Below are 131516 nucleotides of genomic sequence, written 5' to 3'. Positions count from 1 at the left end.
TGCTTTGACCAACAGGGAATCAACAAACGTAACCCCAACAGTAGCTTAACGATTTGCTTGAACATGGGTGTCTGCACCCTCCTGAGATGCCAAGAGCACTGTGTAACAAAGCCCAGGCTAGCCTACTAGCAAATAAGAGGTCACTTAGAGCAGAGACAAGCCATCCCAGCTAAGGTTCCCTAAGCCAACCTGCCTGACAACTGCCACTCAGACATTTGCATGAGACTGTCCAGAATCACCTAAACCCAGCCAGTTCACCAGCTGACTATAAAACCTCCTCGTTAACCAGAGACTAATGAGAAATATTTTAAGCCACTAATTTTGAAAGAGTTTGTTGCGCAGTAAAGCTAACTGATACGGGGAGGATGAGAAGATAGGGAGGAGTAAAAAGGGGCTTTGAAGAAAACTCAGCACAAAAATGAAGTTACAAACTCCCAGCGTAACAGTTATTATGAGTTATCCTAGGAGAGAGATTCTTCTAGTGTAACATCTACAACACCTGAAAGAATCATGAGATTTAAGAACGAATGGATATGCTGGAAGAGGCAGGAATGTGTGTGCAGAAGAGGGTGCAGGATGCTCACCATCAAGTCTTTAAATAAGAACAAAACACCCCTCTGCATCCATCCTAATTCCACCTCTTTCCTAAAATGATACATTCAAATGTTTACCCATCTATTCTGTATGGCCTGTTTCTCCAGCCTGGGGCTTCCTAGGTAGCACAGTTGGTAAAGAATCCATCTGCCAACACAAGAGATACAAAACACAAGGGTTTGATCCCTGGATCAGGAAGATCCCATGGAGAAGGAAATGGCAACCCACTCTGGTATTCTTGCCTGGAAAATTCCATGGACAGAGGAGCCTGGCAGGCTAGAGTCTATAAGCTCGCAAAGAGTCAGACGCAACTGAACACACACACACCATATCAGCAGTTTGAATCATAATCATTCTACTGAGGTAACATGAGTTTGAGCAGGCTCCGGGAGATGGTGAAGGACAAGGAGGCCTGGCATGCTGCAGTCCATGAGGTCACAAAGAGTCGGACACAACTGAGCAACTGAATAACAACAACTCAAGAAACTGAGGCACAAAGACATTGAGCAACTAACTTGCCCAAGGTTTTACAGCTGATGGAGACAAGATTTGAACCCTGGCAATATGGTTCTAGAATCCTTGTGTTTAATCACTGTGTAATAATGCCTCATGATAAGGATCAGTCTCACTAGATTAAAGAAAAATTAGATTCATATGTACTTTAAATAAGGACACACTTCTTTCTTATAGGATTTTTTTAAGTTTAATGTGACTATCCTTGAAGATGTTTGAGGTGGGAGCTTAGTGTTTTATCCTAATGATACACTCTGCTAAAAATAAATTTAGTTAAAAATTATGATATGGCTACAGAGAATGGCTCTTAGTTTAAAGTTTATACAAGAATAATGCAGCCTAATATTTAAAGTAATCTTGCATAAAAATTAGTTGATTAAGTTCATAAGGTTATACTCCAAAGAGAGAGAGAATCAAATTTCTATACTTTTAGTAAATTTAACAAATCATAATTTTTAAAGACAGATAAATAAGTGCTGGTTCAAATAAAGAAATAATAGAAAAGACCTAAAAAAAAAACAGAAAAAAATAGCAGCCTGTTTAATCATGTTTCCTCTTATACTATTTAAGTGTAAGATTTTTCAGTGTGTGGATTAAGATCTATTTATGGGTAAATTCAGGTTGATAGATTGCAACCAACTTTTCCACAAACTAAGATAGAATAAAATTAAAATATTACAGTTCATAATATATAGTAATAAAAAGCACTGTTTTATAAAAATTTTGTTTCCCTTACATGCACTTAGATACACATATTTATGGGTTATAATACATGTTTGTAACTGGATCTTGGGTAAATAAATTTTTGAAATCACTGTCTTTGTGTTCATCTCTAATCTGAAACAAAAATGTTTTAAAATACCATTTAGCTATTTTATCATTTCACAAAAATGAACAAATTTAACGAGGCTTCAAACTATTATGCAGTGAACATTTCTGTAAGATTTCTGGCATGCAGAAGCAACACCCAAGTAATTCACTAACATCTCATGATTTTACAGGAACAGACGCAGGTATCTAGTAAGTTCACAACACAGAATTCACTGACCAGTTGATTACTGACTATGTTTAAGAGGACCTAGACTGAAGCAACTTAGCAGCAGCAGCAGTGTGTTCCTTAGGGGTCAAAATGCATACTGTAAAGCCCATAATAATGGACTTCTCTGCAGTATCACATACAAAGTTGTGACAATTTAAATGAAAATTTAGATGAATTTAAGTGAACTGGTACAATCTAAATGAAATGTTCACATTTTCAGAGGCTTTGATTTAACTTGTAGTAGATACCTGAATCTAAACAATACTGGAGAAACAAGGAATTACAAAGGTTAATAAAAACAAAAACATTAGAATGCCACGGAATTTTTAAAAGAGACCTTGGAACTGTATAGGTAAATAAACCAAAATCATAAGATATTATGCTGCTTGCCCAAGTCACAAACTAGCTGAAAGCATCCAGTATTCCTCACCCTCCATAATGATGACTCATACAGATCAATGCAAAGATACAGAGGAAAAGAGGAAAACAATAGAATGGGAAACACTAGAGACCACTTCAAGAACATTAGAGATACCAAGGGAACATTTCATGCAAAGATGGGCAGAATAAAAGGCAGAAATGGTATGGACTCAACAGAAGCAGAAGATATTAAGAAGAGGTGGCAACAATCCACAGAAGAACTATACAAAAAAGATCTTAATGACCCAGATAACATAACAATGGTGTGGTCACTCACCTAGAGCCAGACATCCTGGAGTGTGAAGTCAAATGGGCCTTAACTTCACAAACAAAGCTAGTGGAGGTGATGGAATTCCAGTGGAGCTATTTCAAATCCTAAAAGATGATGCTGTGAAAGTGCTGCACTCAATATGCCAGCAATATTGGAAAACTCAGCAGTGGCCACAGGACTGGAAAAGGTCAGTTTTCATTCCAATCCCAAAGAAAGGCAATACCAAAGAATGCTCAAACTACTGTACAATTGCACTCATCTCACACATTAGCAAAGTAATACTCAAAATTCTCCAAGCCAGGCTTCAACAGTACATGAACTGTGAACTTCCAGATGTTCAAGCTGGATTTAGAAAAGGCAGAGGAACCGAACCAGAGACCAAATTGCCAACATCCACCAAATCATAGAAAAAGCAAGAGAATTCCTGAAAAACATCTACTTCTGCTTCATTGACTCTGCCAAAGCCTTTGACTGTGTGGATCACAACAAACTGTGGACAATTCTGAAAGAGATGGGAATATCAGACCACCTGACCTGCCTCCTGAGAAATCTATATGCAGGTCAAGAAGCAACAGTTAGAACTGGACAGGGAGCAACAGACTGGTTCCAAATTAGGAAAGGAGTCTGTCAAGGCTGTATATTGTCACCCTGCTTATTTAATTATATGCAGAGTGTGTCATACGAAATGCCACTCTGGATGAAGGACAAGCTGGAATCAAGATTGCTGGGAGAAATGCCAATAATCAGATATACAGATGTCACCACCCTAAAGGCAAAAAGCGAAGAGGAACGGAAGAGCCTCTTGATGAAGGTGAAAGAGGAAAGTGAAAAAGCTGGCTTAAAGCTCAACATTCAAAAATCTAAGATCATGGCATCCAACCCCATCACTTCAGGGCAAATAGAGAACGTAACAATGGAAACAGTGACAAGACTTTATTTTCTTGGGCTCCAAAGTCACAGTAGATGGTGATTGCAGCCATGAAATTAAAAGATACTTGCTCCTTGGAACAAAAGCTATGACAAATCTAGAGAGCGTATTAAAAAGCAGAGACAGTACTTTGCCAACAAAGGTCTGTATAGTCAAAGCTATGGTTTTTTCAGTAGTCATGTACGGATGTGAGAGTTGGACCATAAAGAAAGCTGAGTGCCCAAGAACTGATGCTTTTGAACTGTGGTGCTAGAGAAGACTCTTGAGAGACCCTTGGACTGCAAGGAGATCCAACCAGTCCATCCTAAAGAATATCAACACTGAGTACTCCTTGGAAGGACTGATGATGAAGTTGAAGCTCCAATACTTTGGCTACCGGCTTCAAAGAGCAACTCATTAGAAAAAACCCTGATGCTGGGAAAGATTGAAGGCAAGAAGAGAACAACAGAGGACGAGATGGCTGGATGACATCACCGACTCAGTGGACAAGAGTTTGAGAAAGCTCCGAGAGATGGCAAAGAACAAAGAGGCCTGGCGTGCTGCAGTCCATGGGATCACAAGAGTCGGACAGTCTATTGTCCATGGACTGCAGCACGCCAGGCCTCCCTGTCCATCACCAACTCCCAGAGCTTAATCAAACTCATGTGTATCAAGTTGGTGATGCCATCCAACCATCTCATCCTCTGTCGTCCCCTTCTCCTCCTGCCCTCAATCTTTCCCAGCATCAGGGTCATTTCCAATGAGTCAGTTCTTTGCATCAGGTGGCCAAAGTACTGGAGTTTCAGCTTCAGTCCTTCCAATAAACATTCAGGACTGATTTCCTTTAGGATGGACTGGTTGGATATCCATGCAGTTCAAGGGACTCTCAAGAGTCTTCTCCAACACCACAGTTCAAAAGCATCAATTCTTCAGTGCTCAGCCTTGTTTATAGTCCAACTCTCACATCCATACACATGACTACTGGAAAAACCATAGCCTTGACTACACAGACTTGCTGGCAAAGTAATATCTCGGCTTTTGAATATGCTGTCTAGCTTTGTCATAACTTTTCTTCCAAGGAGTAAGTGTCTTTTAACTTCATGGTTGCAGTCACCATCTGCAGTGATTTTGGAACCCCCCCAAATTAAAGTCTATCAGTGTTTCCACTGTTTCTTCACCTATTTTCCATGAAGTGATGGGACCAGATGCCATGATTTTAGTCTTCTGAATGCTGAGTTTTAAGCCAACTTTTTCACTCTCCTCTTTCATTTTCATCAAGAGGCTCTTTAGTTCTTCTTCACTTTCTGCCATAAGGGTGGTGTCATCTGCATATCTGAGGTTATTGATATTTCTCCCAGCAATCTTGATTCCAGCTTGTCCTTCATCCAGTCCAGCATTTCTCATGATGTACTCTGCATATAAGTTAAATAAGCAGGGTGACAATATACAGCCTTGACATACTTCTCTCCCTATTTGGAACCAGTCTGTTGTTCCATGACCAGTTCCAACTATTGCTTATTGACCTGCAAACAGATTTCTCAGGAGGCAGGTCAGGTGGTCTGGTAGTCTCATCTCTTTAAGAATTTTCCACAGTTTGTGGTGATCCACACAGTATAAGGCTTTGGCTTAGTCAGTAAAGCAGAAGTAGATGTTTTTGTGGAATTCTCTTGCTTTTTCGATGATCCAGTTGATGTGGCAATTTGATCTCTGGTTCCTCTGCCTTTTCTAAATCCATCTTGAATATCCGGAAGTTTATAGTTCATGTACTGTTGAAGCCTGGCTTGGAGAATTTTGAGCATTGCTTTGCTAGCATGTGAGATGAGTGCAATTGTGAAGTAGTATGAACATTCTTTGGCATTGTCTTTCTTTGGGATTGGAATGAAAACTGACCTTTTCCAGTCCTGTGGCCACTGCTGAGTTTTCCAAATTTGCTGGCATATTGAGTGCAGGACTTTCATAGCATCATCTTTTAGGATTTGAAATAGCTCAGCTGGAATTCCATCACCTCCACTAGCTTTGTGCATAGCAATGCTTCCAAGGACCACTTGACTTCACATTTCAGGAGATCTGGTTCTAGGTGAGTGATCACACCATCGTGGTTATCTGATTATTATTAAGATACCAGTTATCTAAGTAAGAATGCAAGTCTTGACTATTTAAAAATCTGCCAGCCAATTCAAATATTAGAATCAGTGAAATAAGGGCTACTGACTTACCAGAGACAAAGACTTTTCCCAGTGACTTCATTACCTGGCCAAGATATAAAAAGGCTCACCAGGTATACAACTACTATGCACATTCGAAAACACTAAAAGAAGTGGAAAGCCTGTCTGTAAATAAGACAGAATAATCCAAGAGGAAAAACACCATGGCATAAATGGACTGGTAGTAGGCACTGAAACCATTTATCTAGAGAAAAATATTCAGATTCTTCTTCTGAGGAGGACATAGGTGATTAGAGTTCCCCCAAGACTCCAACCCAGGTCTCAAAATGTCCCCACTGTGCAATGCCTTCTGGAACTACTCTGAGATCAGAAATCTCAAGTATATCCTCAGTCTAGTCTCTGGATGTTTCCTCATTTTCTGGATTTCACTGAAATTTAGCTCTCCTCTAAGAATGTCGATTCATTTCAGATAGAGGGCTCTTTGTTTTTTAAACTCTAAGCACATGTCCTCAGGGCTGAGAGGCACAGTAAAGGCTCACCACTCCAACACCTAAACCACGTCTGCGCCTTCCTCTTCCAACCCCCGAGGATCACTCTTCTTCACTGGAGCCCTCCTCCACCCTCCAGTCACTGCAGACCACCCTCCGAGGTCCTGTCCTCTTTCTGTTTTACTCCTGTCATCGTTCCCATGAACATCAACATGCACTTGGCCTTTGGTTCCTCTGCCTTCCCACCTCTAACAATCCTCGCCTCTACTTCACCTTACTCATCCATTCCTACAATATGCACTATTTTCAAAATATAATCTCCAAACTTCCATCTCTGATTAACTGTTTCCTAGCCTTTGCCCCCCCTTAATTTTCTTATCAAGATCAGTAATGGATATTTTTATTCTTTCTCAGACATGCATCATAGCAAAATTTCTCTAAATGTCCATATTCACTTTCACCACATCTTTACTTCACATTCATTCTTCCAGTGTTTGGAGGTTTTTTAATAAAAATTTAAAGCAGAGCATACACAAGATAATACATTAATAAAAACCTTTAAAGAACAGCACTTTTTACAGTGACTATTCAAGTGTCCACCATCCAGCTTAAGAAATAAACCATCACCAACATATCTGAAGCTCCCTACTTGCCTCTTTTCTAAATTTTGTGTTGTTTTTTTCCTTTGACGTTTTGACAATATTCACGTATCCATATAAGAAATATCAAAGTTTTCTATCTTTGAAATTTATGTAATAGAATCAAATAGTGTGTATTCTTGTGTGAACTGCTTGTTTTGATCAATATTATGTTTTGCGGTTTCATCATGCTAATGCACATGGCTATAGTCCACCAACTTTTGCTCTGGAAAAGCAGTCCATTTTATGTATAAATATATAGTGGTTTATTTATCCATTCTTCTGTTGACAGACATTAGGGTTATTTCTAGTGTGAGGCTCGTATGAACAATACCACTAATGAACAATCTTAAGCATGGCATGTCTTCTAGGTACACAAGTGCAAGACTATCATGATGTACCTGGGAGTGGAAGCACAAAGTCATACAGTACTCACAGATTTAGTGCCAAATCGCTTTCCTGAGTGTCTGGACCAATTTATACTTTCACTGTGTCACTCTTTCACTGTCTCAGCCTTCTACAGTCTGGCTTCTGACCCTATTAATCCACTGAAATGACTCTTGTCAAACTTCCCCAAATTGGGAATTTGTCAAGTTCAACGACAATACATATTATCATACACAATAACCACCTTTTGGATCCCATCTCACCCAATTTTTTAAGAAGCATTTAACAGACATAACTACTCTTCTTGAAACATGTCCTTTCCTATGGCCTCTTATTATTCTAGCTTATCTCACAAGTCACTCCTTCTCAGGGTCTTTTTTAAATTTTTCTAAAATTTTATTGAAGGATAATTGATTTACAATGTTGTGTTTAATTTCTACTGTACAGCAAAGTGATTCAGTTACACATACATATATTCTTTTCCATTACATTGTTCATCACAGTATCTTTTGCTGGCTCTTGCTGCCACCTTTATATGTTTAAAAAGTTCCCCAAATCTCAGTCCTAAGCACCCTTTCTCTACCCATGCACTCACTCAAAAGTATTTCATTCAGTCCCATGGTTTTAAATCCAGCAATATGAGTGGCTCCCAAATTTATTATCTTGGACCCACATGTCCCCTGAAATTAAGCCTTCATCAAGAAGTTGTGCTACACCTAAAATACACTCAAATCCATCTACTTCTCTCCACTTTCATGCCTCCCACCTGGCCCAGGTCACCATAAACCACTCACCGGGACTAAGTGGCCCCCATTTTCATTTTTTTCGCCCCCCCGCCCCCAACAATATATTCACAGGGATGAGGGTAATTTTTTAAATGAAAGTCCAACCCTTTTTGAAAGCACTTGAGTGGCTTTGTGATATTACTATTTGTCCCCCAATACCTATTCTCCATTTCTTATTTTTATCAATAACCCACACATACACACACAAGTTTTATGAGGCCACAAGGCTAATGAGCTAGGGATTATGCTTCTAAACCTCCAATGCTAAGAGTGCACATGTGACTAAATGATGACTAATAATTTAAGTGGAAGCTTAAAAAAGAAGTCACCAGTCCTTCATTTTCTCTTTGCAAAATTAGAGACGTAGATATGTAGATGGTAAGGCAGCTTGAACCACATACACAGGGGTAACACCTTGTCAGATGGTTAAAGACCAAGACAGAAGGAACCAGGGTCCTTACACAACCTTGTGGAACAGAGTCAGTTATCAACTCCATACTGAGCTGCTGCAAGAGATGCTTCTGTCTTGTTTGATGCCCTATAGTTGACAGTCTTCTTGTTATAAAAACTGAACCTATAGTTTCCCACTGAACTTAGAAGAAGTCCAAGATCCTTACCAGTTCAACACCAGCTGTCTTCTTTTCTCAATAACTTTTCTCCAATCCAACTGAAATCCTGCTCTAGATGCCCTTCCCCTCGGTTTTCATATGGCTGAACCTTTCTGTCAGTATCACCTCCTCAGAAAAACTTCCCTCATCACTTAAAGTGGTCCCCTCTCCTCATTCAGCATCTTTCCAATTTTTCATCTTCATAGCACTTATCACAGTCTGAAATTATTTTTGATTTGTTCTAGGTAAAATACAACTTCTTTAAAGGCATAAACTTCACTCATTCATGACTACATCTTAAACACCTACTACCATGACTGACAGAAGTAGTTAAGTAATGCTAATAAACGTCCTTCAAAAGATAAAACTCTGTGCCTCACAGGGCACGGGCCACTCAGCCTGACTGCTCATCACCCACTCGGTCTCTTCCTGCTCCTTCAAGTCTCAGCTTAAATGTCACTGCTTCAAAAAAGCCTCTCCGACCAACCTAAGACAGAGCCTCAATCCCAACTGCAGTCTTTATCATTTCACCCTGTTGATTCCTGTCCTAAGTGTTAGCTGCACAGTCATGCCCAACTGTTTGTGATCCCATGGACTGTAGGATCCCAAGCTCCTCCAATTCGTGGAATTCTCCAGGCAAGAATATTGGCTGCTGCTGCTGCTGCTGCTAAGTCGCTTCAGTCGTGTCCAACTCTGTGAGACCCCAGAGACAGCAGCCCACCAGGCTCCCCCATCCCTGGGATTCTCCAGGCAAGAATACTGGAGTGGGTTACCATTTCCTTCTTTAATGTGTGAAAGTGAAAAGTGAAAATGAAGTCGCTCAGTCGTGTCCAACTCCTAGCGACCCCATTCCTCCATCCATGGGATTTTCCAAGCAAGAGCACTGGAGTGGGTAGCTAATCCCTTCTCTGGGGGATCTTCTGACCTAGGGATTAAACCCATATCTCCCACATTGCAGACATATACTTTACCGTCTAAGCCACCAAGGAAGCCCTTCAAGATATAAAAGTATCATATCTTATGTATCTATTTATTGACCATCTAACCCAAATAATATAAAGCTTGATGAGATCAAGAGCCCCATCTATCTTTTTCATTTATATTCTTATTTGCCTAAAACAGTGTGTGGAGCTTTAGCAGGTATATAATAAATTTGGGGGTAAATAAATTAATGATTATAAATGTAGTTATAAAACATAGTATTAATTCTCATAATTAACTCCTGAAATTAAACGAAATACAAAACATAATCCAAAAAAAATTTTATCTGAATCAAAAACTACATAAATAAAAGGTAAGAGTGAGGGGAAAAAAAGGACAAGGAAAATGAAATGGTTTCATCTTAAACTAATGGAATTGTAAAAAATTAATTTATTTTTGATACAGGTAATTAGAAAAACATAGGTACAAATATTCAGAGAAACTTAAAGTTTCAATTAAAAATAAAGTTTTATTGCCTTCACACATACACGGAATGCATTACTGTTGCCATTTAGTCTCTAAGTCATGTCTGACTCTTTTGCAACCCCACAGACACCCACCAGGGTCCTCTGTCCATGGGACTTCCCAGGCTAGAATGCTGGAGTAAGTTACCATTTCCTCCTCCAGAGGATCTTCCTGACCCAGGGATCGAATCCTCATTGTCTCCTGCATTGGCAAGTGGATTCTTTACCACTGAGCCACCAGGGAAGCCCCAAAGAGTGCAACAATATCAAGAAGCATAAAAATAAGAAAACAACAATTATGATTATGAATGAATAAAGTTTAATTACCTACACACACAGAGTGCATAACAATAGCAATAAAGCATAAAAAATATAGACAACATTTATGATTATGAGTGAAAATAAATTAAAATTCCTTTGTAAAAGTCAATGACTCAAAATAAGTAAAAATTCAAAAGAGGAAAATAATTTTTAAAAAGTAGGGCAAAGACATAGCTGCCAAAAGAAAACAAAACCAAGGCCAGAAAAGAATTTGGGCGGTGGGGAGAAGCTTTATTCTGTTTGGAATGCACCCTGAAATACAAATACAGAGCAAGACACGAGAAGCTGGTTGAGACCATACATTTTAGGCGGATTCTTTTATCAACTGAGCTATCAGGGAAGCCTGTACATAACTGGCAGAGACATTATTTATGGACACCTTCAGCAGAACAGCTGACAAACTTGTGGTTAAGTCATACTGAATTTCTACTATTATTGTAATATTAATAGTATCCTTACACTATAGCAATATTTTTGTTTCTTGTCATTTATATACTTTTGTATACTTTTTTAATCAGAGCACAATATACATGCAAAAAAAAAGCTCACAAATAATAAATTATACAACTCACTGAATTATCCTAAATTGTAACCATCACCCATGTCAACAAATAGAACATCACTAACACATAGACGTGTATTGAATTGTTGTTTTTCAGTCGCTTAGTCGTGTCGAAATCTTTGTGACCCTATGGACTGCAGCACGCCAGGCTTCCATGTCCTTCACTAACTCCTACAGTTTGCTCAAACTCATGTCCATTGGGTTGGTGATGCCATCTCATCCTTGTTACTCCTTCTGCCCTCGATCTTTCCCAGCATCAAGGTTTTTCCAATTAGTTGGCTCTTTGCATCAGGTGGCCAAAGTGTTGGAGCTTCAGCTTCAGCATCAGTCCTTCCAGTGAATATTCAGGACTGATTTCCTTTAGGATTGACTGGTTTGATCTCCTTGTCTAAGGGACTTTCAAGAGTCTTATCCAATATACCACAGTTTGACAGCATCAATGCTTTTGCGCTCAACCTTCTTTATGGTCCAACTCTCACATCTATACAATAACCACTAGAAAAACCATAGCTTTGACTAGATGGACCATTGTCAGCAAATGACATCTCTCCTCTTTAAAACACTGTCTAGGTCTATCATTGCTTTTTTTTCCAAGCAAGCATCTTTTAATTTCATGGCTGTAGTCACCATCTGCAGTGATTTTGGAGCCCAAGAAAATAAAGTCCGTCACTTCCATTGTTACCCCATGTATTTGCCATGAAGTGATGGGACCGGATGCCATGATCTTCATTTTTGGAATGTTGAGTTTTAAGTCAGTTTTTTCATGCTCCTCTTTCACCTTCATCAAGAGGCTCTTTAGTTCTTCTTCACTTTCTGCCATTAGGGTGGTGTCATCTGCATATATGAGGTTATTGATATTTCTCCCAGCAATCATGATTCCAGCTTGAGCTTCACCAAGCCCACCATTTCACATGATGTACTCTGCATCTAAGTTAAATAAACAAGGTGACAATATACAGCCTTGATGTACTTTTTTCCCAATTTGGAACCATTCCATTGTTCCATGTCTACTTCTACTATTGCTTCTTGACCTGCATACAGGTTTCTCAGGAGACAGGTAACGCGATGTGGTATTCCTATCTCTCTAAGAATTTTCCATAGTTTGTTGTGATCCACAGAAAGGCTTTATGGTAGTCAATGAAGCAGAAGCAGATGTTTTTCTGGAATTCCCTTGCTTTTTCTACAATCCAGTGGATGTTGGCAATTTGATCTCTAGTTCCTCTGCCTTTTCTAAATCCAGCTTGTACGTCTGGAAGTTCTCAGTTCAGGTACTGTTGAAACATAGCTTGAAGGATTTTGAACATTACTTTGCTAGCATGTGACATGAGCGAAACTGTGTGGTAGTCTGAACATTCTTTGGCATTGCCCTTCTTTGGGATTGGAATGAAAACTGACCTTTTCCAGCCTGTGGCCACTGCTGAGTTTTCCAAATTTGCTGGCATATGGAGTTCAGCACTTTAACAGCATCATCTTTTAGAATTTGAAATAGCTCAGCTGTAATTTAATCACCTCCATTAGCTCTCGTCGTAGTAATGCTTCCTAAGGCCCACATGACTTCATACTCCACGATGTCCAGTGGTACCCAGACATCTCCTGAATACCACTTTCTAATCATTATCTGGTCCTCCTCCCCAAACTAACCACTATCCAGAGGTCTAAATCCCAGATTAGTCTTGCCTGTTCAATTTTATATACATGGAACAATATGTACTCTTTTATATCTGATAACTTTTAATGGACAAGTATTATTTGTGAAATATATCCATGCTTGGAGCTGTCATTTGTGCATTTTCATCACGCTACTCTTTGCTGTGTAGTGTTGGATTAGAATACACAATTTACTCACTCATTTTACTGCTAATGGGCATTTCTGTTTTGAGGTTTTAACTTACACAAACAACGCTGCTTTGAAAATGACTGTAGTTGCTTTTATTGGTTATCTGCATCAATTCTTATGAAACTGCTGGGATATATAGGCATCTGTGTACACGGAGCTTTAGCAGATGCTGGCAGAACTTTCTAAGTGGCTTTTTGGCAGCAGTGGAGTTTCACTGCCATTCACATTCTGCTGACACCTGACAGTGTCAATCTTTTAAATTCTAGCCACTCTAGTGAGTGCTGTGGTAGTATCTCATCAAGCTTTTAATCAGCATTTCCCTGGTGAATAAGTTGAACAATTTTTCACATATTTATTAACCACCTGAATTATCCTCTTTTCTAAACTGCCTGTTCAATTCTCATCCCCCCTTTCCTACTGGGTTATGTTTTTTTCATTATTGATTCACAAGAACCTTTATAAACGGCCTTTGTCTGGAACATGTGCTCTCTTTCTTTGCTTTGCTTTTTCTCTTTTACTGATATCTTTTGATGACAAGAGTTCTTAACCTGTCAATGATGGAGCATATTATCACTTCCCTTTTATGTTACAAAGTTCTGTATTGTTTAAGAAATATTTTCCCACTTTAAGATAAAACAGATACTCTCTTATATTTTCCTACAGAGGCTTCATTATTTTACTTTTCACGTTTAGATCGTAAATCAAATGTACATGTGGTAAGCAGAGATCGGGTTTCATTTTCTTCCCATTTGAGTATCAAAGTGACCAGCAACATTTATTGAAAAGATTATTTTAATTGATGAAAAGGAAAATCCATTATGAAAATATCAATGACAAACTTTAAGCACCACATAACATAGTAGTGAAACATGTTTTAAAAAGTGAGGAAAACAACAAACACACAACAATAATATAAAACTTTAATACTAATAAGTTATGATGGTTGAAGTAGTCAAAATGCTAAAATAAAGTGAATAAATAAACAAACATAGAGAACTATACACCCTACAGGGGACTCATCTTTTTTCTCAGTGCTTGGAGAACATTTTAAATATTGATCTTGTATGTATCACACACACAAAAAAAATAGAAATTATATGGGCCTTTTTCTCTGCTTACATTATAGAAAAACTATAAATTAACAACTGTTAATATATACATACACACACACACTTCACAATTGAAAAATATCCTCCTTAAGCAACTCTTAGGCCAAGAAGAAAATCAGTTGTATTTACTAAGCACTTTGAAATGACAAAAATAGGATACATCAAACAATATGGGGCTTAGATATGGGCATCAGAGGCAAATTTAGAGTAATAAAACCTTTAACAAAAAAGAATACAAATAAGTGGGCACATTAAATTATTAGAAAAGCCTAGAAGAGGCAATATAGGTAAAATTATGTTTTTTCCATTGTTATTGTTTAGTCGCTAAATTGTGTCCAACCCTTTGTGAACCTGTGGACTGTAGCCCAGCAGTTTCCTTTGTCCATGGAATTTCCCAGGCAAGAATACTAGAGTGGGTAGCCATTTCTTTCTCCAGGGGATCTTGCGGACCCAGGGATTGAATTCACGTCTCCTACTTGGCAGACAATTCTTTACCACTGAGCTACCTGGGGAGCCCTAATTTTGCAATCAGAGAGTAGAAAAACAAAAGAATTCAAGATAATCCCAGTACTTCAAAAATATCAATAAAATACACATACCTCCATCTAATTATTTTTTAATGAAAATACAAGACATAAAATTGGCAATGATAAAAGGATTTTAATCAGATACAGAAGAAATCAAATGTTATAAGGAAATTTTATGTAAAACTGTTTGCTAATAGTTGTAATTAGGTGAAGTTGACAATTTTCATGGAAAATATAAATTATCTTTACTGTCAAAAACCTGAAAAAACTAACAACTACAGAAGACATTGAACAAAATAGCAAATAAATACCTCTATGAAAGGCCAGGGGTAAAATCTAATTATACCATGTATCAAGAGCATTCATTTGCATCCTGCATAATACCAAAAAAATTCTGTAACACACTCCAAGATTCCAGTTAAGAAGTGGTAACCAGTTATTTAGGTTTCCCTGACAGCTCAGATGGTAAAGAATCTGCCTGCAATGCAGGAGACACCGGTTCGATTCCTGGGTCAGGTAGATCCACTGGAGAAGGGATGGGGCACCCACACCAGCATTCTTGGGCTTCCCTTGTGGCTCAATTGGTAAAGAATCTGCCTGCAGTAGGGGAGACCTGGGTTCGATCCCTGGGTTGGGAAGATCCCCTGGAAGATGGATCTCTGAAAGATGAACTCCTCAGGTCAGTAGGTGCCCAATATGCAGAGATCAGTGGAGAAATAACTCCAGAATGAAGACATGAAGCCAAAGCAAAAAAAAAAAAAAAAAAACCCAGTTGTGGATGTGACTGCTGACAGAAGTAAAGTCTGATGTTGTAAAGAGCAATATTGCATAGGAACTTGGAATGTTAGGTCCATGAATCAAGGCAAAGTGGAAGTGGTCAAACAGGAGATGACAAGAGTGAATGTCAACATTTTAGGAATCAGCAAACTAAAATGGACTGGAATGGGGAATTTAATTCAGGTGACCATTATGTCTACTACTGTGGGAAAGAATCCCTCAGAAGAAATGGAGTAGCCATCATAGTCAACAAAAGAGTCCAAAATGCAGTACTTGGATGCAATCTCAAAAATGACAGAATGATCTCTGTTCGTTTCCAAGGCAAACCATTCAATATCACGGTAATCCAAGTTTATGCCCCAACCAGTAATGCTGAAGAAGCTGAAGTTGAACGGTTCTATGAAAGCCTACAAGACATTCTAGAAGTAACACCAAAAAAAAGATGTCCTTTTCATTATAGGGGACTGGAATGCAAAAGTAGGAAGTCAAGAAACACCTGGAGTAACAGGCAAATTTGGCCTTGGAGTACAGAATGAAGCAGGGCAAAGGCTAACAGACTTTTGCCAAGAGAACGCATTGGACATAGCAAACACCCTCTTCCAACAACACAAGAGAAGGCTGTACAAACAGACATCATCAGATGGTCAATACCGAAATCAGACTGACTATATTCTTTGCAGCCAAAGATGGAGAAGCTCTATACAGTCAGCAAAACAAGACTGGGATCTGACTGTGGCTCAGATCATGAACTCCTTATTGCCAAATTCAGACTTAAATTGAAGAAAGTAGGGAAAACCACCAGACCATTCAGGTATGACGTAAATCAAACCCCATATGATTATACAGTGGAAGTGACAAATAGATTCAAGGGACTAGATCTGATAGAGTGCCTGCTGAACTATTGATGGAGGTTTGTGACATTGTACAGGAGACAAGGATTAAGACCACTCCCAGGAAAAAGAAATGCAAACACAAACTGGCTGTCTGAGGAGGCCTTACAAATAGCTGTGAAAAGAAGAGAAGCGAAAAACAAAGGAGAAAAGGAAAGATATACCCATTTGAATGCAGAGTTCCAAAGAACAGCAAGGAGAGATAAGAAAGCCTTCCTCAGTAATCAGTGTAAAGAAATAAAGGAAAACAACAGAATGGAAAAGACTAGAGATCTTTTCAAGAAACTTAGAGATACCAAGGGAACATTTCATGTAAAGATGGGCTCAATAAAGGACAGAAATAGTATGGACCTAACAGAAGCAGAAGATATTAAGAAGAGGTGGCAAGAATACACAGAAGAACTATACAAAAAAGACCTTCACAACCCAGATAAACACGATGGTGTGATCACTCACCTAGAGCCAGACATCCTGGAGTATGAAGTCAAGTGGGCCTTAGGAAGCATCACTATGCACAAACCTAGTGGGGGTGATGACATTCCAGTTGAGCTATTTCAAATTCTAAAAGATGATGCTGTGAAAGTGCTGCACTCAATATGCCAGCAAATTTGGAAAACTCAGCAGTGGGCACGGGACTGGAAAAGGTCAGTTTTCATTCCAACCCCAAAGAAAGGCAACGCCAAAGAATGCTCAAACTACCACACAATTGCACTCATCTCACACGCTAGTAAAGTAATGCTCAAAATTCTCCAAGCCAGGCTTCAACAGTACATGAACCATGAACTTCCAAATGTTCAAGCTGGTTTTAGAAAAGGCAGAGGAACCACAGATCAAATTGCCAACATCTTCTGGATCATGGAAAAAGCAAGAGAATTCCAGAAAAACATCTACCTCTGCTTTATTGATTACACCACAGCCTTTGACTGTATGGATCACAATAAACTGTGGGAAATTCTGAAAGAGATGGGAATACCAGACCACCTGACCTGCCTTCTAAGAAATCTGTATGCAGCTCAGGAAGCAACAGTTAGATCTGGACATGGAACAACAGACTGGTTCCAAATAGGAAAAGGAATACGTCAAAGCTGTATACTGTCACCCTGCTTATTTAACTTATATGCAGAGTACATCATGACAAATGCTGGGCTGGATGAAGCACAAGCTGGAATCAAGATTGCTGAGAGAAATATCAATAACCTCAGATATGCAGATGACACCACCCTTATGGCAGAAAGTGAAGAGGAATCAAAGAGGCTCTTGATGAAAGTGAAACAGGAAAGTGAAAAAGTTGGCTTAAAGCTCATCATTCAGAAAACTAGGATCATGGCATCTAGTCCCATCACTTCATGGCAAACAGACGGGGAAACAGTGGAAACAGTGACAGACTTTAATTTGGGAGACTCCAAAATCATTGCAGATCGTGACTGCAGCCACGAAATTAAAAGACACTTTCTCCTTGGAAGGAAAGTTATGACCAACATAGACAGCATATTAAAAAGCAGAGACATTACTTTTCCAACAAAGGTCCATCTAGTCAAGGCTATGGTTTTTCCAGTGGTCGTGTATGGATGTGAGAGTTGGACTATAAAGAAAGCTGAGCACCAAATAATTGAAGATTTTGAACTGTGGTGTTGGAGAAGACTCTTGAGAGTCTCTTGGACTGCAAGGAGATCTAACCATCCATCTTAAAGGAAATCAGTCCTGAATATTCACTGGAAGGACTGATGTTGAAGCTGAAACTCCCATATTTGGCCACCTGATGTGAAGAACTGACTCACTGGAAAAGACCCTGATGCTGGGAAAGATTGAAAGCGGGAGCAGAAGGGAATGACAGAGGATGAGATGGTTGGATGGCATCACCAACTCAATGGACATGAGTTTGGGTAGACTCCAAGAGTTGGTGGACAGGGAGGCCTGGCGGGCTGCCGTCCATGGGGTTGCAAAGAGTCAGACACGACTGAGCGACTAAACTGAACTAAGCCAGTTATTCAATCATTTGTTCACACAGCCATACAACAAATATGTTAACTAAATGAGGATCTTGTATGTACTGAACTTTGTGCTAAATTCAAAAGATACAAACATGCACAAGCCAAACATGATTCCTGGCCTCTGGACGTTACAGAGCATGGACAACCAAATAGGCAGTTTTAATATAATGAGATGTTTTGTACCAGGAGAAATCAGAGGTGGTAAAAAAGAATTTTGACTCCCTAGCCTAATCAGTGAGGATGGAGAGAAGAAAGTGGACAGAGAATGGCCACATGCTCAATGCTTACCCTGTGCTGTATCGAGTGCCACAAAAAGATCTCCTTCACTTCTCAAAAGAACTCTAGTGTTAAGAATTCATAACCAAATTTTTTGGCTCCAAAGCTCCAATCTTTCCCTAACACCATTAAATGAGAATAAGTGTAACTGGTTATGAAATACACACACACACACACACACACACACACACACACCCCTCAACTGAGGCAAGAGAAAAGATAGGAAACAACCAGAGCTGAGGCAAAGGACCAGCGCGAGTCAGAGATGGAAGACTCTTTATGTTAATTAATGCATTTTGGGAAGTGATCAGTAGAGGGCAGCATTGCAAAGCCTATGAATAACCTTTAAGTTAATAGAAAAAAAAAAGTCTGCGGTAAAACTATAAAAGCACTTCAGTGTTTAAGCCCATTTTTTAAGTACTAAAATTAAGTCAAGAAAATAAATGCAGAGTTTTGTTCTTTACTCAGAAACCTGGAGAAAATATTTCCTTGGAGTCTCATAAAACAGATTACTGTAATGTTAATGAAAGATGAATAAGCCTATAAATATAAAAACTCAGAGGGATGGAATGGGGAGGGAGGAGGGAGGAGGGTTCAGGATGGGGAACACATGTATACCTGTGGCGGATTCATTTTGATATTTGGCAAAACTAATACAATTATGTAAAGTTTAAAAATAAAATAAAATTTAAAAAAAATAAAATAAAATTAATTGTTAAAAAACAAACTCATTTTTTAAATTATCTTTGTTTTAGCAGCTTTTCAGTTTGAAAATAATCACATATCTTTATATTCCTAAGACTTATGCCAGCAAATTTACATTAATAAAATTAATTGATCCAGCATATAACTATGCTCACATAGGCAGCCTATAATTAGATCGTTCAGTCAGGAACTTAAGCTTTGAGAAAGTGTTTTTAGCAAATGGCAGAAGAAGAAAAATTCTTCCAAAAGGAATCACTGTCTGTGCTCCCTCACCTCCCAGTCACTCCACAATCCAGAGTTTTCTGGGTTCTGGCCCCACAAATTAGTCAGTGGCTGCTTGGTACCAAATCTGAAGGACTCTTGGCATTCTTTGCTTGTGTACCTCTCCGTGGCAAGTGACACAACTGAATGATTTCTTCAATGAAGCACTGATTCCTTGTCTCTAGCATAGCCAAGCCACCAGCCTCTTTGACCATGAAGAGTACTCTGCTGTTCCTCTCACTGCTCATTGTTTAAAGTTCACAATTCCTTGGGGTTCCATCCTCAGCCCTCGTTCTCCTCTCTCACAGGAACTTTTTTCCTTGGAGAATCTTCATTCCACTTCCCAAAACTTCATTCCTTGGCGCAGTTCTGACAACTGTAAACTAGCTGTCTCTACTTGGAGATTCTGCAAGCATCACTAAACCAACATGTCCTCACTTTTCACCAAAAGCATGTGATTCTTCCCATACCCTTTAGTCCTTAGTTGGTCTCTTATTGTCTCTCAAGACAGAAACTCTACTTTCCAAATACTTTCTCTCTGTCATCACTGTAACCACCTTGGTTTTGATCAGAAATTACTATGTGAAGGGCATTTGGACAGCACACTGTGGATTCCCTGGGGTGGGGGTGGGTGGTGGGAGGAACACAGTGCATTTCCTTCTGCAGCAGAACCTGCCCTTCCTTAAGCCTTACATGCTGATACTTCTGTATTCCTCTCATCTGTCTGACCCCTTAAGGAATTTGAGTTTTGGGCTGGCTCAGTTATTTGGACTTAGGACACACTACTTAAGACTGTCTACCTGGGATTCAAGTCCCACATTTTACCTCTCTCCAATTCAGCCTTCACACTGACACTGGATTGTTTCCTACAAAATGCAAAGTGCAAAATTAACCACTTCAGGGACCCCTACTCTCATTATCTACAGGTTAAGGGACCACATGTGACAAGAAAACTGATAACCAGACGCTTGCAGCCTCCTCTTCCACCACTCAGCTTTCTAATTTAAGCTACTGGTATAGCAAATGAGGAGGAAAGGAGAGGAGAGAGCCAGCTTAAAACTAAATATTAAAAAAACTAAGATCATCGCATCTGGCCCCATAACTTCATGGCAAATAGAAGGGGTAAAGGTGGAAGTACTGACAGACTTCCTCTTCTTGGGCTCTGAAATCACTGTGGGTGGTGACTGTAACCATGAAATCAGAAGACGAATGCTTCTTGGCAGGAAAGCTATGACAAACCTAGACAGTGTGTTGAAAAGCGACAAAGGTCCGTGTAGTTAAGGCTACGGTCTTTCCAGTGGTCATGTACGGCTGTGAGAGCTGGACTGTAAAGAAGGCAGGACGCCAAAGCATTGATGCCTTCGAACTGTGCAAGACTCCTGAAAGTGGGGATAGCAAGGAGATCGAACCAGTCAATCGTAAGGGAAATCAACCCTGAATACTCATTGGAAGGACTGATGCTGAAACTCATCTAAAACCGGATGAAACTCCAGTATTTTGGTCATCTGTTGCGAACAGCCAACTCACTGGAAAAGACCCTAATGCTGGGCAAGATTGAGGACAGAAGGAGAAGAGGGCATCAGAGGATGAGGTGGCTGCATGGCAACACCAATGCAATGGACGTGAACTTGGGCAAACTTCTGGAGATGGTGAGGACAGGGAGGCCTGGCGTGCTGCAGTCCATGGGGTCGCAAAGAGTTGGACATGACTGGGTGACGGAACGACAATGGCAAATGACCTGCAACTTGGACTCCAAAAGCTAACTTCCCATTCCAACTGACTGGGATATCCATTCCTATCCACTTGCTTATAGTACTTTCTTCACCTGTCTACACCTTGCTGAACTGTCAGCTACTCTAAAAGTTTCCCCCGTGTTTTCCAGGAATCCCCTTGGCAAACTGGTTTGCGAAGATTCCAATTATTCATTTGATTCTATCTTCCCGCTCAATAGTAAGATCCTTTATTGAAGAGATCACATTTCACCTTTTCTAGTATGCTAAGCAGTATTAGTAGGGAACTGGGATTGGGGGCAGGAGAAGGGGATGACAGAGGATGAGATGGCTGGATGGCATCACCGACTCGATGGACGTGAGTTTGAGTGAACTCCAGAAGTTGGTGATGGACAGGGAGGCCTGGCGTGCTGCGATTCATAGGGTCGCAGAGTCGGACACGACTGAGCGACTGAACTGAACTGGCAAGCATCAGACCCTCAATAAATGTGAAGTGAGCTGACCTGATGCGGCCCCCATGGTCTACATGTACTTGCCAGACATGACAATTTGGTCCTTTAGAACTGTCTAGCTGACATTTTCTTCTTATTGCTCCCTTTCCCCAGTGGAGTCCTATTCCACTGCCCTCTACACACAGGCACAAGATCAACCTGCTTCTCCTCTCTAACTCAGTAGATACTGGTTAGTCAATTTCCATATTAAAAAGCACAGATATTACTTTGCCAACAAAGGTCCATCTAGTCATGTTTTTCCAGTAGTCATGTATGGATGTGAGAGTTGGACTATAAAGAAAGCTGAGCACAGAAGAATTGGTGCTTTTGAGCTGTGGTGTTGGAGAAGACTCTTGAGAGACCCTTGGAGTGGAAGGAGATCCAACCAGTCCATCCTAAAGGAAATCAGTCCTGAATATTCATTGGAAGGACTGATGCTGAAGCTAAAACTCCAATCCTTTGGCCACCTGATGAAAAGAACTGACTCACTGGAAAAGACCCTGATGCTGGGAAAGATTGAAGGCGGGAGGAGAAGGAGACAACAGAGGATGAGATGGTTGGATGACATCACTGACTTAATGGACATGAGTTTGAGTAGGCTCCAGGAGTTGGAGGTGGACAGGGAAACTTGGCGTGCTGCAGTCCATGGGGTCGCAAAGTCAGACATGACTGAGTGACTGAACTGAACTGGTCAACTTCCAAACCTATGAACTTACCAAATTACCTCCACTGAACAACTCCCTTCCATAGCCAATTAATAATCAGGTGCTTTTTATTCTACTTTCTGTGTATCTCTTGCCTCTATCTCCTCCTCCTCTTCAGCATCACACAATTCTTTCTCCTTGCTAAGTCTAATGATGACCACGTCTCCTCTTCTACCCTTATGTAAACAAAATTATGAGAGTTTGATCACATACATACCTTCAAGCTCCATAGAATAGAGGCAAAACTCTTCACACTAGTAGATAATCTTGCTGTTCAAACTGTGGTTAGGGAACCAGCAGTAATCAACATCACTTGGGAACACCCCCTCACCCAATTCAGGGTCCTACTCCTGACTTACTCAGAATCTGTATTTTAACAGGCAGGTCATGTTTATGTTAGTTCAATCTGTCACGCCAAGGCAACGGTCTGCGATGCCTTTCATCCGGTGGCCCTGACTCCCTCTGCCACTATCTCACCTGCCCTGCTCACACAAAGAACCCTCCATCCTCAGAAATGGCTAACAGAGGACTCTAGAACTCTGTAGGTCTTTTAAGTCTCGCAAACCTTTTTTTCTACTTTTGGTGCCCCTCCACCCACTCCCAAGTTGATTCTCTTAGGTCTCAGCACTGTTATCACCTCTTTTATTAAAGTTCTCCCAACCACACCTGCTTCTCCTTGGTCCCTATAGTTCCAAAAAGGACTACATACTATTTTACAATTTAAAATATCTTAGATGTCAGAATCTTTATCTCACTCTTCGTATTCCAAGTACCTGAAAGCAACACCAACATTGGGCTAGTCACTCAGTCATGTCTGACTTTTGTGGCCCCATGGAAAGTAGCCCACCAGGCTCCTCTGTCCATGGGATTCTCCAGGCAAGAATACTGGAGTGGGCTGCCATTTCCTTCCCCAGGGGATCTTCCTGACCAGGGATGGAATCTGGGTCCCCTGTATTGCAGGCGGGTTCTTTACCATCTGAGCCACCAGGGGAGCATAATTAGAAGTGCTTTAAAAATGTCAGTTGAGTTAAACTATAAATGAGCATGAACAGTTTTGATGAAGTAGCCTGGTGTTTTCTATTCTGAGCCAGTTTCTGCATAGAGGCAATAAATACACATTCTGTTCCTTCACTGCAACAATAAAAACAAACAGAAGTAAACAAATCAAAGCTAAATTTAGAGGTCCTATTTCAAGAAATAACTGGTGATGACTCTGGAAACTTTATTTAATAAAGATTAGTAAACTCAACTAAACAGCACTATGAAATGAAAGTGTCACCTTGAGCTATTTCTGGAAAAATGAAAATTCATCATAGAAAGAATCCTTTGACAAGATTATCTGTACAAGTTTAAAGGTAGGAGGAAATTGCCACCTTGGATAATAATTTTGAACAGCTGATTATGTATGTGACTGTAGGGGCTGGAGTGGGAGGACGTGGTTAGAATCGTTGCCACTACAAGTGGTTAATGCTCACAAAGTAGGATCTGCACAGTGACCAAGTAGTAATTTAGAAACCAAAGTTATCTCCACGGGCAAGAAAAAAGGAGGCGTACCACTGACAGATTATTTAATTCTTTCAGAGAAAAAGAGTCAAGTATGAATTCCCTACTTGAAAAATTATGAAAAGGAGGAACAGCATTTAAGTGCTTAATTGGCTGTTCTTGAAAAATGGATTTGTACATAGCACAGTTTCACTAAATCCTTCGTCCTAATTCAAGGTAAAATGTGCCTAAATGGAAAAGTGAAAGAATTTACCTTAGGGTTTATGAACTTGTCTGTGCTTATTTTTAACACCCATATTGCTATATAATTTCTATATAAATTTCATTATTTATTAAATTCTGGACAAAGTGAACCTTGAGTAAATCGGACACTAAAAATCGGTACTAGTTGTAACAGGAAAAACATCTACAACTAATGGTTAATGAATGACTTTTCAATTTTTTCACTGATCAAGTCCCCGAGACTAATTCAATCTAAATGCTATCTAATACCAGGGGATCTTCCCAGTCCAGGGACTGAACCCAGGTCTCCCACATTGCAGACAGATTCTTTTACCATTTGAGCCACCAGGGAAGCCCAAGAATACTGGAGTGGGTAGCCTATCCCTTCTCAAGGGGATCTTCCTGACCCAGGAATCAACCCAGGGTCTTCTCCTGCATTGCAGGAGGATTCTTTACCAGCTGAGCTACCAGGGAAGCCATCTAATACCCAGACTACACAGAAGACCAACAATTAAGTGTGACATCTAACTGGCAATTTGGTAAATCAGCAAGTTTGAATTTTAACTGGCTGTTAGGGAAATATGTATATCTTTTACACACAGAAAGGAAGAGAAGCTTTTTTTTTTTTTTAATGATTCATCTTTTCTTGTTTGGATCTCCTTAGCTGATCAATGGTTCACAAAATCAAGTCCTGTCATAGACAGGAAGTACCCACAAGCCATCTTTAAATTGGTTAAGGAAAGAGAACAAAAATGGAAGTTTATTGAAAAAATAGACATAGAAAAAAAGGATAAGACCAAAATAAGCCACATAAATGCTTAAAAATGAAAGGAGATTGCTAGGCTCAGAAGATGTACAGTATAATTTTGTCTCAACTAGAGTGGAAATGGAACATGAAAACTGATTACTTCTTTGCCAAAGCAACTATGTCCCATACTCACTGCTGCCATCAATATTTAGATTCAAATGATTTCAAATGGATCAAATTAACAACATTTATGGAGCACTTACTAATTGCCAAGTACTATGCTATGTGAAATGGAGACAAAGGCTCATAAAGGGAGGAGGGAGGAGGGTTCAGGATGGGGAACACATGTATACCTGTGGCGGATTCATTTTGATATTTGGCAAATCTAATACAGTTATGTAAAGTTTAAAAATAAAATTAAAAAAAAAAAAGAAAAAGAAAACAAAAAAAATAAAACAAAAAAAATAAATAAATAAAAACTGTGTGTTAAAAAGTTCTTTAGGAAGATAAAGAGAATTTCTCAATATACATTTTATACTTTTCCAATCTCTCAGGACCTACCAGAATTACTTCTGCCAATATTTAATGACATACAAAGTACCAGGGGTAACACAAAGCACAAGGAATATAATGAAAAAGATCTTGCAGGGTTATAAAGAGGCCCTTTGTATGAGTTCAGTCCTTTATCACAGGACTTTTAAAGGGTAGGACACCAAAAGAGTGACTTCATCAAATTTACCTTTAGAAAGTTGCTTTTGAGAATGGTATGGATGGGATGAAGCAAGATTTTTAAAGATAGGCAGATGAGTTATGAGGGTACTATTATAACCCAAATGAAAAATATTTAGAGTCTGATTTCAGGTCATAGCTAACGTGACAGAAACAGAAGCACCGGAAAAAAAAAAAAAAGACATTTTAAAGAAGAAATTTTAACAATTTAGCACCTGCTGGAAATAGGTGTTACTGAAGAGTAATAAATGACAACTTCAGACAAGTTATCCAGCTATCTGTAACTGAAGAGACGAAAGGATCCTTCTCCACAGGGTGAAAAGGCTTGAAAAGACAATGAGTTTAGTTTTGGCCAAAGTGAGTTAGAAACAAAAAGTAATAAATTTCAATACTTTGTAGTCATACACTGTGGTCCCAAACTATGGGATAATGTTGGATATTTTCAGAGCCACTTAACTATTTGACAAAGTCTACTTATTGACTCTGAAAAGTGCCAGATTGTTCCTAAATTTTGGTAATATCTTATATATTTCCATAACTCATTGAATAATACTGGTTATAATCAGTAGTCATCTAGTAAAATCATCTCAATTTTCTCTAATATAATGGAAATATTGCTATTCATAAAACTGTACCATTTCAATTACACCTAAAATCAGTAAATGATTTCCAAAGTATTTTCAGCTCTTAAGAATATAGTTCTAGGACCTCTAATATTTTTAAACCAGTGAATAAAATAATAACAATTTGTTTGTATAATCTTGATAGTTTTCAAAGCTATCCTGCTGCTGCTGCTGCTAAGTCGCTTCAGTCGTGTCCGACTCTATGCGACCCCGTAAACGGCAGCCCACCAGACTCCCCCGTCCCTGGGATTCTCCAGGCACGAACACTGGAGTGGGTTGCCATTGCCTTCTCCAATGCATGAAAGTGAAAAGTGAAAGTGAAGTTGCTCAGTCGTGTCTGACTTAGCGACCCCATGGACTGCAGCCTACCAGGCTCCTCTGTCCATGGGATTTTCCAGGCAAGAGTACTGGAGTGGGGTGCCATTGCCTTCTCCATCAAAGCTATCCTATCCACTGTCAAATCTTTATAATTATCCTGTGAGTTATAATAAAACCCAAATAACAGGTAAGTCTTTTAAAACATATGGATAGCAAATAGAGAACCACAACTCACAAATCAGATTACAGTTTATGCTGTACACACATATATTAGATTACAATATTGTACAAAACTATTTGAAGTTTAGAAAATACTGGTTTATATAATCCTTTGATAACCCAGCTGAAAGGAGAAAAACATGGCTAATACAATTTATTTAAGTTTATAATCATGTATTAAAATAATCAAAGGGACTTATGAGTATTCAAGCTGAGAGAAAGAGAAAGGGTAGAGACAAAAATGAAAAGCAAATAGAGTCTCTGCCTGTGAAACCTTAGTTCAGTGACTTGACATAATAGGAAGCTTAATAGTAAAAATTCATCTTTATCCCACAGACATTATGTTTTTTCCTCAAGTAAACTCAAGGTTAATTGTTTTTTAAGTTATACACACAATTCCCTGGGCATAATACAAAATAAGTTTAAAGTTTTGTCTCCCTCAATACTATAAAAGCATTTCCTAAGACTTCCAGATCTATTAACTGTCACTTTTCTGTATTTTTAAGTTATACTTTATCACTTACACCCTATGAACTCGTGAGGTTACCTGTACAAATCTAAGGAAGCCACAAATATTTACTAATGCAGTAATTTTCCTTATGTAATAGTTATCAGGTCTTAAAAGATAAATATTCTTATACTCTAGTTGAGCAAAGTAATGGCCAACTTCACATCTACATGTATCGCTATATTAACCCCACCCTCTCCAAAACACAGTAAAGCTATTAATATTTACTAGCAGAGGAAATATTAAAACTTAAAATTAACTCTCTATTATGCGGGGATTCTTTATTGTGTAATCCTATTTCCAGGAAAGCCCTGAGTACAAAGTCCTTATAGCTCAGAAAACAGAGGCCCAGAAATGTTTTGGTCCGAGCCTGGTTCACCATGCCCAGTTCTAGTTAGTGTGTTGTTCTCCAGCACAGAATTCAAATAACATTCCGCTTTTTCCTCTTTACACTGTTGGATGCTCCTCTTCTGCCTGCTCCTTTCTAAGAAGGAGGAAAGAAGGGCCGCAAGTAAATTCAATTAAATTTTGTTGGGCAATTTAGTGTCTCACATTTGACCACATTTCAGACGTCCATACTATCCCTGACTCTCATTATTTCCTATAGATAAAGCTGGCTTCTTAGTGTTCCCATGGAATCATAATCCATACTGCATCCTCCTTATCACAGTAATAGCAACCTATATATATATGTGTGTGTGTGTGTGTATATATATCACTGACCACTACAAGTATTTTTATTTTTCTGTATTTTTATAAAGTTATAAAATACTATAAAACTACATTTAAGTACTTTCTTGATAATCTTTAAACTCTTCCTGAAAAATTATAAAAAGTAGCACTTTCATATAAATGAATGTGATAATATATGAAAAGAAAAAAAAGATCATCCCTATTTCTTCCTTATCCTCTATCCCATATGTCAAGATAATTATCATTTATCTAAAATATATAAAACAAAAAAAAATATATAAAACATGTTTCATAGAAACAAAGTTTTTTAAAATAGGATACACTGTGAATTATACCTAAATTTCTTCACTTATTAAAAAAAAATCACACACACTCCTTAGAATGAACAGAGAACCCATTTTTAAGAGTTTTGTAACATTCCATCACAAACATTCTTCCTCTTGATGTGTGTTAAAGTTATTTCTAGCTTTTTGCCACAACAAGCAATGCAGTTAATAAACACGTTTGTACAATTTCTTATGTCAAACTGAAACAACATCATGCCCTTTCATATACACACACAACCACTCTGCATTAGTAAGAGGGTACTCAGAAGAGAACCCAGTGTACAAGAGGAACTTTCAATCAAGAAATCCTCCTTGGAGAAAGATGAGGAGAACATATTCTTCACTACTGAGATATTATGCTCAAAAAGGATCACAATGTATCCTAAAAGTCCTTAAAATAAGAAAAGATGGAATTAGAAACAAGATTCAGAATTTGTATTACTGGTCTGGAGAACTTAAACAACCAATTACAGTTTCAAAAACATAAAGTCCTCCTGACTTCCAAAGAAAAGCTGCCTAATAGAATGAGTACATTATTTATAAAAAATGCTTAAAACAAGTAAAATTTAAAACACACAGAAGCCAAATCCATAAGATGCTTGTTATATAACACAAACTAATTTCCAAAATTTGAGATAAATATGACAGTTAGGGTCAGGGTTTATATGAAAATCAAACTCAATACTTAGTGAAAAATTAATATAAGATCAGTATCCACAATATTACAACATATTTACTATTTAAAGATTTTTATTTTGACATATACAGTAAGTCAAGGTCTGTTAAAATCTCAAGAAAAACAGGAACTCATACAATGACACATCAAAAACAACATAATTATTTAAGTGTAAAAAATAAAATCTTAGTTTTCACCAAGGTGACTATTGATATCAAATTGGAGAAAACTGCCACAATGATGAAGAATCATTATATTTCACGTTGACAATCTAGTATTTATTGACAAAAAAAAAAAAAAAAACACCCTACAATGGCTGGTTTTGCGAACTACAGAAATTTAAAATGCAGGAGCGGGTACCTTACAAAGCTCTAGTGATAAGTAAATGGACTACACTTTTCAGATTTTGGCAGACACTATATATTTTCACTCATCTTTGGAAGCACTGCTGAAACAGAAGTAGAGTTCCATCATTCACAGAGGATAAAGGGGCGGTTCAGAATGTGAGAAGAATTTATGCTAACTGCACAGCAGAGACAAAAAGCCCTGGGACTGAAGCATTAACTGCCTTTCCACATTAGTAGATGGCCAGTACTTTCCCACCAGGCCCCACAATTTTCAGTCACTTCTTAATTTTCTCTCTTCTCAGTTCTCCACGTTCTATGAAGTCCTGCTGGTGTTACACACCAAAACATGTGTTTCTATCTCCCTTCTGGTCTGCACAACTTCTCTCAACAGTATTTCTTTTTCCTTCTTCAAAACTCTTCTCAAAGGAGTTTTCAATGAGTCTTTTTTGATTCAAAATGGACTGGAAGACAAGATGAAATAAAAAGAGGTCTTTTCCTAATGTTCATGCTAGAAAAAAAAAGGAAGAGAAAATGACACAAAAATCTCTATTAAGAACATTTCTTATTTTCATTCAAACAGAAAAGAAGAAAACTACCAGCATATCCTGTCATTTCACTTACTTTTCCTTGGTCAATTTTATTGACATATTTTTGTCTATATTCACTTAATTGAATTGTTATATGTTCCAAATGCTCTAAATTTTCAAAAACAACCCCTCCCCACACTCAAGCATACTTCTTACAGTATCATTAAAAAAGCACAACAGAATTAACAAATTATCAAGAATATATCTGAATATACCATTTCTAAAACTTCAATAAGTAGTACCTAGAAAATCTCAATGAAATTCTCTGCCATACAGTTTGAAGAAAATAATTTTTTGCAATATGTTTAAGTTGCACTGGAACTAGAGCTGGGCTCCTGGCACTTGAGACTACTATTCTAGAGAAAAATAACAAATGTAAGACTTAAGGTGCTCCAGTTAATTAATTACTTAAGTGCATATCAGTATTAAATCTTCATGCCAAAGAAATAAATCAGTGTCAAATGGTTAAACTAACACAAAAGAAAAAATAACAATTACAAACAAGCTTTTTAAGCATATATTCAGAAATTTAAATTCAATACCATTCACAGATCTAAACATTTACCATTAGTTTTTAAAATTTGCAACTAGGTAATCTATTATGTCAGCATGCTATGTACCTAAATGTTCTTAGTGAATCTTAACACCACAGAAGTGAATCTGTGATTCAAGAATAGCCTCTTTTATTTTGAAGATGACAGAAAACACCATGTAAAAGCAGAAAAAGAAAAGGACAGAAAGATGCTGGTACTGTTTCCCAACTGTTCTATCACACTTACAAAAGAATGCTGCTGCTGCTAAGTCACTTCAGTCGTGTCCAACTCTGTGTGACCCCATAGACGACAGCCCATAGGCTCCCCCGTCCCTGGGATTCTCCAGGCAAGAACACTGGAGTGGATTGCCATTTCCTTCTCCAATGCATGAAAGTGAAAAGTGAAAGTGAAGTCGCTCAGTCGTGTCCAACTCTTAGCAACCCCATGGACTGCAGCCTACCAGGCTCCTCCGTCTGTGGGATTTTTCAGGCAAGAGTACTGGAGTGGGTTGCCATTGCCTTCTCCAGTGCATGAAAGTGAAAAGTGAACTACTCCTTCTCATCTCCCACCTCCCACCAACCACTCCTCACCCCTTCCAAGGAAAAGAATTATTTTCTCCAATAAAAACACAGCAACCAAGTAAAACACAAAAGAAGAATACCTGCAGGACTTTTCTTCCCATAGCTTGTCCCAGGCAAGGATCTTCAGGCACTCGCTCTCTCGTGATCCTCTACCGCTTCTTCAGGCCTTAGAGAAGCATCCTCAGTGATGGTGGAGGGGTCAGAGGTTACAGTAGATGTAGCAAACTGAGATCAAGGATCATATCCATCTCCTCACAAAAAGGATGGGGCCTTTCAGGTGGTCCAGATCACCACTTCACACCTCTGTGATTATACTCACATGTTACTGTTCTGATATTGAGCAATTCCCACTCTCATCCCAAAAAATCCCACCAGAATATACTTCAAAATCTTAAATATGGAATTCTCCTGTTTTTCCCTTTATTAATCATTAACATAATTTATTTACATCCTGACTCATTCCACAGAAGGTGTTGGATTGATACTACCCTTTATTCATAAAGCAATACCTAGAAAATATCCTTACTTGAAGGTATTCTCCACATATATATCCTCTCTGATAAAATTCACATGCAACAAAGGAATTAGCACTTCCCGCCCCAATACTCTGCGTAAAGAAGGTTCAGAGAAGTGTGTGAAAATACACTTCGGTTGAGAATCTAGGAAGTAAGGGAAGGAGACAATTGCTAAGAAGTAACAGAAAAAATTGTACACTACAAAGAAAATTATGGACTTGAGACTATGCATAAATCATAGTAATCCCTTTAAGTAATACCTGCTAACCTCATGTTGCTCTCCTTTTCAAGCAACATTACTTTTAATAACTTATTGTTTAAATAAAAATATACTCCTTTTAAAATACCATGCTTTAAGAAAAATGAAAAGTATTCCTCTCTCATCCCTCCATCCTTTTCCCAAAAGGAGATCATTCATGTCCTTTCATCTTTCTCATTCATATTCAAACATGCATATGATTTATGATCACAAACATACTAAAATACTATTCTCGCAACACGTTTATTCACCTTATGTATCTTGGCCATCTTTGCACATCTGTATATACCAATCTCTGTTAATATTCAACACTCCCTCACATTCCTGGAACACATATCTGGTTCCATGTTCCACGTAACTTAAACAAATGCTCATATTCCAATATCCATCTTTTAAACTTCAGGTTCTAGGATATTTCCTCAACCTTACTTCTATATCATTAATTTAACTTTCAGCCCTTCCCTTGAATATTTTTTATTTTAGCAATATTTTTTTGTTTCTGAGAACTCTGCAGATTGCTTTCAGAACAAGCTGGCTTATTTTTACAGCTGCTTTATGATCTTAAATCTCTAAGGATGCAAATTACATTTAGGTTCTACCTACATCTTGTATCATTCTCATTTTTCAGGAGTCAATTTCTCTCAGTTCATCCTCTACTCATATTTTTGGTTTTCTGGTAATCATTGATCTTCCAAATTTGTGAATGGTGTCCCAGAATTAGCTAAATAGCCAGGGTTTCTAATGTAGATCTGTAGGGCTGTCACTTTCTGAAGGAATCTTCCCTGAATTGGAGAGTTGATTTCAGGATGAGTGTGAGTGGGCAGAGCATATCCAGAGGTTTCAATTTAGAATGTATGTCATAAAGTGGGTTGTTGAAAGACTGAAAACAACAGGAAGATTTTACTTTTGGGGCAGACTGTTTTACTGTGTTTCATATCCGTGGAACTGATCTTCCCTTTCCCCCCTTTTGTGTTTCAGGCTCCGCTTTGCTCTCTCTCCACTACAGCATCCACAATCAGAAGCCTTTCCTAGACTCATCACATGCAGAACAGAAGCCATGTCTCCTATCCTAGAGACAAATACCACTGCTGACTATCATTCTGTACAATTGAAGAAGAAAAGAGTCCATTTGGTACAAGCAGCTCTTAAAATAATTAATCTGATGATTATGCCACAGACCACTTGAATCCTCTGAAACTGTTAAAACGGATGGGAGTTTCTTGAAGTGTACCAAGGAAAAACTTGGTTTCACTTGCAGTTTTTTCTCTGCTCTTGTTTCTCTGTCTCTCTCATTCCATCTACTTTCTATCTTCAGGGAATTCCCCCCAAATTTGCTATACAAATGTCACCCTTTCTTGCTGCCCAACATATTTTTCTTTAAAAAAAAAATACATTTTTAGTTGTTTCAAAAAGATGTGATGAAGTTTGAGAGAGCTGATACCCTGCCATCTTTTAACAAAAGTCTCTTCAAATTTTCAAGATTTCTATATTCCTTCATAAGTAAAGCAAAAAGTATCCACTTCTGTAGTTCTATGAATAGAAATACTTTACATAGCAAACTATGCATAGTATTCTTTTACTTTCCTCCCTCCACTCATCACCTGCCAAAGCCCAGGTTTTATTCTTATTAAAACATCTAAATCTTATTTCCTAGTGGTCATTTTTTCAGATCTTGCATTTTATTAGGAATATTTTCTCTGTTTATATTATACCTCAAATATACATCAAAGTACATTAGCGACAAGTTTTTAGATTTAACCAAAAGTTTCACTGACTGTTTCGGTTTATTGTTTGCTTTTGTTCATTTATACTTAGTGCATGTCTTTCTTTTTTCCATCCAGAATTCTCTGACTCATTTCATTTTGCTTAAGTACTTCCAAATAATATATTCATTTGTAAGTGTTATAGCTCAGAGTTCTTTTATATTTGTCTTCACACTTTAAAACAATTTTGCCTGTATACAGAACCTTAGGATCATAGTACTTTTACCTCAGAATTCTATAGAAATTTTCCACTGTTCCTTAGTATCCAGTGCTGCAAAAGAAAAATCAGATGCCAATCTGATACTTTTTTTGCATTAGGGCAAGTCTGTTTACTCTATCTGGAAACTTGGTTTTCTTTTGATCCTTGAAATTCAAAATCTGACCACTATTTGATTATACCAGAAATTTGATTTCAGCATATCTTATTTGATGGCATTCTTCAGTTCAGGAAAATTTTACTCTACCATTTCATTGTCTACTGCTTTTACAGTATGTATTTTTCACTTCTGGAATTCTTACTTCACAGATGATCTCTTGAATCTATTTTTTAGGTCTCAAACTTTTCTCTTATAAAATCCAACTCTTTTTGCTCTGTTCCCTGAAAGAAATCTCAATCTGTCAATATCACTATCTCCCTTTTCAAAAAATTTATTGTGAAATATTTTAGACATACAAAGGAGTATAAGATATCATTTAACAAACACCTATGTATCTACTCCTCCGTTCAAGAAAAATTGTTACCTACATAACAGAATACCTTTATTTTCCTCCTAGAGATAATCTAAGCTTGGTGTCTATCATTACCATGGATTTCCTTATATATTTTATATATACATACATCCATAAAACTATACATAGTATTGCTTTATATTTTTAAGCTTCATAAAAACTTAACACTTTACACAGTCTTCTTCACCTTACATGAAATATGCCACAGTTTACTTGTCCACTCTCCATTTATTAAGAGCTTAAGACTGCTTCCAGTGTTTCACTTTTACAAATGATACTGGTATGAATATTCCTACACTTATATGTGAGTTTTTTTAAGGAAGTGTTTTTCAAACTACAGCTTACAACCCATCAATAAAATCACATTAGTAGGTCAAGGTCATAGGTGAGGAGTAAAGGTAAAAGGGAAAAAGTGGTAAGGCACAGAGGTGGATCAAAGTGTGCTATACACAGTAAATTTTGTTTCCTGAAAGTTTATGTTATGGTCAAAACAGATCAATAAACAATGCTAAGGTATATGTAAGCATGAGTATATATACATATATGTATATGTGTGTGTGTGTGTATATATATATATATATATATATATATATATATATGTGTGTGTGTGTGTGCAGAATTTCCAGATCATTGGAGAAATGTTCATTCAAGCTTCTCAGATTTTGCCAAATGACTCTCGAAAACTAGTTGTTTATACTTCTGCAAACTTAAAGAGTTCTTGTTGTTACATATGCTAACCCATATAGTATAGTCACACTTTAATCTTTTTAACAATCTGATACCTGTCTGAAAATACATTTCAAAACACTTGTTTTTGATTGATTTTGCTAGTTACTTTCAAGATGGTATCTGTAATCTTTTAGTATTTAAAATTCTCTTACCGCATCTACAGTTGTTTAAAAGTCTGCTACTGGTCTAATTTTATACCTCTGCAGGTAAGCTATTTCTGGTTACTTTTATCTTCCTTTTGTCCTAAGTATTATCCAGGTATTTTGCTTCCTCTGGATTTACTGTGTTGGGGTTTGTTTTTGTTTTTTTTTTTTCAGTCTAATGATAGATATCTTTTAATTTCGGAAAACGCTCATTCCTCCTTTGGATATAGACTGTCAGTCTCCTCATTCTCTTTTTCTGAACTCCAACTTCACACATATTAAGACATGTTTATTCTTCTGACTCTATGTCTTTCATGTTCCCGTTTCTCTGTTTTTTCAAATCTATCTTCTAGTTCATTAATTCCCTCTTCAGCTAGGTTTCATATATTTAAGCCATTCAATGTTTTCCAATTACAATATAATTATTATATTTTTCATTTCTACAAGCTCTTTTTCAAATCTTCCTGGTACTTCTTGACAGCATTCTGTCTCTTGCTCTTGTTTTTAATCTTCCATTTTATTTCTTTTAACATTTGTATATAATTCCATACTCCTATTAATTTTAATATCACAGAAGTCTAATGTTGCTGGGGTTTTTTCCCTGCTTACTCTTGCTCATGATTGCTGATTTTCTCCAAAGCATTTCATTCAGGCTCTACCAAGAGATATACTAAAAGGCTCATCTTGAACATGTACCCGCCTTTAAAAGAGTATTTACTTTTGTTTCTGTTAGGTGCTTCATAGCACTATGAACATTTGACGATTTTTTAAAAATTTTCTCTGCCTGCAGTTTCCTGAACTAGGCAGTTAGTATAAATTAGAATCTCACACCCACATGAAGACAAGCTTATGGCCACAAATTTTTAGGGGAAGACTTTTTAGTCTTACACAGAAATACCAAGGGAAGAAAACTTCTCTGATGTTCTCTGCTGGAAGTTAAATTTCATTTTCTGGAGACTCTTCCATTAAAACCTTATCTTGAAGAGCCTTGGCCTTATGCAGAGGCCTTAATTATAACTTCTCATCTACTGGAAACCCAAAGATCTCTCCCCTCAAAAGCATGTGACCTGTAAATGTAAGTGTTTAAGTCAGCAAGTGTTCTGTGCACTTGCTCTTTGGATTGATATCAACTCAGCACTCTGGATTCTAGTACCTTCTATATTTTTTGGCCTCCATAGGTTGTACTTGGCAATCAAATAATTGTCAAGAGGTTTTTTTCACTGTTATTTTCTCTAGAAACTAAATATTTTCAGTTTGCTTTTTTTTATATATTAACTGATTTCTGGGCTATTTGCTCTGCCTATTTTAGAATGAGTCCTCTGTTTAGCACTGCTGTGTGCTAAGTTGATAAATTTTAGTCGTGTCCAACTCAGAAACCCTGTGTAGCCTGCCAGTCTCCTCTTTCCATGGGATTCTCCAGGCAAGAATACTGGAGTGGTTGCCATGGCCTCCTCCATGGGATCTTCCCAACCCAGGGACTGAACCTGCATCTCTCGTGTCTCCTGCATTGGCAGGTGGGTTCTTTACCACTGGCACCACCTGAGAAGCCCTCAAATATCCAGTATTTCATCATTATCTTCATCTGTTTAAATAAAGACCTAGACTGTTCAATACTTATGATTGATTCAGGACATTGCTTTACCTTCCTCAAGAGTCTCGCCAACTCCCACCCTTCCCATAAATGACTGTGAGACTTTCTAGGTGGGTTTTGCCCTTAGTGTGGTAAAGGGGAGAAACTAGTATATTTCTCATCTAGATTCACTGATCCTGAACTCACTGATCTACCTACCCCAATATTACCCACAGGCAATTTTCCCTATGCTATAAGCTATTCAGTAGTGGTTTTTAATAATCTAATCAGTCTTATATTTACCAGGAAGTCCCCAAATGTTCACTGACAGCATCCTTTCCTGTTTTCCAGAGTTGCGATGGATTTTTTATTATTTTCTTTTGTCACTACAATTTGGACTTGGCCAACTAACATATATTTGCAGTAATTTTTTAAAATCCTAGTACTCCTCATCATATCACAGAAATCATATCCTCAAAACACGGGATTTCTCCCCCTAAAATAACAAGAACAGAAAATTGAGGGGCACATCTTAGAGGAGTCTCATATAATCACCATCCTGTATACACACCTCTCAGTTTACAAAGTTCCTTCCCCCACCTCCTCTATTTTAGTAATCTTCTTGTGTCTTATGAACAACCCCTCCCCCTGCCTGTCCCGACACCAAAAAACAAAACAAAACTCTCCAACTCTTCAATTCTCACTTCTGGTTCATCTTCTACTTAAAGCATAAAGAAATGTCAAAGAAATTAGATTTTTTTTTTATCCTGGACAATTTGCTTTCTGTTCTATGTATATTCTTTATTATAAAAGTAATTAGCCATGTTATAGAAAATTTGCAATCTACAGAGTTTCAGATGATATAAATAAAAATCCCTGAATGAACAAATAACAGTGAAAAATAAAGAAACTCAAACTAAGAACTATGCCAATTCTACCGACCTCTATTTTTCTTCCTCAGTCAAGTCTAAATGGCAGTAAAACAAAGTAAAAGTAAAAAGAACAAAGTATATTTTTATCTTGTTTAGTTTATTACACAAAGAGAATGCTTTATACTTCCTCTGTTAATGGGTGCAAATTCCACACAGAAAATACACCCCAGGACAGCATGCTAACTCTTTAATTTGCTCTTCCTACAACTCCCCTACTTAAAGGTTCCCTATCACCCACCTTGCCCTTCTTTTCTTTCTGAAGTCACTTAAGTAAAAAAGCTATTATCATCTGCATACTTCAAGAATATATTCATGTCACTCTACAAGTTGAATGATGATGGTCATATTTATTAATAAAAAACAGTGGTAACAATCAAAATGTCCAATGACTGAATGGATAAAGAATATGGGTTACTTGAGTGTGTGTTTGTGTGTATGAATATTACTCAGCCACAAAAAAAATGTAATAATGCCATTTGCAGCAACATGGATGAACTCAGAGATTATCATACTAACTGAAGTAAGTCAGAGAAAAAAATATCATATACTACCAGTAATATGTGGAATCTAATTTTTTAAAATGATGTAAATTAACTTATTTATAAAACAGAAACAGATTTAAAGATATCAAAAACAAACTTATGGTTACCAAAGGGGAAATGTGGGGAGAAAGAGTAAATCAGGAGCTTGGGACGAACATACAAACACACACTACTATACACAAGATAGATAACCAACAAGGATCTACTGTGTAACACAGGGGAACAATATTCAATATTCTGATAATCTATATGAGAAAAGAATCTAAAAAAGAATGAATATACGTATCCGTATAACTGAATCACTCTGCTATACACCTGAAACCAACATAACATGTAAATCAACTATACTCCAAAAAAAAAATAAAAATAAAGTGGCACATTCAAGCCCTGATCTCATTATCTAGAATAAAATTAAAGGCAGTTATTAATATTGCTTTTACTCAAACTTATTAGATATTTTAAAAAACAAAATACTGGGTATTCAAATTTTCAAATTTATATGCTTTTAATCTTTCACCACAATGTTTTACATTAAAAAAAAAGAAAAGTCTGTAAACTATTGGTGGTTCTTTGCTTTATTTTTATGTATATTTTTATGTAGGGCTGAACACTGTGAATATGAGCTGAAGAAACTAAAGAAGTAAATTATTTAAAGAAATATTATTTTCAATGCTTTTGCAAATCAAACAATAACCCCCAAATTATCTTTTTTTTTAGTAAACCCTAATTTTACTCAGGATTACTTAAAAGTGGGGTTTGATAAAATCCAAGAAAATATTCCCAAGATTTAAAACAAAATGTCTCTTTAATAGTATTATTCTTTTCAACAACCCAACAAAGATTACTGGTTAACACTTTGATATCGATACTATATATAGTAAATGAATGCTAAAATGCAGGGCTCTTGCTCAGCCTTATTGATCAGCATTTTATGTTGGTTAGTTCACTCGTTTCACAACTTTCCAAGACCCCAACTGACTTCAAAGGCAACCACTAACTGCTGAAACCTTTCTACACAATGAACTGATACATACCTTCAGGATCTCTATGGTAGAGACCATCAATGTGAAATTTTTTGTCTTTTATGTTCAGAATTAGTTTCTTTTTAAATGTCAAGCAATTAAATTACTTAATATTCCACCCCCACCAATCTTTTAGTAGAAATGGTGCTTAAAAGAGTAATACATTTTATTGCATGGCTTCACAGACTCCCTGCTAAAAATTCATAGATACCTAAGCACTCCAGTCTGAGCAGCAAGTTCATAGACTATGTTGCTAAAAGTTGCAAATTGTAGTTTATGTTTAATATGTGGTCCATTGCACTAACTTGAAAAAAAAAATTATAACTGGTGAAAAAAAAAATTATGACCTGTAAAAAAAATATATATATACCTGTGGCGGATTCATTATGATATTTGGCATAACTAATACAATTTTGTAAAGTTTAAAAATAAAATAAAATTTTAAAAAAATAAAATAAAAATAAAAAAGCAGATGTTTTTAAAAAAACTTTCAATAATTCATAAGTACAAATTTGGAATACAGGTTGACAAAGAAAAGTGAATAAATCCTGTGTAAAGTGGTACTCATTACACATCTACTTGAGGGAACAAAGCCGTCTTCACAATGTTGACAATTTTTTGACAATTATTAACAATTTTATTATCCACAACTTTACTTTTTCTACTAGTTGTTTAAGTTAAAAATTAAATCATGCCAATTATGAATTGTAATCCAAAAAATTATACAATGCACAGCATAAAAAACATCTTTCAAAAATAATTAATAATAAGCACACATCACATAAAAACAGAAGCAACACTTTTGCAAAACAAAAGCACGCATTATCAGGGGGTAAGTGAAGAGGACAGAAAGCCAGAAGGCCTCTCCCAAACCAAGTGCGACCTTGACCAAAACCACCACTTGGTACCTGAGCTTCCTCATTTGTAAAGTAACATAATCCCTGTGCCCACTGGGGCTGCTGTGATGCTAATATAAGTGAACATCTGTAAAGAACTTACAGCTATGTCTGGCACATATTGAGCACTTAAACAACTCCTGCAGCTCAATTCCGGAAAAATAAAAGACCCAATCACAGAGTGGGCTAAAGAACTAAACAGACATTTCTCCAAAGAAGACATACAGATGGCTAACAAACACATGAAAAGATGCTCAACATCACTCATTATCAGAGAAATGCAAATCAAAACCACTATGAGGTACCATCTCACACTGGTCAGAATGGCTGTTATCCAAAATTCTACAAGCAATAAATGCTGGAGAGGGTGCGGAGAAAAGGGAACCCTCTTACACTGTTGGTGGGAATGCAAACTACTACAGCCACTATGGAGAACAGTGTGGAGATTCCTTTAAAAAACTGGAAATAGAACTGCCATATGACCCAGCAATTCTACTGCTGGGCATACACACCAAGGAAACCAGAAGTGAAAGAGACACTGTACCCCAATGTTCATCGCAGCACTATTTATATTGGCCAGGACATGGAAGCAACCTAGATGCCCATCAGCAGACGAATGGATAAGAAAGCTGTGGTACATATACACAATGGAGTATTACTCAGCCATTAAAAAGAATACATTTGAATCAGTTCTAATGAGGTGGATGAAACTGGAACCTATTATACAGAGTGAAGTAAGCCAGAAAGAAAAACATCAATACAGTATACTAACGCATATATATGGAATTTAGAAAGATGGTAACAATAACCCTGTGTACGAGGCAGCAAAAGAGACACTGATGTATAGAACAGTCTTATGGACTCTGTGGGAGTGGGAGAGGGAGAGGGTGGGGAGATTTGGGAGAATGGCATTGAAACATGTATAATATCATGTATGAAACGAGTCACCAGTCCAGGTTCGATGCACAATATTGGATGCTTGGGGCTGGTGCACTGGGAGGACCCAGAGGGAGGGTATGGGGAGGGAGGAGGGAGGAGGGTTCAGGATGGGGAGCACGGGTATACCTGTGGCAGATTCATTTTGATGTTTGGCAAAACTAATACATTATTGAAAGAGGACACTAATAGATGGAGAAATATACCATGTTCATGGATTGGAAGAATCAATATAGTGAAAATGAGTATACTACCCAAAGCAATTTATAGATTCAATGCAATCCCTATCAAGCTACCAACAGCATTCTTCACAGAGCTAGAACAAATAATTTCACAATTGGTATGGAAACACAAAAAACCTCGAATAGCCAAAGCGATCTTGAGAAAGAAGAATGGAACTGGAGGAATCAACCTACCTGACTTCAGGCTCTACTACAAAGCCACAGTTATCAAGACAGTATGGTACTGGCACAAAGACAGAAATATAGATCAATGGAACAAAATAGAAAACCCAGAGATAAATCCATGCACATATGGACACCTTATCTTTGACAAAGGAGGCAAGAATATACAATGGATTAAAGATAATCTCTTTAACAAGTGGTGCTGGGAAATCTGGTCAACCACTTGTAAAAGAATGAAACTAGAACACTTTCTAACACCATACACAAAAATAAACTCAAAATGGATTAAAGATCTCAACGTAAGACCAGAAACTATAAAACTCCTAGAGGAGAACATAGGCAAAACACTCTCTGACATACATCACAGCAGGATCCTCTATGACCCACCTCCCAGAATATTGGAAATAAAAGCAAAAATAAACAAATGGGACCTAATTAACCTTAAAAGCTTCTGCACATCAAAGGAAACTATTAGCAAGGTGAAAAGACAGCCTTCAGAATGGGAGAAGATAATAGCAAATGAAGCAACTGACAAACAACTAATCTCGAGAATATACAAGCAACTCCTACAGCTCAACTCCAGAAAAATAAATGACCCAATCAAAAAATGGGCCAAAGAACTAAATAGACATTTCTCCAAAGAAGACATACAGATGGCTAACAAACACATGAAAAGATGCTCAACATCACTCATTATCAGAGAAATGCAAATCAAAACCACTATGAGGTACCATTTCACGCCAGTCAGAATGACTGCGATCCAAAAGTCTACAAGTAATAAATGCTGGAGAGGGTGTGGAGAAAAGGGAACCCTCTTACACTGTTGGTGGGAATGCAAACTACTACAGCCACTATGGAGAACAGTGTGGAGATTCCTTAAAAAACTGGAAATAGACATGCCTTATGATCCAGCAATCCCACTGCTGGGCATACACACTGAGGAAACCAGAAGGGAAAGAGACACGTGTACCCCAATGTTCATCGCAGCACTGTTTTTAATAGCCAGGACATGGAAGCAACCTAGATGTCCATCAGCAGATGAATGGATGAGAAAGCAGTGGTACATATACACAATGGAGTATTACTCAGCCATTAAAAAGAATACATTTGAATCAGTTCTAATGAGGTGGATGAAACTGGAGCCTATTATACAGAGTGAAGTAAGCCAGAAAGAAAGACACCAATACAGTATACTAATGCATATATATGGAATTTAGAAAGTGGTAATGATAACCCTGTATTTGAAACAGCAAAAGAGACAAAGATGTATAGAACAGTCTTTTGGACTCTGCGGGAGAGGGCGAGGGTGGGATGATATGGGAGAATGGCATTGAAACATGTAAATTATCATGTGAAACGAATCGCCAGTCCAGGTTCGATGCATGATACAGGGTACTTGGGGCTGGTGCACTGGGATGACCCAGAGGGATGGGATGGGGAGGGAGGTGGAGGGGAGGTTTCAGGATGGGGAACACATGTACACCCATGGCAGATTCAAGTCAATGTATGGCAAAAGCAATACAATATTGTAAAGTAAAATAAACAAACAGGAAAAAAAAAAACAAAAAAACAGAATCTTTCCTAATTCTAAGGGAATGTTTGTTTCCCTTATCACTCAGTTCAGGTCAGTCACTGAGTCGTGTCAGACTCTTTGCAACCCCATCACTGCAGTATGCCAGGCCTCCCTGTCCATCACCAATACCCAGAGCATGCCTAAACTCATGTCCACTGAGTCAGTGATGCCATCCAACCATCTCATTCTGTGTTGTCCCCTTCTGCCTTCAATCTTGCCCAGCATCAGAGTCTTTTCCAATGAGTCAGCTCCTCATATCAGATGGCCAAAGTATTGGAGCTTCAGCTTCAGCATCACACCTTCCAATGAATATTCAGGGCTGACTTCCTTTAGGATTGACTGGCTTGAGCTCCTTTCAGTCCAAGGGACTCTCAAGAGTCTTCTCCAACACCACAGTTCAAAAGCATCAATTCTTCGGTGCTCAGATTTCTTTATAGTCCAACTCTCACATCCATACATGAAGTGAAGTGAAGGTGAAAGTCTCTCAGTCGTGTCCGACTCTCTGAGACCCCGTGGACTTTACAATCCATGGAATTGTCCAGGCCAGAATACTGGAGTGGACAGCCTTTCCCTTCTCCAGGGGATCTTCCCAACCCAGGGATCGAACCCAGGTCTCCCACATTGCAGGCGGATTCCTTACCAGCTGAGCCACCAGGGAGGCCCTCCTGGAAAAAACAAAGCTTTGACTAGACAGATCTTTGTCGGCAAAGTAATGTCTCTGCTTTTTAATATGCTGTCTAGGTTCATAGTTTTTCCTCCAAGGACAAGCGTCTTTTAATTTCATGGTTTCAGTCACCATCTGCAGTGATTTTGGAGCCCAAAAAAATAAAGTCTGTCACTGTTTCCACTGTTTCCCCATCTATTTGCCATGAAGTGATGGGACCGGATGCCATGATCTTCGTTTTTGGAATGCTGAGTTTTAAGCCAGCTTTTTCACTCTCTTCTTTCACTTTCATCAAGAGGCTCTTTAGTTCTGCTTCACTTTCTGCTATAAGGGTGGTGTCATCCGCATATCTGAGGTTATTGATATTTCTCCCAGAAATCTTGATTCCAGCTTGTACTTCATCCAGCCCGGCATTTCGCATGATTATGCAAATAATTTATTAAACGAACAAGCAATTCACTTAGTCTGGTGCTTTGTCCATGGTAAGCTTAAAAAGATAAAAAATGGCTAACAAACATATTAAACTAGGTTCAACCTCCATCATGACTTAAAAAAATAAAGCAAGCAAAGAGGAAAAAATAAAGCACAGTTGATAAAATCCAGAGGTAGTGTTGGGAAATACACATTTGCATACACTACAAGTGGGAATACAACGATAAATTAACATTTTAAGAGTGGAAACTGAAACATCTGCCAATTGAAAACCTTGAATCTTTTGACCTAACAATTTCATGGCTAGAAATTAGCCTTATGACATAAACATATATGAGAATACAAAAATAAATATACAACATGCTGCTGCTGCTGCTAAGTCGCTTCAGTCGTGTCCGACTCTGTGCGACCCCATAGACAGCAGCCCACCAGGCTCCGCCGTCCCTGGGATTCTCCAGGCAAGAACACTGGAGTGGGTTGCCATTTCCTTCTCCAATGCATGAAAGTGAAAAGTGAAAGTGAAGTCACTCAGTCGTATAAAACATTAATTATACTAGCAGGACCAAAATTGATGTAATAAGATGCCCATCAATAAGAGAGTGATTAAATAAAATCTCAGTACTTCCACACAAGGGTAGACAACAAAGATTTTAGGAATAAATAAACCATTATAATTTCTTATTGAAAAATTTCCACAACAGATCATGAGGTGGAAAGAAGAAAAGTATTAGAGCATGATCCTATGAGTGTTTTTTTAAAAAGGATAGTGAAGTGAAGTCACTCAGTCGTGTCCGACTCTTTGCAACCCCGTGGACTGTAGCCCACCAGGCTCCTCTGTCCATGGGATTCTCCAGGCAAGAATACTGGAGTGGGTTGCCATTTCCTTCTCCAGGGGGATCTTCCCGACCCAGGGATAGAACCCAGGTCTCCTGTATTGCAGGCAGACGCTTTAACCTCTGAGCCACCAAGGGAAGCCCGAGGGAGTTCTAAATACACATTTATATAAATACAAAATTTTTCTACATGAAATACATGAAATATTAATGGTGATAACAGATTTTGGAAGTAAACCAAAGATAAAGGCTTATTTTTCATTTTATGCTGTCTGTACTGTTTGACTCTCCATGTGCATGTATCACATTTATTAATTTCTTGGATAAGAACATTCAACACTGTTAAAATATCAACCTTTTTAAAGCCTTACAGGATTTTTTTAATAAAATATGAATAGAATTCTATTCTTTAAATAGAGCAAAATCTAAAACCAGTTGGAAAAAGTGTATCCCATTACTATGAAAATTCTGAACAAGAATGAGAGATTTTTCCCAAACAAAATATCAAAATATGTAAATAAACTATAGTAATTATAAGAGTGTAATACTGACACAAGAATTGGCAAATAGATCACAATGAAATAGAAAAAAAGAGCCCAGAAACAGATTCTTGCATACGTGGAAATTTTAGTACATGATTAACAAAATATCAATGGGCATAACTAGATTTCTTTGGACCAAATGTCTTAAGACCACCTACCTCCTACCACACAAAAGAAATTTCACAAAGATGAGCAACCTGTAAGTTATCCAACTTTTTGAAGACACTAAAACGCCAGCTTTCACAGATATTTGAATGAGCACAAGTCTTAATTTAACAAAATCTCAAGTGCAAAAGATACTAAATAAGACACTAGCCAATGTGATCAAAATTTTTAAATTTTGCTAACAAGACAGCGTAAGTGACAGCAGCACTAATTACTATAAGCTAGTACTCTGAGAGCACTGGCTAAGGGTTAGGTATTATTCTATATCATTTATAAATTACTAATATTTTAATCCTCACAATTATTCCTTGAGGTATACCATCATTAACCTTATTTTACCACTGAAGAAACTAACGTAGGAAGACTAAACAACCTTCCCTAAGAAGTGGCAGAGCCAGGACTCAGCCTGGCCGTCTGTATCAAGTCTGTTTTCTTAACTACAAAACTCAACAGTGGGCTTTTAAAAAATACTGCAACATTTAAAAGCTAAAACACAAAAACAGGCAATCCAACAGAAAAGTGTGAAAAAATTATACATAGATTAATTCACAAAAGAAATTCAAATGTCTGATAAATTGAAAGTATTCAAGAAATGTAATTTTCAACAGCACAAGTTATAGTTTTTACCCTTTCCATTGGCAAACATTTCAGGAATTAATGGCATCTTCTGTTGGCAGAATTATGAGAAAACTGGTATTCATACAATGCTGATGTGTGTATAAATTATTTCAGCGATGTTGAAGGACGATTTAACAATATTACCAAAATTTCAAGTCTGCACTACCTGTGACCCAGTTTCACTTTTAGGAATCGATTTCACATAAAATCTTACACATCTACACGTGGGTTATTAACATATTCATCATAATGTTTTAGTAACTGTGAAAAAAAAAACCTAGTGTCCATCAAGGATAAAATAATTTATGGTAAGTAAATTTAAATGAACTGTAATAAAACATAGTTTTTAAAAAGCAAGGCCAAGTCAAAATATAGTTTTAGGTAGAAAAAGCAAGCTCCAAAGAACTATGTATATATGTTAGTTTTTACTATAAAAACTAACAAAATATTATATAACAGTACATATACAGTAGAGTATTTGCATTACAAAAGCATTAAGAGGCAGAAAGATTAAGAGCATAGACTCAAGGGACAGACTGACTAGATTAAACCATAAATTAATTAACCTCTCTTGGTCTCAGTTTCTCATAATTTATTACTTAGGGTAATAAGTATTTTAAAACATATTCATAATAACTACTTAAAATGTATTCATAATAACTCTCCACTATTTGCTAATGCTTAGAACAATGCCTGACACATTGTTGCATTAAATAAAAATAAGCTAAAAATTTATAAAGGTTTGGAAAAACAAGAGCCAAATACTATCAGTATTTACTTGTTTGGAATTCAGTATTCAGGAAAGTGGAAACTCTCATCGTTAATTCTTCATGTTTTTATACCTTTTGAGTGCTTTATCATAGTCACAATTTAATGTACTCTTTTGCTTTATAAAAATACAACAAAATATAAATACATAGATATACAAATGTATAACAGTCACCACTTCTAGTGGTTTCCAACCTCTTTATGTCATTATTATACTTAACATAAATTCCTAGAATAAAAATTTTATTTGTTACGATATATTCTTCTTAAAGTGGTCATGTATGGATGTGAGAGTTGGACTGTAAAGAAAGCTGAGCACCGAAGAATTGATGCTTTTGAACTGTGGTGTTGGAGAAGACTCCTGAGAGTCCCTTGGACTGCAAGGAGATGCAACCAGTCCATTCTAAAGGAGATCAGCCCTGGGTGTCCTTTGGAAGGAATGATGCTAAAGCTGAAACTCCAATACTTTGGCCACCTCAGGCGAAGAATTGACTCATTGGAAAAGACTCTGATGCTGGGAGGGATTGGGGGCAGGAGGAAAAGGGGACGACAGAGGATGAGATGGCTGGATGGCATCACCGACTCGATGGACATGAGTTTGAGTGAACTCCGGGAATTGGTGATGGACAGAGAGGCCTCGTGTGCTGCAATTCATGGGGTCGCAAAGAGTTGGACATGACTGAGCAACTGAACTGAACTGAATTCTTCTTAAAAATAATTTTAATTAATATAAATAATATTTTTTTAAAGCTACATGTTATTTACTTGTAAGTAATGTTAACTCATTTTAAGAAACAATTACAAAGCTTTAAATAAATTACTCGTTAATTTGTAGACATATTTCATGTATCACAGCATTTAAGAAATTCTTAATCATCAAAGTAATGAAGTTCAATCCATATGCATACTGAGATACTATATATTTACTTTAAATAAAAAGAACTTCAATATATTAGAAGTACTACGTACTGATAATTCCAAAGAGTCTGGCCAAAAGTACTCTCTAAAAACAGAGAAAAAGGAAGGAGGGAGGAGAGAAGAAAAGAAAGTTATATTCATAAGACTTTTTTTTAATTAAAAATAAAATTGATAGTAGCCACTTTCACAAACTAAACCTTAAAAGAACCAACAAACTTTCCTGGGCCCCCAGAAAAATGAGGTAACATTTGTAGTGAAATCCACAAAGAGAAAAATACTATTCCTTGAATCTATACTTCCTCTGGGCCAATCAGTGTTTCAAAAAATGCCTTGGCTTAGTGTGTTTAATCACTTAATTAGAAATAGAACAGAAATATGTATTTAGCTGTCTGTCTTACATTAAGGAAAAAAATCACTCGTATTCCAAACCAACAGAAAGCATTGATAAATTACTGTCAACAATCAGAAAAGGGAAGACCACTTATATAAAATTAAATTATTACAGAATAAGAATCTCAACAATCAGAAAGACACACCACACAACATTTTGTTCAATTACTGCCCAGTAAAAGAAGTGCTTTCACTTTGTCTGGTTTTCATCCAAAACCTTTATGAATAATTCCAATGACAGAAAAAGCACTGTCAGAGTCCACTCCATTCAGAAGCAACCAACAGTGTTTAAGTGTTTTCCTGTATTGTTCTAAAATCAGACTCTCATAACTTTAAGCCAGTGCTCCAAATAGCTGATCCATCTTACCCTTCACTTAATCCTCCAAAGTAAAGAACTTGAAAAACTGAAATATAATTTTTAATAAGTTCTAATAACCAATATTTTCAATAGCTTAGATATCATTTTTTAAAGTCTTAATTATTAAAAAAAACACTTGAATTTCAAAACAAATTCAACATTATATATACTATATACATCTTCAACTGAAAGATACCTTCAAAAAATAAAAACATTTTAACATCTCTGAAACTGGCAGGTGCCTTACAATTAAAGGTATTTGCAGTTGCTACCATGGAGGTGGTGGTCATGACAGTCTCCACTGTGTATGAGAATTTGTCACTTCTCATGATGATATAATTAGACAACTGCAACCTCTCAACATTTCAGGCAACAAACCAAATGACCATTTGAAGAAAGAACATGAGTCCAAGTATTGGTTGAAAACCTTTCATTAACACCATCTGCTAATATCAAGAATATGCCAGCATTAAAACTTACAGAATAGTTATCAGTGGTTTAGAAGAAAATCCCAGACAAAACAGAGGCAGGGCTATATCACCAACTTTCCTAACTGCACATAAATAACTCTGTGGAAAAAACACATCAACTATGAATGGGGAAAAATGATTCAGAAGTGGACTGAGGCAAAGCTGTTTGAGTAAATCTAAAATAATTTCTATTTTAAATATAATGCAAGAGGTAAGAGTGATTAGATGGCATTGTGTACTTATTCAATTGCTAACACTTTCCCCCTTCCTTCTTAATGGAATATAAAATAGTGGTGTATCTTATAGCTCATTCAACAGAACATGGTAGTTCAAGGAAGCTCTGTGCATGGCTGGTAGGGCAGAAATTATCAACTGTTCATCAAAATCAGTTTCCAGTTTCATCCTCTTCCTAAGTATATGGTTAGATTACATTTTTCAGCCTGTCTTACAATTAATTATGGCCATGTGCCTGAGATCTAGCCCAATATACGTGAGTAAAAATCAACTGCACCATCTCCAAGGGTTATCTCATAAACACCTCTAACACATCCCTCTTTTCCCCTTTCCCCTAAGGTTCTCCAGGGCAACCTCAGAAGCAACACGTTAAGGAGGGCATAGGCTTGATCAGCTCTGTTGCTAAAGGACTACATGAAACAGAATGCTCCCTCAAACACACACCCACTCTCACTCCCCAATCCAAACACCACCGCCGCCAGCACTCCTCCACCGACACTTATCACACTCACTCACAGTGGACTGTTTGGCAAACTAGAAATAAACTTTTATCAGGGTAAGCCACTGAACTTGAAGGTTACTTTGTTAAAGCAGCCATCAGTTGCTTTTCATATCTGAAATTATAAAGTTCAAGCAGAATGGTGAACCAGATAGCTTCAACCTCTCATTTGCCGATATAAACATCAAATACAACATGCAGAAACTGTCTGAATCAACTTTGCTGAAATTCTGGAAACAGTCTAAGGTATACAGAAGCCAAGCAAACACCCAATCAAGAAAAACTCATTTCCAAAAGAGGAGGAAACCTTTGTAAATACTTTCACTCATCCTTGTCCTACACCCTCCCCAGCAAAGCAGCAGTCTTGGCCTTGACGCAGTAGCAGTGGTTGCCAGTTCTCGCCTGAGAATTAGAACAGATCTTATTTGCAAAGTCTTATGTAAGTCAGTTCTCCTCTATCTGGCGATACTTGAAGAACTGATGGAAAACATTCATCCCTACTTCAACTAACTCAAAACTAAGATCGAAAAATCAGCAGGCAATGCTCATAAAAGAGCTCATAAAAGCTCTAGGCAATTACAGACTCACAGAAACCGAGTCTGTGAGCCTGGGACAAGATTAGGGGCAGACATACAACAAGACTATAATGTGCAGATGAGAAGAGAGGATGAGGCTCTCCCATCAAAAGAGAGAATTTGGCAGAATGGATCCAACTATATGCTGCCACAAGAGACTCACTAAGGACATAAATAAGTTAAAAATGAAAGGATTTTCAAAAGAGATATTCCACGCAAACAGTAACCAAAAGAGAACAGAGGTGATTATACTAATTGCAGACAAAAACTGTTACAAGAGATAAAAAACATTATATATTGATTAAAAGGTCAATTCATCAGTAAGATATAAACCATTATGAATTTACATGTACCAAACAACAGAAAATGCCCCCCAAATTATATAAAAGAACAGTGACATACTTGAAAGGAGAAATATAGTTATACAATAAGAGATTTAAATATCCCACTTTAAATAATGGATGGAAAACCAAACAAAAGATCATAAGGAAGTAGAGGACTTGAACACTATAAACCAAAAGGAGCTAACAGGCATATACAGAACACTGTAGCCAAAAATAATGTCATTTTCATGTGCACATGGAATATTATCCAGGATGTTATGCCATAAAACAAGTCTTAATAAATTCTGAAAGACTGAAATGATACAAAGAATCTTTTCTCATCACAATGGAACTAGAAGTCAGTAACAGAAAAAAAAAACTGGAATATTAAAAAATATATGAAAATTAAACAATACATTCAATTAACAGTGGGCAAAGGAAACAATCAGAAAATACACTGACACAAGTGAAAACATACCAATTAAAAAAGAGAAAACTAAAATTTCTAAAATCAGAAATAAAAGTAGGGACAGGACTACAAATTTCACATACATAAAAAGGATTATAACGAATACTACGAACAACTATACACTAAAAAACTGGATAAACTAAAGGGAATGGACAAATACCTAGAAACACCTACCAAAACTAATTTATCATAAAGAAATACACTACAAGAAAATTATAGCCAATATTCCTTGTGAATAACTATGCAAAAATCTTCAACAAAACACAAACTGATTTCAGCACCAGCCTAAAGGGAATACACCTATGAATGGAAAAGAAGAAATGAAAGTATCTGTTCACAGATGATAAGATCGTTATGTGTAGAAAACCCAAAATATTACTAGGTTGAATTCAGTAGAGTCACAAGATACAAAATCAACACACAAAGTTCAGCTGCATGTCTGAGCATGTACAAACAATGAACAACTGATAAGGAAATTAAGAAAACAATTTAATTTACAATAGCATCAAAAAGAATAAAGTACTTAGCAATAAACTTAACCACTGAGGTGAAAGACTTGTACGATGAAAGTCAGAAAACACTGCTGAAATAAATTATTCTTAGTTTCTGTTTTTTAAAATATTGTTATTATTTTATCTTTTTTTTTTTTTACTTAACTTTATTTTTTTTCTCCACTTTCTTTTTTTTTTATTTTATTTTATTTTTAAACTTTACAATATTGTATTAGTTTTGCCAAATATCAAAATGAATCCGCCACAGGTATACATGTGTTCCCCATCCTGAACCCTCCTCCCTCCTCCCTCCCCATACCATCCCTCTGGGTCGTCCCAGTGCACCAGCCCCAAGCATCCAGTATGTGCATCGAGCCTGGACTGGCAACTCGTTTCATACATGATATTATACATGTTTCAATGCCATTCTCCCAAATCTCCCCACCCTCTCCCTCTCCCACAGAGTCCGTAAGACTGATCTATACATCAGTGTCTCTTTTGCTGTCTCGTACACAGGGTTATTGTTACCATCTTTCTAAATTCCATATATATGCGTTAGTATACTGTATTGGTGTTTTTCTTTCTGGCTTACTTCACTCTGTATAATAGGTTCCAGTTTCATCCACCTCATTAGAACTGATTCATTCTATTCTTTTTAATGGCTGAGTAATACTCCATTGTGTATATGTACCACTGCTTTCTTATCCATTCATCTGCTGATGGACATCTAGGTTGCTTCCATGTCCTGGCTATTATAAATAGTGCTGCAATGAACACTGGGGTACACGTGTCTCTTTCAATTCTGGTTTCCTCGATGTGTATGCCCAGCAGTGGGATTGCTGGATCATAAGGCAGTTCTATTCCCAGTTTTTTAAGGAATCTCCACACTGTTCACCATAGTGGCTGTAGTAGTTTGCATTCCCACCAACAGTGTAAGAGGGTTCCCTTTTCTCCACACCCTCTCCAGCATTTATTGCTTGTAGACTTTTGGATCGCAGCCATTCTGACTGGCGTGAAATGGTACCTCATAGTGGTTTTGATTTGCATTTCTCTGATAATGAGTGATGTTGAGCATCTTTTCATGTGTTTGTTAGCCATCTGTATTATTTTAAAAAAAAACAGAAAATAAGCATTTGTAAGAATGTGAAGGAAACCCTGTACAATGCTGATGGGAATGTAAAATGGCACAGCTATTGTAGAAAACAGTACTGTGGTTCCTCGAAAAGTTAAACATAGAATTACCATATAATCCAGCAATTCCATTCCTATTTATATAGCCAAAAGAACTGAAAATAGAGACTCAAACAGACACCCAAAGTTTACAGCACCATTATTCATAGTAGCCTAAAGGTAGAAACCCAAATGTCTATCAACAAATGAATGAATAAACAAAATGTGGCATATATACACAGTGGAATATTACCCAACCATAAAAAAGAAGAAAATTCTAATACACACTACAATATGAATGAACCTAGAAAGCATTTTAATAAGTGAAATAAGCCAGACATAAAAAACAAATATTGTATGATTCTACTTATATGAAGTCTAGAACAGGAAATTTATGGATACAAAAAATAAGTAGAGATTGCTAGAACTTAGATGAAAGAGGAAAATGGATAGTTATTATATAATGGATCATGAAGGTGTGTACATGCTAAGTCGCTTCAGTCGTGTCAGTCTCTGCAACCTCAGGGACTGTAGTCACCAGGCTCCTCTGTCCATGGGATTCTCCAGGCAAGAATACTGGAGTGGGTTGCCATTTCCTTCTACAAGCCACCTTCCTGACCCAGGGATTGAACCCATATCTCTTATGACTCTTGCATTGGCGGGCAGGTTCTTTACCACTAGCACCACCTAGGAAGATACCAAGTTTCTATTTGGGAAGATAAAAATGTTTTGGAAATGGGTACCAATGATGACTGTAAGTGTATTGAAAAACCACTGAATTGGGAAGCCCTGGTAGTTCAGATAATAAAGAATCTGCCTGCAATGCAGGAGACCCTGGTTTGATCCCTGGGTGGGGAAGGTCCCCTGAAGCAGGGCATGGCAACCCACTCCAGTATTCTTTCCTGGAGAATCCCATGGACAGAGGAGTCTAGCGGGCCCCACTTCATGGAGTCACAAAGAGTCGGACACGTCTAAGCGACTAACACACACTGATGACTGTAAATGTACTGAAAAAAACCCCTGAATTGTTAAAATGGTTAGGCAGATTTTAAACACACCTAAGAACCAAGTTACCATAAATCTGAGTCAGTTACTTAGCTGAGATGAGCATATGTTTAGTAAACTTATATGGTCATTATTATCTCTGCTCAGCCATGTATCACCTGCATAAGATGAAGAACTCAGCAACTACAGAGCCCAGAATATTTTTTGTATTTGTCAGACATTTATAAGCATGGTCAAATTCAGTATTCTTATGAGTCATTTAATTTCTACCATCATTAAAACAACCAAGATGTCAGGCATCTGGCTATCTCCACCCAGACACACCTATTTTAACAATTAAGTAAGATAAATATTTCCAGAGCCCATCCTATTTATATTCCTTAAGGATGGACAGATTGTCTCTACATCAGGACTGGCTTCCTGCCACCTCTTGCTCTCTACTATTTCTTCTCACATCTCTTTTTCCTTTTGCTTCTACATCCTTCACACTTTTCTCTCTCAGGCAGCCTAAGAAACTCAAAATTCCTGTCTGCTTTTGCCTTTACTTTCCAAGATTCTCATATCCACAAATGTTCAAGATATTTTTCTCAACTGAAAGTCATCTCCTCTGATGTACATATTATGCTATTCCCTTAGTATATGAAAGCTGTTCAGCCAGATTTTGTTTTAAACAGAAATTTTTTTCCTTTTCAATGACAATTAGGATTCATACACATTAAAGGCCAGAAGTGTTATTAGTTTGTTATTAACTCTTACTAAGTGCTAAATAATAACAAAAACTAGAAATTGTAAAACAGTAGCCTTTAATTCAGAAAGTATTTTCAGTTTTAAATGCCGTCTTCTCTCTCAAATCTAATAGTACAAATTTCAAAATTCTTAAAAACCACATACAAGCACTCATAGAAGAAACAAACAAAAAAATTAGTTTCTGATGTTTCCAAATTAGCAATGTCTTAAAATTTTTTTCCTTGACCAGTTGTAACTCTACTTAGCATACTTACCTCAAACTACAAAATGGGTTGGTACACAACAACCTCCACTAGACACCATACAATAAAATTCCAAGAAACAGTCACACTTCCTACCTTCTAAAGCAGACAGTCCAAATTCAAACTGTATGTGTACTGACAGTCACAAGCATAGGCAAAAAATCTACCTTCCATTATACACTGGCTATTGGCACAAGAAGTTTCACACAAGAGGAAGGTGTGTTCTGTAATAAGAAGGAGCTCTGATCTCAATTATGTTCTCTTCATGACCTTAAAAAGGAGAAATAAATACCCCAGTGGGGTAACTGAGACATGAGGAGACAAGTTTAGGTATGTCATAGGTTCTCCAGGTAGGGTATACAGCAGCAGAATTGGGATGTGAGGAGAGACACATTTAATTCCAAAATCTGTGCATTCCCAGAGGTAACAAAGAACACATGTATACTTAACAAAATAATAGAAATCACTCCCATTATCATATAGTTGATGGGCATGATAACATTTCAGTTCAGTCGCTCAGTCGTGTCCAAGTCTTTGTGACCCCATGAACTGCAGCACGCCAGGCCTCCCTGTCCATCACCAACTCCCGGAGTTCACTCAAACTCACGTCCATCGAGTCGGTGATGCCATCCAGTCATCTAATCCTCTGTCATCCCTTTCTCCTCCTGCCTTCAATCTTTCCCAACATCAAGGTCTTTTCAAATGAGTCAACTCTTTACATGAGGTGGTCAAAGTATTGGAGTTTCAGCTTCAACATCAGTCCCTTCAATGAACACCCAGGACTGATCTCCTTTAGGATGGACTGGTTGGATCTCCTTGCAGTCCAAGGGACTCTCAAGAGTCTTTTCTCCAACACCACAGTTCAAAAGCATCAATTCTTCGGCACTCAGCTTTCTTCACAGTCCAACTCTCATATCCATACATGACCACTGGAAAAACCATAGCCTTGACTAGACAGACCTTTGTTGACAAAGTCATGTCTCTGCTTTTCAATATGCTGTCTAGGTTGGTCATAACTTTCCTTCCAAGGAGAAAGCATCTTTTCATTTCATGGCTGCAATCACCATCTGCAGTGATTTTGGAGCCCAAAAAAATAAAGTCTGTCACTGTTTCCACTGTTTCTCCATCTATTTGCCATGAAGTGATGGGACCGGATGCCATGATCTTCATTTTCTGAATGTTGAGCTTTAAGCCAACTTTTTCACTCTCCTCTTTTACTTTCTTCAAAAGGCTCTTTAGTTCTTCTTCACTTTCTGCCATAAGGGTGGTGTCATCTGCATATGTGAGGTTATTGATATTTCTCCTGACAATCTTGATTCCAGCTTGTGCTTCTTCCAGCCCAGCGTCTCTCATGATGTACTCTGCATATAAGTTAAATAAGCACGGTGACAATATACCGCCTTGACGTACTCCTTTTCCTATTTGGAACCAGTCTGTTGTTCCATGTCCAGTTCTAACTGTTGCCTCCTGACCTGCATATAGGTTTCTCAAGAAGCAGGTCAGGTGGTCTGGTATTCCCATCTCTTTCAGAATTTTCCACAGTTTCTTGTGATCCACACAGTCAAAGGCTTTGGCATAGTCAATAAAGCAGAAACAGATATTTTTCTGAAACTCTCTTGCTTTTTCGATGATTTAACAGATGCTGGCAATTTGATCTGTGGTTCCTCTGCCTTTTCTAAAACCAGCTTGAACATCTGGAAGTCACGGTTCATGTATTGCTGAAGCCTGGCTTGGAGAATTCTGAGCATTACTTTACTAGCGTGTGAGATGCATGCAATTGTGCAGTAGTTTGAGCATTCTTTGGCAATGCCTTTCTTTGGGATTGGAATGAAAACTGATTTTCCAGTCCTGTGGCCACTGCTTACTTTTCCAAATTTGCTGACATATTGAGTGCACTTTCACAGCATCTTTTTAAGATTTGAAATAGCTCAAGTGGAATTCCATCACCTCCACTAACTTTGTTCGTAGTGATGCTTCCTAAGGGCCACTTGACTTCACATTCCAGGATGTCTGGCTCTAGGTGAATGATCACACCATCATGATTAACTAGGTCGTGAAGATCTTTTTTGTACAGTTCTTCTGTGTATTCTTGCCACCTCTCCTTAATACCTTCTGCTTCTGTCAGGTCCATACCACTTCTGTCCTTTATTGAGCCCATCTTTGCATGAAATGTTCCCTTGGAATCTCTAATTTTCTTCAAGAGATCTCTAGTCTTTCCCTTTCTATTGTTTTCCTCTATTTCTTTGCATTGATCACTGAGAAAGGCTTTCTCATCTCTCCTTGCTATTCTTTGGAACTCTTCATTCAAATCCATATATCTTTCCCTTTCTCTTTTGCTTTTCACTTCTCTTCTTTTCACTATTTGTAAGGCCTCCTCAGACAGCCATTTTGCTTTTTGCATTTCTTTTTTCTGGGGATGGTCTTGATCCCTGTCTCCGATACAGTGTCACGAACCTCTGTCCATAGTTCATCAGGCACTCCGTCTATCAGATCTAGTCCCTTAAATCTATTTGTCACTTCCACTGTATAATCATAAGGGATTTGATACATTAAGCCTCAACTTATACCAAAAAGGAAAACAAAACAAACAAAAAAAAAAACCTGGAAGTTTTTACCCCAACAGAATCACTAGTACAGGAGAAGTATAAAATTTGGGAAATCTCTTAACTCTGTTATTTTCATATGGCAGATATAATCTCAAATCTAAGTTGATGGGAGAATTACCACAATGATGCGATAGTCTGGATTCTTAACTGAATATATCCTAATTCAATCTCCAGGAAACAAACAAAAATCTGAAATCTATGATTTGCTCTGGAGCTAGACCAAACTAAAATGTAGTATTTCCAAACCTCCAAATGCACAAATATCTTCTGCCCTGGCATTCATATGGCCAGGCATAAGGATGTTTATTGAACTTTATTACCTATATTTTGTTACTTGCTTCAATAACTCCCAACTTGTCCTAAACCAAAGGCTTCAATAAAACAGTAAATTATATTCAAATCCTTATTTTGAACACTTACATGAAAATGTAACAAATAAATATTTGAAAAAAGAAGACTCTTATACAGGAAAGACAATCAAGGTGGGGACAAGGGTCGGAGGGAAGGTTGACTTTGGCTGCCACCAGTCTATAACCTATCTCAAAGTATCTGTCTGCATTGATCAAATAGATTTAAGTAAAACCATACTTACTCGTATAATTCATTTAATGGGTTAAAAAAGAAAACTAACACAATCTGTGATGAAGTTACGGACCTATAAAATACACAGAAAGATCTTTTAATCCTGTGGTTTCAAAACTGGGTCATATTTACATGTATCAAAAAAAATTTATTTTTGTCTACATTATTTTAAAAAACAAGTTTAAATCCAAGGACAATTTACATAGCACTTGGTGGCGCACAATGCAATGTGCAATAAAACTTATGTGTTGTTAAAACTGTGTTGGAAAGTAGTTTAGAAGACCAAGGATAAGCTAAAGGCAGAGGAAAAACAAAAACCATGCAGTGAATTATGAATCCCTATATCATTTCATATTCTTTTTCCTCCATTTTAGAAGTTAACCTTATTTCACAAATGTCTGACAAAACCAATGCTTACATCTTCACACAAAATACCACTATACAAAAATTGTTTATATTTTCACACATTAGTGTGAACGTCATTTATCCTCAGAATTCTCTTACTCAGCTTAATTCTTCCATGGGAACCTAATTCTTTATCTGTAGCCAAGTTCTTTTTTGATGCAAACCAATAAACTCAGTAAAGGGCTTAAACAGGATATAATAATAAGATAATTTCTAGGTTTTTTTATGTGTCAAAAATCAATAATTACAAAATAAAGGCACTCAGAATACCTGAAAATTTTTCCACACTTAAAACTGTTGTTATATAATAGGCCTAAGTTTGTACATTTACACTCATTTAACTTAAGTTGTGTTGACATTTAAGCACACAGAAATTAAAATAATGATGTTTAGTTACTAAGTACTACAAATAACAATACGCAATGCTGATGTATGCACGTAACACATGAATTCTCATCCTTGGGTCAACTAACTAGTTAAATATCTATACAGTAGTTCTGTAGAATCGTTACTGTTATTTATCAATAGGCTATCTAACCTTTAAAAGAGTAAGACTGACCTTATATTACAGACAGGAAAAGTATTTATTATCTATATTAAAAACAACTGGATTAATTTCTAAGGCCATCATTCCCACATGAATCTTTATAATTGAGTGGGAAAAAAAAAGGTGAGAAGACAAAAAATAATGTATGAAATGAAATACCACCAGGCAAATGGTTTATCATTTATTCAAGTCACAAAACAAATACTTATTAAATATCTACTGTGCATCAAGCATTATGCTAGATGGCAGGGATATAAAGGAGTTAAGACAGACAACATGGTCCCTATGTTCACAGTAAGTAGTCTTTATAAGGGGATAAACCTTGATCAGATAATTCTATGATTAAGTACATTAAAAACAAACTATTACCAATGCTGTATGAAAGTATTTAATATAGGAACCTGTTTCAGAGCAAGGGTTCAGGGAAGACTTCAGGGAGAATAGAAAGGTTTCAATTTGAGAACTGAAAGCTGAGATGTGAAGATAAAAACAAAATGATAAATAATCAGCAGTGGGAAGGAGCACAGTACATTCCAGAAAAAAAAAGGACAGTGTGGCTAGATGCAGAGACCAAGAAAAAGGGTGATATAATAAGAGGCCAAAAGGAGAAAGGCCAGATCATAGAAGAATTCAGATCATTTTAGGATTTTAGTCTTTAATCTGTATGTGCTGTGTGCTAAGTCACGTCATTCATATCCAACTCTTTGTGACCCTATCCATGGGATTCTCCAGGCAAGAACACTGGAGTGGGTTGCCATTTCCTTCTCCAGGGGATTTTCCCAACCCAGGCATTGAACCCAAGTCTCTTATGTCTCCTGCACTGGCAGGCAAGTTCCTTACCACTAGAGCCACCTGGGAATCCCAGTCTTTAGTCTACTTTTCACTTCTGGAGTGAAAAATATCTGTTTCTAATATAAGCTCTACTTGGGCAACATCTTCACAGGTAATGGAAACTTCACAAATAAATGTTAAAAGAATAACCCTGAGTGATCTTAGTTACCTAAGGCAAAAAGAGATTTCTGTTTTTTAATTAAATTCATTTTAAGATCATGTAAAAAATGGGGGGAAAAATCACCACCCACTGAAAACAAAAGACTTGTACCTAATAAAGTTGAGGTGTTCTGCTCTGAGCTTTCTTCTGCTTCTATAGATTATTTTACTTTTAAAGCATAGTGCTCAAATTGAAAATATTAAAAGGAATCAATATCAAAAGACTATAATAGGAAACATACCTTTCCAATTTTTATAACCCTACTAAATTCAATCCTGTTATAAATATGTTTCTAACTACTCAGTCATTTTAAATTGTGGCCTGTCTTCCAAACAACATTAAATATTTAATAAAAATAATGCGATTAATATAGTTTTAAAATCTGTAGCAAAGCCCACCTCATCATAGTTACTAAAACTTTTAAATCTGTTTTACCACATGGTCCCTTACCCCGTCCATCTGATTTTCAGCAACATAATTATATTCTTATTTCCTCATTTCTGGTGATTAATAAATACTGACATTCAAGAAATAGTTATTGCTAATTTACTAAGCATAGCAATACAGGGCTCTGCACTGGAACTGAAACATGACTAAGATACTCTTTCTTTGATGATTTTTGAATATCAACAGTCAACTTGGGACATAGGTAAAATATGACAAAATTCAAAACATTGAAATAAGATCTCAATGTGACAGAGAGACTCAGGAATTTGGACTTAACTTTTATTTCTTTGGTCAGCCATCACCTCTTACAGAAATAACATATTTTTTGGTTTGCTGTCACCTCTTAAAAATCATTCAAAAGTAGAAGTGAGTTAAAGAGAGCAAATAAGGCTGAACTTCTAAGTTAATCAAAAGAAACAAACACACATGCCTCCAGTAAACCCACAAATCTCAAAATATTTCTATATACCTCAAAAAATGGAAATTCAGACTTACAAAGACTTCACAGTTCAGGTATTTTCTAGTTAAATGTTTTCAAATGACCTATAAATCAGATTTGAATATTACATATAAGATATGAAATATCAAGTTTCTAAATGACCCTTTTACCATTTTGTCATACCTGAATAAAATAATTTTATAGTTTCCATCTAACTCATCTTCATTATTTTAGTTTTCATCCCTGTTTCATATAAACATTAAAAGTAATGATTCACAATCCCCCTATAACTATAGCTATTTTCCCTAAGGGCAACCAGTAAGAGACAATTAGCCTAAGCATGGCAAAATCATGTTTCTCTGACTGGTATTCTAGTAGAACTTTAGCAAAGAAAGTAGCACAAGAGAACAGAACACACACCAGTTAAACCTGGGAACTGAACTTTTGTCCCTACAAAGAAGCAATGCCATCCTTCTATTATATCATATCCACCCATCCATTCATATATCTTTGTCTTTCTACTATATCCTAGGACTACAGTTTAGTAATTGTATGTATTGTACAGATACTAACTTTAAATGAGGCATTCCCATTTACCATATGCAGCAACAGAAGGACTAAAGAGAAAGATTCAAAGAGAAAGAACCTTTGGTTCCTTTCATAGGATTTCAGAAAACCAATGCAATCTGAAAACAGGCAAATAAAAGGAAACAGCACTTATTTGCCTTTTCTGTATAAACTGTACTGCCTGAAAACAAAAAAGTTGACACGGAAAAATTCTTTATAGAAGTCCAACTAATAAACAAGGAGGAATGATAAAATTGGAATAACACTATTTTGCAACCCCTAATAAAATAATGGATCAGTCATCAATGGCTGCTAAATTCAGTAGGCAAAAAGTTGATAGGGAACATTACAAAGAATGGATTAGGCAGACAATATCTGAACCTAGTGATCAGTCTTAATCACCACAGAGAGCAATAACCAGACATTATGCAAAAAAGAATGCATAATAATCTATAAAGTAATCTTTCCAAAAAATAAAACTCAAGTCTGACCAAGCCTCTGGATTTAACTACCAGCTCGTAAGAAACACAGGGGGACAGAGGAACATGCTAAATGACACAACAAAGATGCACTGAGTAAAATCCAAAATTTCACATTCTATAAGACAAATAGCCTACTTTATTCAATGGATAAATTGCAAGAGGCAAAAGGACAGAAAGGGAAGAAACTACAGATTAAAAGAGACTTAAGAAATATATCAATTAAATGCAGTATGTGAAACTTGTTTAGATCTTGACTCAAGCAAACCAACCATACAAGAAAGCAAAACTATGAGATAATGAGAAAAATGTGAATACTAATTGGACATTTAATTAAAGATTTCTTAATTTTCAGGTGCAGTAGTAGTGTGGTTATATTAAAATAACAAAAATGTGCCCTTACCTTTTAGAGATGGATGCACAGGCATACATACATGTATTTACAGATAAAGTTGGTAAGATATACAGGAATTGCTCCAAAATAGTCTGGGAGAAATGTCCAGGGAACACTGATATACATGACATAAAACTAATCATTATTAACTGTTGAAACTGGATGGTGGGCACATAAAGGTTCATTATACTACTCTATTTTTATATATCTTTTTAAATGCTCATTTTATTTTTTTTAATTTTTTTAATATAAATTTATTTATTTTAATTGGAAGCTAATTACTTTACAATATTGTATTGGTTTTGCCATACATCAACATAAATCCACCACGGGTGTACATGTGTTCCCCATCCTGAACCCCCCTCCCACCTCCCTCCCCATGCCATCCCTCTGAGTCATCCCAGTGCACCAGCCCCGAGCATCCTGTATCATGCACCAAACCTGGACTGGCTGGCAATTTGTTTCATATATGATATTATACATGTTTCAATGCCATTCTCCCAAATCATCCCACCCTCTCCCTCTCCCACAGAGTCCAAAAGAGTGTAAAAGAATACATTTGAATCAGTTCTAATGAGGTGGATGAAACTGGAGCCTATTATACAGAGTGAAGTAAATGCTCATTTTAAAGTCTGAAAAAAAAAGCATTGTCCTTTGTAGACTGTTAACCTCTGAGGCATTCTTATGTAACATACTAACTGAGCCCACCTAGGCATAAGGCACTATTACAGGTGCTAGAGAAATAGTATAATAGGAGAAACAAGTATTTTAAAATTTCCTACAACAGAGCAACTGACAAATGAAACAGAATTATTACATAATTGCTAACCAGAGGAAGAAGTAATCAGAAGCATATAATTTCAGAGATTTACTAATAGTAGTTGACAAATATAACTACGAATAATAAGCAAATGGGTTTTGGGGTATCAGTCTTTTGGGTAATCTCCCATTCTTTCTTCTATGGGTCCCTGCTGCTGCTAAGTCGCTTCAGTCATGTCCGACTGTGTGGGACCCCATGGACAGCAGCCCACCAGCCTCCTCTGTCCACAGGATTCTCTAGGCAAGAATACTGGAGTGGGTTGCCATTTCCTTCTTCGTCTATGGGTCCCTGGCTTTCTGATATTATCAAACTAGTAAGTCAAAGTAAAAAATATCATCTACTTGCTTCTTTCTTTCTGCAGAAACAATGATTTTATATTATTTGGCAATTTTTGGTTTCCTTTTGTTAAGACAGCTTAAAATTACAACAAATACATTTGGACACTCTCCTCATTTTTATTTAAATGTCTATTAAATATTACTAAAATATATTACTAAATATTACTAAAAATATAAATATATTACAATAAAATAATAAGAAGCATTTAATTAAAGGGAAACTGAACAAAATTAAGAAAAAAAATTTTAAACAATAGCTTGAGAACATTCCATGTAATCATGGACATCAAGGCCAAAATGGTCTTCCATAAAAACACAGATAATAAACAATAAACTATTAAACTTAAAATTAGAATATTATGCTTATGCTAGCCCAACAAATAGTATTCCTTTCCTACAAATCAGAAACTAAATGACATAGACTCATAAACAAATGTCTTTTAAAACTTAGTTTGAAATCTTATACTTAAAAGGTTAAATTATTATAAATACCAATACCTACTTATATATTAATACATACCCATTTACAAGCAGTGGCTTAAACACTCAAAAATAAAATATAAAAATATTACTATATAATTGTCCTTTATCATTTTTCAAAGATTTATATTTTTATAGGATCTTTCAAACTAATAAAATACCAAAACTCTCTTGACTAATATTTCAGTATAATTGAGCACTGGATAGGTAACACTGGAAGAAACCACAATGAAAGATATATATAATGCAGAGAAATTAACAGATATTATTCCATTTCATGAAAAAGAGAAGAGACCAGTCACCAATTTCTGGGTCACAATACAGTAACATTAAATGGAAATACAACATTGTTTAATAGAAATACAATTTTGATAACACCACCTAGTTCCTCATGAAAAACATTCACATTCAAAAAACTTGAAGAAAAAAATGAAATATAGACAGCAGTTGTAAATCACTTATAGAGCTCATATTGGGAGAAATGATTAAATAATAGGCTCTTGTTAGGGAAGAACAATGTGAGATGTTATTCAATGTATCTTTTCTGATTGGGGGAAATATTTTGGTCTGTGGTATCTCTGAAAATACCCAACTCTTGAGTTCTCTAACAACCCAGTTCAACCCAAAGTCTCTCATGATGAATATTCAAATAGAAGCAACCAACATAAAGGCCAAGCCTCTACACAGATGTGAGCAGACCCAAAACTGGGCAGTGTAGCCTGCGTATCACTATTGCTTTTTCAATTATTCTGGCAGCAACAGAAATCTACCTGTTTCAGGATGCAAAATTTGTTTAAATAGATCATCATCCTTAGAAAATGACCACCTACAACAGCAATGAAGAAAGAAAATCAGATAAATGAAGCACAAGTAAAAGAGAGATTCACCTGTCACAAAAAGTGGAGCTTAAGTATTCACTATCAGTTTCTCATAAACAAAAGAATAACTGAAACCAAAACATGAAGAGGCACATGGCCCTAGTTCAGAGAAGGCCCAGAAATCTGTCCTTCTGATCTATATACTTTTCTTTACACAGCACTGTCTTCTCTCAATGATATCTTAATTCAACCATTATTAAAACAACTGCATTTGCTGAAGACACTGGGCAAGCAGGTCAGATGTGTACATCTCAATCAGCTTGTTCAGTGACCCCAAAAGAACCTGGGGTACAGCCACTACCTCATTTGCCCAAGGTCACACATGTTTCCAGGCAGAGTAAGCTCCAAAGGAGCCCAGAGGCTTTGCCTTCCTAGAAAAACACAATTCTCTCTAAAGCCCAAACACGGAGGTAAACGTTTTCTCTGCACAGACACCAAAGGCTAATTTGGCTGCTATTTCCCACAGATTTTGCCCATAGGAATTCCATGTTAATCTTCTTGATCTGGGTCCATAGAATACTCTATAATTCCCTGTCTGGAGCCACTAGGGAAGCCCCAATCTAAGACCACAATCTATGAAATTAGAAGGTTCTAAGTCCCTTTCATAAAATCAGCTTTCATTCTCAATATTTATATATCCTTAAAAAACACCATTTCTTCTTAAATTTCACATTCAGACTATTAACACCAATGAGTACTCATTCAGAGATAATATGTTAAACATCCATTAAATCTCTTATGCTTTTGTAGAACTGTTTCCATATACCTTTCTAATACTTAATAGTTCATTTATATTCTAAAACATATATTTCCCTGAAACAATCTAGACTCTCATTAGATCATAAAAACTTTAAGAGTGAGTTAACTTTGTCATACAAATACTTTACAAGTAAACATAACATATCATACAACATATAAACTCTTCTCTAAAATTACATGAAATGTTATTTGGTTTTTCTCTGTTCTTCCTAATACACTCTTTCAACTGTATCCAATTCTTAAAATAACTTTACAAATGAACCTAATCAAAACAAACCCAACAGGCCTTCCCACCAAAGCAACATATCCCTAATACCATTTGTTCCAAACACTACTGTAGAATACATTTTTTGAAGTAACTATAAAAAAGTACCACATAAATGTGGTATATTTCCAAACATGAATTACGTTAATACAATTTCTTTAAGTTTAAATAACACAGGGTAGATTGCTAAAAACAATTAAATGACAACCAGTTATTTCATATAGCAAAAATGACATCTCTTTATTAAGTGCCAGTTATTCCATTCTATCACCAATTGTCCTGCAGAGGTCATAAACAAATAGGAATGGTATCTACCTGAAAAAATGTTCTGAGAAACTTACCATCATTTTGGCTCTTGCCCTTCATCTCCTCTTTCCACGATGGGATGGTGTTCAGGGGAACATAGTCCCTTATGTATTCTTTGCGTCTCTCCTCTATGGTCATCTTCAATAAACGTTCTTGCAAAATAAAAGCAGAATCTCCATTTGTATTTAACTTTTAAGTTCAGGAATTATTTTATAATTTAAATATTAACCATGTTAAATTAACCAAGAGTTGATGCGGGCTTGAAGAATACCAAAATACAAATCTAGTGACTCCATATTTGAATGGAGTCAAATTAACACTCAGCAGGCAAAAAAAAGATCAAAGCCTGATGAGGAAAACATTCTTGTGACAGTCCAGAAAGAAGCTCTTTCAGACATCTACTGACAGTCCACTATGTGCCAAATGATACATTTATACACTGCAGGTACAAAGGTGACCTTAACTCTGGAGGAGTTCATAAGACAAAAGGGGAAACAGGTAAGATAAAAAAATAATAGCTACATAAATAAAATAAAAAATCCTAAGACAAATACATACAAATGCTAAAAGCACAATAAAAGCAACCACCAAGATATTCCTTAATTCTATGATGCCATCAACAATAAAAATGTCCTTTCAATTTAATAATACCTTTGTGGAGGTGTTATAAATAATACTTTATAAGTCTTGATTATAACAGTATAACACTTTTTAAACACTTAGAATTAACAACAGCTGATGTCATTTATGAAGAACTCACTGTGTGCCAGGACCTTCACATGTATACTTTAATTAAAATAATCTTTCCAACACTCAGAAAAACTGATGGTATAATTATCCTGATTTTGCAGATGGGGAAATGAAGCACATCAAAGTTCAGCGGTTTGTTCAAATCAAGAGAGCTTTCCATTAAAATCCACATAGATATCTCCATCAACAACTATAGCCTACACCATTAGCCACTATACAGTACTACCGTCTCAAGGAAAGCTCCCCAAGAGGTGACTGCAGCACGCCAGGCTTCCCTACGCCAGGCTTCCCTGTCCATCACCAACTCCAGGAACTTGCTCAAACTCCATGTGTATTGAATCAGTGATGCCATCCAACCATTTCATCCTGTCATCCCCTTCTCCTCCTCCTTTCAATCTTTCCCAGCATCAGCATCTTTTCAAATGAGTTGGTTCTTCACATCAGGTGGCCAAAGTATTGGAGCTTCAGCATCATATCTTCCAATGAATATTCAGGACTGATCTCCTTTAGGATGGACTGGCTTGAGCTCCTTGCAGTCCAACGGACTCTTAAGAGTCTTCTCCAACACTACATTCAAAAGCACCAGTTCTTCAGCACTTAGCTTTCTTTATAGTCCAACTCTCACATCCATACATGACTACTGGAAAAAACATAGCTTTGACTAGATGGATCTTTGTTGGCAAAGTAATGCCTCTGCTTTTTAGTATGCTGTCTTGGTTGGTCATAGCTTTTCTTCAAAGGCACAAGCGTCTTTTATTTCATGGCTGCAGTCACCATCTGCAGTGATTCTGGAACCCAAGAAAATAGTCTGTCACTGTTTCCATTGTTTCCCTATCTATTTATCACGAAGTGATCGGACTGGATGCCATGATCTTAGTTTCTTCAATGTTGAGTTTTAAGGCAACTTTTTCTCTCCTCTTTCACTTTCATCAAGAGGCTCTTTAGTTCTTCTTTGCTTTCTGCCAGAAGAGTGGTGTAATCTGCACATCTGAGGTTATTGATATTACTCCCAGAAATCTTGATTCCAGCTTGTGCTTCATCAGGACATCCCGCCATTTCACATGATGTACTCTGCATATAAGTTCAATAAGCAGGGTGACAATATACACCCTTAACATACTCCTTTCCCAATTTGGAGCCAGTCTGTTGTTCCATATCCAGTTCTAACTGTTGCTTTTTGACCTGCATACAGATTTCTCAGGAGGCAAGTCAGGTGATCTGGTATTCCCATCTCTTTCAGAATTTTCCATAGTTTGTTGTGATCCACACAGTCAAAGGCTTTAGCATAGTCAATAAAGCAGAAGTAGATGTTTTTCTGGAATTCTTTTGCTTTTTCGATGATCCAACAGATGTTAACAATTTGTCCTCTGCCTTTTCTAAATCCAGCCTGAACATCTGGAAGTTCTCAGTTGACATACTGTTGAAGCCTAGCTTAGAGAATTCTGAGCTTTGAATAAATTATTCAAGAATAATTTAATGAAGATATTAATACAAGGAGGAAAATGGCCACAAATTTGAAAAGTAACTGGAAACATAAAACAAAAATGCACAGAAATCTCTATACCATGCCAAGCAGTTTAATCTTACCCTAAAAACTGTTTTGGGTTGTTGTTGTTGTTTAGTTGCTAAGTGTGTCCAACTCTTTAAAACCCCATAGCCTGTAGCCCACCAGGCTTCTCTGTCCTTGAGATTTCCCAGGCAAGAATACTGGAGTGGGTTGCCATTTCCTTCTCCAAGGGATCTTCCCCACCCAGGGATCAAACCTACATCTCTCACATTGGCAGGCAGATTCTTTACTGCTGAGCTACCAAGGAAGCCCTTATCCTACAAACTATACCACTAATATACAAAGTTGATTATGCACATCCTAGATGGTGCATAAAATGATCTACTAGGATACAGGAGGAAAAATAATGTAAAAATTCTGTTTGAATCTAAGGGAGTAACAAGTTAAAATTTAATAATATTAAATGTATAAACTGACACTGGCATCCTCACTCATTTTGTTATGTCAGCTGTCATGTATCATGTACTTTACCAAAGGTCTCCATGATGTAGAGCTACTGATAGTCATACTCACACTCTCAATTCTCTTTCAGCATACTATGAAGTACAGTAGTTTAGGTAAGTGGTTTTAAGGATAGTATCTCATTTTAGGTAATCTAACCCTAATAAAATAATCAATGTAAAAGATTCTTTCATAGAAATAAACTGAAAAAAGTGTTTATGTAAGCACAAGTGAACAAAAACTGGGGAAGCAACATTCTTCCCTATTCCTAGGACTGGCTTACATGGGATATATTCAATACTACAATACTCCAGAGTCAACACTATATTGAATTTAAGACCACGATACTGGATGCTTGGCGCTGGTGCACTGGGATGACCCAGAGGGATGGAATGGGGAGGGAGGAGGGAGGAGGGTTCAGGATGGGGAACACATGTATACCTGTGGCGGATTCATTTTGATATTTGGCAAAACTAATACAATTATGTAAAGTTTAAAAATAAAATAAAATTAAAAAAAAAAAAAAGACCACTAGGGCATTCAAGTTGAAATCAAGAATCTGGAACTCAGGAGAAAGAAAACCAGCCTAGTGATTTTGGAATTCATAACCTAAAATTCTAGTCCTACAGTAAGTTCATAGGGAAGGATAAGATAGGAAAGCAAACCTCAAGCAAACAACATTTAGGGAGTGGACACAAAGATGGGAAAATAAAATAAAACAGATGTCACTGGGGGTACAAGGTGAATCAGGGTCCCAGTGATATAGAAACCAGCAGAGAAAAGGGTTTTAATGAGAAGAGGGGAAATCTTGTCAATTGCCACAGGATGATCAGGAAGAATGAAAATTAATAAGCCACACATTTTTATCATCTGGGTCAAGAACAACACTGAAAAGAGAACAAAATGGTCAACAGAGCCATCTGGATTCTAACACCAAATCATGCAAATCTATGTGATCCTGGGTAACTTAATCTCTTTGCATCTCTCTTCTTGAGGCAGGCTGGTAGGTATTATTCCCAACGTATAGATGAGACAACTAAGAGAGAGAAGTTGAATAATTTACCTAAAGTTCCACAGCTAGTAAGCAATACAACTAGGATTCAAACCCAGGCAAATAGAGTTCAAAGCTCAAGACAGCTTTGAGTGCAAGCTCAAAGCTTACAATATACTACATCATGAAGTTGTGAGAATTAAATAAGACAATTCAAGTATGTTACTTAAAATAGTGCTGGGCACACAAAAACAGAACTCATATAGTATTTTTATACCAGTACCACCATCATTGTTATTACTGAATGACTTTAGAAACATTAGTTTCCTTAAAGCATAACTGAGATCCAGGAGATGAGGGACTGAGCAAAGTGAGAATAGCAACTCCAAGGGGAACCCTATGGAAGGAAAGCTACCTTAGGGTAGAAAAGACTTTAATTGTTATAGGCTGAGAAGAGGAACCCAAAGACACTGAGAAACTAAACATACCCAAATGAGCATAAATGACAATACAAGATCTCAAAGAATACAGATGATATAGAGCACAAGCAGATGGGTTAACCTTAGAAACCAAGAAAAAAAGTGTTTCCTCTTAAAAAAAAAGGAAGAAAGCGGAAAACAACAGACATGTAAAGAAAGAAAGAGACTATGGAGAATGATGTTAGGGCTGTTCATGTGTTCATGACATGTATTTTCTCCATGAATAAAAAAGGCAATGTCAGACTTCTCTGCTGGTACAGCGGATAGTTATCTGCCTGCCAATGCAGGGGATATGGATTCGATCCCTGGCCCAGGAAGATTCCACATGCCACAGAGCAACTAACCCTGTGTGCCACAATTACTAAGCCCGCACCCCCAGAGCCCATGCTCCGCAACAAGAGAAGCCTCCGCAATGAGAAGCCTGCTCACAGCAACCAAGAGTAGCCCCTACGCTGCAACTAGAGAAAGCATGAGCACAGGAACAAAGACCAATTGCAGCCAAAAAAAAAAAAAAAAAACCCAAGAGAATGTCATCTGTTTAGTATAGGAGGTTGGGGTCTTGGTGAAAAAAGAAGCTTGAAGGAAACAGTAAATATGAAATAATCACAGAGGAATAAAAGTGATGACTGGTGTTTACCAAAGCACAACCATAAAAGCTCAGATCACTAATATGGAAATACTGCAATATCAACAATCAGGATCAAAAATATTACAAAGCAACTTGTACTTTTTAGTATCAGAGTATATATGGGAAAGCAACCTGACCTCTGTCATTCCATTTACTTAAAAACTCAACTATGGACACGAAATAAGACAACAAGATAAAACACTGAGATAATTTAGCTTTCAGTACTTAAAACGATAGCACACATGGAGTGCTTTTGAATTAGGGGGTGCAAACTATTAGATCAACATCATTTATTTAACCTATGTGGACTTGAGAATTCCTTACTTATTTAAACAATGACACATACTGGAGGCCAGAGTCATATATACAGTCTCTTCAGTTTTACACAAAACTTTTCCTTAAGGGATGTTTCAGCTTTGCAATCATACTTACTGTATGATATACTGAGTTAAAATGTGTTTATAGAATGCCTTGACATTTCAATGAGGTAGGTAAGCCTTCCTTTAGATTTAAATAATAGCTACAAAAATACGATAATACCCTCTTCAGTGCAATTCAGAAGAAGGTAATGTATTCCATCCTTAATACTACGATCCTGGAAGTCCTTATCTCCTTCTTGATGGTACAACATAAGATAGACAGAAATTTTATTGAAATATAGTTGATTTAAAATATTATATATACTACATATTCCAAAAATAGATATCCTAATTAAAACACTGACACACTAAAACGTGTTCAAGGCCATAATAACTTTCTCTTTTAACATTCAACTTCATGCAAAAATAGGTTAGTTTTGGACAAGAGAAAAATTTACTTTGTTAAACACCTTCTTTAACTGTGCATTTGCTTCTCTGTTAGGATATATTAATTTGGTAATATTTTCTCCTATTACTACAAGAGAAGAAAAAAATCAAGATATAAAAGTTTCTAAAATTCTTGTTTATCACAGTCTAACAGTGTAGGTGTTAAATGAAGGAACTATTATAACATTGTTACTTTAGGAACATTATTATGGAATAAAGATAGTTCTTCAGTAATTGCTATAATTTCATTAATTATTCATCTATTGAAAACAACCTCCATGTCTTTCACTATTCTGCCTTCATTATTATCAATAATACCCAACCTAATATTTCAAGATTATCAATAAAAATGGGCATAAAAGATTTTTCAAAGCTTACAAGGTAAATTGTTGAAATTCAAATAACTTCTACTGGGAAAACAAAGCAAAATTATTTTCCACTACTTTATATATCAACAGCATTTGTTTTGCAACACCAAAATTCAGTTCTATTTATGTCCATAATCATTAAAATATAATTAAATGGTATACAACCTAGTCTGTCAATATTTAAAGACCCTTTTAATTGGGTCCTTCAGTTATGCTATGTCAATTCTTGCCAGTAGTTAATCTGGAAAAAATAATCCCTATTAATCCCTTTATTCATGCACTGTTTGAAGTAAGCCTTATATTAAAGGATTCTTTTCCCACATTCATTCCCTTTCTTTCATCTGCTGCTTGGCCTTATTTATAAAGACCAGGAGCTGCAATAACAATCCACAGGTTTTAAACATCTATCATCAAGGAAATCAACTTTCACTCTAGTCACTCTTTAATCCTTGCTCTATAAAGAAGGTAAGGTACTAAGGAGAGATTTGCAGTTCTGTCATTCGATATACTAAGTTTAGTATATCTTAGCAGTACCACTGCAAGTACTTTTTACTACATTTCTGTATAATTAGCTAATTTTTTAAAAAGAAAGAAAAAACTGCAGAGACTCTTGGAATATTGCCTAACTGATGCCAAAGAGAAACAAGGAGAAAGGGGGAGAAAAGATAGTTGAGTCGCACATTTAAATGTCTTATCGACCTCAATGCCGCCGTCAACCTAGCTGATGTGGGCAAACTTGGATCTGCACAAAACTCAGCGGTGGGCTCCTTCACTGAGTGACATTAGTCTCACAATCTTACTCGGAGCAACTTCAGACCGTGACGGAATACAGAGGAAAAGCACTGCGGAGAAAAACCCATTTGGACTTCTCCAAAGGCACCTAGCCTCGCGGACCAGACACGCTCGCTTTAGGATTCCCCGGAGATCCAGGTTCCAAAAGTCACACTGCGGCGGGCGCAGGAGGAAAGGCCCTGACTGAATACCCAGAGGCGGGGACACCCGGCCAGCGGAGCACAAGGGAGCGAGGCGACGGGTGACCGGCTGAGGCTCCGCGGGAGCGGGGCAGCATCAGCAGCTGCAGTCCGGCCGTCGGCCGGCGGGCACGTGTCCGCGGGGACACCGGGGCGGGGAATCCCAGAGTGCCGGCTGGGGTCCGGGCACAGGGCGGGGGGCTTGGGGGAGCCCGGCGGAGCCCAGGGGCTGCCGCGCAGAGGTCCGCGCCGGCGGCCCGGCGAAGGTGACCGGGCGCAGCGGGAGGCGGAGAGGGGCGTGCGCCCACACGTGCGCGAGCCGCAGGTGCCCGGGGGCGGCGCGTGCACGCCGGCGTGCGCGCGTGTACACACACGGACCTGCCGGGAAGGCGGCACCGGCTGGGCGGGCGAGAGGCAGGAGCCGGGCGGAGCGCGCCGCGGCACACACAGACCCCTGACCCCCGCCCCCACCCCACCCCGCCGCCCGACCCCCCAGGACTCGACGGCCGGGTTACCTTTCTCCTCTCTCCACACCTTTTTCTTCTTGTTGCTGGGGTACATGTTGCCGTGGGGGTGGCTGGCTTTAAGCTGCAAGTTCCCCAGGCTCACGGGCAAACAGGGTGTGTGTGGAGTGGGAGGGTGGGGAGGGGGCACTCGGGAGGGAAAAAGTGAAAGAGGCTCCGGGTCCTGCGCCGCTCGCCGCTCTCCAGTCGCCGCCCTCCTCCCTCAGCCCGCGCTCGGCTCCGGCTCCCACCCGCCTCAGCCCCACGGCCGCCGCCACAGCAGCACCTCAGAGCCTGTCAACTAGGTCACGCCTCGCGCTAACCTAACACCCGCGCAGGCCCCGCCTCCCAGCCGCTAGCCAGCGCCGCCTCCCATTGGCTGCACCGCCCGCCGCTCTCCGCGTTCCAGCCGCCGCGCGCCCCGACTTCGGCCCCAGGGCGCAGGCGCAGGCGCAGGCCCGGGCCTGACGCCGGAGACGTTGGGGAGCTGGAGGGGGTGGAGCCAGGGCGCGAGGGGGCTGGAGGTGGCTCACGACTGGGGCGTGGCGTGGGGCGGCCACCCGGGAACTCGGAGAAGAGCTGGGCTTCACTCCGGTTTCCCTGCGCAGGGAGAACCCGAGGGCGTGGCCTATGGGGAGGGCCAGGTGCGCCAGGTGACTGCAGACGGGCAATGCTGCCGCAGGGCCTAAAGGTGTACCTGTGGGAGGGATGTCAGTCAGCACTCGCTCGCTCTCATCGCCCCGTCTGGACCGATTTTACCACAGAAACTGAAGAATTCCTCGTAGTGGGCAAATATAACCGAAAGAAGGGAAAGGATTAGGTGATGATTCCAACCATACACTATCAGTTCCTCGACCTTGTAGTAGAAACTACATATTTCACTCGATTCGGTGAAGTCTGGAAGGAACAGAGGTAAAATGAACTACTCAAGAGTTTTAAGACCCGGGGAGGAGTGAGCAGGCAAAACTTTATATAGAAAACTGAAGAACTTGCATCAAAGCAAGTTCAAGTGGGTGTTAATCAAAGTCCGTCATCTTACTTTTCTCTCCGCCAGTTGCTTCAGGTAAAGCTGCTGGTCTAAAGCGTTCTCTTGAATCTGGGCAATGCTAGTCTGCACGTGTTCTGAAAACCCAGTTCTACTGAAGTCCTCCATAAGAGTAGGGTGACCTAGAATTTAGAGGAAATTTGGTAACCCCCTTCCCAAATTTATGGTGTTTCTAAACATCAGACCATCTACAAGGCTGATTTGATGAAAGTGGTGAATCCGCATTTGATAATTGAAGTGCTGTGGCATATGTGCTGTAGGTAAGTCAGATGTGTTGCTGCTAAGTCACTTCAGTCGTGTCCGACTCTTCCCGACCCCATGGACTGCAGCCCACCAGGCTCCTCCGTCCATGGGATTTTCCAGGCAAGAGTACTGGAGTGGGGTGCCATCGCCTTCTCCGCAGATGTGTAAGAGCAAGTAATTATTTGAAACACAGTTTCTTTTAAGAGAAGAGAGGGGGAGGCCCCACTTAGAATTGTCAGGAATGAAATGTTCTGAGTAACAGGACACTCATGAAAATGATTAATAACACAGGTAAATTTTTTTATTGTGACAGTGCTTCTGTTTTTCTCTTAACACTGTGAAACACTAAAAAAATTGAGAGAAATAAGGAAAGCTTCAAGAAGGAAGTGAAATTTGAACTAGTAATAAAAATACTCATTTACTGGCAGTGGAAATAAAAGGTGAACTCTAGTAAAGGGCACATTACCAAGACAGAATCAATAATTGGTAATGAAATAGATTTGGGGAAGAGAATGAGAAAGAGAATATAAGGTTTCATGGTATAATTGAGGAAAACAGCAATATGATTAATAATAAAGTGAACAATACAGAAACAGTTTCAATTTTGTGAGAAAAATATTGAATTCTTGGTTAGAAATACACAATGTTATGTGTTTACAGGAAAGTGCATTATATAGGCACCATCTCTTCTGTTACAACAGAGAAGCTTTTACCACCCCAACCCAGAGCCAGGCATTCCATCTGTGCTTTCTTAGGAATACTACACTATTGATTATCCTTTATCCCATGTTGACTCATAGAACTGGGACCATCCATCAACTTTTAAACTTTCTCAGATCTTTACCATGTTAAAAAAAAAAAAGAAAGAAAGAAAAGAAAAATTCCTCCTGTGATCCCACACCCACTACTACTAACAGAAGCTATAGCTTCTTCCTTTCAAAATATCATGTGTCCATTTTCTTACATCCGCTTTCTGCTCTGCAGTTCACTCAAATCTGGGTTCTGGGTTCTATCCTATAAATCAACAGAAATGGCTATTGCTAAGGTAGTCAATGACTTTCATGTTATATTTAGTGAACACTGTTCAATCTTTTATTAGATCTTTCAGCAGCATTTAACACTATTAACCTCTTATTGCTCCTTATAGTGTTCTTTTCCTTTGATAGACCAGTTGGTAAAGAATTTGCCTGCAATGGAGGACACCCCGGTTCGATTCCTGGGTCAGGAATATCACCTGCAGAAGGGATAGGCTACCTACTCCAGTATTCTTAGGCTTCTCTGTGGCTCAGCGGGTGAAGAATCCGCCTGCAATGTGAGAGACCTGGTTAGATCCCTAGGTTGGGAAGATCCCCTGCAGAAGGGAAAGGCTATCCATTCTAGTATTCTGGCCTGGAGAATTCCATGGACTGGATAGTCTATGGGATCACAAAGAGTCAGAAATGACTGAGCAAGACTTTCACTTAAATTTGAGTTTCCTCCTGTCTGGTCATTCCTTTCAGTTCAGTTCAGTTCAGTCACTCAGTCATGTCCGACTCTTTGTGACCCCATGGACTGCAGCATGCCAGGCTTCCCTGTCCATCACCAACTCCCAGAGTTTACTCAAACTCATGTCCATAGAGTCAGTGATGCCATCCAACCATCTCATCCTCTATTGTCCCCTTCTCCTCCTGCCTTGAATCTTTCCTAGCAACAGGTCTTTTCAAATGACTCGTTTCTTCACATCAGGTGGCCAAAGTATTGGAGTTTCGGCTTCAACATCAGTCCTTCTAATGAATATTCAGGACTGATCTCCTTTAGGATGGACTCGTTGGATCTCCTTGCAGTCCAAGGGACTCTCAAGAGTCTTCTCCAACACCACAGTTCAAAAGCATCAATTTTTCGGTGCTCAGCTTTCTTTATAGTCCAATTCTCACATCCATACATGACTAACAGAAAACCATAGTTTTGACTACATGGACCTTTGTTGGCAAAGTTATGCCTCTGTTTTTTAGTATGCTGTCTAGGTTGGTCATAGCTTTTCTTCCAAGGACCAAGCATCTTTTAATTTCATGTCTGCAGTCAACATCTGCAGTGATTTTGGAGCCCCAAAAAATAAAGTCTCTCGCTCTTTCCATTGTTTCCCCATCTATTTGCCTTGAAGTGGTGAGATCAGATGCCATGATCTTACTTTTCTGAATGTTGAGTTCAAAGCCAAGTTTTTCACTCTCCTCTTTCACTTTCATCAAGAGGTTCTTTAGTTCATCTTCACTTTCTGCTATAAGAGTGGTGTCATTTGCGTATCTGAGGTTATTGATATTTCTCTCAGCAATCTTGATTCCAGCTTGTGCTTCATTCAGCCCAGCATTTCTCATAATGTACTCTGCATGTAAGTTAAATAAGCAAGGTGACAATATACAACCTTGACATACTCCTTTCCCTATTTGGAACCAGTCTGTTGTTCCATGTCCAGTTCTAACTGTTGCTTCCTGACCTGAATACAGATTCCTCAGGAGGCAGGTCAGGTGGTCTGGTATTCCCATCTCTTGAAGAATTTTCCATAGTTTGTTGTGATCCACACAGTCAAAGGCTTTGGCATAGTCAATAAAGCAGAAATAGATGTTTTTCTGGAACTTTCTTGCTTTTCCGATGATCCAGAGGATGTTGTCAATTTGATCTCTGGTTCCTCTGCCTTTTCTAAATCCAGCTTGAACATCTGGAAGCTCATGGTTCACATACTATTGAAGCCTAGCTTGGAGAATTTTGAGCATTACTTTGGTAGCATGTGAGATGAGTGCAATTGTGCAGTAGTTTGAACAGTCTTTAGCATTGCCTTTCTTTGGGATTGGAATAAAAAGAGATCTTTTCTAGTCCTGTGGCCACTGCTGAGTTTTCCAAATTTGCTGGCATATTGAGTGTAGCACCATCTTTTAGGATTTGAAATAGCTCAAGTGGAATTCCATCACCTCCACTATCTTTGTTCGTAGTGATGCTTCCTAAGGCCCACTTGACTTCGTATTCCAAGATGTCTGGCTCTAGGTGAGTGATCACACCATGGTGGTTATCTGGGTAATGAAGATCTTTTGTGTATAGTTCTTCTATGTATTCTCGCCACCTCTTCTTAATATCTTCGTTCCTTTACAGTCTCCTTTTTTGCCCCATCTTTCTTTCAGTCATTACATTTTGGAGTTCATTGACACTCAGAACTAGAACTTCTTATCTCTTTTCACTTTTTACTTTGAATAATTTCATCCTGATATTCATGGCTCCATTTATAACTGTAATTCTCAACTAGGGGCAATTCTGTCTCCCTTGGGGACACAAGCAATGTCTGCAGGCATTTTTGGTTGTCACACCTGAGGGAAGAATGCTACTGGCATTGAGTGAGTATAAACCAAGGCTTCTGCTATGCAACCTATGATGCACAGTATAGTCCCGCACAACAAAGAATGTCAATACTGCTGAGGTTAGGAAATCCTGAGTTACATCAATGACTCCCAAATTTATTATTTCCAGGAAAACTTTCTTCTTGAACTTTAGACCTATACATTCTACCATGTACTGGATCTTAACTTTAAGAGGCAGTGTTACACACTGGTAAAAAGGCATGTGGAGCCAGTTCATCTGAATTCAAATTCTAGGTTTACCCTTATTGACTATGTGACTCTTGGCAAGTTACTCAAGGTCTCTAAACTTTGTGGGGAGGGGGGTTGATCTGTTATATGGAAACGAAAATATAATATCTACCTTATAAGTCTGATGTAAGGATTCAATGAGTCAAAACACAAAGTAACTAGCACATAGTAAATGTGGCAGAGATGCTCACTAATACAATGTCTTCTTTCTTGGTCCATAACAAGACCATATTTTCTAGTCTCCCTTGAAGTTGGTTGGCTTCTCTGATAACTCAGCTGGTAAAGAACCCATCTGCAATGCAGGAGACCCCGGTTCAATTCCTGGGTCAGGAAGATCCCCTACAGATGGGATACGCTACTTACTCCAGTATTCTTGGGCTTCCCTGGTGGCTCAGCTGGTAAAGAATCTGCCTGCAATGTGGGAGACCTGGGTTCAATCCCTGTATTAGATCCCCTAGAGAGTGGAAAGGCTACCTGCTCCAGTATTCTGGCCTGGAGAATTCCACGGACTGTATAGTCCATGGGGTCACAAAGAGTCGACATGACTGAGCGACTTTCACTTTCACTTGAATTTAGTTAGTACATATGACTGCATCCTGGGTCAGTTATGGGACAAAAGTTACCCATGCCACTTCCAGGCCTAACCATCAGACCATCTGTGCACTCATTCATATTCTCTTTCTTTTCCACAGTAATCACAGAAACAGTACCTCAAGAAGGAAGGAACTTAGATCCCTGAGTCACTGCTTGAAGGAGTATCTCTGCTTGTATCACTGCTTGAAGGAGTACCACATCAGGCTATGATGTAAGTAAGAAACTTATGTATTGTGTTAAGGCATTGGTAGTTAGAGGGTCCTTGTTTCAGTATTTAGTTTTAATTATTCTGACAAAATACCATTGAAAAGTGTTCAGTTCAGTTCAGTCACTCAGTCGTGTCCGACTCTTTGCTGCCTCATGGACTGCAGCACGTCAGGCTTCCCTGTCCATCACCAAATCCTGGAGCTTACTAAATATTAATATTTAATATCTCAGAAATATTTGAAATGTACCATGTACCACACTGATCTTTCCCCTACTCTTAGACCTCTTCTAGCATCTTCATCCAGAGAAGGCAATGGCACCCCACTCCAGTACTCTTGCCTAGAAAATCCCATGGATGGAAGAGCCTGGTGGGCTGCTGTCTATGGGGTCGCACAGAGTCGGACACAACTGAAATGACTTAGCAGCAGTAGCAGCAGCATCTTCATATTTTTGAATGGCTTCTTCACCCATTTCAGTTGAGCAATATAGAAACCTAAACACCATCCCTGGTACCTCTTTAAACTTTTCTCTCATTTCAAATGAATAGCTATACTTCTCAGTTTTATTTCCTGTACTACTGTTCTTGAATTACTCACCCTTCCAATAGCACTGCAGTAAGCTCAGTCTGAATAAAAGGCTTCCTTACTGTCTGTCCCCCTGTCGACTTTTGCCTCTCTTCTGTCTGTTCGATGCCCTGCATCTAGAGTTATCTAATGTGATCAAGTCATTTCACTGCTGTAGCTCATTAAGTGACTTTCTGATGGTCTTAATTATAGATTGAATTGAGTTTCCCCCAAAATTCATATGTTGAAACTGTAGCCCACGATATGGTTATATCTGGATATAGGGTCTTTTGGAAGTCATTAGGGTTAAATGAGGTCATAAAGGTGGAGCTCTAATCCAGTAGGACTGTGACCTTAAAAAAAGAGGAAGAATTCACACGCTCTCTCTCTCTCTCTCTCTCTTCCCCCTTCCCCCTAACTCCACCATCCTGACTCCACTGTCCCCCATCATGTAAAGACAAAGTGAGGAGGCAGCTATCTGCAAGCCAGAAAGAGAGCCTTCACAAGAAGCAGATGACGCTGTACCCTGATCATAGACTTCCAGCTTCTAGAACTGTTAGAAAATTGATTTCTGTTGTTCAAGCCACTCAGTATTTTGTCTTGGCCACCCAAGCTGACTAAAACCATCATTATTAAAACTGAATCATTTAGGAGTGACCCTCACTGCCAATCCTGCTTTATCTTATGCCATGCTTCACCCTGCCACCCATCTCTGATTCCAACTGTAGCAGCCCTGAGAGCTTTTCAGCTCCTTGAACAAATCTTATTCTCACCACATGGCCTTTTCACATGTTTATCACTATACCTAGGACATGTCATGTTTAGCCAACCCATTCTTGTTCTTCAGAGTATAGCTGGCAAAATTCTCTCCCTGGCAAAGCCTTTGGTGATTCTGACCCCCACCTGACCTCTTCACACAGTTTCCCCTTATATGTCATCAGTACTCATTCATTTTCCTGTAAGACACTTTTCACAGGTTTTTTGAGATTATTTTATTAATACTTATCTTTTACTCTAGACTTAACAAACTCTCTGAGGACAGGAAATATATCTTGTTGCTCACCATTCACAGAAAATGCCCAACACCTGGCACATAATAAAGGTTTACTGAATGAATGAACTGTAAAGAAGCATCTGTAAAGAAATGTTAGCAAAATTAAGGAAGAGTACATGAGACCAAAATGGGAGACCCTAATTTTAATGTGAAGACCAAGAGAGGAGCTAACAAATAAAATTATTGTGAACACCTCAAAGAGTGTCACCATTCATCTTTAGCATATGGCAGATTTTCAACACGTGAATGAATGAGCGAGGACGCAGTGGAAGAAGAATGAGAAGTTTATTCAACAGTGTAGAATATTACTTGCAATTCCATTTTCAGAAAAACCAATACTGTATTTTCAAGAAGAGGTTAATGATCAGAAATGTCAGATTTCTCACAGAGATTAAGTAGGATAAGAACTGAGAAAAGATAATTGGGTTTATCGTCTATGTAAATTAGTGAAAATGAAAGCAAATAGTTGAAGAATAAGTGAGAGGCAGCAAGACAGGAGCAGTGATTATAGAGTATTCTTTTGAGATGTTTAGAGGCTAAAAGATAAATAGAGAAGATATTAATAGCAGTAGTAAGGATACTAGAGTCAAAAGAAAATTTTTCTAGGAGAGATGAAGAGATTTTAAACTAAGAAGAAAATTGATACAAAAAGATTGAAGCAAAAAGAAAAAGAGAGAGACAAAAGGACAAAAAGAAGAACAAATGCTAAATAGATTGAAGTACCAGAGAAAGTAAATGTGGATAGAATCAAAAGTGAGAGAAGTTTGGACATAGAAGGAAGGAAATCGAGGGAAGATAGGTCAAATGGCCATGGTTTGAGTGAAAATAAGAAGCAAAATCATCTGCAGAAAGATGCTGATAATTCTGGATCCAAATGGGGACTGCTAAAAAGATTGTATAAAGAACATTTAATGGATGACATTAAGAGTCTAAATAAATTTTAGAGATTTTTTTTTAAAGCACAGATGTTGCGACAGTTATATTTTGAAGTCCCTTAGTGAAAGGAAAACCCCACTCCAGTACTCTTGCCTGGAAAATCCCATGGACAGAGGAGCCTGGTAGGCTGCAGTCCATGGGGTCGCTAAGACTTTCACTCTTCACTTTCAAGCATTGGAGAAGGAAATGGCAACCCACTCCAGTGTTCTTGCCTTGAGAATCCCAGGGATGGGGGAGCCTGATGGGCTGCCGTCTATGGGGTCGCACAGAGTCGGACATAACTGAAGCGACTTAGCAGCAGCAGCAGCAGTAAAAGGAAAAGATATTAGGGACTCTGGTAGACTAAATAATGATCCCAAAGATTTCTAGGACCTAATCTCTAGAACCTATGAATGTAATTTTATGTAGCAGAAGGAACTTTGCAGATATGACTAAGGATCTTGAGATGAGGAGATTATCCTGTATTTTGGTGGTCCCTAAATGAAATTGCAAGTGTCCTAAGAGGGATACAGAGGAAGATTAAACCACAGAAGAGGAGAAAGCAAAGTAATGGTTGTACAGAGATTGGAGTGGTATAGCCACCAACTGAGAAATGTGGGCAGCCACTAAAACCTGGATAATTCCAGACAAAGAATGGATTCTCCCCTGAACAAACTAGCTCTGCTCTCTCTTTTTCTTAAACACTTTTTTTTTTTAATTTATTTGGCCACACCGGGTCTTCTTTGCAACATGTGGGATCTACTTCCCTGATCAGGGATCAAACCCAGGTCCCCTGCATTGGGAGCTGGATATCTTATCCACTGGACCACCAGGGAAGTCCCTAGCTCTGCTCTTAATTTTGGTCCTGTAAGAATCCTTTTGGACTCCTGAGCTCCAGAACTGTAAAAGAATAAATTTCTGGGGTTTTTGTAGTATTTGTCACAACAGCAGTGACAATAAAGGGAGTAAAGTAAACCTGAAAATTCAAGGCAATAAATACATCTGTTTCTGAAGTAATTATCTGAACACACTGTAAAAGTTGGGTATATTTTAGGTATGATTCCTCTACTGGCTCCTTTCTTTGGATAATGTTAATATTGCTATACTTTTACCTAAATACTCAGGCTTCCCTGATAGCTCAGTTGGTAAAAGAATCCACCTGCGATGCGGGAGACACTGGTTCAATTCCTGGGTCAGGAAGATCCACTGGAGAAGAATACTCCAAAATTCTTGGACTTCCTTTGTAGCTCAGCTGGTAAAGAATCTGCCTGCAGTGTGGAGACCTGGGTTTGATCCCTGGATTGGGAAGATCCCCTGAAAAAGGGAAAGGCTACCAGCTCCAGTTTTCTGGACTGGAGATTTCCATGGATTGTATAGTCCCTGGAGTCACAAACAGCCGGACACAACTGAGTGACTTTCACGACCTAAATGCTCATTTTAATATCTGGTCCTAGGCTTGAGGGTATTCATTTGTGAAATGCCCATATATTTTAAGATAGTAAATAAGGCATTTTAAAACACCTTCTATAAAAATGTCTAATGAAACACTCTTTTTAAAATGTAATTGATTGAAATTTGACTTGGTCCCAGTGAAATGTCAGCAGTTCCTTACTTCAACAGAGAAGAAACATTTTCACCAAGATGGGGACAACATAGTTGTCCCTATGTTTCTTGTCCACTGTACCCTTGGGATGTTAGATTAAAGGATGATGTCAGGTTAGTTCATGTGCTTAGTTGTGCTTTCCCATAATCGCAGCTTGCACCTCTGGAGGTAACATAAAAACAAAAACTTCCAGCAACTCTGAAAAGAGTTGAGAGAGCAACTCCTACCTATTTCAAGCCTACCACTTATCTCTCACCAGAGAAGTAGCAAACTAGATATGGTTCCTTACCCACAGCCTGCTCTGTCCATCAGCTGCCATCATTCCAGGTTGAAAGGAAATTCCTGGCAGCTCATTGGCCCAAGAGTAAGGAAATTGTTGCTTAGCAACCAAGTCCTGACCCCTACAGGCCTGAAAAGAGGAAGCTTGTGGGCTGGCCACCTAGTTCTGCCTGTGTTACAGTAAGAAGGAGCTACTTAGAAGAAGATGAAGCCCTTGTTCCTGCTAATAGAGATATTGATAATTCTTGGGGTCACAATTAAAAGTAAGTTTTTCTGTCCTTATGGTTCTCTATGAGGGTCTTAGCACTAAGAGTGGAATCTGATTAGAAAATTGTAAATAACTTCACAATATTTCTAAGTAACACAATTTTTAGATAAGTACTTTAAAATATGCAATAAGGATAGATAGCAATGATACTCTCATTTAAGACAGTACCTGGGAAGGATATGTGTATATGTATGTGTGTGTGTGTGTGAAAGAGAGAGAGAGAAAGAGATTAAAAGAGAGAGAAGAGGGGCAGACATTGAGCAAATCTATAAGAAAAGCATTATAGTAATTTTTATAGAGTAAGGATATTTGACACAGGTTGTTGAGTTTTGTTAAATCTAGAATATCATGAAGATCTAGTTCTAGAACTTTAAATGAGAATTATAGACTCAAAGGACTCAAAGAGTTTTAAAGTGCTTTAATTGATATTCTTATAGTCTCTTACAATTTTTCTACAATAACAATTCTACTTTCAAAGTTTCCATAATTCCTAACTAGTTACTATCTTAAAATGGATATTATTTTCCAGTCTTGTTTCTCTGGTCATTTATTGAGTTAATTTTTACCCAGTCCTTACATAATTTGCTCATCATGAATTCAATTTAAGAAATACTTATTTCCGTTTAACCTAGGAGTACAAGGTTTGTATAACATCTGAAAGTTAATTGCTGTAACACACCACAACAATAGAACAAATGACAAAGACTACCTGGTCATCTTAATTGATGCAAAAAGAGCGCTTAACAAAGATCAACTTTCCTTTTGTATAAAAACACTCAATAAAGAAGAAATCGAAACACCTATCATCCTCAAAAAACTGGCACCTAATATATTTAATGGTGAAACACTGAATGCTTTCTCCCAGTGGTCCCCTAAGTTGTGGAACAAGACAAAGATGTCCACTCCTGCAATTCCTATTCAATATTGTACTGGAGGTTTTAGCCAAGGCAATTAAATAAGAGAAAGAAATAAAGATTGGGAAAGGAGAAGTAAACCTCTCTGTATTTACCAAAGACAGGATCTTATACACAGAAAATCCTAAGGTTTTCAATTTAAAAAATATTAGAACTGATAAATGAGTTTGGCAGGGTTGCAGGATAAAAGATTAATAGACAAAAATTTATTCTATTTCTATACCATCACAGTAAACATATCAAAATGAAATTGGTTCCATTCATAATAGCATCAAAATGGGTAAGGTACTTAGAAATAAATTTAACGAAAGAAGTACAAAGTTCATCCTCTGAAACTGAAAAAGTTGTTGAAAGAAATTAAAGAAAACGTGTATGCCTGTGGCGGATTCATTTCAATATATGGCAGAACCAATACAGTATTGTAAAGTTTAAAAATAAAATAAAATTAAAAAAAAAAAAAGAAAATCTCAATAAATGAAAACACTTCCCACGTTCATGGATTGGAAAACTTAATATTGTTAAGATGCCAATACTCTCCAAATTGATCTATAGATTCAATATAACCCCTATCAAAATCCCAGCTAATTTCTTTGTAAAAATTAACGAAATCTGAAAATTAGTATAGAAATGAATGTTCTTCTTTAAAAAAAGAAGAGGACACATACTTCTTAATTTCAACACTGACTGCAAAGCTGCAGTAATCAACACAGTGTGGTACTGGTATGAAGAGAGATTATATAGATCAATAAAATATCTTTAAAAATTCATAAATAAATCCTCACATTTATCATCAATCAATTTTTGGCAAGGATGCCAAAATATTGAGTTAACGGGGAAGGGGAAGAATAATTTCTTCAACATATGGTGAGGACAGCTGGAGACCCACCTATCTCACCCCAGTCAGACATCTACCTCACACTCTATATGAAAAATAATTCAAAATGGGTCAAAGACCTGAATATAATAGCTTAAGCTTTAAAACTCCTAGAAGAAATTATAGACATAAATCTTTTTGGCCCTAGATTAGGCAATGATTTCTTAGATATGCCACCAAAAGCACAAACAAAAAGAAGAAAACCATAAACTGGACATCACCAAAATTAAACACTTTTATGTTTCAAAAGACATCATCAAGAAACTAAAAAGACAACCCACAGAATAGGAGAAAATGTTGCAAATCATATTCAGTAAAGGTTTAGTATTCAGAATGTATGAAAAAATCTTGACAACTCATCAACAAAATAACACACAACCCAGTTTTTTTAACCCCATTTTTAAATGAGCTAAGGATATTCTTCCAAAAGATATGCAAATGACCATCAAGTACATAAAGAGATATTCAACATAATTGCTTACTAAGAAAATGCAAATCAAAACCACAATGAAATATTACATTGTATGCAATCATGTGATAGTCCTGGATAAATCTAGAAGGTTGGTCACCCTCAGGAGAAGCCAATAAAGGAGAGAAAAGGTTGAGGAGGTGGAAGTGAAGATGAGAGAGGCAGAAACCAGAGGCAAGAAGCAGGCAAGCTTGTACGCTGGTGTTTTCCAAAGGGGCCAGAACATGGAGTCATTCTCACCAGCTGATAACGCACCTTTCTACAAGCTCAGCATCCTGTCTTCCCCAGCTGAGCTTCGTTTAGGATGGCTATAATTTTTTAAAAAAGGAAAATAACAAGATTTGGAAATGATGTGGAGAAATAGGAACGCTCACACATTGCTAGTGGAAGTATAAAATGGTACAGCCGCTGTGGGAGACAGTTTGGCAGTTCCTCACAAAGTTAAATTTAGAATTGTCATTTGTTGTTGTTGTTCAGTAGTAACTGAAGTTGTGTACAACTCTTTGTGACTCCTTAGACTGCAGCATGCCAGGTTCCTCTGTCCTTCACTATCTCCCAGAGTTGGCTCAAATTCATGTCCATTGAGCCTGTGCTGCTGTCTAACCATCTCATCCTCTGCTGCCCCCTCCTCTCGTTGCCTTCATTCTTTCCCAGCATCAGGGTTTTTTCCAATGAGTTGGCTCTTCTCATCAGGTGGCCAAAATATTGGAGCTTCAGCATCAGTCCTTCCAATGAATATTGAGAGTTAATTTCCTTTAGAATTGACTGGTATGATCTCCTTGCAGTCCAAGGGACTCTCAAGAGTCTTCTCCAGCACCACATTTGGAAAGAATTACCATATGACTCATCAATTCCAATGACCCATCAATTCTACTACTAGGAATATTCCCAAGAGAGGTGAAAGCATATGTCCACACTGGAAGTTTGTATACAAATGCTTATAAAAGCATGACTTTTTATAGTTGAAAGATGGAAACGACCTCAATAATGGATGAGTAGGTAAACAAATTGTTGTGTATACATACTGTGGAATATCATTCCACTATGAAAAGGATGAAGTACTGGAATGTACTACAAGTTGGATGAACCACAAAAATGTTATAATAAGTGAAAGAAGCCAGATACAAAAGGTCACATGTTATTTGATTTTTATTATATGAAATGTAAGTGAAATATCCAGAATAGGCAAATCCACAGAAATAGAAAGAAGATTAGTGGTTGCCAGTGGTTGCACAGAGAGACAGTGGGAAGTTATTTAATGAATATAGAGTGTATTTCTGGGCTAATGAAAAAGTTTTGAAACTAAAAATACATGATGGTTGTGAATACACTTAATTAATTGTGTACTTTAAAATGGTTACTTGTATGTTTTGAATTTCACCTCAATTTTTTAAATTGGTACAGTTCAGTTCAGCTCACTTCAGTCACTCAGTCGTGTCCAACTCTTTGTGACCCCATGAATCGCAGCACGCCAGGCCTCCCTGTCCATCACCAACTCCCAGAGTTCACTCAGACTCACGTCCATCAAGTCAGTGATGCCATCCAGCCATCTCATCCTCTGTCGTCCCCTTCTCCTCCTGCCCCCAATCCCTCCCAGCATCAGAGTCTTTTCCAATGAGTCAACTCTTCACATGAGGTGGCCAAAGTACTGGAGTTTCAATTTTAGCATCATTCCTTCTAAAGAAATCCCAGGGCTGATCTCCTTCAGAATGGACTGGTTGCATCTCCTTGCAGTCCAAGGGACTCTCAAGAGGCTTCTCCAACACCCAGTTCAAAACCATCAATTCTTTGGCGCTCAGCTATTTTTATAGTCCAACTCTCACATCCATACATGACCACTGGAAAAACCATAGCCTTGACTAGATGGACCTTTGTTGGCAAAGTAATGTCTCTGCTTTTCAATATGCTATCTAGGTTGGTCATAACTTTCCTTCCAAGGAGTAAGCATCTTAATTTCACGGCTGCAGTCACCATCTGCAGTGATTTTGGAGCCCAAAAAAATAAAGTCTGACACTGTTTCTACTTTTTCCCCATCTATTTCCCATGAAGGGATGGAACCGGATGCCATGATCTTCGTTTTCTGAATGTTGAGCTTTAAGCCAACTTTTTCACTCTCCTCTTTCACTTTCATCAAGAGGCTTTTGAGTTCCTCTTCACTTTCTGCCATAAGGGTGGTGTCATCTGCATATCTGAGGTTATTGATATTTCTCCTGGCAATCTTGATTCCAGCTTGTGCTTCTTCCAGCCCAGCATTTCTCATGATGTACTCTGCATATAGGTTAAATAAACAGGGTGACAATATACAGCCTTGATGTACTCCTTTTCCTATTTGGAACCAGTCTGTTGTCCCATGTCCAGTTCTAACTGTTGCTTCCTGACCTGAATACAAATTTCTCAAGAGGCAGGTCAGGTGGTCTGGTATTCCCATCTCTTTCAGAATTTTCCACAGTTTCTTGTGATCCACACAGTCAAAGGCTTTGGCATAGTCAATAAAGCAGAAATAGATGTTTTTCTGGAACTCTTGCTTTTTCTATGGTCCAGCGGATGTTGGCAAATTGATCTCTGGTTCCTCTGCCTTTTCTAAAACCAGCTTGAACATCTGGAAGTCACGGTTCACAAATTGCTGAAGCCTGGCTTGGAGAATTTTGAGCATTACTTTACTAGTGTGTGAGATGAGTGCAATTGTGTGGTAGTTTGAGCATTCTTTGGCATTGCCTTTCTTTGGGATTGGAATGAAAACTGACCTTTTCCAGTCCTGTGGCCACTGCTGAGTTTTCCAGATTTGCTGGCATATTGAGTGCAGCACTTTCACAGCATCATCTTTCAGGATTTGAAATAGCTCAACTGGAATGCCATCACCTCCACTATCTTTGTTCATAGTGATGCTTTCTAAGGCCCATTTGACTTCAGTGCTTTGGAAAACAGCCTTGGAGTTCCTCAAAGGATTAAACATAGAATTACCATAGGATCCAAAAATTAAACTCCTAAGTACATCTACAAGGAAACTAAAAACTTATTTCCATGCAAAAACTTGCACACAAATGGCAGCATTATTCATAGTAGCCAACAAGTGGGGAAAAACTGATCTTCATCAACCAATGAATGAATAAAAAACTTTGATATATCTATACAATGGAGTATTATTCAGCAATAAAGTACAATATGGATAATCATTAAAATATTGTACTAAGCCACAAAAGGCCACATATTGTGTGATTTCCATAAATGAAATGTCCAGATTAGGTACATCCATGGAGACAGAAAATAGTTTACTGATTACCTAGGGCTGGGAGGTGTAGGATACCTGGGGAGATTATAATTAAAGGACACAAGATTACTGATGGAGTAATGAAAATGTTCTAAAACTATAACGATGGTTGTACATATCTGTGAATATACTAAAAGCCATTGACTTTCAGGGAGAAAAGTATTTAATAAAAGTTATATGTCAGGGGTATGGGAAGAATATAATAAAAATTATATGCCAGGGATATGTGAAGAATATCTAAGACACAGTCCTTATCCTTGAGCAGTTAAGAAGAAGAAAACAAGTTATAAGTGAATAAATTATAAAATGTTGCAGGTATTTGGCTTCTTGGTAGCTAAGCAGTAAAGAATCCACCTACAGTGCAGGAGACCTTGGCCAATCCCTGATCAGGAAGGTACCCTGAAGGAGGAAATGGCAACCCACTCCAGCATTCTTGCCAGGAAAATCCCATAGATAGAGGAGCCTGGTGGGCTACAGTCCATGGGGTCACAGTCAGGCATGACAAAGCGACTAAGCACATAGGTATTTAAATAATAGCATTTATAAGGTACTATATATAGGGCACAAGTCAGGGAATGCCCAATTCTACAAGTTTGTGGAGCAGTCAGAGGGCTTCATAAACGAAATGGCATAAACTGAATCTTGAAAGATTAGTGAGTGTTCACTAAGAAGGCAAAAGAGGAAAACATTTTAGACTACATAAAGGAAATAAAGACATAGAGGAATAAAAGAGCATAGTCTATAAATAACTATGGAACACAAAGTTTTGAGGCTGGAGAAGTAGGCAAAGACTGTGTGATAGGCTTTGAAGCTTGGGTTTGATCTTGTGAGCAATAAGGAGTCATTTAAGAGTTTACTCATTGAAGAACGTGAATAGAATTATGCTTTTAAAAAAATGACTTTAGCAGTTGAGAGGGAGGTGGGTCGGCTGTGTAACTCTGGTGACCATGTAACCAGTTCAGTTCAGTTCAGTCGCTCAGTCATGTCCGACTCTTTGTGACCCGATGAATGTAACCAGTAGCAGACTATTAAATGACCCAAACAAGAAATGACGAGGACTTCAACTATAGCGACAGCAGTGGGGACCAAGGAGTACTGTAGATGGAAAACAAAACTAAAGACAGTCATAAGAGTCCAGAGTGAGAGCGTGCCCGGAAGATGAGAATAACCAATAGTGCCAAATGCCAGAGAGAGTAGGGAAGGGAAATAAAGGCCAGCGAGTGAACACTGGATTTAATAGCTGGAGAATCTTTACATTTCCAAGACACTTTTATCAGAGAAGCAGAGAAAAAACTTGATTTCAATTGATAGGAGAGAACAGGAGGAGAGCGAGTAGAGGCAGCCATGATGAGTACAGAGCTCTTCTGGGATTATCACACTTCACAGGATCAGAGGAGTTTTCAACAGATCATTTATCGGTTGCAGGTATATAAAGACCCAGGGAAGAAGTTCGTAAGGGAGAAGTGAAGTGGAAATCACTCAGTCATGTCCAACTCTTTGCAACCCCATGGACTATACAGTCCATGGAATTCTCCAGGCTAGAATACCAGAGTGGGGAGCCGTTTCCTTCTCCAGGGGATCTTCCCAACCCAGGGATTGAACCCAGGGTCTCTCACATTGCAAGTGGATTCTTTACCATCTGAGCCAACAGGGAAGCCCAAGAATATCGGAGTGGGTCATCTATCCCTTCTCCAATGGATCTTCCTAACCCAGGAATCGAACTAGGGTCTCCTGCACTGCAGGCAGATTCTTTACCAACTGAGGTATCATAGGGGAGAAAACAGTTGCTTTCCAAGCAAGTGCTAAAACACCTAAAGGTCTATATGTAAAATCAGTCCTTAACCCCACTCTATTCTTTCTTCCTAACTCTCTACCCCTAGTTTTCAAGGCAAAACAGGTCTCACCTTTTACATTAACATTCTAGTCAAGGCTATGGTTTTTCCAGTGGTCATGTATGGATGTGAGAGTTGGACTGTGAAGAAGGCTGAGTGCTGAAGAATTGATGCTTTTGAACTGTGGTGTTGGAGAAGACTCTTTAGAGTCCCATGGACTGCAAGGAGATCCAACCAGTCCATTCTAAAGGAGATCAGCCTTGGGTGTTCTTTGGAAGGACTGATGCAAAAGCTGAAACTCCAATACTTTGGCCACCTCATGCAAAGAGTTGACTCATTGGAAAAGACTCTGATGCTGGGAGGGATTGGGGGCAGGAGAAAAAGGGGACGGCAGAGGATGAGATGGCTGGATGGCATCACCGACTCGATGGACATGGGTTTGGGTGAACTCCAGGAGTGGGTGATGGACAGGGAGGCCTGGCGTGCTGCGATTCACGGGGTCGCAAAGAGTCGGACATGACTGAGCGACTGAACTGAACTGAACTGATACCTTTCGAGCTTGCATATTGCCTTCTTATGCTTTTTTCACTTATATTCATTTTACTTTGACTTCACTCATGTGAAATTATTGAGACAGGGATGATGCCATAACTGCAATTTTTCCCTGACTCTGCATTCACCTCAGGAGCATTCTAAAATAATTACTGATCTTAGGTTTCCCTTTTAGTAAATGCTCAAAATGAAGTAGTTGATGCTCATGGAAAGACTGAACAGTCTATCCCAAAGTGAGCCTTAGGAAATGGAAATAAAACTAATGATCTGTTTTCTCTCTATCCACCCTACCTGTTCAGCTGCTGGTTTAAGAGGTAATATAAGGTACATAGGGGCTTCTCCAGTGGCTCAGTGGTAAAGAATTCACCTGCAATGCAGGAACCACAGTAGGCCTGGGTTGAGAAAATCCCCTGGAGGAGGAGGGCATGGCAAGCCACTCCAGTATTCTTGCCTGGAGAATCCTATGGACAGAGAAGCCTGGTGGACTACAGTCCATAGGGTTGCAAAGCGTTGGACACTACTGAAGCGACTTAGCACGCATGTACACATAAGGTATATAACTGAGGCAGAAAGAAGACATTGCCACAAGTTCTGGCTCTAGATCACTCAGGATCCAAGGTTTCTCTATCCTATCTCACTTTCTGATAGTAATTTCTCACTATCATAAGCTTCTACAATTTGAAAAAATAAAGTAAAGTAAAATACATGCTAAAATAGAAAGTTCGCAGCAACTCTCTCCACTGTTACTCTCCCACCCAGTAACTGTCTTTCCCAGTTGAAAAAGGCAAGAAGCTCATACATCTCACTCTAATCAGAGGTCAGAAAGCAATTGCCTAGCAATCACATCTACATTCCTGGGGAATCCAGAGAGGAGCCACGTAAAGGCCAAGTCCTGGACATGTTGTAGAGGATGCTGGGTCTAAGCAGTAGAAGCAGGCGATGTCTTACTGCTTCAGAAACGTACTTTTTATTACCAGCTCTATTATATTTTGAATAACTTGTGAAATCCAGGAGTTTTAAATTACCTTTGTTTCCTTTCAGTCCCTTACATTATGCCTCTAAATAGGGAGAGAATAAATTGCCAGTATCTGGAGCATCTTTCCTTGCAGAGAAGCAGGAATGAGCAGGTGTGTCATGGGGTAACCACTGACTACTAGAGAGAGCTTTGGTTTCTATGTTATGTTAGAGATCAGTGAGGAAGTTCATTCCTCTTGTGAATTGTCCTGAAATATGTAAGCCTTTTCTTTGTATTCATATCCTAGAGTCATCTGAAATGTTTCTATATTAACAAGTTACTATTCCTCATTGGAACCATTTAGTAGGACAGCACTCTGTGGGGAGAAGGCAGCCCGCAACCTGAGGATCTAGGGCAGAATAGACCTCTCCCCCAGCTGCTCCCATGAATGCCCTGGCATCAGCTTTATTTCTGGTTACTCTGTCTGCTTCAAGGAACTAATTTCTGCCATGTCCTTTTGTCATATCAGAAATCACTCTTCCCAATTCTACTCCATTTTCTCCATGCAAAGAATCATGTCTCTCCTACACGAAGAATCCTCTCTGCCAGTGATAACTGTCTGTGCATGCATGTTAAGTCACTTCAGTCGTGTCTGACTCGTTGCAACCCTATGGACTGTAGCCTGCCAGGCTCCTCTGTCCATGGGGTTTTCCAGGCAAGAATACTGGAGTAGATTGCCATGTCCTCCTCCAGGGGATCTTCTCCACCCAGGGATTGAACCCACATCTCTTCTGTCTCCTGCACTGGCACGCAGGTTCTTTACCACTGGCACAACCTGGGAAGCCCAATAGCTGTCTACCTGTTCTTAACTGATTCTAAGATCTACTTCCCATCTAGAACACCAATAGCCATTGATTACCAATCCAGGGGGGCTCTTACTGTTCTAACTACTTAAACTCTCTGCAGCATTTGACACTGTTCACTGTATTCTTTTCCTTTCTACCTCTGTATGATCTTAGACACTTTCACTGGTTTGTCTTCCTCAACCCTCCCTTTAAATGCTAAGCCCAAAGTTCATTGCATAGCTTTCTTAGTCTTCATATTCTGTGCTTCTGATGCTCTTTCCCAAGCCCCAAGCTTCAATTTTTTTTTAATAATTGTGACTTTTATATTTATTTTATAATTTATCTATCTACCTGGCTGTGCTAGTTCTTAGTTGCAGCACGTGGGATCTTCGTTGCGACATGCAAGATCTTTAGTTGTGGCATGCAGGGACTTTAGTTGCAACATATGAACTCTTACTTTCAGCATTTGGGATCTAGTTCCCTAGCTAGAGATCAAACTAGGGCCCCCTTCATTGGGAGCACGGAGTCTTAGCCACTGGACCACCAGGGAAGTCCCCCAGGGCTTCATTTACACCCTAGACCTTCCTCCAGATCTCTTGACCTGCATATCAGCTGCATGATTGTCATGAATAGGGTATAATCTGCAAACATCTTAAATTGACCATTTTTTCTCCAAGTTAGTTTCTCTCTTATGTTTCTTGTCTTCTTAATGGCATCGACATCTCTCCCACCATCCTGGGTTCTCAGGTGCAAAACCTCAAATTCTTGATCATATGGTTAATAATGCACTGAAAAAAAGAAAGTGTAAGGTACTCGGTTGTGTCCTACTCTTTGCAACCCCATGTACTGTAGCCCGCCATGGAATTCTCCAGGCAAGAATACTGGAATGGGTAGCCATTCCCTTCTTCAAGAGATCTTCACAAACCAGGGATCAAACCCAGGTCTCCTTCATTGCAGGCAGATTCTTTACCATCTAAGCCACCCAGGATGCACTAAGAATCATCTAATTCAATGTTTTTACAGGTGATAGGACTGTCTTCCAGAGTCATGAAATTAATTCAGCACCATAAATCCACAGCATAAACATCCTACTAATCTTTAAAGGTCCATTTCAAGTTCTACTCTTCCAATAAAAAACGTTCCCAAGCCCTTCCTCATAGAAAATTGTGCCTTTATTTTCTTATACATCACAGTCTCACAATTGAGTTAGTTTTTACCCTTCTCACTAAACTGTCAACTAAGGATTGTGTTTTCCTCACATTTAATATTTCTTATAACTCATTGCAGAACTTGGCACATGCTCAATGAGCACTTGTAAAGTAGGATCGTAACTAATATCCATGTAACACTTTAAAACTTTGCAAAATACATTCCCAAAACCTATGAAATAAGTCATGTAAATATTTTTATTATTCTAGATTTACACATTTTCTAAACTCTAAAATCTAGAAAACCCAAATCCTCCAATGAGAATCAAGTTTCGCTTTTTGGTTTTTTACTTCCTATCATCTGTTTGTTATTCTATGTATTCTCCAAAGTAGACTGTTCAGAGTATTTGCCTCATTATCATATTTACTTGTCATGAGCTATTTCTACATACTACCAAACAATCAGATGAAAAATAAAAATTCAATCAATCATCCAAATATTTTAAAATGTGTATATATGTTTGCTTCTGTATAGAACAAACAGCTAGGTGATTGATTTGCATTACTTACTTTTGAACCAGTTGTTTTGGCAAAATGATGATTACATAAACTTCAACCCAGTTTTTTGCTGATTCTGTAATATTACTACTGTGTTTTTTTAGCTATAACCATCTAATTTTATTTATGTAGTTTATCACCAAAGAGATATGGTAGGCAGGGAAAACTGGTTTCTTTTAAGACTTCTTTAAGTCTACCCTACAAGCTTGGAGCCAACGTTACTGGGGACTGAGGAGAATATTCCCAGATTGGAAAAAATAATATATACCCTGCAGCTTCCCTCACTGAGGAGTTGTTTTTTTTTTTTTTTAAAGAAAACAGATCATCAGTCCTGAGAAACTAATGTCTGTGTTGAAAATGAAATTAGGAATACCTAAAGGACAAGAAATAGAAATTGATTGAAAGAAGAAACTTTTGCCAAAAAAAATGTAAAAAGAGAATATGGCTATAAAAAAAAATGTACACATGGATTTAGGAAAAAGGAGAGGAGCCTCAGGGCAAAAAGAAAGGATTGTTGGTTGAAAACATTAGAAGCAGCCTAGCAGTTCTGACCTCTCCTCCCCTCATCACTACAGGGCACTCCCACCGGATACAAAGGAAAAGGCAACAGGTTGATTGCTGGAACAAAAGCCTAAGTGAGGTGTTATTTGGACTAACCCACCCGCTGAAATGGCACCCCACTCCAGTACTCTTGCCTGGAAAATCCCATGGATGGAGGAGCCTGGAAGGCTGCAGTCCATGGGGTCGCTGAGGGTCGGACACGACTGAGCGACTTCACTTTCACTTTTCACTTTCATGCATTGGAGAAGGAAATGGCAACCCACTCCACTGTTCTTGCCTGGAGAATTCCAGGGACAGGGGAGCCTGATGGGCTGCCGTCTATGGGGTCAGCAACCCGCTGAAAAATATGACACAGAAGCATACAAATGAGTTGAGAAGTTAGTAAAGGACTACTAGATTTTTTTTAAATATATAAGAAATTGCTGGAATGAAAGAAGTAAATACAGAATACCTGAGCAGGGCCAGGACTTGCCTTACCCTGGTCCCAGCCCTATACCTGAACACCAAAACTTCTTTTGCTCTGAGCCAGATAAACTTGGGCTTTGGTTTTAGTGGCCTCACAAAGCAAGGAGGATGGAATCTAGTCCTCAAGACCTGTCCGAGGTGAGGCGTCTGATAGGAAACCTTGTCAACATTAACCTAAATCCTTAAGGTGCTATACTCTTAGGACAAGGACAAACTAGAAATAAATACACCTCTTCCAAAGTCCAGGGATTTGCAGAGTCTTGACACTTAGAAAAGCAGGGAGAAAAGGAAAAATGAAAAAGTACATTTCTGTGAAGTTGTGGTGTCCAGCCCTCCTGGAGATTTTCAGACTTGGTTATCCCAGGTACTCTAAGTCTAGTACTAGATCTAAGATGGTCTTGTACTATAGTGCCCCAGGCACTTGGCAAAAGCAAATTCATATTCTCTTCACAGGAAGGCAATTTCATTGTAGATCTCAAAGAATTCACTCAGATAAGTTTTTTAGTATTTAATAAAATAATTAAGCACACAAGGAGACAAATCACCATTAAGTGGGGGCATTTTGGGGTTGGCACTTGGGCCAGAAATACAGGTTACAGGTGCAAATGTCTAGTGATACTCAGGGAACCTCTATCCCAGAAGACTAGCTCCTGTCACATCTTAATAGCATATCCTGCAACACTAAGTTACTAGTGGCAAGCTAAGTTCATTGTTATAGCATTCACATACAGGTTAAGAGGGAAAATCGAAGTCCAACATGAATATAATCAAGACTCACAAACATTTGAGGAAAACTAACACCATAAGAGAAAGCATCAGCCTATACACACACACACACACACACACACACACACACACACACCCCTAATAACACCTGAGGAAACAGAACAAGTAGAACAGATGGTTGACGACTTTAAGACATAAAATGATTGTCATACGATGTATTTAGAGAGATTATTGTATCCTTGAAACAAGAGCGGGTCTTAATGAAGAAAAGGAAGATGAGCTATTTTGGAAATGAAATAAATACTGGTTAAAAAAAAAGGAAGAAGAAGAAAACAAAGCCTCAAAGCTGAATGGCAAAATTGAGGGCTGAAGAGCAACTTGGATACTCAAAGATCAACCTGAGAAATTATCTTAGACCACAATGTGAATGGACAGAGAAGATATGTATAAAATAAAGGTTAAAGGCCTTGGAGGACCAATCCAAAGCTACAAATCCACAAAATTGGATTTCCAGAAAGAGAAAAATCAAAGCACTTAGAGAAAGAAATAAATAAAAGTCCTCAGATGTGAAAGAAGACTCACATTTTAAAATTAAATTCCACTGAGTGCCAAGTAAGAAGACTGAGAAAAGACCCATCCTGAGAAAGTAATGGTAAAACTTTAATATTTCATGGATAACCAGAAAATCCTAAAGACTTCTAAAATGAAAAAATACATTATTTATAAGGAAAAAAGCACATATTGACTTCAAATTCATCAGCAACATTGGGTACAAAAAGATACTGGAGAAATATTTTCTTTGTACTGAGGTGAAATGATTTTGAATCTAGAATTGTATAATCTAACAAATGCTCAGACAAGTGTAATGGCTAAATAAGACATTTTCAGACAAGAATGGATTCAGAAAATTTACCACCCAGAAATTTTAGATGAAATATTGACTAGAAGATATGCTCTATCATAAGGAAAGAAGGAAAGAAAGGTCAGGAGGAACACTAAAAATCAATGGTAAGCAAATAAATCTTTAAGACTTAGGATTACTCATTAATGTTCATTTTAATTTTAAAAAATATAGCAGTCACAAATTCATTTTTAAAAATCCCTTCCACAATAGCAACAGAATTTATAAAATACCCAAGAATCAATTTAATTAAAGTGAAACAATACATACATGAGTAATACAAATGAAATTTTTCTGAAGATCATTAAATAGAAAATTTGAATAAATTGAGACTACACAACTGAATATATCTCAATATTGTAAATATCACAGGTCTTTGTAAATTAATATGTAAACCCAATGCAATCTCAGAGAAAATATCAATACATTTTTTGAAATGGATCTCACAACCTTATTCTAAAATTTTTCTAAAAAAGAAATTATGCTAGAATTCCCAAGATAAGTTCTTAAAAGAGGAACAATGAGGGTGTACTTCTGTGGATCTTCACAGAGGTTCTCTTGCAACCAGATTGTATAATATGCAATTATTAATCTGCAGTAATTAGAGTATTAGCAGAAGAATAGACAAATAGATCAAGAAAATAGAACAGAGAGTTTTAAAATGGACCAGTATACTAATTGGAATTTGGTACCTGAAAAGAGGTTTTTTAATGCAACGGGTAAAAGATTGACTGTAATGAATTCTGTTGTCTAAGTGTACATTCATTTAGGAAACAATATCAGATTCTGCTTCATACCAGTCTCAAAAGTTGATTCTAAAAGGATTTAAAAAGTAAACAGTAAAATCAAAACTCCAAAAAATAGCTGAAGGAAATATAGGCGAATGTATATTCAACTGATTGGTAAGAAAGCCTTCTTGAACAAGACACATACACACACACACACAGGTTGTAAGTGAGAAAAAGATTAATTTTGATGTCATCAGAATTTAAAACCTCTGCTACAAAGGACACCATAAACAGTTAAAGGCTAACAACAGATTGAAAAATATGTTTACAACATATACATTAATCAAATAATATCCAGAATATGTAAAGAACTCCTGAAGGTACATATTTTAAAAAGCCTTGTAGAAAGATGGGCTAAATATCTGTCAGTTCCTGGAGAGGATATATTTTACAAATGCCCCTAAATGAGAAAAGATCACTAACCTTGCCAGATCATTAATTAATGATCATTAAAAGATCATTAATTTCTATGCAAACTTCAATACACTGGCAAAAGTTGAAAATTTTTGTTAGAGTGAGGAAAAAGTAATATTCTGATATACCATGTGTAGAATTATAAGTCAGTGTAGCTTTTGGGGGAATGCCAATATGCAGATGCCACCACCCTTATGAGAAAGCAAAGAAGAACTAAAGAGCCTTTTGATGCAAGTGAAAGAGGAGAGTGAAAAAGTTGGCTTAAAACTCAACATTCAGAAAACTAAGACCATGGCATCTGGTCCCATCACTTCATGGCAAATAGATGGGGAAACAATGGAAAGAGTGAGAGCCTATTTGGGGGGGGGGCTCCAAAATCACTGCAGATGGTGACTGAAGACATGAAATTAAAAGACACTAGCTCCTTGGAAGAAAAGCTCTGACCGACCTTGACAGCATATTAAAAAGCAGAGACATTACTTTACCAACAAAGGTCCGTCTAGTCAAAGCTGTAGTTTTTCTATTAGTCATGTATGGATGTGAGAATTGGACTATAAACAAAACTGAGCACCCAAGAATTGATGCTTTTGAACTGTGGTGCTGGGGAAGACTCTTGAGAGTCCCTTCGACTGCAAAGAGATCCCACCTGTCCATCCTAAAGGAAATCAGGAAATCAGTCCTGAATATTCATTTGAAGGACTGATGCTGAAGCTGAAGCTCCAATACTTTGGCCACCTGATGCAAAGAACCAACTCATTGGAAAAGACCCTGTTGCTGGGAAAGATTGAAGGTGAGAGAAGAAGGGGATGACAGAGGATGAGATGGTTGGATGGCATCACCAACTCTATGGACATGAGTTTGAGTAGGCTCCAGAAGTTGGTGATGGACAGGGAAGCCTAGCATGCTGCAGTCCGTGGGGTTGCAAAGAGTCGGACACAACTGAGTGACTGAACTGAAAAGAATATACCATTGACTATTAAAAATTAAGTTGGGCATATTACTTCTTAAGTGAGCAAATCTATGTCTTGTTGGCTACTCTAGCAAACCCTTATACATATTTCACAGAAAACATGTTCAGGATTATCCATCACAGTGTTATTGTTTGTAATAGCAAAGTCATTGAAAATATGTGTCTATGAAATCGCAAAGAGTCAGACACTACTGAGCGACTGAACTGACTGAATTGATCCATTAAATAATGAAATGTAACATCATTGTAGAGATAACTCTTTCCCAAACCTGAAATTCTGGATTTTACTTTTAATATGTTGAACATTACCTCAAGAGCTTACAGGATCCAGACTAGTACACATTTCTAAGACCACGTACATACTTTTCTACAAATGTATATTTTGTATAAAATGTATATTTGTATAAAATATACAAAATATACCACAATACAAAAGCTTTAGGAATGTTCTACATGGTTATTTCCTGTGTTGGTTGATTTTAATAGGCCCAGATAAATTATCTTTCTTTCAACTTCTGTCAGTTTTGATCCCTACTGCATTAATTATTTAAGTAATTTTAATCACCCCAAATTATACATTTAGATCACCAGAGAAGACAAGATGTGGTAAACATAAATGTCTCACCCCAAATCAATTAGCACATCCATTTACAAGGGGAACTAAGACTTGAGTTAAAGACTTCTGAATCGTATTACCTTGCTCTACTGATAATCCACATTTTCTTACTTTTAAAGAATGACACATTGATAAATAAGGACATAAGAACTAAAAGCTACAAGAGTTCTAAACCTGCTCTAAAACTACTTCTTACAATACTCAAAACAAATCCTCCATATCAGGTTGCTAAAAGTAATCAGTCAATTACTTCTGCAGCTTCAATCAGTCAATTAATTCTACATACATAAGAACATATGAACTTAAAATCACCTTCAACTCGGTCAGCCTGTTCCCAGATTTGTAATGTTCTAATGGTAGAGCAATATGGATAAAAATTCTACTGGTAGCTGGGGGGGTGGGGGCTGGGGAAGAACAGTAATGTTATAGCCCTGTGTCATCTTTGTTTTTGAAAAACAGTATATTATATAAAGATTTAAAAATAACACAACTTCATGAATAGAACTACTTAATTCAAAGTTGTTGCAGGGATGAAGCATAGCAACAGTAAAAAAAATTTTTTTGAAGAGGAAAGCCACATCCTTGAGGCTTTTTCAAAAAATTTGTGGCTATGTAATTTCATTTGATGATTCAAAACCTGAGATTCTTTGATTCTAAGTTTTCAGTAGTAACTTTAAAAGCATTTTGTCTGACCTTTAGATCCAAGAGCAGAATTATATGCTATTATAACAAACCTGTATAGTTTCTTAATTTTATTTTGATGAGGGAAATGCTTATCTCACAGGTGCTAGTACCATTTTCTTTTAAAAGATAAGCCTTTGGAAAAGGAGAAAGAGACACGTTATTATTATATTTATTATTATACTGACATTTATTATTTAGCTGCCATGTATTTAGTAAAACACTCAACATTACAGTTTAATTCTATTCTGTCTTTATATCTGCTCCAAGAGGTACATATAGTACTGATATTCCCATTTTATACAAAACTGAGACTCAGAGAAGTTAAAGTATCTAAGGTCACATGGCTTAAGTAAGAAGACTATATAGAGTGAAGAACGTCAGAAAGAGAAAAATGGATATTGCATATTAACGCACATGTAAAACCTAGAAAAATGGTACAGGTTAATCATTTGCAGACAGGAATAGAGATGCAGACGTAGAGAATGGACATGTAGACGGGATGATGGGGGAAGGGGTGATGGGACAAATTGGGAATTGACATATATACACTGCTGCTGCTGCTGCGTCGCTTCAGTCACGTCCGACTCTGTGTGACCCCATAGACGGCAGCCCACCAGGCTCCCCCGTCCCTGGGATTCTCCAGGCAAGAACACTGGAGTGGGTTGCCATTTCCTTCTCCAGTGCATGAAAGTGAAAAGTGAAAGTGAAGTCACTCAGTCGTGTCGACTCTTAGCGACCCCATGGACCGCAGCCCACCAGGCTCCTCCGTCCATGGGATTTTCCAGGCAAGAGTACTGGAGTGGGGTGCCATTGTCTTACCATGTGTAAAAGAGAGACCTAGTGGGAAGTTGCTCTATAGCATGTGAAGCTTAGCTCAGTTCCCAGAATGATGCAGAGGGGTGAAGTGGGGGTGTGGGGGGAAGGGAGTTCCAAAGGGAGAGGATACATATGTATATATATAACTGATTCACTTCGTTGTATAGCAGAAACTAGCACAACATTGTGAGGCAACTACACTCCAATTCTTATAAATAGCTATGAAATAGTTTTATGTCAGCAGAGACTTTGATGGTAGAGATTTTGTGCCTACTTGTTAATTTGGCAAGATTATGCATAAACACAGATTATTAGTCTTGGGTCTCAGGTTTGTCTGTGTCTCTACCACTAATTTATGTTCCTTAGTGCATACACTCAACTCTCCCCAGCTTCCAATATATATTATCCTTTGTCCTAATAAATGTATAAAAATTTTAAAAAGAAGGTATGAAATGTTATTTCTAAACATCATTCTTGATGATATCCAAAGCTAAGTATCTCACAAAACAAAATAAGTGACCTAAACTCATATTTGTTTTTATTAAAAATTTTAATGTTTAGTCTCTTCAATAGGAATTGTTAAAATTTAGGGGAAGAAAACTTAAAAAAAAATCAACTAGTAGCTAATGAAGCAGAGATTATTTGGATTTCAAAAATAGTTGTGAATGTGGAGTTAAACCTGATTAGGAAACCAGAAGTCAAAATAGGAAGTCAGCCATTGTACAATAAGACATAAGAGCTTCTAAGCAAATGCATGCATTGCCAGAAACAGTACTTGGGTGAAATTATTCTGAGGCAAGACGAAAACCAGATCAAAATTAGACTCACTTCAGTTCAGTTCGGTTGCTCAGTCATGTCCAATTCTTTCTCACCCATGGACAGCAGTACACCAGGCTTCCCTGTCCATCACCAACTCCCGGAGTTGACTCAAACTCATGTCCATTGAGTCGGTGATGCCATCTAACCATCTCATCCTCTGTTGTCCCCATCTCCTCCCGCCTTCAATCTTTCCCAGCATCAGGGTCTTTTCAAATAAGTCAACTCTTCATATCAGGTGGCCAAAGTATTGGAGTTTTGGCTTCAGCATCAGTCTTTCCAATGAACATTCAGGACTGATTTCTTTTAGGATTGACTGGCTTGAATGCCTTGCAGTTCAAGGGACTCTCAAGAGACTTCTCCAACACCACAGTTCAAAAGCATCAATTCTTCGGCACTCAGCTTTCTTTATAGTCCAACTCTCACATCCATACATGACTACTGGAAAAACCATAGTTTTGACTAGACGGACTTTTGTTGGCAAAGTAATGTCTCTGTTTCTTAGTATGCTCTCTAGGTTGGTCATAACTTTTCTTCCAAAGAGCAAGCATCTTTTAATTTCATGGCTGCAGTCACCATCTACAGTGATTTTGGAGCCCAGAAAAATAAAGTCTGTCATTGTTCCCATTGTTTCATCTATTTGCCATGAAGTGATGAGAACGGATGCCATGATCTTAGTTTTCTGAATGTTGAGTTTTAAGCCAGCTTTTTCACTCTTGTCTTTCATTTTCATTAAGAGGCTCTTTAATTCTTCTTTGCTTTCTGCCATAACAGTGATGTCATCTGCATATCTGAGGTTATTGATATTTGATATTGATCTCCCAGCAATCTTGATTCCAGTTTGTGCTTCATCCAGCCTGGCATTTCTCACGATGTACTCTGCATATAGGTTAAATAAACAGGGTGACAATCTACAGCCTTGGTATACTCCTTCCCCATTTTGGAACCAGTCTGTTGTTCCAGGTCCAGTTCTAACTGTTGCTTCTTGACCTGCATACAGATTTCTCAGGAGACAGGTCAGGTGTTCTGGTATTTCCATCTCTTTCATAATTTTCCACAGTTTGTTGTGATCCACACAGTCAAAGGCTTTGGTGCAGTCAATGAAGCAGAAGTTGATGTTTTTCTGGAACTCTCTTGCTTTTTAGATGATCCAGCAGATGTTGGCAATTTGATCTCTGGTTCCTCTGCATTTTCTAAATCCAGCTTGAGCATCTGGAAGTTCACGGTTCATGTACTGTTGAAGCCTGGCTTGGAGAATTTTGAGTATTACCTTGGTAGTGTGTGAGATGAGTACAATTGTGCAGTAGTTTGAGCATTCTTTTGCATAGCCTTTCTTTGGGATTGGAATGAAAACTGACCTTTTCCAGTCCTGTGGCCACTGCTGAGTTTTCCAGATTTGCTGGCATACTTAGTGCAGCACTTTCACAGCATCATCTTTTAGGATTCAAAATAGCTCAGCTGGAATTCCATCAGCTCCACTATCTTTGTTCGTAGTGATGCTTCCTAAGGCCCACTTGACTTCACATTACAGGATGTCTGGCTCTAGGTCAGTGATCACACCACGGTGGTTATCTGGGTCGTGAAGATCTTTTTTGTATAGTTCTTCTGTGTATTCTTGCCACCTCTTCTTAATATCTTCTGCTTCTGTTAGGTCCATACCATTTCTGTATGGTATTAGATAAATTATGATTCAATCTGTTGGAGGGCTGTTATAAGAATGCAGGCCTGAAACAATGATGATCTCATTCATGCTATGCTTTACACTGGAAACCAAATACTCACCCCCACAAGATCCTTTCGCAGAATTTTCTCTGGACCCATACAGGTGCCAACCCTCACTCTTCTTACTCCTACATTTCCACAGTTGTTTACTCATTTCTCACTCATCTACACACTTCTGTGCCCACCCTGACCTACCCCCATGATTTTAGTCCCAAGTTTTCAAACTGTCCTCATTGCCTGGTTTTCGCCCATCACTTGTCTCACCTCTGCCAACCTGATTCTTTCTCTGGATTCTCCTGTAACCTGTGTTTTCCTGCTTTCCCACCATCGCAGTTTGATTCCCACGGTTTTCCTTCTTATATGGCTGCTTGTCACTTGTCCTGGGATCAGCACATTATCCTTTCCCAGCTCATGACCTCCTGCACTCACCGTCTGTCCACTTCAAAGCCCTTCCTGATCACACTCAGCCCTTAGATCACACCAGAGAGAAAAGGTGAGGACCAAGCATTGAGAAATACACAGTCATTAGTGGATATAAAACCGCAGAGAAACTCGAGCATAGGGGTTTGAAAGAAAGAACGATATCCAGGGTAGTGTAAAGTCACAGAAGCCAGTGTACTATGCAGGTTCTAAAAGGAAGTTGGGAAAGAAACCAATTGCTAATATTTTTTTTTTTACACCAAATGAATCAAGTGAAGATCATAGTGAGGCAGAAAGCACCATTTTAGAGAACCAGGACAGGAGAATCAATAAAATACTTTGTTTAGTTTTGTTTGTCAGTGTTGTATGAATAAAGAAACAGATTTTATTTGACTTTAACTCCCCAGGCAGATCCCGCCTAAAGAATAGAAGTGTTTTTTGCAGAACTTAAGTCAGTGAAAATCACATTAACTGCTATCCCGATGTTCACTTAAAGGAAGATAAACTATGTTCTGGAAAGAAAGGAGGTGAGCCAAACTGGGGGGTTTCATGGTAAAGCGAGGAGCTAATTATATCAAGCCTTTCAAGAGAAAGTAGGTCTGAAAAGAACCATGATCAAAGCAATATTGGGGGATATTATTTTTTCAAATCCTATTCTCAATGCTATGAATTTATTATATATATATGACTTATTTTGGCATCATGTATTGGTCTAATGTGGCTTCTGATAATTGAGAATTCTAGCCAAGGAGTCCTACTAGGCTGGAGAAATAAGCTTATTTCAGTTACCAATTGCTTCATAACAAAAAACCAAACTTAGAGGTATGAAACAATGATTTATTATTTGTTGTAATTCTCTTCAAGGTTGTTTGGGTGGTTTTTCCACTGGTCTCACCTGAGCTCACTCAGGCAGCTTCTCTCAGCTGGTGATCAGTGGGGACAGCTGGGTCTCTCACTCCATATGCTCTTTTACTAGGATATGATAAGCTCAAGGCATTTTTCCAAGACAGTAAAAGAGACCGAATGGCCCAAGTACTACCCTTGGAAGTTAATGTCATCCGCCACATTTCTTCTGGCCAAAACAATGGCAACCCACTCCAGCACTCTTGCCTGGCAAATCCCATGGACGGAGGGGCCTGGTGGGCTGCAGTCCATGGGGTCGCTAGGAGTTGGACACGACTGAGTGACTTCACTTTATTTTTTCACTTTCATGCATTGGAGAAGGAAATGGCAACCCCACTCCAGTGTTCTTACCTGGAGAATCCCAGGGACGGGGGAGCCTGGTGGGCTGCCATCTATGGGGTCGCACAGAGTCGGACACGACTGAAGCGACTTAGCAGCAGCAGCAGTCACAGAAGCAACCCATTCAAAGAATAGGAAACATAATCTCCACCTCTTGATGGGAGGATTGGGGAAAATCACATGGTAAAGGAGCATTTGTTGTTGTTTAGTCACTAAGTTGGGAATACCAGACCACCTGACCTGCCTCTTGAGAAATCTGTATGCAGCTCAGGAAGCAACAGTTAGAACTGGACATGGAACAACAGACTGGTTCCAAATGGGGAAAGGAGTTCGTCAAGGCTGTATATTGTCACCCTGCTTATTTAACTTATATGTAGAGTACATCATGAGAAATGCTGGGCTGGATGAAGCACAAACTGGAATCAAGATTGCTGGGAGGAATATCAATAACCTCACATATGCAGATGACATCACCCTTATGGCAGAAAGTGAAGAAGAACTAAAAAGCCTCTTGATGAAAGTGGAAGAAGAGAGTAAAAAAAGTTGGCTTAAAGCTCAACATTCAGAAAACTAAGATCATAGCATCCGGTCCCATCACTTCATGGCAAATAGATAGAGAAACAGTGGAAACAATGGCAGACTTTATTTTGGGGGGGCTCCAAAATCACTGCAGATGGTGACTGCAGATATGACATTAAAAGACACTTACTCCTTGGAAGAAAAATTATGACCAACCTAGACAGCATATTAAAAAGCAGAGGCATTACTTTGCCAACAAAGGTCTGTGTAGTCAAGGCTATGGTTTTTCCAGTAGTCATGTATGGATGTGAGAGTTGGACTATAAAGAAAGCTGAGTGCCGAAGAATTGATGCTTTTGAACTGTGGTGTTGGAGAAAACTCTTGAGAGTCCCTTGGACTGCAAGGAGTTCCAACCAGTCATTCTAAAGGAAATCAGTCATGAATATTCATTGGAAGGACTGATGTTGAAGCTGAAACTCCAATACTTTGGCCACCTGATATGAAGAGCTGACTCATTTGAAAAAACCCTGATGCTGGGAAAGATTGAGGGCAGGAGGAGAAGGGGAAAATAGAGGATGAGATGGCATCACTGATCCAGTGGACATGGGTTTGTGTGGACTCAGGGAGTTGGTGATGGAGAGGGAGGCCTGGCATCCTGCAGTCCACAGGGTCACAAAGAGTCGGACAAAACAAAGTGACTGAACTGAACTGAACTGAGTCACTAAGTCATATTGGACTCTTTTGTGACCCCATGAACCGTAGCCCCCCAGGGGCCTCTGTCCATGGGATTTCTCAGGCAAGAATACTTCACTTGGTTGCTATTTCCTTTTCCAAGAGATCTTCCTGACCCAGGGATTGAACCCATGGCTCCTGCATTGGCAGACAGATTCTTTACTGCGGAGCCACCAAGGAAGCACTAAAGGGGCATGAACGTGGGTTATTGTGATTCACTGGGGTGGTTGATGTGATAATCTACAACAGTCTACCCTAGGTTTTGATGATTCACATCTTTCTCACGTGATTCTCCCCCTTCCCCTTCCAAAACTGTATCTCATCCAGTCATGACATAGGGCTCAGAATCCACAATCTCATAATCTGCATCAGGTCAAGATGTCAATGAGGCTCTTTGGTTACAGAGATTCAGACACTTGTGAACTAAAAAGGCAAGTTATCCGCCCAATTCCTCAGGTACCAATGTATACTGGAGAGAGAGAAAAATATAGTAGACACTGATGTTCAAAAAAGGAGAGGGCAAAATGTACAATAGTTACTGGTCCATGACAATTTGGAAACCCATCCAGGTGCATGTTGGCAAGTTTCTATACTCCAGGAGTAGGCAGAGTTCCTTGATTAGGGCCCAGTTCTACTCTCTTGAAATATATGCCTAGTCTTCTGTTCTTTTGGGCTCTGGGCAACATTCTCTCAACTCTGCCCTCTTGGCTGTTCTTCCCTCTCAGTAAGAAATGACCCATCCTTGTAAGAGAGAAGCTTTCTCATGCTTGGGGCTGGTGCACTGGGATGACCCAGAGGGATGGTATGGGGAGGGAGGAGGGAGGAGGGTTAAGGATGGGGAACACATGTATACCTGTGGTGGATTCATTTTGATATTTGGCAAAACTAATACAAATATGTAAAGTTTAAAAATAAAATAAAATTTAAAAAAAAAAAGAAAAGAAAGATAGAGAAGCTTTCTCATCCTGTTTCTTATTCATTGAAAGACAGAGGCCCAGAAGCCTCTTCTATTTCCTTCTCTTTCACTCCAAGCTGTTATGTTTTTTCAACACAACTCTTTTAACACTATGTGGATATTCTATAAAGTTGTTCAGGTTCACTCTATAACCCTAAAAGGCACATGAATAATTCTTTTGGAGGCAGTGAGCTGTAGTGCTAGCTTCTTCCTTACTTTTTCAAAATCCTTATTTCTCAATGAAACAAGAAAGTGTTCGTCACTCAGTCGTGTCCGAGTCTTGCAACCGCATGGACTGTAGCCTACCAGGCTCCTTTGTCCATGGAATTCTCCAGGCAAGAATATTGGACTGTGCAACCATTCCCTTCTCCAGGGGATCTTCCCAACCCAATAGGGGATAGTAAATTAAAGCTCTTATGTACATAAAAGGGTATGTTTCACATTATGCAAATAGACATGCCATATCAAATATTGTGCATAAATTGATTTTTTTATAAAGACAGTGGAATTTTTCTCATTAGAATTTGCCATTTGATCTATCATGAATCCTTTGGTAATTTGGAGACTCAGTAGGTAAAAAGGGCTAGTTCTGGAGTCAGACCTGCATTTGAATCCACTCTGCCATGTGACCTTGAACAAGTTATTCATGCTCATTTGGTGTCAGTTTCCTCATCAGTAAAATAACAATACAGATATTCTGTGCTTACCATCTTGCTGGTTTGCTAAGGAGAGTAGAACTAAATTATGCCAAGCAACTGACATATAATAAATTATAGTTAGATTACAGATATAGAAATAAACTTATGGTTACCAGGGGGTGAAAGGGGGAAGGGTTAAATTGGAAGATTGGGATTGACACAAGCAGACTACTATATATAAAGTAGGTAATAGGTCCTAATAAGGACCTGGGGTCACTAAGAGTCTGACACAACTGAGCAACTTCACTTTCTCTTTTCACCTTCATGCATTGGAGAAGGAAATGGCAACCCACTCCAGTGTTCTTGCCTGGAGAATCCCAGGGATGGGGGAGCCTGGTGGGCTGCCGTCTATGGGGTCGCACAGAGTCGGACACGACTGAAGTGACTTAGCAGCAGCAGCAGCAGCATATAGCATAAGGAAGTCTACTCAATACTCTGTAACGGCCTATATAGGAAAAGAATCTAAAAAAGAGTGGATACATGTATATGGATAACAGGTTCACGTTGCTGTACACCTGAAACTCACACACCATTGTAAATCAACTATACCCCAATAAAAAGTTTTTAAGTAAATAAATACATATATTATAACTAGAGCTACAATTCTGGAGCTGAATAAAACTTTAGTCCCCTTCCAAAGCTAACTCCATATCAAAACTTTTTGATGGTATATTCTGCTGTTACATATATTATTTATAAGAGTGATATACTACTGATCTTGTTGCTGTGCTTAGTCGCTCGGTCGTGTCTGACTCTTTGCGACCCCATGGACTGTAACCCACCAGGCTCCTCCATCAATGGGGATTCTCTAGACAAGAATACTGGAGTGGATTGCTATGCCCTCCTCCAGAGGATCTTCCCAACCCAGGGATCAAACCCAGGTCTCCCATATTGTAGGCAGATTCTTTACCATCTGAGCTACTAGGGAAGCCCCATATTACTGATCTAGTATATTATAAAACACACCCCAGAAGTAGAAATTATAAAAGATATTTTTAAAATTACACATAAGTAGAAAGTCTAATATTTTCTTCCTGCATCCAGTAGACTGTGTTTTTCTCAGGCGGTGCTAAAATTTGCGGCAATATCAATATCTATATAGAAAGAATATAGAATGAAAGTGCAACAGGTCTCCAACAATCACAGATGTCTCTCAGTTAATATAAATATACTAGAAAACATAGTGTAAGGTACTTTTTGCAGCAGAATGGTTTCCCTGGTAGCCAATCAAAACTTTGTTTTATCTACGTGAAAACCTAGAAGCCTAATATTTAGAAAAGAAACACATATTTTGAAATGAATTTCAAAAGAGGTTTTTTTTTACTGTGCATCTTCTGTTGTAAATAATGACCAACTACATTTATCTTCTTTTTGTGTTTTAAGCTATTAGTTTGTTCCTTGAGTTAGACTATTATATCTCCCCCCCATTTCACTAATTCTTTTAACTACATTTATTTTACTTTTGATAACTGCTTTTAGCCCTGTAATTTTCATGTTAGTTTTTGACCAACTGACAGTTTGATTTTCTGGTCCAATGTATAATATATACTTTATTCCATTTAATATCCATAATTTTCTTTTCTTACTCTAATACACATGACACTTTGTACTTCTTATTCTGTGTCTGTACATGCTGTACATACTAACTTTAATTTTACTGTCTGTACTTTGAATATAATAATGGGAATCTATCCAATCACATTGATTTTTCTAGTTATTGTTAATGGAATTTTTAAGCTAGTAGACATTGACTATGACTGTAGTATCAGTCACTGTCTGATTTCTAATACACAAATATAACTAGACTAATTTGATTTGAAGAAAGTGCTTCAGAAAGAAGGCAAATAGGCAAAGCATTAATAAATTTTAATAGTGTATTAAATCTTTAATAATTCTTTATCATAGTCTTTTTAAAATACAAATTTACAAGTACTATTATCTTGAAGGCATCTAAGTCCTTTAAAGAAGTAAGCTTCATATAATAATAATTGTTATTATTTTTATAGATTTTATATATTAGTGTATTAGTCACTCAGTCATATCTATATCCATCTCTTTGTGATGGACTGTAGCCTGCCAGACTCCTCTGTACATAGAATTCTCCAGGCAAGAATACTGGGGTGGGTTGCCATTTTCTATAGCTAACATTTAAACATACTGAACATGTATTAAGTACTGGGCCAAATACTTTACCTAGATTATCTCATTTAATTAGCATAACACATTAATAAAATAGATATAAAATTATGGCTTGAACACAGACCTGTTTGACTCAAAGTCCAAATGGTGGGTCATGATGCTGTATGTTGCCTCTGATAATGAGTATTCATGACCCCAAAATGATCACTTGGCAAACTTGAGATAAAGAAAGTTTTATTTGTAGTAAACATTTTCATTCTGGGATAATTTATCTTACATTCTGAATCTAAAGAGCAATCCTAATGTATATAATTGTTTGAAATATACATAATCTTTAAAAGTTTTCATATGCTTTATATTAATGCATTTGGCACCATGTACTTGTTGGATTTTTATTTAGAATTTGCCAACTGTTTCTCTAATTTGACAGAGGACTAAATATCAAACAACCTGATCAGTTTCTATGAGATCTGGCTTAGGAAGTAAACAGAATTATGAGGTTAAGTGCTAAAGTTCATCAGTGACAGAAAGGATAAAATGTATCAAATTAATTTTATTAAAAAGTCAAAGATAACATTAGAACATCGACAACCCACTTTAAAGGACAAACTCATATATTGGAAATGTAAAATTTTGACTTCCCTATATTTGTCTTGAGTCAAGTTCTTCAGTCTGTAAAAGCTGAATGTATCACATACATGCATGTTTTACTTCAGGAAATATGTGGGGTGACATTTTTGCTGTCCATCAAATAATTTTTCAGTAATTGAAACTGAGTAATACTAATAAAGCAGTTGACATGTCATGATTATCACCCTGTTATGATCAGATTTTCAAATTCTTATTTTTCTAAATCCATAAGTTAATAAAATTCAAGTACTATGCAAAAATGAAATATACCAATGACTACATATATAGTCTATTAATATATGGTATATATAGTCTTCTGTTTATAAAAAGAGTCATTAAAAATTTCTTGTGAAAATGTTCTCAAATTTCAAAGCTTGATATAATTATACTATTCTACATTTCTTAGATATTTATATCATTCAACTGTATTAGTTTTTAGTATCTCTCTGCCACATGGATGAGTCTATAAATATTTAAAAGATTGAATTCTCTTTCCTATGTTTTAATATTCTCGATAGCATTTATTTACATCAGATCAGATCAGATCAGTCGCTCAGTCGTGTCCGACTCTTTGCGACCCCATGCATCGCAGCACGCCAGGCCTCACTGTCCATCACCAACTCCCGGAGTTCACTCAGACTCACGTCCATCGAGTCAGTGATGCCATCCAGCCATCTCATCCTCTGTTGTCCCCTTCTCCTCCTGCCCCCAATCCCTCCCAGCATCAGAGTCTTTTCAAATGAGTCAACTCTTCGCATAAGGTGGCCAAAGTACTGGAGTTTAAGCTTTAACATCATTCCTTCCAAAGAAATCCCAGGGCTGATCTCCTTCAGAATGGACTGGTTGCATCTCCTTGCAGTCCAAGGGACTCTCAAGAGTCTTCTCCAACACCAGAGTTCAAAAGCATCAATTCTTCAGCACTCAGCCTTCTTCACAGTCCAACTCTCACATCCATACATGACCACTGGAAAAACCATAGCCTTGACTAGACGGACCTTTGTTGGCAAAGTAGTGTCTCTGCTTTTGAATATGCTATCTAGGTTGGTCATAACTTTCCTTCCAAGCAGTAAGCGTCTTTTAATTTCATGGCTGCAGTCACCATCTGCAGTGATTTTGGAGCCCAGAAAAATAAAGTCTGACACTGTTTCCACTGTTTCCCCATCTATTTCCCATGAAGTGGTGGGACCGGATGCCATGATCTTCATTTTCTGAATGTTGAGCTTTAAGCCAACTTTTTCACTCTCCTCTTTCACCTTCATCAAGAGGCTTTTTAGCTCCTCTTCACTTTCTGCCATAAGGGTGGTGCCATCTGCATATCTGAGGTTATTGATATTTCTCCCAGCAATCTTGATTCCAGCTTGTGTTTCTTCCAGTCCAGCGTTTCTCATGTTGTACTCTGCATATAAGTTAAATAAACAGGGTGACAATATACAGCCTTGACGTACTCCTTTTCCTATTTGGAACCAGTCTGTTGTTCCATGTCCAGTTCTAACTGTTGCTTCCTGACCTGCATACAAATTTCTCAAGAGGCAAATCAGGTGGGCTGGTATTCCCATCTCTTTCAGAATTTTCCACAGTTTATTGTGATCCACACAGTCAAAGGCTTTGGCATAGTCAATAAAGCAGAAATAGATGTTTTTCTGGAACTCTCTTGCTTTTTCCATGATCCAGTGCATGTTGGCAATTTGATCTCTGGTTCCTCTGCCTTTTCTAAAACCAGCTTGAACATCAGGAAGTTCATGGTTCACATATTGCTGAAGCCTGGCTTGGAGAATTTTGAGCATTACTTTACTAGCGTGTGAGATGAGTGCAATTGTGCGGTAGTTTGAACATTCTTTGGCATTGCCTTTCTTTGGGATTGGAGTGAAAACTGACCTTTTCCAGTCCTGTGGCCACTGCTGAGTTTTCCGAATTTGCTGGCATATTGAGTGCAGCACTTTCACAGCATCATCTTTCAGGATTTGGAATAGCTCAACTGGAATGCCATCACCTCCACTAGCTTTGTTCGTAGTGATGCTTTCTAAGGCCCACTTGACTTCACATTCCAGGATGTCTGGCTCTAGGTCAGTGATCACACCATCATGATTATCTGGGTCATGAAGATCTTTTTTGTACAGTTCTTCTGTGTACATTTTAATTAAATTCTAGCTCAGAAAGTTTTCCACTGTTGTAATTAGCTCCATTATTTGTGGAACTCTTTCAGGTTATATCAGTTTCAGGATATTTGATTAAAGTATTTAGATTATATCTGGTGTCAAGTTACATCTTTAAAAATTATCAGTGAAGAAATTACTTTGTATCACATTAATAACTTTAAAGTTTTAAATTATTTTAAACTATTATTCTTGGAATTCTAAGTTATCCCACAAGTTTTTTTTAACAAGAAACTGTACTTAGTGAAATTTTTTTTAATTTTAGTATTTTATAAAAATGTTTTGTGTATTTCAGCTATTGAAGCAGAAAAACATAGTGAAAAGCAGAAAGGAAGAAATGTCACCACACAGGTAAAAATTTTGCTATATCATTCTATTTTTCCAACACAAAATTAAGCTATACGCACTATTAACAGTACATATTTGGTATGCTCAGAATTTCTTAAACAACTAATTTTTGACTGTTGTTTCTGTTATTTTTTCCAATCTCAATCCATGTTTTTTGTTCATCCATTCACCAAATAGTTACTCATTCCACTGTGAGAAAAAAAGAATGTCATCAGGCTTGAGCCTTCCTATAAGTCATGGTCTGTCTGAGGTCCTAAAATACCAAGACAAAAAGGGCAGACAGAGACCAGCCTGGCTTATAGAGCCACAGATGCTTGTTAAATTTGATTAATCTCAGGATGTCTTCTGACATCTTGAAAGAATTCAGCATTTTCAGTCTGTTCTCAGCCCAGCAACCCTTGCTCCTTTCCTTGAAACCCTTTAGTGGCTTCCCATCTCATGCCAAGTAAAACCAATGTCTTGCTTAACAGGCTCTGTGATCTGGGCCTATTGCTTTTTCTCGGATGTCACCTCCCTTACACACCATTCTAGACGCACCGGGCTCCATGCTATTGCTCAGAGACCCCCACACACATGCCCACCTGTTTTTTCTGCCTGTAATGTCCCTGAGCCCAGATATCCATGTGGCTCCCTTCCCTTGCTCAAAAATCATTGTTTAGGAGGGTGTTCCCCTGGGCATTCTGTGAAGTTGCAATCACTCTATCCAAAATTACTAACCCTATCACAACACTTTATACCTCCCTTCCTTACTGTAACAGAACTACCGTTATGTAACACTTTGCGATGCTTGCAGTCACTCTTCCTCCTCTAGAATATAAACTCCATGACAGCAGGAGTTTTTGTCTCTGTTGTTCACTGCTATTATCCCAGTAGCTAGAACAGTGCCTGACACTTAGCAGGCACTCATTAAATGTCTATTGATTAATGACTAAATCTAAAATCCAGATTGAACAGGTAAACTTTGAAGAAATGTTTGCATAAGTTAAAAACTCTCTACATTGCAATATTTTCTAAACCCCTCCAAATTTAGCTTTCCACCATTACCATAACTACCACATCTCATAATTAGCAGTGGGATTGTTATCTGCATAAATAGAAGTGATCTTGGCAAAAAAACTCAGTTTGTCCTTGAGCAGGTGGAGACTGAAGGACATGTGCTTCATCAGGTCATCTTGTTTTCCATGATGCCTTGGGATATTCAGTGCCTCCCAATAGCGTGTAAAAGCCTTCTTTGGGTCTGAGGATCACCTTACTGCTTGGAACCAAGGATATTGCTCAGGCTCATAAGTGTCTTCCCTAATGCCAGCATCAATAGATGAGGCCTATATAGTAAACACAGGAAAGGACCCCAGCTTTACCCATGTATCAGTTCAGTTCAGTTCAGTCGCTCAGTCGTGTCCGACTCTTTGCGACCCCATGAATCACAGCACGCCAGGCCTCCCTATCCATCACCAACTCCCAGAGTTCACTCAGACTCACGTCCATCGAGTCAGTGATGCCATCCAGCCATCTCATCCTCTGTCGTCCCCTTCTCCTCCTGCCCCCAGTCCCTCCCAGCATCAGAGTCTTTTCCAATGAGTCAACTCTTCACATGAGGTGGCCAAAGTACTGGAGTTTCAGCTTTAGCATCATTCCTTCCAAAGAAATCCCAGGGCTGATCTCCTTCAGAATGGACTGGTTGGATCTCCTTGCAGTCCAAGGGACTCTCAAGAGTCTTCTCCAACACCACAGTTCAAAACCATCAATTCTTCAGCACTCAGCTTTCTTCACAGTCCAACTCTCACATCCATACATGACCACTGGAAAAACCATAGCCTGATTAGATGGACCTTTGTTGGCAAAGTAATGTCTCTGCTTTTGAATATGCTATCTAGGTTGGTCATAAATTTCCTTCCAAGGAGTAAGCGTCTTTTAATTTCACCCATGTATCTGCTGCTAAGTCACGTCAGTCGTGTCTGACTCCGTGCGACCCCATAGACGGCAGCCCACCAGGCTCCCATCCCTGGGATTCTCCAGGCAAGAATACTGGAGTGGGTTGCCATTTCCTTCTCCAGTGCATGAAAGTGAAAAGTGAAAGTGAAGTCTCTCAGTCATGTCCAACTCTTTGTGACCCCATGGACTGCAGCCTACCAGGCTCCTCCGTCCATGGGATTTCCCAGGCAAGAGTACTGGAGTGGGTTGCCATTGCCTTCTCCAAAGTATAGCCAAGCATAAAAAGAAAAATATGAACTATACTAGAGATCTTAGAATATTTGGGGGAAAAAAGTACTATTTTCATGTCCAAGATGGGAAAATATGCCAGGGTAGCCTGTTTGCAGACTGTCTGTCTCACAATTCCCCTGGAGCTTCTCCTTTTCCTGCCTTCCTGAGTGCCATCCTCATAGAGCACAGACGGCGAAAGTGAAAAGACCAACGACTGTAAATGGCTCTAATGCAAAGTTCCCTTATATCCCTGCTTCACTACAGCCAGGATAAAATAACAATTTACTCAACTGGCCACATTGTTTCATGACTCCTTTATAATAAATATTATTATTTATAATATTTAGGAGTTAGAATATAATCTGGCTGAAGATGCCCTCCTCATGTCTCTACCTTCATTACAGACACAGCAAATTCTAGTTGTCTTTCATAATAATTACTATTTGCACTGTAATTTTTTTAACCCTTAATTAAGTATAGCTAGGGCTTCCCTTGTGGCTCAGCTGGTAAAGAATCCGCCTGCAATGCGGGAGAACTGGGTTTGATCACTGGGTTGGGAAGATCCCCTGGAGAACGGAAAGGCTACCCACTCCAGTATTCTGGCCTGGAGAATTCCAGGGATTGTATAGTCATGGGATCGCAAGAGTTGGACACGACTGAGCGACTTTTACTTTCACTGAAGTATGGCTATGTAAGTATAGCTAGCTTCCCTAGGCTTTCTCTTTCTGGCTTTAGAACTCTAAAATCCACAAGCATATCACCTATTCCTCCATTCCCCAACATTTAACTCTAAAAACACACCTACACACTTAAAATGATGTTTAAATACACTTTTTTGTGTGTTGAGGATCTAATATTTTCAGGAGTTCTGTGTATGACTTCCTTCAGTATTAAAGAATGATCATGATCATAGAGGGCGTAGACGCTCAGGTGTCCAGTGTCCTACAGGGGAGTAACTGAGGCCCTGAAAGGGAGCGATTCAAGCGTATGGCTGAGAGACCACTATGACAACCACCGCCACCAAGAGTGAAAATGAAAACTCTGAAATCAAGAAACGGGTAGCCCAGCTCCCAGCATTGCCATTTCACCAGAGGTCCCAGAGTCTTCAGTTCCTTTCTCTGTTTCACCTAAGCAGACTCTTTCTGCTTGTTTTTGAGATTAACACCTTCTTCTAAGAGATTTTTTTTTACACATCTTGGTACTTTGATTTATGTTTTACAGTTATATAATAGTACTTTATACAACCCCTTCACATATGCTATTCATTCCTCCTAAGATTTCTGTTACAGAAGTTATTTAAATAGTTAATTATTATACCCGTCTACAGATTAGCATAACCAATCCCATTCAAATATAAAAGATCTTTATAATACAAATTTCACTCATTCAACACCATGCCTGCCAGTTACTGGAACTTGGAATATCCAAAGGTTGTAATGTTTTTTAGCTTTGTGAAGCCTCCATTTGATATTGCTTAAACTTGATTGTGAAGGGTAAGAAAGGGTAAGAAAGTATAAAGTATATTTTCAAACTTTTTTGCATGCGGTAAGATACAATAAAAGTTTAAAGATTTAATTAAATATGCTGCTACAATTCTCCATCCCCTGACTCTTTTTTTCTAATCACTTATCTTGGTGTCATACTTCTCCAAATACTGTCTTTACGTTCATTTTAACTGAAATCTGATTGCCTCCTGACAACATTCCCTGCAGCCCTCTCAGGAATTTTCTCCCATTGGATATAATATCAGTCCTAGCTGGGGTGCTGAGTATTGCTGCCTTCTCACTGAGAGAGTAATAGGAAATAGGGGCAGGGAAGTGACTCACAGGCTTCTCTCCAACTCTGCTCCTATTATTCTAGCACCCATGAAGCCTAGCCTCTTAATTCTGTTATTTAGATCTTTCAGCTCCAAGATTTGCACGCTTCTCTCTGCTCCCATGGTCATAAGCTCAGCGATGTCTTTTTCAAATCAAGCGTTCAAGATTCTAAGTCTTCAATGACAACCTGGTACTCTCTAGGTCACTCTGTCAATCCTTCAGCCCCACCAGGACCTCAGATCTATTTGTACCTTTTACTGCTATCATCCCCCTCACATTCTCACTTCTTTTCCTACTTGGCTTTCGACTTGGTGGCTCATCATTAAAGGACCACAGTTTCTTTTCCAAAACCCTTGGAAACAAGTGCGTTTCAGAACTCAAGGTTGGTTTTTTTTTTCAATTGTTTTAAAATATACATAACATAAAATTTACTCTCATAACCATTTTTATGTCTACAATTCATTAGTGTTAGGTACATTCATTCATATTTTGTACAACCAGTTTCTAGAACTCTTTTCATCTTTGAGAACTGACGCTTGATATGTATAAGGTAACAACTCTCCACCCCTCCCAGCCCCTGTCAACCACCACTATAGTTTCCGCCTCTGTGAATTTGATTACTCTAGGTGCCTTGTAGAAGTGTTTAAAATCATAACAGTATTTGTCTTTTTTGTGACTGGCTTATTTCACTCAGCATAATTTGCCAAAGTTTCATCCATGCTGTAGCATGTATCTGAATTTTCTTTCTTTTTAAGGGACAGAACAGAAACTCTAGTGAAAGTTATGAGAAAAAAGTGGCTGATGAAAACCAGATGACTAGGGTTACCTTTTGATTGTAATAACCTGTTTATTCCCTGTACCATGAATACCTAATATGGCTATAAGTTTAACTATAATTTTATGCTCCTTGTATGTAAAAATACAGAATATAAATACTCTAATATATATGGGTTCTTAATGTTCTCTTAAATTCTTAAAGCTACCCTTACAATGCATCTAATGATTAGTAGAATGTTATATTAGCACTATATTACTAGTATCACAGAATCTGCCTGCAATGCAGGAGATCTGGGTTCGATCCCTGGGTTGGGAAGATCACCTGGAGAAGGAAAAGGCTACCCACTCCAGTATTCTGGCCTGGAGAATTCCATGGACTGTGTAGTCCATGGGGTCACGGATATGACTGAGCGACTTGCACTTTCACTGGTGCTATTTTACTTTCTACTTAACCATTTTCCCACATTTCTCACATATCTTTGGATTGCCATCTACAGTTGTTATTCTGTGACTTTTGAAGGTAGATGTACAAATACACGATAAAATAATTAGAGAGATCCTTGCCAAGAGAAAGAAATGTTTTTGCTGATGAATGAGTTATTTCTTCTTTGAAAGGGGTGGCTATTTTAATGAGAGGTGGCTATTGCCATATTTGCTTTAAGAAAATCTTAGGCCAAAAAAAAAAAAAAGAAAATCTTAGGCGTGTTAGAAAAAAATTATTTTAAGATTATTTTATATTCTTAACATAGCCCAGGAAAAATGAAAAATGAAAAGATCATTACCCAAAATATCTTTGCTTCAGTTGAAGCATCTCAAGTAAAATCTTACTTTAAAGGAGAAAAACTATTAAATCGGTGTTATTTTCAAATTTAAAACACCAGTCCTTGTTTCCCAAATATATGCATACCTTTATTTAAGATCTAGATGGCTTGAGCCATCTAATTTAAATTCCTGGTAAAAACTGTAATTCAGACAACATCAACTTCAGTGTATCTTTGCTATATGTGTAAACATTGTCACTGTCTGATAAGTGATCAAAATTTTATACTATTTTATTGGTGTACTTTACTCACATTTTAATTTGCTGTCTACCTTCTTCACTACTACCTAGGGCAGGGTAGTAGGGCACTACTACCAAACTTTCACTTGCATCAGAAACACCTGGGGGGCTTGTTAAAACACAGGTGGCTGGGCTTCACCCCTAGAATTTTTGATTCTGTAGACTTTTGAGTGAAGATGAGAACAATTGCTTTTTTCCTCTTCTGCGGGAAGAGTCACACCAGCTTCTGTAAGGCTACACGCTGGGCCAAGTTCTCCTGGATCAAGACCTTCTGTGGATGCACCGCCAGAGCTTACTCTGCCCTCTCTGGCAGAGCCCTGTAGCCCCCCACTGCTCCCTGTGGACGAGGGCCGCTAATGAGGAGGTGCTCAGCGAGTCTTGGTTTGCCACACTCTTATTGTCTTCTCCTTTCAATAAGCCCCTACTTTTCATGTGCTTTTTTCCAGAGATGTTTTTGAGCAGAATTTAGGACATTACACAGTGCCCAGGAACAGTGACTCTTTCAAAGTATGTAAGCCAGGAAGAAAAGAAAAGGGACACAGATAGTTAAGGAAAGCAAGGTACACCCCTGACCATTAAGCCCTAGGGAAAGTAAGTCTGACAGGCAAGAACCCTTCCCTTCCAGTTCTTCTTTCGCTTCTCGGTATCTTCTATTTGCAAGGAACAAGCCTCACTTCCCTTTCCATGTCAAACATGACTCTCACTCACACCTAAACAAAAAAGCCAAAACATTTTTTGTTTTCCATGTATATAGTCACACAATTTGGAGACATGACCACATGTACAGGTATCTGTGGGGCGGGGGATGGGGGGTGACACCGATTCCCCCCTCCACAATTCCCCCTGGCTCCCTATTCTCCTTCACCCCTGTAACTGGAATCTCCATCTGCTCAGCTGGTTCAGCAAAAAAACAAGAAGTTACCTTCAACTTTGGCCTGGGGGACAAGCCTATTCAGTTCAGTTCATTCGCTCAGTTGTGTCTGACTCTTTGCGACCCCATTAACCACAGTGCCAGGCCTCCCTGTCCATCACCAACTCCTACTCCTGGAGTTTACCCAAACTCATGTCCATTGTGTCGGTGATACCATCCAACCATCTCATCCTCTGTTGTCTCCTTCTCCTCCTGCCCTCAATCTTTCCTGGCATCAGGATCTTTTCAAATGAGTCAGCTCTTCCCATCAGGTGGCCAAAGTACTGGAGTTTCAGCTTCAGCATCAGTGCTTCCAATGAACACCCAGGATTGATCTCCTTTAGGATGGACTGGTTGGATCTCCTTGCAGTCCAAGGGACTCTCAAGAGTCTTCTCCAACACCACAGTTCAAAAGCATCAATTCTTCGGCGCTCAGCTTTCTTTATAGTCCAACTCTCACATCCATACATGACCACTGGAAAAACCATAGCCTTGACTAGACGGACCTTTGTTGACAAAGTAATGTCTCTGCTTTTCAATATGCTCTTTAGGTTGGCCATAACTTTCCTTCCAAGGAAAGCATCTTTCCTTCCAAGGAGTAAGCATCTTTTCATTTCATGGTTGCAGTCACCATCTGCAGTGATTTTGGAGCCCCAAAAAATAAAGTCAGCCACTGTTTCCATTGTTTCCCCATCTATTTGCCATGAAGTGATGGGACCGGATGCCATGATAGTTTTCTGAATGTTGAGCTTTAAGCCAACTTTTTCACTCTCCTCTTTCACTTTCATCAAGAGCCTCTTTAGTTCCTCTTCACTTTCTGCCATAATGATGGTGTCATCTGCATATCTGAGGTTATTGATATTTCTCCCGGCAATCTTGATTCCAGCTTGTGCTTCTTCCAGCCCAGCGTTTCTCATGATGTACTCTGCATATAAGTTAAATAAGCAGGGTGACAATATACAGCCTTGACGTACTCCTTTTCCTTTTTGGAACCAGTCTGTTGTTCCATGTCCAGTTCTAAATGTTGCTTCCTGACCTGCATACAGGTTTCTCAAGACGCAGATCAGGTGGTCTGGTATTCCCATCTCTTTTAGAACTTTCCATACTTTATTGTGATCCACACAGTCAAAGGCTTTGACATAGTCAATAAAGCAGAAATAGATGTTTTTCTGGAACTCTCTTGCTTTTTCCATGATCCAGCGGATGTTGTCAATTTGATCTCTGGTTCCTCTGCCTTTTCTAAAACCAGCTTGAACATCTGGAAGTTCACGGTTCATGTATTGCTGAAGCCTGGCTTGGAGAACCACAGTTGGACACATTTAATTAGTGGTGAACAGAAAATACTATGAAGGGAATGAAAATAATAGTTTTAAAATCTGTAATACATTTATTTGGGAATGTGAGCAATTTGGATGAACAAGTTATCTGTTTATATGTTAACAAGTAATCAAAGTTTCTTGTGTTTAAAATGTAAAATTGTGTGTTTTTAAATAATAAAACCAATTAATTATCTTCCAAACAAAACAGAATAAGCCCTTAAGTCATTTCACTAGCCTTAGCAGGATACCTTACTCTTTTAAATACGAAGCTATTCAATGTGCATCCCGTATCCCAGGACTGTTTTTGCTTGTGTGTTTGTTTGTTTTTGCTTTCAGGCAAAAAACCATAGGACTGGCCCTTCTTTGGAAATGTCTCTAGGCACAAGAAGCATGAAAGAAAGAGAGTGTAGTTGTTCAGTCATGTCCGATTCTTTGCGACCCATGGACAGGTTCCTCTGTCCATGAAATACTCTAGGCAAGAATATTGGAGTGGACTTCTATACCTTTATCCAGGGGATCTTCCCAACCCAGGGATCGAACCTGGTCTCCTGGGTCTACGTCATTGCAGGCAGATTCTTTACCGTCTGAGCCACAAGGGAACATGCCAGGCACAAGAAGCATGAGCTAGCCACAAATAAATCAGGGTTAAATGTAGGATTTAAATGTGAGATAAACTCAACCTTCTTTCCTCCAAGCTCACAAATCATTTAGTTTCTCTTGAGAGAAGATGTTCCTACTCTTCCTGTGCTTTAAGAAAGCAAGGGATTTCCCCCAAATAAGGAAACCCACACATCCATTAGGATTCCCTCTACTCAAGACACTCTCTTGAAATGAGAACTACACTAAAGAGTTTACAGTGCATCTGGAAGTAGTTGAGTAGATATAACATGAAATACATGAGGTAGAATAATCTCAGCTATTGCTTATGAAGAAGGGATGCTATCACAAGGTCAGAGGAGAGGGAGATCACTGTGGGTCAGAGAGAAGTGGAATTTGAGTTGGGTCTGGGGACAGGAGTGGTATTTGGGATAACAGGAAAGAGGGAGCAATGAAGACTGTATAAGCAAGGGCTTCTGGAGGGAGGAAAGAACCTCTTCTATTTGGGGAACAGGGAATAGAAGAGTCTGGCTGTTGCAGATGTTCATGCAGGTGTGGGAGTAGTAAGAAATAAGATTACTGTGACACTTTTAGGCCATACTCTGAACAGTCTTAGATCCTGTGCAATGGAGTTTGATTCTACCCTGTTGTCACTGAGGACTGAAGGCTTGTGAGCTGGTCAGTGACGTGTTCAAATGGATCCTTAAGAAAAGATCATCTGGCCTGAATTTCAGGAGACAGGAGAGTGAAGAGGCAGCAGAGCCAAGTAGGAGATTATCAAAACACTGTGTCACTCTGATCAAGAGCTATATTCAGTCTCTAATGGGCCTTGGAAGTTTAAAAACATACTTCCAAAGCACATACTTTAAACTTGGAGTTTAAAAACATACTTCCACTGGGTTTGCTGTTTAAAAACTAAAAATACACATGAATCGTCTTTCCACAGAAAATTGTGCCAACGATACCTCTGAAACATATCCAGAAACCAGCCACTATCACCACTTCCATCTTCTGACTTGACTGCCACCATCAGCTCTCACCCAGTTTACTTCAGCAGTCTCCTTTTTTCCCACTCTTTCTCCAACGTAGAATATCCTCCACACAGTATCCAGGATGGTCCTTTGGAAATTTAAGTCAGTCAGGATCGCTTTTCCACCCAGAACACTCCCCAGGTCCCTGCTTCACACAGAATGTGATGGGCAATCCTGAGGGTGATCTCAGAGCTTCTGCTCTGACTTCTCATTTACCCGCCACACTATTCTACTTCAGCAGGCTGTCTTACTGCACCCCTGCTTCCTCCTGCTTCAAGTCCTCTGTCTTTGCTATTGCTTCTTCCAGGACTCTCTTTCCCAAGTTGTTTGTATGACTAACTCCCGGCTGCTGCTGCTGCTGCTGCTAAGTCGCTTCAGTCGTGTCCAACTCTGTGTGACCCCGTAGACGGTAGCCCACCAGGCTCCCCCGTCCCTGGGATTCTCCAGGCAAGAACACTGGAGTGGGTTGCCATTGCCTTCTCACCTAACTCCCTACTTCCCCACAAAGGGGTCTACTCAAAAGCTATCTGAGAATTTGTCCCTTACCATCCATGTCAAAAACACCAACTTCAATCAATTCCATCCCTTTTACTCTTGCTTTTTTAAACCTCCTTTAATCAGTTGACTCTTCTTCCCCACCAGAACCTCAGCTTCATGACAGAGAACACTTTTGTTCATGGCTATCTCCCCAGATCTTAGAACAGGGTCTGAGATAGGCAATAAATACTTACTATTGAATTATATAATCTTTTAAGATTTAGAGGAAGGCTCTCAGCCTGCCAGGGCTCCCTGATACTTGCTCCAGCTGGCTGTGGTTCTGCCCACTCCTGCTGGGTGAGAAAGGAGTGAAAATTGGGAAACAGCCTCTGTAGAAGGAGGAGATACCAACAGCAGACAATCAGAGGCATTTGCCAAGCTTCACTGCCTCCTCAACTTAGCTGTTGGCTATTTTTGAGTTGAAAATTAAATTTCTTTTAATAGCAATAACATGATAATCCCATTGTATCAGAGGTGCTATAGGCCCATCAAAATCCATTTTCTCTTCCTCGTAATACCCAAATATTCCAGCTCCCTGTGCAGTTAGGTGGGGCCATGTGACAGCTTCAGCCAATGGAAAGTGGCTGAAAACACTGTCTGCCACTTCTAGGTCTGGCCTATAAAAGAAAATTGAACAAAGCAAGTCAAATGTAACAAAGCAAAAGCAAACAACAACAGCAAAAACTTTCTGCATAAGATCTTCTGTGCTCTTTCCCTTTTTGTCTGCTAGATATCAGCCAAATCAGGGAAATCTTGGAATCCTCATGTTGAAGCTAGCATAGCCTCTGTCTGCCCAAATCCCTGAATGATAGCATAAAGCAGAGGTGACATTGACTTTAAGACCTGGCTATTGATTCTGAGCCATTGTATACTGTGGGCCTATTTGTTAACATATAATATTTGTCCATTTGTTGTCTATTGGTAAGTTGTATCTGACTCTTTGCAACCCCATGGACTCCTCTGTCCATGGGATTTCCCAGGCAAGATACTGGAGTAGGTACCATTTCCTTCTCCAGGGGATCTCCCCAACCCAGGGAGGACACCCACACTTTAAAACAATTCATTGCTTACATAAAATTCAGATTTAACTGGGCATCCTGTATTTGCTAAATATGGCAAACTTACAATAAGAATAAAGTCAAGTATCCATATAGAGACTTGTACATGAATGTTTATAGCAGCATTATTCATAATAGTGAAAAGGTAAAAACAGCCTAAATGTCCATCAGTGGACAAATGGGTAAACAAAACGTAGCGTATACACATAAAGAATCGTATTTGGCCATGTAAAGGGATGAAGTGACAATACAAGCTACAACAAGGATTGAACGTGAAAACATTATACTAAGTGAGAGAAGTCAGTCACAAAAATTCACATACTATATGATTTCATTCACAGGAAAGTCCAGAAGAGGGGATTGTGTAGAGACACAGACCACAGATTAGTGGTTACATGAGGCTGGGAGTAGAGGGGATAGGAGTATAGGGAGGGTAACAGTTGGAGGATTCATGGTTCCATGGATCCACTTCCCTTGTGGCTCAAACTGTAAAGTGTCTGCCTACAATGCAGGAGACCTGGGTTCGATCCCTGGGTCGGGAAGATCCTGTGGAGAAGGAAATGGCAACCTACTCCAGTACTCTTGCCCGGAAAATCCCATGGAGGAGCCTAGTAGGTTATAGTCCATCAGATCGCAAAGAGTTGGACACAACAGAGATTTCACTTTCACTTTGAGGCTGCGAGTAGAGGGGATAGGAGTAGAGGGAGGGTAAGAGTTGGAGGATTCATGGTTCCTTCTTGAACTGATAAAAAAATATTCTAAAGTTGACTATCGTAATGATTGCACATTATCTGTTACTGTTCTAAAGACTGCTGAATCATGTTAAATGTATAACTATAGGAACTTCCCTGGAAGCCCAGTGGTTAAAGGCTCTGGGCTTCCAATGCAGAGGACTCAGGTTTGATCTCTGATTAGGGAACTAAGATCTCACATGCTGCATGGCATGGCCAAAAAGTAAAAATAAATGTTTTAATAAATAAACAAATATACAATTATACATTTATATTATAGTATATGAATTATATCTCAGTAAATCTATCTTTAAAGAGTCTCTTGTTTCATTTTAAAACACATAAAAATGAGCAAAAATGTCTTTCTTTGTAGGTATCAGTGAACAAAGTCAAACAATATTTAACAAACATATTGGAACAAAGAAAACCAATTAATGTAATCAGTAAAAAAGAAAATCTCTTAGAAAATAAGAAGAATCATCATAAACTAAGACGAAAAGGAATTCGAAATAAAGATCTCTGGAAAAGAAATAAAGATCATTGTAAGTAGATAAATAAAGTAAGTCACATAAATTTAAATGACTTCATGTAATTTAAAATCAAATTTTATAGCTACTTTCCAAGAAATCTTGGGATATAGTCATAAAGATTTATACCCATGAAAGCCTTAAATTTTGTTAGCTTCTATCCCCTGACTTGATTTGGAATTTGTACCAATGATAACAAGCAAAGTAGGGCTCATGGATAAAAAAATCCCATAATTAGGTGAATAAAACATTTATCAAATATTTTGCTAATGGAAACTCTCATACTCTAAAGAAAACTGAAGTTGATACAGTACCCTTTTTTTTTCTGTTCTAGCAATCTAAAACTCTCTCTAGTAAAGCCATACCTGATTAGTTGATAGATTTCTCTGGTGCAAGAAGAGTCTAGAAAAATATAAATAATGTCTCCATAGGTTCTGTGTGCAGGAGCTAACTGGTGCTCAGTTACAAAACTTAAGACATTTTCAACATTCAAGCATGGTACATGAAAGCTTTCTCTCTTCTAACAAATATGTATGAATGTCTATCATTTAACATCTTATGTAAGAGAGGGAATCTTCTTTGGCAGAGAAAAATTAAGAATACCAGTTTTTAATGGCATTATGAAAATTATATGTACATATCTTAAAGTTATTTTAAATCTAAATCATAAACACTGAAACATAAATTTGACCATTTTTTGACACAGAAATGTGGCCTGCCTTTTATTTAGATGGGTATTTCCAGTGTAAACCACACTCAAACTGTATTATCTATGATTTCCCATCTCAGATTTTTAATGAAACAAAGTGCTAAAAACATTTATAGAACAACTATGAGCAAAATCCTCCCAGATATTTACTGACTTCCCCCCCAAGTCATATATAAATGGTTTACCTACAGTTAAATTTGATAACTTTTAGTGGCTCTCCTTATCACATTTTTTCATAATATTTCGATCACTTTACATAGAAACATTTTCTTTTTGCACTTATTTTAGTAAGTTTGCATATTGTTTGGTTAAATTCTGTAATTATAATAACAGTACAATTGATACAAATAGATTTGGCAACACGCACTCTCGATCTTTGGTAAATATGCAAAGGGTGAGAACAGAAGTAACACCTATACCAAAGAGCATACCACTAGCCACAAAGCATTCAATATCCTGAGGAAAGATGTGAAAATCATTGATTAATTTGGTGAATAAGGTAGGTAGAGATTAATAAAGAGAGCTTCTGCTTCTTAAAAGAGTAACTAAGGCCACCCTTCAAATGATATCATTTTCCCTTATATGGAACTGGTTGAATTATGCCTAATAATAGTAAATACTAAGCTAACTCTAATTGAGCATCTCCCATATTGTTTTAATGTTTAGTCAACTTAAGATAGGTTATATGATTTCCACTTTATAAGGTGTGAAACTTGCAACACAGAAATAAAGGGGACCATATGCATCTCACAAAGTAAGTGGACAGTATTTTGCAAGTAAGTGTGGGACAAGTGCTTTTAATCCCATGCTTCTCAAAATGGCTTAGGGCAAATATTGAACTAAATGGCAAAGATGCTCAATTTCCTGGGCACAAAATTTACTTCATAATTTTAAGGGGAATAAATAATTGTAAATATAATAATTGAAAACATTTTCATTTTAGAACTAATGGTATCATGTATACAGTATATTTCAATATTCACATTCTGAATTATCAAACCTAAGACTTTAAAAAAATGTTTTCCTCTCCTCCACATCTCTAGGGAGTATACATGCATTCATCGCTGCTTATCTAAACGTTTCAAGAACATTTGAGAAGCCCTGTCTTGCAATAGTCATAACATCCATTCATAAAGATTTACATAAATTAGAAAGTGTTTCCTTCTGGCATAAGTATTATAAGTATTGGAAAGTGATCACTACTAATAAGAGAAATAATTAGAAATTAAGAACCAAGGGATTCCAGAAGAGAGAGAGGGGTTAGTTTTAGAACTGGAAAGACTCTTACTGACTCTATTTTCTGCTTGATCTTTATGAGTCTTACCTTGACAAAGATTTTAAATTTTTAAAATCTTAATATTTTAAGAGCATTTTCCCATATTTATTCCAAAAGATGTTTCACTGATCAGTTGAAGAGTTGGCTCTATATAGGACATAAAAATATTGACATGCATGTGACTTGAAGTATCAGGTAGGATTTTTACAGGATATAAATGACACATTTAAATTGAGTCATTTAAGTTCAGTTCAGTTCAGTCCTTCAGTCATGTCCAACTCTTTGCGACACCATGGACTGCAGCATGGTCGGCTTCCCTGTCCATCCATCACCAACTCCCGGAGTTTACTCAAACTCATGTCTACTGAGTCGGTGATGCCATCCAACCAACTCATCCTCTGTCATCTGCTTCTCTTGCCTTCAATCTTTCCCAGTATCGGGGTCTTTTCCAGTGAGTTGGTTCTTCACATCAGGTGGACAAAGTCTTGGAGCTTCAGTTTCAACATCAGTCCTTCCAATGAATATTCAGTTTTGATTTCCTTCAGGATGGACTGGTTTGATCTTCTTGCAGTCCAAGGGACTCTAAAGAGTCTTCTCCAACACCACAGTTCAAAAGTGCTCAGCTTCCTTTATGGTCTAACTTTCACATCTATACATGACTACTGGGAAAACCATAGCTTTGACTATACAGACCTTTGTCGGCAAAGTAATGTCTCTGCTTTTTAATAGGCTGTCTTGGTTTGTCATGGCTTTTCTTCCAAGGAGCAAGCATCTTTTAATTTCATGGCTGCAGTCACTATCTGCAGTAATTTCGGAGTCCAAGAAAATAAGTAAAGTTTAATCAAGGGCCTATTTCTGAAAGGGCACACAGAGTGCAGAGAATCCACAAAGTAACCGCCCTCACCCCACCCCACCCCACTCAGAGTAGTAACAGCAATCTCATTACCACCCCTAGATCTTAAGGGTCTTAGGGCAGCAGTGGCTACAGCGATGCCAAGAAAGCAAGCAAGAGGTGTATGGAGAGGGCTCTCTAACAGAAGTATGACCTTAGGTCAAGGACAAAGCCAGCCCATAACAAATAAGACCTGGGAAACCAGGGAATACTTAACTCTCTTCCTACCCTTCAGACTTCCAGGGGGTGCCTCTCAGCCAAATCTAAGCAGAAGCTAGAGGACAAAGGAGTCCTTTGAAGAACCCAAGTGGGCATAGAGCAGGATGGAATGGCTCTAGAAAGACAATCAGAAGACAACCAGGCTTTTTAAACCAGGGAAATTAAACAGCATTAACTGAAAGGAGGAGGACTTTTAGTGGCATGCATTAGAAGCATAGTTATTAAAAGTAATATTATAGAATCTTAGAATTAGGAAACGCTAGTGGTCATCTCGGCCAGCATCTTTCATCAGATATTCCAGGCAGATAATAGCAGTTCCTACTTACATACGGAGAAGGCAATGGCACCCCACTCCAGTACTCTTGCCTGGAAAATCCCATGGACGGAGGAGCCTGGTGGGCTGCAGTCCATGAGGTCGCGAAGAGTCGGACATGACTGAACGACTTCACTTTCACTTTTCACTTTCATGTGTTGGAGAAGGAAATGGCAACCCACTCCAGTGTTCTTGCCTGGAGAATCCCAGGGACGGGGGAGCCTGGTGGGCTGCCGTCTCTGGGGTCGCACAGAGTCAGACACGACTGAAGTGACTTAGCAGCAGCAGCAACACTTACATACATGTGACTAAGCTCACTGCGTCATACAGGACAGCCTGTGACATTATTGAAGATATCGCTTTCTTATAAAGTTCTTAAATTAAACCAAAATCCCTTCCCCATGGTGATCTTAGGCAGCTGGAGCTGGACAGAATAATCCTGCTATGGGTGTGGACTCCGGTCATGGAGCTGTTGCCCCATCTTCACTGAGTCCTGTGGTGTGTGCTCATTGTGTCTAAGATTCTGTGAGCTGTTTCTGGCACCCACTTCAAGTGATGATCCATGACAAAGTTATAGCAAGCTGAAATCTTTTCTCACCTAAAAGTACTACGCCAGTGTATCAACCAGGGTTCAACCAGGAA

General features: G+C 38.3%; 1 protein-coding gene and 1 long non-coding RNA gene across 7 annotated transcripts; one reads left to right on the top strand and one right to left on the bottom strand.

The window, feature by feature from the left end:
* Positions 1-26898: 26898 nt before the first annotated feature.
* Positions 26899-74106, bottom strand: MACROD2 (mono-ADP ribosylhydrolase 2). 5 transcript variants are annotated; one of them, XR_008701332.1, is made up of 4 exons: positions 73800-74097; positions 66319-66435; positions 31135-31357; positions 28151-29814 (listed from the first exon to the last, which is right to left on the bottom strand). XR_008701332.1 is itself a non-coding variant. In XM_055543451.1 (3 exons), the coding sequence occupies exons 1-3, from the start codon at positions 73843-73845 to the stop codon at positions 27638-27640; spliced, it is 321 nt and encodes a 106-aa protein (XP_055399426.1). In that variant the 5' UTR covers positions 73846-74106; the 3' UTR covers positions 26899-27637. The 5 variants fall into 5 exon arrangements, 2 of the variants coding, with proteins under 2 accessions (XP_055399426.1, XP_055399428.1); XR_008701331.1 differs by having other exon boundaries at positions 28151-29861; positions 73819-74090; XR_008701330.1 differs by having other exon boundaries at positions 28151-29861; positions 73800-74084.
* A 191-nt stretch (positions 74107-74297) lies between these two features.
* On the top strand, positions 74298-127383 carry LOC129625306 (uncharacterized). 2 transcript variants are annotated; one of them, XR_008701329.1, is made up of 4 exons: positions 74298-74699; positions 79379-79491; positions 114847-114902; positions 127312-127383. It is a non-coding gene; the product is annotated as an uncharacterized LOC129625306 (long non-coding RNA). The 2 variants fall into 2 exon arrangements; XR_008701328.1 differs by lacking the exon at positions 127312-127383 and adding an exon at positions 122915-123103.
* Positions 127384-131516: the final 4133 nt, after the last annotated feature.

The sequence above is a fragment of the Bubalus kerabau genome, chromosome 13, assembly GCF_029407905.1.
Source record: "Bubalus kerabau isolate K-KA32 ecotype Philippines breed swamp buffalo chromosome 13, PCC_UOA_SB_1v2, whole genome shotgun sequence".
Lineage (NCBI taxonomy): Eukaryota > Metazoa > Chordata > Mammalia > Artiodactyla > Bovidae > Bubalus > Bubalus kerabau.
The sequence above is the reverse complement of the archived record's forward strand: the minus strand, read 5'-3'. Positions and strand labels throughout refer to the sequence as shown.

What these genes read in the sequence shown, in the direction of transcription:
- MACROD2 (XM_055543451.1), bottom strand. Translation starts at nt 73,845, where the DNA reads ATGTACCCCAGCAACAAGAAGAAAAAGGTGTGGAGAGAGGAGAAAG. An exon ending in GGTGTGGAGAGAGGAGAAAG is followed by an intron (nt 66,436 to 73,799) that starts GTAACCCGGCCG and finishes TTATTTTGCAAG; the next exon opens with AACGTTTATTGAAGATGACC. An exon ending in GGGCAAGAGCCAAAATGATG is followed by an intron (nt 27,796 to 66,318) that starts GTAAGTTTCTCA and finishes CCTCCTTCTTAG; the next exon opens with AAAGGAGCAGGCAGAAGAGG.